The sequence below is a fragment of the Thermobia domestica genome, chromosome 2 (assembly GCF_964235325.1).
Source record: "Thermobia domestica chromosome 2, izTheDome1.hap1.1, whole genome shotgun sequence".
NCBI classification, from domain to species: Eukaryota; Metazoa; Arthropoda; class Insecta; order Zygentoma; family Lepismatidae; genus Thermobia; species Thermobia domestica.
In genome coordinates, this window is record NC_137455.1 from 146,086,488 (window position 1) to 146,230,666 (window position 144,179).

The following is a 144,179-nucleotide window of genomic DNA, read 5'->3' on the forward strand; positions in this document are numbered from 1 at the left end:
TTTCTCAAAACTTACGTGGACAATTTTATTGATAATTCATAAATAAATATTTCATTAATAACCCTATATTTTAGTATAAGTCATTTCTATGAAAAACAATTACGACGGATAGATTATTTTGGGGGTCAAGGTTTTTCCCAACAATTTTCTCGAACGACAGGCGATTTTGTTCAAATTTCGCAAATAAATATTTCATTAATAAGCAAAAGTATATCTTAACTCATTGTTCGAAACAATTCACAAGAGGTAGGTTACTTCTGACGTGTTCTTTTTGAACGACTTTCTCGAAAATGACTCATTTGATTTTTTCATATTTCATAAACAATTATTGCATTAATTGCTCTATTATATGTCTAATGAAAATGTGCTCAAAGTGTGAGTTAGTTTTGTAGTGTGGATTTTCTTCAATCGAAGTTTTTTATTCGATATTCTGACATTCGATGTATTTGAATAATACGATATATTTTTTTTCGTATTATCCAAATACACACTTCAGTAACAACTGCGGCCTAACACAGTTAAGAAATTGAATTGAAAAAGTTTAGTGCGGTGGCCCTGTAATTGAATATTTTTGGTAAACACCCTAGCTTTTTGTGGTAAACTCAGGCTTTTCTTTTTCGAGCGACAAAAGAGAGAAGAAAATATGGTGATTGTGAAAATAGTATATCAAATTCAGATTTCAACGGATTTACATACTTCATGGCGTCTACATACCGAAAATGTGATTTTTCGTTACCCGTCTTTCCGGTCCGTCCGTTCGGTACACTTTTCTGTGCACTCGCCTAGAGGCCATACCGTTCAACGTATCTACACCAAATTTTAAACTTAGGGTTTACATAGTATTCCTACAGGTGATTTTCCCATTTTTTCCTACCGCCTAAAATAAGTGTGGTTTACTAACAGCCGAAAATCGAAAAAAGCTATTTTCTTCAAAATGGTTTTAACAATTTTGTTTATTTTTCATTGATCAATATTTAATTAACAACCCTATATTGCAGTATTTCTCTTAGAAAAATTTACGAGGGGTAGTTTATTCTTGGAGGTGACTTTTTCTCGACGATGTTCTCAGAAAGGACACTGGCAAATTTTGTACACACTTCATAAGCAAATATTTAACCTTGCAGCATGGTATAAGTCAATTGACCTGTAGTAGCTTATTCTTGGAGTTGAATTTATTTCCAGTGAGTTTCTCAAACACGACCAGTTGGCAACCCTGTATCTCGACAACGAAGCTGAACTCGAAAACTGCAAGAGGGCTATTTGTCTCCTTTTGATGTCACGAATCATCTCCCGAAGTTTGTGGGCATCTTTCAGGTTCACCCTTAATAAAGCTTTTCGAAAAGTTAACTATTAACTTTAGACATTGTTTATTTTTTTAAAAAAAATCACAAATGCCGTTATTAATTTTAAGGCAGAGAGCTACTTTTGAGAGAATATATCTTTAAAAATAATTTTAAAACTTAGACTTTTGTTTTCGAGACATTCCAGACAAGACGAGACATTTTAAAAGCTATCTCGTGTCCAAAACATTTGTTACGTCTTCTTTTGGATGTCACAAAGCGCATCTCGTCTCTTTCTCGAGACATGTCTTATCTCGTGCGCATTCGTTAACACTTGGGAAGGATTATCTTTCTATTCAAAGCATTGTTTTTATAATGGTTGCATATTTATGATAATTGCCGTCAACATAAATTACAGTTCTTTCAGTTGAATTAATTGTTTATTATTATTATTGAAATTAAAATTAAATGGAATATCTAGTTTAACGTTGCACGATTATGTACCTACGCTAAGGGAGAATGATGATGAATGAAATGATGAAATGAAGAAAGTGAGAGGAAAATGGAAAATTCCAAGAAAACTCATACCAATGCACACGGTATTTGTCTATCTCAAATTTCACTTGGCGCGAAGTGGAGTCGAGCCACGGACCCCATGAATGCTCTATTATTATTATTATTATTATTATTATTATTAATAATAATAATAATAATAATAATTGAAGTGAGCTTAACGAGTTTCAACCGTCCGACTCAACCAATGTTTGGGTGCCTGTTCGTTCGTCTACTCCATGACAGCTTTTCATAAAAGACATAGCTTTGAGAAGTAACTATTGCTTGGAATTTGAAATCTGCAAAATATAAGAGGTAAAATTAACCAAATGGTGCAAGTTTACACTAATGTATACAAAACAATTTTGCAATATCAATTACGTGAATCTTGTCCCATAAAGAAGCCGAAACCCCTACACCGAAGAGCCCTCCGAGATTTGATAATTGTCCACAAGGACTGAAATTGTCATTTGAAGCCAAGACTTTAATATGAAGCCAATATTTCTTTAAAATAGACGAAAAATTCGAAAGTTATAAGCATTTTCATATTTTTGCCTTTTCCCATAATGGAGCCGTAGCACACTATACTGATAAGCCCCCCACCCCCCGACTCCAGGATTTGATCATTCTCCATCGAACTGAAATTGCCATTTGGAACCAACACTTTAATACGAAGCCCAACATTTCTTTAAAATAAACGAAAAATTCGAACGTTATAAACATTTTAATATTTTTGCCTTTTCTCATAAGGGGCCCGTATTAGCCTACACTGAAGAGCCCCACGAGATTTGATCCTTGACCACTGGGACTGAAATTCTCATTTGAAACCAAAACTTTAATATGAAGCCAAAAATTAAACTTTTACATCAATTTAAACTGACTGGGTTCCAGTTCACCCCACTATTATGTTTAGTTTAGTGGTAATTTGTGACAGCTTCACATCATCAAAAGAATCTTTCACTCCCCCCCCCCAGAAGTTTGTGCTGGATCCGCCACTGGATTCAATAGACATTTTTCCTATTCTTTTTATCACCTTGTTGGGGCTCCCTCGTACAAATAAAGAAGCGGTAATATTATAATCAAGGGGCGCTATATATTAGGTATTTCTTTAGTTACCTACCCCTAACTGCACAGGGCCATCTTTGGTAGAATAAAAAAAATGCTACGTGATATTCCAATCATGAAAGGGGAGAGGATGCTGTAAATATATTTCTTATTCATTTTGTCTACCCTGCTCATCAGAAATTACTTTCTGTTGGAAGGGTACTGAAATGAGAGGGGCAAAATAAAACGTCGTACCCCCTCCTACATGGTTGTTCAAATAATTACTAAAGAAAGCACTTTAGACTAAGATATCTAAGATTTAAACTAAGAAACTACAATATTCTTACATTATGTAAGGATGGCATATTCAGGATTATTATTATTATTATTATTATTATTATTATTACCCAGACAGCAATTTAAACTTGCTGCAAGTTGCCACAAACTTGCTGTTGCAAGGTAAATTAGCTTGCCGCAAGCTATACTATGCAAGCCAATTAGCTTGCTTTAAGCTTGTGGCAAGCTAGTTAGTTACATCTGGGCAAGGCTTGGGGCAATCTTGTCTTCACAAGTTAAACACAAGTCAAATTATCTCAAACGCAAGCCAATTTAAGCGTATTCTCATCAATGGCAAGCTTTATTAAGCTTATTGCAAGCGAAACACAATCCAAAGAAGTTATATGGAATCTTGCACTAAGCGAATTTAGATAAAACAGTATGAAATCAATATAATTTAACCGTCTGACTAAATCTATGCTACAATATATTGTCCCCTCACCTCCCCAATTATTGGAGCATATGCACAACAAAAACACCCAAGTCTCCCATCCACTTCTGCAAAACATCAAAATAAGCATAATTGTTACGGTTTAGTTGTGACACACAACGCATACATACATACATAAAGCATTTCATTCCCATCCGGAGATGGGCGGGCCACAGAAGTTTACGCCTTCTCTCTGGCCAGAGGTCTGATTGATTGGAGACGCAACGAAAGATAGTTGGAAATCAGGAAATGTACGAATTTATAGAAGTAAAGGATTCAGCCTTAATGTGATGTAGGATTTGTAATTAGTGTGGCATAAAAAGGCGACAAAGTGCAGTGGAGAAATGAGCTGCCAAGAAAAGAAAGTTTAGGGAGGGTATATGTGCGGATTTGTTTGGTATATGCGGCGCGCTGGATTATAATCCGCTGTGTGAGCCTCTCTTTCATAGATTGCCAGCAGATGGTCCACAGGCGGGTAGATGCGTCGAGGAGAGGTAGGCATCTGATCTAATAGGTCTGCAACGATCGGATGAGCGTTTGTAATGTGTTGCAGGATATAACGGGTTCGAAGACGATAAATGTGAGGAAGGAGAAACGGCATTGTAGTTTGTGAATAGACAAGGGCTCTTGGTGTGCGGGGTGGCAGGGAAAAGGCGATGCGAATAGCTCGGCGTTCCAATATTTCAAGGCGGTCATAGTAATATTTATTGGCCGAGAGCCAGGCGAGATGTCCATACGTGATTGCGGGGCGAACAAATACCTTATACGTATAAAGCAGTAAGTTGGAATTTAAGCCCCATGTGGTGCCCTTTAAACGGCTCAGTAAATACAATCGTTTGCGGATGTTTTGCTCCAAGATTCGTAAGTGACTGCGCCAGGTCATATGGCGATCGAAAGTCACGCCGAGGTATTTAATATTATTGCTAAGAGGTATGGTGGAGCCCATGACAGTGATGTGTAAGCGGTCCGGATTCCTTGATTGACAGTATTTATGTTTTTTAGGCCCGAAGAGCGTCATTTGCGTTTTGGTTGGATTTATCTTGAGCTTCCATTTTAGACACCAGGCAAGTAGAGCATCTATGGCAGTTTGTAGCTGTGTGGTTATACGATCCACGGACGATCCCAGGGCAAGATACGCCGTGTCATCAGCATATTGAAAAGCATGTATAGGTGAAGGTGGGAGAGGCATATCTGAAACATATAGGATATATAAGAGGGGGGATAAAACCGACCCCTGAGGTACGCCAGCTTTTAAGGGGAAGGCAGTAGATTGGGCGCTATTAATCTGTATGAAAGCATGCCTTTGAGACAAGAAGTTGGAAATAAGGCGGACATATGGAAGAGGTAGAAGCTTTTGTAGTTTATAAAGCAAACCCTCATGCCATACCGTATCAAAAGCACGTTCAATGTCAAAGGAGATCAGGACCGCAGGAAGATGTTTATTAAAATGATTGGCGATCAAAGACGAGAGTTTCAGGAGCTGGTCTGATGTGGCAAATAATGGTCTGAAGCCGGCCTGCGTGACTGGAAGGATGTTGTGCCGTTCTATATGGGCATGAAGCCGTTTCACTATGATCCGCTCGAAAGTCTTACTAAATACTGTAGTGAGGCTGATGGGTCTATACGAGGTGATCTCCGTAGGATTCTTGCCTGGTTTAAGAAAGACAATTATTTTAGCTAACTTCCAGGCAGAAGGAAAAAAGCCTGTGATGAGTATGGCGGTGTAGAGGAGACACACAACGCGCCGTTGCTTCTTACAAATATCTAACATGTTGTTATATTAGTGGCGAGTACTTGAAATTTCTACCTTTTTATATAAAAACGCAGAAAAATGTTTATACTTTAAACACAGCGTTCAGATAAAGTTTATAGTAAACTGTAAGTTACACTTGAAGTTTATATTAAAATATCTGCAACAGTTCTGTATTCTTTCGCGAAATAAGTAGGCTCAAATCTGCTGCCATCTATGTTCACATTTATGCTTTATACGTAAATACTACAATAGGTTATGCCTCATAGTTACCGAAATATGAGGAAATAAAGAGCGATATTATAGGTACGTGGGACTAGAGTACTAGAGTACTAGACGGAACAATTAAAAAAAATAATTAAGTTTGTCCTTTATTCAAGCTGAATGCTAACAAGACACTAACAACGCAAACACTACCTTATCGCCGAAAGTAAGGAGGTCAGCGTCACGTGGATTTTGAGAACAACTGAAAATCGAACGCGCGCTGGCTTTTTACTTCAATCTAAAGAAAAGCGTCTCGCAAGCGAAGCGTGGGTGGCCCGCACTACGGCTTTTTTTTCTTTTTTTGTATCGTCATGAATTTTACACATATGTTACAATTTGATTCTTTCCCACATAAAAAAATAAATAAAATAACCATAATAATACAAATGACGTTATTTTAATCTGGATTCGAACCCGCTACCTTCGACATACAGACTAGTTGCTTTAACTAATTGAGCTATTTGTTTCCTCACGTGAACTGACCCTGTTCTACGGTAAAGACGATTTTTCATTACAGTCGCGCTACCAATTCGTCCTTTTCCATAGACAATTTCCACTTGTTGCTCTATCTTTACGTCAATACTTGGCATATATTCATATATTTGGAGTTTGCAGATAATGCACGAAATAAGACATATTAGAAATATTTCGTTAAAAGTTTCGTTTGTAGATTTTATCCACATTTCTCTCAGTGACATAGATGTCGCTGCTTCGTGTTGAACTGCAGAATTCCCTCGCGTTCTTGAAAATTTCCCACTTTAGCAGAGTTGGTAATTCTCGAGATTTCTGTCGATTTAATGTTTTTTGCTTCTAATTTATTTATTTTAAGCTAATATCTAACACAAATATTAAAAACGGGTTTGTTATTAACCTGTCCTGCTGGGGAAACCTTCCGAAATTTCGAACATATAAAGAAAACAGAGATATTTTCAAAAAATTTCAAAATAAAGAGACGCGTCATTTATTTTGCTCATGGTAGTACAATGAATACATACTTTTACTGTTGGTAAAGAACCCGTGAAGGGACACTGCGCCCTTTACATAGGGCGCCCTTGCGAAACCACATCAAGCATAAACGGTTTTATTTATTCTTCTGTATGGCACAGTTCTGTACAATGAATACATACTTTTACTGTTGGTAAAGAACCTGTGGTAAGTACACTGCGCCCTTTATGTAAGGCGCCCTTGCGAAACCACATCAAGTATAAAAGGTTTTATTTATTCTTCTGTATGGCACAGTTCTGTACAATGAATACATACTGTTGATTAAAACTCATTTGAAGAATACAGTGCGCCCTGCGAAATATCACTACCGTCATTTCCCATAACTATGGTCCAGATTTTGCATATATTTGGCCATATCTATTCTAATATTTGCCGCAGAAGTACATAATTTTGGCTTTGGGTAATCTATACCTTCCGCTAATAAAATAATTTACTGTCGTTAAACTAAGCACTCTACGTTCACATTTATGAAAGAAAATATGGTGGTACATAGTTATGTTCTGAGTTGCCCAACAATGGTCCATGAATAGATTGTGGTGTGGAAGGCAATGTTGGGAGTCAGTTTACATAAAAATGAAAATCTACAGAATAGAAAATTTATTAAAAAGAAAATGAAAGTATTAAAGTACAAAGTTTTTAATAAAACGGCACTGTAAATTATCAAATAGTACCATTTATAATATCAGTGTTATTTTAACATTAACACTACGGTACTACACTAAAGAAAGCACCAGTACCATTACAGGTTAAAAGTAATTCAATTCAAAGTACTGTGCCATACCTCTGTCAAGTTCTTTCACTTTGAAAAGTCCTCGGGAAGAGGAAATTTGCTGAGGTGGAATAATGTTAATGATTATATCACTTAGTGGATAATATAACCTATCTTATTGTTGTGGCCATATCCAGTACGAGCCAGCTTTTTCCATACAAGAAACAACAGCCCCTGTCTCCCTTGTTTCCTTTACAATGCCTGGCCATAGCCTACTGTCATAAGACACAATAACATACACATCCTCTTGCAAGTCAACGCCATTGCAACTGGAGTTTTCACGGCTAAAGATGTTGGTAGAGAAATGTCTTCGTCTTCATATAACATAGAAACATTTGTATCTGTATATGAATCTGAAAGAGTTAAACGTGAGAGTTCCGGCTCGTCATCTTCACTGTCTGAAGATTCAAATTCTTTTGAAACTCGTCTGCGCTTCACTTTCATCTTACTTTTAGAAAGCTCCCGTTTTGGTGCTTGAGATCCATTTGTGGAAAGCTGTTCTGCTGCAATATTTCCCAAACCTTGAAACTCATCTATTGAAATGCTTCTACCAGGTTCAACATGTAGTTGTCTCTTCCGGGTAGTACCGGTATATTTTTTGAACGCTAACGCATTGGTATCATCATTATTAGCACTGGTACTGGTGTCGTTTCCATAACGCATTTTCTCTAAATGTTGTAAGAAAACGGTTGACACAAGAGAGGAAGTTTTGTTCCTTTCAGGATCAGATGATGGCAATCTATCTAACACTTCGTTTCTGTTCAGTGGATATATTCCAGTTTTGCGAAACCCAGGCTGTATGTTAACTGCTCCTCGATCATGAAGCGTTTCCATTAGCTTACGCAAGAGGTTCGGAAAAATAGCTTTCGGAAGGGTTCCTTGTTTCCGTCCTTCACCAGTTAAATAAGCAATCAATTGCTTCTTGGCATTTAATAATTTAGTAATTTTCAATAAAACTGATAGACCGGAACCCAGGGCCCAGCCTGGATCCGCCACTGCCTATAGTCAATGAAATAGACCTAGGGTTGAACTAAGAAATAAAGGTGCAAACCAAATGGAATACATCTATGGTCCACGAAAATTGTGGTACATTGTTGGGATTCAAGTTGAAGACTTTTGTTTACTAGCCTACTATACAGAAACAATATAATTTCCTTCAGTAGTTTATATCTAGTTTTACTGTAGACATAAGACTGTTCTTAAAATAACAACTTTCATGCGTATCACACTTATCAATTTTATCCACCGAAGCTTACTTTTCACACTTTTGTGCACGAGGCATTTATTCTTATTTTCATCACATCACGTCTCCCGCGCAAATAAAACCCGCGCGTTCAAACTAACTATGTTGCCCTATTGCACCATCTATTGGATGTTCTTTCCGATGCCTAGCTTAACTCCCGGCAGAAAACCGTATTAGCTATTGCTAATGACGTCATGAGAGTTGTCTTGGACCATAGTTGGATGCCTGGACTATATTTATGGGAAATGACGGTATATATTAGTGGCTTTAGTTGTTCTGTAGAATACCATTTCAGTATAGTAAATTCATATAGTGACTGTTGGTAATGAACCTCTTCGCCCTTATAAAAGACGGCCTACGAAATATCATATTACAAATATTTTTTAAATTCTTCTGTGTGCTAGTTTTGTATTATGCATTCATACAGTTGCTATTGAGGGAGAACAGGCAAAGAGTGCAATCGTTTTTCAAATTATATATAAAGCCAGTAAAGCAATTGACATGCAGGTCTATTTGATTTCGTGCTGCTGCTATTTATTAAAAAAAAAAAAAAAAAGTTCAGCGTAATCGATATAGCGCAGTTTTAAGAATTCAAGTTTATTTTAAGCTCTTTATTTACAAATTTGATTGTTCCTGTGTGTTTTAGAGCAGTGTTCGAACAATCAGTGCCTACTGTATTTCTAAAATATAACTATATTCATTTATTAGTATATATTTAGCTTAATTTTGTTGGACAAAAATTTATTAGAAGAAATAATAATGTTTCTCTAATAAAGACGTTTTCACGGTTTAGCTATTTATGTTACTAAATAAATTGGGTGAATTCAATACATAAAATGGAGCCCTATATACACAGGGTGTAACTTAATTATTATAACAAACCTCGGGCGGTGATTCCTGACACCGAGATAAAACGAAACATATGAACCAAGCTGGGTGTAAAAATGCCTCCTTTCGGCATCTTGATCATCCAAAAATTTGTCGAAAAATGTAAAAACAACCATAACTGAAGAACAAAACGTCGGATCAAAGTCAGATAAAAGAGAATGTTTATTAATTTTAGATTCAGTTAGTGTACAATGGGATATAGTGCAATGGAGGTGCAAGGGTGACTCCCAAAGAAAGTGGAGTATTCCTTTGAGTATTTTATCAAACGTTGAGTGAGGGAAATGAACAAAAAATCAAATTCAAGAGTTCATCAATCAGAAATAATAGGGAGCAACTGGATTGCGCACACTCTAGATCCCAAATAGCGCACAAATCTCTGTTGGCCTCTTTGAACAGATTTTTGTCCAACATTGCCACAATGATAGCTTTAAAATCTGTGCGCAAACAGGATTTTCCTTCAGACTAGGATAGAAACAAAAATCAGAAATAATCAGATCAAATTATATTGAGACTTAATTAAATAATTTGATCAGTAAATACAAGTCAAGGTATCTCCAAAACCAAGTTTTCATATTTATAATCCACATGCTAAAATTTTCCTGGTTGCAATTTTAAGCCTACAATTTTTAGAAATTTAATTCTCCTTATCTGATACACTGAATATGTATCACCTTTAAGTATCTGATACAGTTTCAATATTAAGTTTCTTCTTATCCTTTCTTTGTGTATTGGAATATCCTTTCGTAAATGATCTTAATTTCAATTTTGTTTCTGATTGTATCTTCACAGATTAAATCACTTAATAAATATTTGGATCCGGTGAATAGACTTGTTCATTGTAATGCTTATGAAATGCTTCGGCCCCATTCGTCAATCGAAGAGCTACTGAGGGTTCTGAAACCCATATTCTAGGTGGAAACCTAAATAAAACGAAGCAAACCATTACGATGACATTCTCAAAGTTAATAATAATAATAATAATATAGACGGCATACTTCCCACCACTAGCCAAGGACGATAATCTTAGCTTCTTCATTTTGCAAATAGAAACTTTTTCTCCATCATGACTTAACTCATCTTCTCTTTCAACCGTTTACTCAACAGCCTCTGTAATATTTATCGGACGAACTGTTTTTTTTTCTTTCTTTCGTATACAGTACATCACTTCTCTGCACTTCTTCATATGCTTATGTGTTAATTCCTCTGTATTTTCAAAATTACACTTGTCAATAAAGTCACACACATATACAAACATGATAAAAGAGAAAATATTGTCCATCTGACAACGTTGCTTAATATTTTTGTGCGCAATCCTGATAAAACCGGAAATGTGTGCGCAATTTCCGGAATCTCCCCATTTTTGGGAATCTTCCCGGGAATATTCCCGAAAAATATCTTCCCGGGAATTTACCTATCACTAGCTGTGCGGTATGGTGGATAATTTTGTGATAGGACCTTATTTATTACGGACTCGCCTGTGTGGGAGGACGTATTTTTTATTTTTACGTAATGTTCTCCCAAAATTGTTACAACATATACCCTTGAACATAAGACAGCAGATGTGATCCCAGCATAACAGAGCACCTGCACATTTTAACAAAAATATGCAGACCTACCTAAATAAAACATTCCAGATATTTGGACTGGAAAGAAGGACCTGTGTTATGACAACCTCGTTCACCTTACCTCACGCCCCTTTGATTCCTTTTTAAGGGGGTGATTGAAACGCGTTTTGTATGCAACACCAGCTACAGCAGCCGAAAAACTTGTTGCTCTAATTAATATAGCTGCGGCAGTCATCTCCAAAATTTCAGGTGTGTTTTACCGCATGCGGAAAAATTTTCTTCGCCGATATTATCTTTGCAATACAGTCAATGGTCCACAATATCAGACTGTGAACTCTTTATTATTCACATCTGCCTCGTGTACACATACTGCATTGCACAAATACTGTACAAGGTACCTATGAGTATTTCATACTTATCCTACTTTATACGAAAGAGAATAAATCGGTAGTTTGAAACTGTATTTCTTTGCATCATTGTGCAACACACGCAACAGCTTGTGTTTCGTCGAGCTTCATTGCTTCTGTGCTCGGAGTTATTATCTTTCACAGAATTACGTATTACAAGGAGGAAATCTTTTAATATAGCTTACTTTCGCCCAAATTGTGTTGACATAATTTGTGACAATCACTGTTGTGATGTGAAGAATCCCTTGCACTCTCGTACATACATGATCTTTGCTGTCTGAGTGTCTTATGCACAGTCGTTATAAATCTAATCTGGATCAAAGTTATTTTTTCCATTTTCACACACACTTACGTACAATGGACAGGAAGCAGTTAATTTGTTATCCGTTACCATTAGCCTAGAAGATGTAACTGCAATGCGTTAAAGACTTCTTTTCATTTAAACTCTTCTTCCGAAGTTTATTTTGTGCTGAGACAAAATAGATCAATCACACATCTGTATTTCTCTTTCGAATTCTAAGTGATCTAATTTGAACTCTGTATTATTACTTTTGATTGTTGAAATCTTGTACTTGATTGTTGTGCATTTCCTCATTCAACGTTTGCTAAAATACTCGAAGGCATACTCCAGTTTCTTTGGGAGCCACCCTTGCATCGCCATCCATCCATATTATATATATATATATATATATATATATATATATATATATATATATATATATATATATATATATATATATATATATATATATATATATATATATATATTCAGGATTGTATGGGCGCCCTTTAGGTAGACTTGTCCACCGCCCTCGTTAGTATCCCAGCCACTGTTGCCACACTTGGTACAATTGTACCTAATTCAGCCCTTTTTGTCATTTATCGGCCCGTTGGTACCACGCTGGCATTTTCAGCCCCTTTTGTGAAAAATTTGGTACAATTCTACCGAATTCAGCCCATTTAACAAATACTTGTCACATATTCAAAAGTGTCAGTAAGACTTTCTCTACATCTCTTTTTTTTTTTTATGTCTTTCAGGGAAGCTTCTAGGACGCTGGACCGGTTGTACATATTTTTACAAATGTCAGTTTACTTACCTTATATTCTTCTCCCAGTCTATTATCCTCCTTCGGTCGAGAAATAGGCGAGAATAAAGTGCAATAATTTATATTTTATTATTTATAACGTACTGTTTACACTCGAACTCGGAGATGATTGATTTGTTCCTAGTTTTATATTTTCTCATATATGGCCATAATACCGTTTTGGTTTATTGGTCACTTTGAAATAGAGGTGCGTTTGGTTTCGTTACAATACATACCGAAGATGATAACTGTTTTCCCTTTTAATTTGCGGCCTCTGTTATACTTCCTATGAACAACAAAAGTTTCTTCTACTTCCAAGGTTGTTCCGATTCCTCTTATTTGGATCTTTTTAAAAAGTATTTTTTTAAAGAGTACTTCCAGGGGCTGCTAAATATGCGATTCGGACTGGGATTGGTCGCTGGAAGTGTGACGTCACGTGGAAGAGAGGAAATCGCGTCTTCTGCTTTTAGCATATATTTTTTGTATACTACGAGCATATTCTAACTGCATTTGATTGTTGAAACTACATAGAGACAAAAAAAAAAAAAATTACTAATTCTAACACTACAAATACGCAGGGTAAATTTTATATTATAGTAAATTTATATTAATGTTATCATCCACTCATTGTTATTGTTTTATGAATATTGATAGAAAATGTTAGTGATAATTCTAATTGCAGCCCTCAGAAGTCACAGAACCCGGAACGCATTGGTTGTTTTTCCTTGCACTTTGTTTCTTCATTGTTTGGGCTTTATTTATTAATTACTGTGTTCTGGCAACATTGAATGTGTTTGTCGTTGTCGAAAATGGAGTGCTAGGTGTAGAAGTGTGTGATGAAATAGATTTTTTTTTATGTTAAAAAATACAAAGTAATATTTGAGTAATATTGAAATATTGTTGAAATATTAATAGCATACATTGTTATCATTTTACAATTAAATTATATTAATTAATTAATTAATTAATTTTTTAGGTTGAGATTGTTCAAATAAATGCTCTTGTTTACACGTGTTTCTATTATATTTTGGGTTTAGTTCGCGGAAAATGTGCCCGAACAAAATTCGTATAATAACTGCAAGCAGCGGCGCACATCTGTCTTCAACATTGGGGGGGACGGGTAAGACCATTCCCATATTTTTTTTAAGCAATGTTCAAAATATTTATGAACTTGAAAGTTAATGCTGTAGAAGATCAGGGGAGCAGAGTTGTCTTCAACATTGGGAGGCGGGTAGATTCGAAGCTTATTCTGGGGCAAAATCAATTTCATCTCACATTTCCTTGTGGCACTCGGACACAAATCATCACATTTCTCCCTCCCTCCCCCCAAAAAGAACATTTCAAATCGTGTTATTTGGGGGAGACAGCCCCCCTCAGTTCCAGCATTGGAAGGGACATGTCTCCCTCATCTCCCCGGGATTTGCGCCAGTGACTGCAAGTCTCATTAAAGTATCTGAACCAGAACCTGACTAAGCACATGCCTGAATGAAGGATGTGAGCCCAAGCAAAAATGTGTACAAACCCTAATGGCAGTGAGCTCGAGTCCCACTGAGTGTTGAAGTCTGAGTCCAAGTAAGCGCTTGTCCGAAAGAGATCAGAGAGCACGAGCTCCAAGGAACCTGTTAGTGCAAGCCTCATTGAAAGATATGAGCCCGGGGTCAAATAAGCACGAGCTTCAACGAGAATAATGAGCACGAACCCACTAAAGGTAATGAATCCGAGTCCAAGTTAGTGAAAACCGCGCTGGTATAAGTGAGCTCGAGTTATAGTGATTGTAGTGAGATCGAGCCCAGCTGACGGAAATGAGCACGAGTCCAATCCAGATTAGTGTGCCCGAATCCAAGCAAGTGGGTGGCCGAAGGAGACTAGAGAGCGCGAGTTCCAAGAAGCCTAGTGAGTTCGAACCTCATTAAAGAAAGTGAGTCCTAGACCAAGAAAGCGCAAGCCTCAACGAGAATAAATAGCGCGAACCCCACTGAAAATATGGAACCCGAGCCCACATTAATACACATTGATGAGTGAGCTCGAGCCCAGTTGACGGGAGATAGCACGCGCGAGTGAGCAAAAGTCTAATTAAGATTAGTGACCCAAACCTACGCGTGCTCGCTCGAAATAGATTAATGTGCGCGATCTCCAAGGAGCCTAGTGAGAGTGAACCTCACTGAAGGATGTGAGACCGAGACCGAGTAAACGCAAGCCTCATTATAGGATATAAAAACAAGCTTAAGTAAGAGCGAGCCTTAACGAGAATGATGAACGCTTTCCCCACTGAAAGCAATAAACCCATTGCAAGCCCCACTGACGTCATTGAGCACGAGCTCATTAATGGTAGTGAACCTTACTATAGTTCAGATTGGTAAGCCCGAGCTTTATTGAGTGTAGTGAGCCCAAACCCAATAAAAGTGTATCCCAATGAAATGAAAATGAAATGAAATGAGATGAAATGAAATCTTTAAGTTTTACGTCACACGGTTACGCCGGTTAGGCTAAAGGAGACGATGATTATGAGAAATGAATGAAATGGTGGAATGAAGAAAGTGGAAGGAACCGGGAGAACCCCGAGAAACCCACGAGCATGGTGTTTGTCCACCACAAAGTCCACACGGCACGAGCGGGGATCGAACCAGGGACCCCAAGCACCGGAGGTGAACGCTCTACCACTGAGCCACTGCGCCTCCACTCGCAATGAAATTAGTGAGCACGAGCTCCGAGCAGTCTAGTGAGTGTGATCAGCAGGGCCGGATTTAGGGGGGTGCACCGGTGCACGTTCACCCCTTCGTTGTAAATATACACTAAAATGAGAAGCTAGGAGTGAAAATAGCAACACTTTCCGAAACTTTCTGCCATTATTTTTCCGTTTGGGGCTTAAGAGAAAGCATTGGTTTGTAAAAGCGATACATTAAGTCGATTTTCTGAAGGCTGAAGGAAAAGGATTCACCAAGCAAAACAATACAGTATAACATTTGTCAAGTAGGACAGAAAACATGCTACCTTCTTTAAAATAACCGCCCCGCCCCCGTTCTATGTATCAGCGTTGTCAAGGGTAAAGCATACTGTCACATGTCACTTTGAAGAGTTTCAGTGTGATTGGTTAGTTTGGTAATTATTGGTGCACCCCCGCTCAGAAAATCCTGGATCCCACCCTGAGTGTGATCCTTATTGGAGGATGAGTGCTAGCCCAAGTGAGCATGAGCCTCAACGGAAATAAGAACGCAATCTCCATTGAAGTTAACGAACACGAATCCATAAGCTGCCTATGTAACCATTTTAAACGTTAAAGCGAATATTTACATAAGAATAAACGCAATGAATACTATATGTTGGCACACGGAAAACCTAGTTTAGAGCGAGCATTACTGGTTGAAAAGAGAGCAGCCAATCAGGTTTGTCTCGATTATTTTTTGGCTTCACCGAGTTATGGGGACAGAATGAGCAAATCCTATTTTCTAACATTTTTGCCCGTCTTATAGGATCTGCATCCATGACTAGTTATTTAAATTTCTTTCAAGTTCTTCAACTTCATATGTTTGAAAAATAAATTATTTTCTCTTAACCCTTTACTTCTGTTCGTTCTTAACAATTCCATGCCAATTCGATTTATGCAGAGAAGAAATTGCATGAGGGCGGAACTTTTTTTCTTACAGGTAGCTTATGAAGTTCGTGTTGCAAGTCTCTCATAATCTTTTGGTAAGAAATGAATAGAATAAATATTAGCATTGTTTACATCAATTCTGTCTGCGCGTTTACACGGAGAAACTCACTGCCGTTGTACCAACAACATTTTAGGAAAGGTGTGCTATGTTATACATGGAGTCTTCCTTTCTCAATTCGGACATTGAGCAACAACAAAGTTATTTTTATTCATTTTTGTCTCAATAATTACCCATTCTTTACAGTGGCGGCCGGTGGATTGTAGTTTCGGGTGTTCAGTACCAATGATAAGAGAAAGAAGATATAAAGTTGACTCATTGACTAATCATTATAACTTTAGATGCAAATGCTATGTGACATGTTAAATAAAATTCTATTTTTTAAAAATAAAAAATGCAGAACATTTTATCCGATTAATCACCTTAATTAATTAGTAAGTTCATTCTCCTCTCTTTGATTGGAGCAAATCTGTCTAATACATGCTGGCTGAACTCTGGTATTCTTATTGTCAGGTCTTTTTCAATGGAAAGCATAACAATGGTGATAACCTTCCTTGGGACATTCAATTCCTTGAAAGTATCAATTCTTTCTCGTGTGGAAAAAAACTTTTCGTCTTTTGCTGACGCCATAGATACAGTTAATATTAATTTCAGAAGCTTTGTAGATTCACTAAATATTTTTTCTAGATTATTGCGAACGATTCATTCTAGCAAACTCAATGCCTGACAGTGATCCGAATTCCTCTTCAGCGTTGACTGAAGAGAGTTCGTAGCAGAGATTAGTGTTATAAAAAAAAATGTACATTGAACACACTTTATTCACATTTTATCCAGGAAAATTTAAAATAAATTGAGGAAATGTATCTGGTGCAAACTACACTACTGCCATAAGATATCCTGTAAATTTAAACTGGATTTTTTTTTCGAACACTCTCCTGAATTGCCCTTTGCTTGTTTTGTCTAAGACTTAATTGCAAATTTTTCCTCAGTTGAAAGCTGGTCAATGTTTTCTGTAAGTTATTTACAGAAGTCATCGTATACAATTCACTCAGAATTTGTAGGTTATTTACAGAATTAAAGCACACACAATGAAATTAAACCTAATAATTAAAAACCAAAACAGCTGATACAAAATAGGTACTGGTATATGAATTCCGAATGTCACATATTCATACATCAACACACTAGAGACCTGCACGGGCCGAATTTTTCGGCCCGAGTCCAATCCGACCCGAACGTACCTAGGCCCGGCCCAGCTCGGGCCCGAAAAGTTTTGGAGATTTTCGGCCCGAGCCCGGCCCGGCCCGATAAGTTTTTTAAAATTCTTGGCCCAAGCCCGGCCCGGGCCCGATAAATTTTAAAAGTTTTTGGCCCGATAATTTTTTTTAAAATTAGCTCGAGCCCCAAACTTTCTCAAAATTTAGTACTAAATTTGACCTAACCCTTAGAAACAATATCTAAACTCTGGTTCACAACCTGACGCTTGCCTCCCGAATGGTACCATTGCCTCCTAGAACTTTGCCTGTTATCGAGAGAACAAAAACTCTATTCCCTGTAACAAAAATCTAACTTAATTGATTTTTAGCATAAAGTGAAGATGGCAATATTGTTTAGCGACAGGCAAAACTTCCCACCCCTTCTTGTTATATTTTAAGTTCAGTGAAGGTCAAGGTCAGAGCTCAATTTACCGCATAATGCCTGCAATCCTCTATAGTGAAAGTGGAGCCACTAAGCAACACAAACTGCAAAAAGCTATTGCATCCTTTGTAACATTTTTCACGGACACACTTCTTTAACGTTTGGCTTTATTCTAATTATCGTTTAACGAAAGTCAATAATTATTAAAGAATTGCAATTGATCGGCCCCAGCCCGGCCCGACCTGAAAAGAAATCAGTGTCGGCCCGCCCAAGCCCGGGCCGTGCAGGTCTCTACAACACACACACATGTGCGTAAAAGAAAGAACTACATTCCAAATCATCCGTCTTGGTTGTTACGCAATGCACGATGAACACAATATACTTCCACATGAGACGAAACAATGCTTACCAATGTGATATGTTCTGGAAAGGAAACCTCGAAACCCACCAGATAAAGGATCAGCATGTAACAGAAGCCAAAAATCAAAAAACATCAAAACAAACAGCACTGCCAGTTCTAAACCCAGAAGCAGGGTGCGAATTGGCGGGGGGGATGCCAGGGATTTCCCCCCCTGACAAAAATCTTTCCCACCCTGGAGAAGAAAAATTTTATCCCTGGCAGGGATAACTTTTTCCTCCTCTGGAGTATTTTTAAATGGACATAAAGATAGAAAAAGGGAACAATTCTTACTTTGCGTAGCTAACCTAAATATTACTTGAGTGAAAATTTATGAAAGATCTCACATCTCAACTGTTTTGTACTTGTTAGTATACATATATATATACTAACAATATATATATATATATATATATATATATATATATATATATATATATATATATATATATATATATATATATATATATACTAACATATATATATGGGGGGAGGCCTGGGTGCGCATATGGGTGAAATTCATCCCCCCCTGGGAAAATTTTTCAATTCGCACACTGCCCAGAAGTGTTAACTAGGAGGGGTCCAAAGTATTTGAGGGAGGTCCAATACGTCTACATAATATGGAACCTGTCTTATACTGCACCCGAAAAGACGATAAGTAATTCTTACTTACTGTCATCTATATTTTTAGAAAAAAAAATGATAGAACGATTCTTTTTATAAGAAAAGAAGAGTACATGATGAGGCGTAAAATAAAATATTTAGCCTACATCAATCGTTTCTCTGTTAAACAAGTATAGTTCGTTAAGAAAGTCTACAAATGTTAGTCAAGTTTCGAAATTTTTGGGATGTCCGGACCCGGTGGACCCCTTATGGCTACGCCCCTGAGCATTGCTAACTAGTCCCAAATTAAATGTGGCGTTCCCCATCATACAATTTTATGTGGAAATTATCAAGAGTATAAAATATACTTATTTTATAAAAGAAATATGTTTATACTAAAATACTATCCACAGAGGGGGAAGGGCGATTGTACAATCAGCGGCAAAAAACCTGCAACATAATCATGTAAGTTTATTGTGAAATGACGAAGTCTTTTGCTTTAAAATAAGTGTTCACGGGAGGACGCTGAGGTTTATCCTGGTGTGATTCGTGCCATTTAGACGTTATGTCGATTCCCTGTGCTGTTAGGCGTAGTATCACAATAAACTTACATTCTCATGTTGCAGGTTTTTTGCCGCTGATTGTACATACTGACTTATTAATATTTGATTCACAAATTACTGTAGAAGAAACCTTCATTATCAACATAAGCTAAGAATTAACTTGTAAATGCGGGTCTACTTTCATTTGTTTTCTCCTCTACTAGATATTTTCTTTCTTATTTTGTAATTCTGCAATCACTTTTTTAAATTGTCATTATATTGATTTGCTTCAGTATGGTCCCGTAATTTAAAAATATGAATGTATAAAAACAAATTCCATTTGTTAATTGCTAGTGAAAGAAAATTCAGGAATCTTATTTAGCATGAAAAACCTTCTCGTTCACTGGAAACCGTGCTGTGTTGCAGAAGCACTGCAAGGACCAGTCCCTTTAACTTCTGAAATAGGGGAAAGGAGACTTAACATTTGCTCCAATAGCCGCGCTGAAGGAATCTGGTCGTTGTATGCTCGCTGCAACACAATATAAATTAGAGACTGTGACGGATTATTTTGCGCTTTTTAAAACGGATTAACGGAACGGACAGTTACAGAAGTAAAAAGAATATGTTATTTAAAGTGTATATATGCAAGTATTAAAAAGTATTTTTCTGTTCTTTACTACTATTGATAATAATATTTTTTTCTTGAAATACTTTGGTCGTTGCGCAACGCTGCAACACTAACATTAGCCGCCACTGATTCTTTATAAATTTCACACATGGACACCGCTTACTCTATTCCCTACAATGTGTTTGTTTCGTGCTCTCTTCCACGTGACGTCACGTCGCGCAAGAATTCTGGGTAATTTTTTCTCTCGGTAGCAGAAAATGTGCCACCTGTAATACTCTATATACATTGGAGTACTTCCTCGACTTGCACTCTTGGGGGAGGGGGGGATGTTCTAGAATACCTCTCGTAGTTTTGTGTTATTATAGAGCCATGCATTACAATGGTATAAAATAATGAATTCAGCCCTTTTTGTTTCAATTTGGTACTATTTTTCAGCCCACTCCAGAGCTAGGACCGTGGCAACACTGATCCCAGCACGGCCCTGGCATGGAGGTGTGTTGGTATTCACCAACATATATAATTTGCAGAAATATGATGAATGAAATGCTGTTAACATTATTTATTTCAGAGGGAAGTACATTGATCAAATAATTCAATCTTTAATTAGATTCAAACATTTCATTACAGAGAAATGTTATTAGTCTTCTTTTTTCATTAGAAAGATTGAAAAATTGAAGTATTGAAAAATAATGTCAAAATAAAGTTCATCTGTAAATAAAAGATGTAGAAGGATAATAGGAAGGTAGAGAAATAGTTAATATTTTTGCGTGTATTCAAAATTATGTATAAATAACGTGAGATGTAGAAAGTGTTAAACGCCAGGGTAATCCTATAAATCAGAGTTAACTATTTCTTTTTATTCTGAGGTAGTGCCAGTATGTTTTAAATTCTAACAATAGTGAAGGTGCATTTTTTAGTGTTTTTACCATTTTCAATGCCTTGTTCAAATTCTATTGTTTGCACAAAAATCATAAAAACAAGAAAAATGAACGTGAAATGTGTAATTCAGAATGTATGGAGAGGTGGTATCCTTAAAGAAATAATACTTCCAGTTGCATTACTAATTTGTGTTTGTGCATTGTAGTCAAAATTGTTGGTAACCCGGAAAATCTGCAATGAATACTGGAAAAGTCTTGGAAGGTTGGCGTAGTGAAGGGTGGCCTTTTCTTACAATACAATTTTTTTTTTTCTGTTTAAGAGCGTTACATTTTATTTTAGAAACCAAACTGTCCTATTTTATAAACCAATATTTTCTCAATGTTCTGCTGGGAGGCCTGAATATAGCTAAGTCGCACGAGTTATGTTGACCAAGGCATATTTTTGCCATGGTTAATTCAAATATTTGATTGTGGAAGTCTCCAATATTCATAGGAAAGTGTGCAGGTGCGCCGTCGTTGTGAAGCTAAGTAGCTGCCTAATTGCTAATGACAAATTTTTAAAGCTCTGGCAAAATATACGGTAATTGTCATCACAGAGGTAGATAGAGAACAAATAAAGAGCAGTCTGGTTGTCCTAGACTTCATCACATCATACATTTAGTGAAAAATTGTGCTGATGGTGTTTCAGAAGAGTAGGATGAAATTCTTTAACATTTCAAACAACTGTTGTGCTTTTGTACATGTATGTCCTAATAAATATTGCCGCCTTGGTCCGCAAAATCAGGAGTAGAAGGTCCGGTATAGCAACAATTTGCTCGAAAAACTATTGCAAAAATGCCTGAAGCCAACGAAACTCTTCCTGTGGTGATGAATTCAGCACCATACACACTAGTAATGGGTGCATCTTCTTCATTCATGACGCGTCACATATTGAAATAGCGAGTGTTGAGCACCTGGCCTATAGTGCGTATTCTGGTATCAAGACATGCCTGTATCGATGGAAATACTTTCCCTCTGAGCTGATGAATACGCAAGGTACGAGGTCATATGTTCTCATTTTGGCAGCAAAACAGATCGTATTTCTCGAAGGCGAATATCAAGTAACTGTTAAAAAGTTGAGACGTTAACCTCCGATTTTGGAATCGTTCACTTTACATACACCTGGCTTCCCGGTTACTACTTAGTGCTTCTCCATAAATGAAGTGCATATCTGACAGAGGAACAGTCCACAATCCGAACTATCGTAAATATTAGTATTTTACAAGAGATCTAGAGATCAATTAATGGTGATCACTGGCCACTTGAACGGTCTTTCGACGATATTAAACCAGACTATTGTAAGAAACATTTTTTTTTGCACAGACACGACCTTTAAATGGAAAGTTCCAGGGATAACTACCGGTATTTTGGTCCTACTAGCAACCTGCATTGCAAGTGCCCCTAGTGGAGGTCTCATTTTACGCACTCGATCTTTGCGTATGTGGACAGTCAATGTAATTTCGCCTTTGTGGTCCGCATGTCATTGCGTTTCTATATTATGATCCTTTAGTCAGTTTTCGCCTCGACCGTTGATGTTGCCAAGCATTTCAAAGTATCTACCTCCTTAACTTCGACTTTTTGATACATAGTCGTTTTGTTTGCATCAAACGTCATCGTCTCCCATGTATTATCAACAATCTTTTGTCCGTTACGGGTAGAAGTGGGGAGAGGGACACCGACTCAGTGGTAGAACGTTCACCTCAACTATAACAGGACCCAATTTCTCTTCCATGATAAGTAAGGTTTTGGTGGATAACATTGTCTGTGGTTTTCTTGAGGAAGGATACTCTGATATTCTCATTCCAATGATTCTTCCATAATCAATAACTTTCATTAACAAACCATTTTCTTGAGCCCACATGACGTGATTGTGGAACGTTAAACTAAAGAATTTATTAAATTTTATTTTATCCGCTACAGTCATTACCTGCTGTAGTTATGTAACCATGCACAACAGTCTAAAAATACTGTCCATGATATCAATGCTCTGTGAACTATTTGTTACTTATTTGAACGTCATTCCATGATCATGAATCGGACCTACATTTCTTAATGGTATATTTCGGAATCCCTCATTTCCTGTGGAAGAATCCCTTGTGCCACCTATAAAGGATTCTGAGTAATGTATTTTTGGATAGAGTAGAATATAAATGTAAGACGATAACATGTCGCCTCAACTCTGTGGTTAGTAGTTTTGGATATTCACCTTCGAAGTACATTTTCTTACACTTTCGGCAACCTGTAACTCTGAAACTAAGTGATTCTGATCAAATGTTTAATGAATTTTGTTTTGTATCTATGAGTAGATTCACCCTACAAGCGATGTAACACGTATATATTCTTCGGGTTCGATTCCCGGCGGGAGCTCATGTGGTTCGGATTCCACGTTAATCAGTAGGTCCACGTCTCATATAGCCTCGCTGCTTAAGGGGACGCTAAACTAAAATCAACTCAACTCAACGTATATATATTTGAGCCAAATTTGAATTTATGACTTACCTAGGAAATGACGTGTTTCTACCACCAATTGTGTTCGATATGCAGGTCACCTCTACTGACTATTTCCCCTTATCGAAGTTTCCATTGCAGGAGACTGCATTGAAGCTGGTCTATGGGTAATGCATCCTACTCCTCTTTACAGGCTTTCCACGGGCCGTTGGCGGTGGAAACTCAACGATGGGACAGGTGCCGCTTGAGGAGTCCATTGAGCTGGCATCTGGATTCTTGACAGGGATGTCAGAGAAGAGAATTGCCAAAATTCCAGATTCCTCTTCCATACGGCGATAGAATTCCGGCAATGTTTTGGCCGTGTGGCTGGATGGCTTGTGTTGGTGTATAACACTGGGATTTCATGCTGATATATTTCAGTCAGGACATGAGTCTGATAGTACGTAGCGTTGATTTTGACGTTTCGTTCCACCTTTCGAAGATGCAGTTTGCCCCTGTACGAAAATATGACCACAATCATAAACTCTTTTGGGAAACGGTTCTAGCTGCTTGCGTCGGTGTGTTGGCCCAGGACTTTGTGCCGCATATTTTCGTATAATACAATTCGCAGTGGCACGACCTATATAAAAATTACGCACTGGCCCACATTTCTACGAAGCGTGACGTTGTGAGTCATAATGAACCCCTACCAGAAACTGCTCGGTTGCTACGGCATCTCACCACGCTCGACCACACGAGCAACTTCCTATATATCCTATTGAAATCAGTTTGGATTGTCTGGACAGCGAAAGATCCAATCAACGCTATCGGTGGGCGGGGTCAGTGTCGTCGTGTGTGGATAGCGCTGCCATCGGTCTTGGAACGTGACGTCATGGATTGTCATAGTAACCGGCGAATTGTTTTCGTCTGCTTCGCATCTCAGTTTTAGACGTAGTGCAGCAAGATCAGATAAGCTAATGTTAACTTTTTCTTGTACTGTCTCTGGACTGGACGTTCCTTTCCAGCTTTTTTTATATTAATAGAATTTTCTTCTTTTTAAAACAGTTCACTTTGAAAGCAGTGTTTACACCACAGAACACCACTGATAGATTTACATGCTAAATGGAGGAAATAACTGATTTCACCCTGTATCACGTATATTTAATGTGACATACAATCTATTATTCCCTCCAGTTATCAGATATAGCAGTGAAATTAAATCGTTTATCCTTAAAATAATCTAAATACTACTATTCAGTATTACGATTGCATAACAAAATGGAAGAAAAATAGGACGATGAAAAATAATCTATCCTGTGGTTAGTTTCGAAATTTTCGACGTAGGTGACGTCAGATCGACTGGTTAGTTTCGTCGTCGTGTGATAGAGGCGCTACTGTCGCCAAGTTTCCAGTTTTTCGCTGAGTTTTCGGTCTGTATATCCTAGTCTGTGCTGCTGCTTGTCCCATGGTAGTCTCAAGACGATGGGTTGCGCATGTGCAGTACAGGTACAGTTGCACATTGACTTCAGTTCAACATAAATGAATCAATCTCGGTATCTGTGTATAAAACAACTAGAGCTAAACTTCATTCTCGTACTCAGTGCCCTCCAAAACAAAAATATTATCCGATTACATCTAAGATACAGAAATAGTTAATTTTGATGCCTAGTAGGGGCTAATAAATTGTGGAATAATGTTGCTTTCGGACTTTTCCTCTTTCTCCCTCTGTAACTTCAGAACAAGAACCAATCTTTTTCTTTGTCATTTTCGTTTTCAGCACACTAAAACTGACCAAAAATGGTGCTTATGTGTTCGTTACAAAACTTGTCGAACAGTAGTATTCTTGTGCTGAGGTGGGCAGAGCAATAAATAATTTTGCCATCCAGAAACACTTCGTTTTTTCTCGTTTACATGCACAACTTTTGTCTACAGACTGCACTCTAGTATTACCTTAATATTTGCGCACTTGAGTTTTATGATTGGCATTCATCAGATGTTTGTATCTTCCCAGTAGGACGCCTATGGGACTTTTATGCTGCATGGGTATGTTAGTGCCAATAAGAATCACTTCAGATGTTGTACATACTTTAATTTTTAAAATGTATTTTTATATAACCGTACACGTTAAGACATTGACATCATTCAACATAATTCAATTTTACGTTCTTCTAATTCTATTTTGAATTCACAATATTTGTACACAAAGGCAGAGACAGAAGTTACAAGAAATTATTGGAAATACTAAATGTCATTGTCTTTGAAATATGAACATGTCTCCTTTGTTTTAGTAGATTGATATTTTCCTTGCTGACTTGATTAATGTATTTCATTTCATACGGTTATCTAGTAACACATTCACGAGAGACGTTTGATAAGTTTCTAGCTCCTAAGTTCTTACTGCTCGATAGATGCCAATAAGTCTGCCTGCCGACCTACTGACAGTGAGAGCGGGAACTGGTGAACGCAACGAACAGCATGATGAGACTCCACAATTGTTTGCTTGAGTTATGCAGCATAGAGAGAATGAGATCTACTGCTGCTACTTTGATCTTAGGAGCAAAAGAGTCATCAAAGCTATGAAAACCCTCCTCCCTCAGTCCAAACAGTCCGTTAATTGATAAGGTGATGACATCAATGTTCAGGGATTTCAAAGCTATCATACTATAATGATGGGGCACCTAGTTCCCATCCATTACCATAACTATTATTCCGAACTACTGATGCTATTGCGTAAGTAAATTCTATTGCAGAGAGACAGCGACTCAGCTAATACGGCACTGGCGTTCAAAACCGCGAAGATGCGTTTATGAGGCGTCCCAAACTTTCTCCCTTATCGGATTTAGTCCCTTTAGACTTCACAATTCACTAAGAGATAGGATGAAACAGAAACCGGTGGCAAGAGTAACAGTAATAAGACTATAGATACGTAGTTTCTCCGAGAAGAATCCTTCAGTATATAATTTTAGAGAAACTTCTGGACTGATGTAGAAAATGTATCGAATACAAGGTAAGGGGGTATAGCCCTATTAAAATAATAAATTTGTGACAACAGGAATACTTTTTTTCTGTGAGAGAGTCTAGAAACTTACCAAGACTGATGCCGTAGATAGTGACAGTGAATTTTGTTCACGGTATTAATATGAATAGTAAAAAGATGCACATAAATCTTATACAGATTTCGTAAACACTTATCGTTTTCATAACATTCATTAAGAACTTACGATTTACAGATTGACTATTGAACACGCTGTAATTGACATTTCAATGAGTCCTGGAATGCTTATTGCAAGTCTTTGATTATTATTGTTTAAGCGAGATACTCTTTGTGACTTGGTAAATGGTGTTTTCACTCCACATTATTTTAGTTAAAAGCAGCGTTTGAAGTTCTTGGCACAGAACGCATGCAATTCTGGGCGATCACATTTCTGACATGCTCCTGCAAGCTCTGAACAACAACGATAGTTGTTTTTGCAACACTGAGGCCAATCCCCAGCAGTTCTTACGTCGCAGGTTCGACAGCTTTCACAGTCACCTGTAAAAATAAAGAAAAAGCGACAGATCAATAATAATAAAGATTTAAAATAAGATTAAGAATTCTACATTATTATCGTATTGGTCCGAAAATAAGCCGTCTCCACATATAAATAGCATCCTAAAATTTGAAGGAGGGAAAACGAAAACATGTGATACTCCAAGGGAAGAAATTAAAGTACCGGTAGTCATTTACCTGCAGATTCAGGGAAGTATGATTAGATTGATACCGTACATTATTTTATTTTATCATAAATACAGTATATACAAAGTAGAGTATCATTATTGAAGATTTAGAGGACAGAATTCCTTTAAAGATAGCTTTCTGTTAACTACCAAAAGTTATATTCGACAATGCTATTATTGGATAACAATGCAGTGTGTTTCTACAATGCTATTCTTGCATTATCGTTATTCATATAAGAAATCAGCACATTTTAAATACCATGTGATATGAAGAAATGTAATTTTTGTAAGGTCGCGAATGTAAGACGCATCAAATATATACATTACAATTGAAATTTGGGGGGAAATGTGAGGCTTATGTTTAGGCCAATAAGGTATTAGCATTTGACGAGAAAAAAATACCAGTTATATATATATATATATATATATATATATATATATATATATATATATATATATAAAAGAGAACGTACAAATCCTTTGTTCCCTCATCACGCTAATACGGCTGAACCAATTTCTTTCATTTTTGGGGGGTTATTAGGATTTGGACCCTAGATGGTTTTTATCATATCACTTTAATTTTTAATTACCAGTGTCTTGAGATAATTGACCATTCAAGTGTCCATAACGTACAAATCCTTTGTTAGTTCATCATAGGTAAAAATAAACGTATTTATATGCAACCCGCATGACCGTGTCACTCGGCGGGTTAACATAAATGACAGGCGCTATAATGTTAACATTTACTGCAATCTACTATGGTTTTTATCATATCACTTGAAAGCGAAAAAGTAAAAATTATCTAAGTAACAAAGTTTATTGCGTTACGGGGTGACCGCAGCGAAGCGGGGTGAACGCTGCTAGTATATATATATATATATATATATATATATATATATATATATATATATATATATATATATATATATAACAGGGTGTTAATGAACTATACCGACAAACTTTAAGAGGTGATTTCTCACATCAAAATAAGAGAAAAAAGTTCATATGGACCTATGGCGAAAAGAGCATTCTTTCAGAGTTAGGGCTGTCCAAAATCGCGAAAAAGCCAAATTTCAAGGGGTTCTATTTCGAATTCCAGAAACTGGATGGTGGTCCTTATCAGCATAAAGGAAGTCTCGCATACGCAATACAAAAATGCAAATTTCATTAATGTTCAATGGGTGTACAGATTATTCCCTGCAGGGTGAAATTCCCAGACATGCCATCAACAGAATTTTGAGATACATGTATGTTCTGACTTTATGATTGGTCCAAAGTAGGCAAACAATAAGCCTTGATAGCAGTGAACACGGAATCCTTTGGCGCTATGTCGGAAGTCTTCAGGATCGTTAGCAGCACGATTTCTCATACTCGGGAAAACATGATGCAATGTTTTCTTTCACGCTTATAAGTGAGGAAATCGTGAAATATACCGTGACGAAATACATATCACCACACGTTATTCCGAACACAAAAAAACACAGAGCTGCTGCTTCCTAACACTTCCTCCATTGTTGTCAAGGTTTACCTCTAGCCTTATTTGGACCCTTCTTGAAATCAGGGTATATCTGAAAACTCTATTGAAAACATATCTGAGAATTACACCCTTTACAACTATTGGCAATTGATGAAATATGCACTTTTGGATTGTGTATGCGTGGCTTCCTTTACGCTGATAAGATCCACCATCCACAGTTTCTGGAATTCGAAATAGGGCCTATTGAAATTTAGCCTTTTCGCGATTTTGGACAGCCCTAGCTCTGAAACTATGCACTTTTTTTGTCATAGGTCTGTATGAACGTTTCTCTTATTTTGATGTGAGGAATCACCTCTTGCAGTTTGTCGTTATAGTTCATTAACACACTATATATATCCACATGAAAATGAAAGGAGAAACTGTTCGATGTTGTGATCCTGGAAAGAAGTATGAGTCTTTGAGGACTTGAGGACACATGTCCCTGAAATCGCACCGTTTACCAATTGCAGTAGCACCTTGGAAGGTCAACATTAGAACGGAAACTGGGTTCCGGCGACTGTAAAGTAAACAGTAATAGACGAAGTTTGGCAAAAGAAACAGTCCAATTCACATGTTCGCGTGCGGCAGGCCGCGCCTTATTTGTTAATGTCGCTTACTGTGCATGTCAGACTGTCATTCTGCATACACGATTCAAATATAGCACGTATCTCTCTTACCCATGAACAGCAGATTCATACGACGGGTTAATCCAAGTACATTCGAAAGTACGCAAAGCGAATCGAATGACTGTTCCCACGTTATTCACCGACCTCAAATTAGCATCTATACGAAATTTCGTCCAATTCGGACTTGGATTACATAGTTGTCTTATGTTGCATTGTGTTTTGTATCACCCTGCATATCTCGTAAAGTACGCAAAAGCGAATCGAATGACTATTTCCACGTTATTCACCGAGCTGAAATTAGTATCTATATGAAATTTCGTCCAAGTCGGACTTGTCAGGTTGGAACCATTTCCTTGTAAGAAACATACTGTATATGAAGGTTGGTGTAAAGTTGGTTTAATAAAAGATATTCCATCCATCAATTATGAGTAAGCAGGGCATGGCTACAAGTGTCGAAACGGTTTCAGCGTTCACCACAAAAATCTTCAATGCAAGGGTCACGTATGAGCGGTAAGTGTTAACACTATGCTAAGCACAATAAATGGAGGTAAATTGCGTGTTTACATTCCAAGGCTGGTGTAACAGCTAAGTGAAGACGACCCAGATCGCAGGATACCATTTTGTGGATGGGTTCGGGATTATGGATAGCATTATTTGCTCAGATGAAGCACAATTTAGAAATAATGCCACTGTCAAAAAATATAATTGTGTATACTGGATTGAAGATAATCCTCACTGTACTGTTGAAAAGGCTGGGAATTTACCATGTGTGTTAAATAGTATAGTTTGTCCAGGGCCGGATTAATCCATCTGGAGGCCCGGGGCTAGAAAAAAAATGGGCCCCTATTGACCACCTAATACATTTCTGTGAAAGAGTACAAAAGGAAAGTTAAAGAATTAATGTAGTTCTACATCAACCATGCCATGCATTAGATGATACTATACCTGATGGAACTTTCGAAATGCACAAAAAAAATAGTTATTATATTACATAAATGTAATAAATAAAAAATGAGTACGTCAAAAAAATTTTCTCTAGCGTTTTACTGAGTGTATCTAGGGGTGAGTGAATCTCACAGCGCACAAATATATTTGAAATAATCCGCCTATTATTGTGATTTAAAAATTCTACCCGACTCCACTCATACAGAGTTCATAAACAGACTGAAATTGTGCATCTACGCAGTGACAATTTTTCAGCCGGATTGGGACTGGGTATTCTATAATTACATGAGACTGCAGAACACTTCTGTTCAACAAAGAAATATAAATCACGATTCTCATGCACTATATTCGATCGTCTTTTTTGAAACTGATTTATTCTAATGGATCTGAGAATTCCGGAAATTTTACGTTCTTTCACGGGGAAGGAAACAAAAATCACCAGTTAGGAACAGGGTTTTTCGTTCATAAACGTATATTACCAGCAATTAAACGGGTTGAATTTGTTACTGATAGACTTTCTTTTATTACTCTTAAGGGACGGTGGTGTGATATTATTGTTTTAAATGTACATGCCCCAACTGAAGATAGGGATGACGATACAAAAGACAGTTTTTACGAAGAAGTGGAACGGATATTTGACCAACTCTCGCGATACCATATGAAAATTCTATTAGGGGATTTCAATGCGAAAGTAGGACGAGAGGATATTTTCAAACCGATTATATGGAACGAAAGTCTGCATAAGGAAAGTAATGACAACGGTGTTAGACTCGTGAACTTTGCAACATCCAAAAACCTAATCGTGAAGAGTACAAAATTCCCACATCGCGACGTTCATAAATACACTTGGACATCACCAGACGGAAAGACACACAATCAAATTGATCACGTTTTAGTAGATAGAAGAAGGCAATCTAGCATAATTGATGTCCGGTCGTTTAGAGGGGTTGATTGTGATACTGACCACTACCTGGTAGCAGCGATAATACGAGAGAGGTTATCGTTGAATAAAGGTAATATTCATTGTCCGAAAACGGGGATATTCAATTTAAAGAAATTAGAAGAGAGCCAGGCAAGAGAGAAATACCAGATTGAAGTTTCGAATAGATTCTCGGCTTTAGAAGATTCGGAGTGCATTAGTGTTGAGGATACCTGGATTGAAATTAGAGATAGCATTAAAATTTCAGCAAAAGAAAAATTGGGACACGCGGAAATACTTAGGAACAAACCATGGTTCGACCAGGAATGCATTAAACTAGCAGAGAAGAGAAAACAGGCAAAATTACGCTGGCTACAAAATCCGAATGAAATAACTACACAAAATTTCGCAGATATCTAGCGGGAAACTTCCAAAACTTTTAAAACAAAGAAACGCGACTTTCTGAAAGCTAAAATTAAGGAACTTGAAGATAATAGTAAAAATAAAAACATCCGGGACATGTATAAGGGAATCAACGAATTTAAGAAAGGCTATCAACCTCGTGCTTATATATTAAAGAAATCTGACGGTACAGTTCTCACTGATACGGATAGCATCCTAAATAGATGGAAAGATTTCTTTGACGATTTGCTTAACACGCAACCAAAAACTACTGTGCGTGGAGAAAAGGTGATACACACCGCAGAACCGTATATTCCAGAACCCAACCGAATAGAAGTGGAAACCGCTATAAAGAAATTAAAGAAACACAAATCTCCGGGTGTAGATGAAATTCCGGCTGAGTTAATTTTAGCTGGAGGCGAAAAATTGTGGAACAAGATACACAATCTCATTCTCCTTATCTGGAACAAGGAAGAATTGGCACAAGAGTGGAAAGAATCAATCATTGTTCCAATTCACAAGAAGGGCGACAAAACTGACTGTAATAATTATCGAGGCATTTCTCTTCTGTCAACATCCTATAAAATCCTTTCAAATATTCTGTTAACAAGACTGACCCCATACGCAGATGAAATTATTGGAGATTATCAGTGCAGATTTAGACGAAATCGATCAACTATCGACCAAATATTTACCATTTGCCAAATACTCGAAAAAAAGTGGGAATACAATACCCCGATACATCAACTATTTATTGATTTTAGAAAGGCGTACGACTCGGTTAGGAGAGAAACATTATACAACGTTCTTACAGAACTTGGAATACCGAGAAAGCTAATTAGATTAATTAAGATATGTTTAAATGAATCCCAAAGTAAAGTACGGGTAGGAAAATTTTTGTCCACGAGCTTTCACGTCGAAAATGGCCTGAAACAAGGAGATGCGTTGTCGCCATTATTATTTAACTTCGTTCTGGAATACGCTATAAGAAAAATCAAAGATAGCAACCAGGGCCTAGAGTTGAACGGTATTCACCAGGTTATGGCATATGCTGATGATGTAAATTTAATAGGGGATGATAGGAGAACAATAGAAAGAAATGCAGAGATCTTATTAAATGCCTGCAGGGACATGGGTTTAGAAGTAAATGCAGAGAAAACTAAATACATGGAAGTGCGTCGGGACCGGAATACAGCAAATTATGAATGCGTTAAAATATTAAATAATACTTTTGATAAAGTGGATACTTTCAAATATCTAGGATCAATATTAACAGAGAAAAATCATATTCACGAAGAAATTAAATGTCGACTAAAAGCAGGGAATTCGTGTTACTATTCGGTTCAAAATCTCTTGTCGTCGCGAATTCTGTCGAGGAATCTGAAGCTTAAAATATACAAAACAATAATCATGCCTGTTGTTCTGTATGATTGCGAAACATGGTCGCTTACTCTGAGGGATGAACATAGACTGAAAGTATTCGAGAAAAAGATTCTGAGACGAATATTCGGACCCAAGAGGAACGGGAATGGGGAATGGCGGAAACTTCATAACGAGGAACTATATAATTTATATGGTTTACCCAACATTGTTAGGGTCGTCAAGTCTAGGAGGCTTAGGTGGACGGGTCATGTAGCTAGAATGGAAGAAAGTAGAAACGCTTTCAAAGTCTTGACTGGAAGACCAATCGGAAAACGACCATTAGGAAGACCTAGGCGCAGATGGGAGGACAATGTTAAGATGGATCTCGCAGAGATTGGAATACAAAGTAAAAACTGGATGCAGTTAGCTAAGGATAGAAGTCAGTGGAGAGCTTTTGTGAACGCGGCATTGAACCTCCGGGTTCCATAGGCCATAGAGTTAGTTAGTTAGATTTATTCTAATTTATTAAGACGGTGGATATAATAAAGGAAGAAATTTGTTTCATATTTTTGGCCATATTTTATCTTGTAATGATGACTTTATCTTGTATGATTCTTTTTAGACAGTCAGTTGAGATTTTGATCAGAGTGCAGACCCCTGTCCACCTGGAGGCCCGGGTCTACAGACCCCCTTAAATCCGGCCCTGAGTTTTTGTCTTAGGGATCTCATCGGCGTTTTCCGTTTTGACAGTACCTAACAATGCTTGCTGATCTCATTTTCCCCGTAATTCACGCATGTACAATAATGACACGTTTTATTACCAACAAGATAGTACACCGGCGCACTATCATAATATATATGTTATAAGAGAGTACAAAGATTTGTTGAAAGGTTTATTGCGACTTTAAGATCAGCAACTCTGGGCAAAATGTTTCTTAAGTAAGCTTGAAAACAAATGTTAATATTGCTTGGGTGATTGTGATATCCGATTAAAAATTGGACATGAAATCCCTGAGACGAAAATGGGATAAAATGGAGTTTAGTTTTGTTATTATTAAGAACCCAAGTAAACCAAATAAATTATCTGCATAACTTTATTTTTAAGGAGTTTGGTTATCTCCTTTACATACGCTATTTACCCTGTCCACGTGTCCATCCGTCCTCCGAAGAAAAAAAATTAAGAACTACTTGATGAATCACCACCAAATTTGATCAGAATCTAGAGGATCAAAAGTTATAGAGGCGGTGATCAAACCGGAAGTATTAGAAATCAACCATTTCATGTTTTTACATTGATCACTATAGGGTAAAAACGGTAATACATAGCGAGAAGTGGTTTAGTGCAATCAATTGGGCGTCTCATGCATACATTTCATCTCCATTATTGACTCTACTAAAACCAGAAGTGACAAGAATCCACTACAACTTCCGGTTTTAATATTGATCTACATAAAGCAAAATGATAAGAGATAGTGAGCAACGGTTTTTTGGAATCAATTTAATGTTCTAAGAATAGGTAGCATATTCTCTTTTAACTTCCTATTAGAACTAAAAGTAACAGAAACCTACTACTACTTCTGGTTTCAATGAAAATATGTCGTCATGCAAACCAAACTCCTTCACGTAGTGTACGTGTTACATTGATACTTATTGTTACTAAAAGAAGTAATCTTTAAATATTTGGTTTATAGCTTTAACTGGCAAAATTTTTCATATCAGTTTTTATCATAGAAAAGTCCTATTATATTTATAAATATAATTTCTTAAGATTTATTTAATGCTCATACCAATAAAACCGGAGCAAGTTTCGCATGTGTCAAGCCTAGTCCAAAGTTACCAGACATAATTCAAATTTAAGATAACCTAAGTTTATTGTTTTTCAAAATTGTGGTAATGCTTAACTTATATTTATATTAAATGTTATTCTGTTATATACAAGTTCGAATTTTTTTATATTTCTTGTAATTGTTTTGTAGGAAATAGTGCAATTTCATTCTAAGCTATAGTGCATCACCTAAAGGCAAATACTTAATATTCATTCCAGTTTTTACGACATAATTGTTTTCGCTCTTACTAAGCATTACGTAATAAATCAGTATTTTGTATGAAATTTCTCACTTAAAGACGACGTCCTTTACCTATAAACCTACATTATTTTATGTACGTATTATCAATAATGTATTGTGAGAAGTGTGATTTTCATTTAAGTGAAGAAAGAAGACAATACGATTTTCATGTATTTCTGACATGCTAAATTAATCCAACAACGTGTTTATTTGCTTTTAGACATGAAGTTCTCATTCATTTTTAATATATATATATATATATATATATATATATATATATATATATATATATTCCAGATACAGCTTCAAAAGAAAATTACTGAAATCATTACCAATCAACGATAATTACAAAAATAATGAAATAGGAACTGACGACAAAATAGCCAGTGCCTATATTCCACACTACCAGCCGTTATTCCACTCGTTGAACTGAGGAAATATTTCACCAGGATGGCCGCCAACCCGATTCGAACCAGAACTTTCCGAATTGTAAAGTAACAACCCTGAACAATGTCCGCTAGGTTATAATCAGTTAACATTCGTTTGCACTATTATTTGTTTCCACATTTACGTAAGGGGATGGACGGAGATAATACGAGGGGATGTTCTATTAATTTTTAAACCAATTTAAAACAATAGAGTGTAATGGAGTAAGTTCTTGTTGCTTTCTAAAATAAATTAAATTTAGTTGGAATACCTGGGCGGAAAAATGTCATTATAAAATGAAAAATGAAAATAAATCTTAAATTAGAATAAAGGATAGAATAGTAGTGTCATCTTTTTTCGTCGGTTTAGTAAACCTCACTTTCATGTAAATAGATAATTTTCCATAATCTTGACATTAAAAAAAAAAAAAAAAAAAAAAAAGTAGTACCTACCAGCCTTATGCTATTTATTACAGATATTGTTACAATATACTTTCTTAATGGAGAGTGTTCTACTTCTTATCATAATCTTTTACCATTTTTCTTTCTCTAATTACCGCTGTGTTTTAATTTACGTGTAAAGTTCATCATTTTGTCTTACCTCCTGAGCATTCATCTGCTCCTCGAAGAGCTTCTTGTCTTCGGCACTCCAAACCATCGTCTCCTGGTGGACATGATGTTTGGTTTGTTAATAATGGTTCTTCGTTGAATACTGCCGATGAGCCCTTAAAAAATGATCGCACAATATAGCAATATTACATTATTATTATTATTATTATTATTATTATTATTATTATTATTATTATTATTATTATTATTATAGTTATGAATCCTTAGGTTTAACTATTCGAGGAATATTGACATTACGTTATTTAGTGTGTGTAATGGTAAGAACTTGGTGGCCTAAAAGTAGGTATACAGTACCGTACTGCATTTTATATAATTTCTTATTGTTATCCATCAGGTAGACTCAGTTTCTTTATTATTTGTTCTTAGTGTGTTTTTACTATATCTTAAGCTCGGAAGAGCCGAAACAAATGAACCCATAAACTAGAATGTTATACTGGATCAATGCAGGGGTGTATACCTACTTTTGGACCACCCTGTATGTTGATTATCTAGTGAATCAGGTTAGATAATTTCACTGATAAGTACTTAGCAACACTTTTCATGATTTAGATTGAACTAATAAAGTAATTAAACTGCACTGAACATGTTTCGGCTTCATATATGTGTACATTTTTTTTAGGTATAGCACTTATTAACCTACCCGAATTGAGAATGGCCGAAGGATTTTCTAAATGTTACAATGGTTGCATTATCTAAGAAGAGCAAGCAAAAAAAAAAAAGTGCAGTGATCACAGAACCATTAGCTTTATTTCCCACATTAGAAAGATTACTAGGCTTATACTGAATAAGTAATTCGAAAGTAAGAAGAGATATTGGAGGAAGGTCAATCTGGATTCCGGAACGGAAGTGGCACCAGAGGTGCTATTGGATTGATGGGAATCTTATCAGAAACAGTTCTCGACTTAAAGGAAGAATTGTGTTTGTGCTTCATAGACCAGCAAAAAAAAAAAAAAAAAAAAAAAAAAAAAAAAATCGACCGGGTCAATTGGACTACTTAACTTCTGGAAATACTTAAAGAAATCGAAGTCAACTGGAGGGATCGTCGACTCTTCGCAGCCTGTACACAAGGCGAAGAGGGAAGTTGCGCCTAAACCATGGAGAAACCAACAGTATGGAGATTGGGACAGGAGTCAGACAAGCACATGGTATATCATTCCAGCTATTCAACGTTTACAGTGAATATTTAATAAAGGAAAAATTAACGGAAGTTTGAGATTTCAAAATTGGAGGACATATCATCAACAAGGTGAGGTATACGGACATGGTTATTATAGCTAGGACCGAGAAAGGACTACACGAGAGGACGAATAGAATAGTTGACAATGGGAAACAAAATGGAATGCAAATCAAGATAAAAAAAAATCGAAAGTCATGATAATATTCCATGGAAATACACTCTTTAAGTATAAGAGTAGAACAAAGAAAGCTTGAAGAGGTCGATAATTCCAAATATCTGGGAAGTACTTGGACTAGGTATGCCAACTGGTCGGTTTTTCACGGCCTGGCCGGAAGTATTACTGTTATTTTGATTAAAGCCGGTGACCGGTACAAACTTCTTACCACCCTCTTTATGACATGTTTCTCAAATTTGTATCTAGTTCGAAGCAATTTCATCTAGTTCGAAGTATAGATTAAAAAAGTATATTTCTGTAAATCCAAGAGTAAATTTTGTTTTCCAGATCCAAACTTGTCACGTAAAGATTAATATATTTTTGTTCATCTGTTTCTATAATTTTAAAGAAGTTGCAGTTACTGGTAAATACAATAACATGATCAATGCCGATTTCATTTTCTCATTTATAGCACAATGTATCTATTAAGCTTATTAATGAATGTACTAAGGATATGCAGAATACAGGTGCTAATGCACATTTGTTCACGGTAGTACATTTCCTTCCCATATATGAGTCCGAACAGAGATACTTTACACTTAAAATTACATCATAGGAAATTTAAAGGAGGTGCCGGTTTTCTTATTTTCCAGAGTTGGCAACCCTAACTTGGGCGAGAGACGCTTATTCCACCAAAGAGATCAGGCCCAAGAATTGATGTAACAAAAGAGGCATTCAACAAGAAAAGAACATTCCTAACTATAAAATAACAAAGAAAGTTCTGTCACTTTTCCACCCACCAACTTCGAACATCGATATGGCGCCTAAGAAGAACATGGAAGATCAAAAATAGTCCCCATCAGCATTGACGATCTTCTGCTAACGTTCTGGAAAGACATGGATTCCATCGCGGTAGAACTTGGTGGGCCGTGAAGCGAAGGAAGTATCAAGCTTTTTGCACTTTTACTAGGGATTTGAACTGGCGTCCTCTAAGGCCCAAGGAATGGAACAGTTGATAATCGGACGGTGCAATGTCCAGGGAGTATGGCGGATGCAATAGTGTTTCCCAACTAAGGCGTAGAATGGTGTCCTGGGTCATCCTAGCCACATGGTTCTTAACGTTGTTCTGTAACTGGAGAACCCCATTGCCGTTCAGAAGTGCTGGCTCTAGAGGTTTGCGTTTCTCTTGAACACTGCTTAACTGCTGACAGTACACAGTCGCACTGATGCGCTGACCAGCTGGTAACAGTTCCCGATGCACGATGCCGCGAACAGTCCACCAAACACACAGGAGGATCTTCTTCTGGTGCAGTGCTGGTTTCGGCTGTTTTGCAACCGGTTCATGGGATGCTAACCAATGATGACGACGCCGTGGAGCTTCGCACAGGGCCCACTTCTCATCACATGCCAACACACTGTCCAGAAATGGCTCCTTCCTCAGACGAGACAGCAAAGAAACACAGGTGTCTGCTCACGTAGCCTTCTGGCGCGGAATCAAATCATGTGCGACCCATTGACCCAACTTGTAGTGCTTCCCAAGCTGATGGAGGTGCTGCCGTATAGTTTCTGAATTGTACTCCCAGTTCTCACATGTCTGGCCATCGTTCGCCTCAATTGTTGAATGAAGATCTTCATTTTGTACATGTGTTGGTCTTGCGGCACGTAGTGTGTCTTCAAGTGTTTCGTCACCGTGCTTAAACTTGTTAAACTACCATGTAGTTACGACATCCTCACCAAAGGCCTGGCATATCTTCCACCCCGCTGCAACGGCGTTTGACCCCAGTTTGAACTCGCACAGCATACACGCCCTTATGACGCTCTGTGGAGGTCCCATGTTCACTCTGTCCTTACGCAAGTTCACGGTGTAACTGAACTGCCACAACTAGGTAGTGTGTTGGATATACCCACACCAACAACTGACCTTCTCCTTATCTCCATTCGCATTCAACTCAAAGGTGTGAGGGCCAATTGAACACAGACCTCCACAAAAAGCGACAGAACTTCCTTGTTACTTTTATAGCAGGCTTACCATTGAACTACGGAAGAAGCTGATTAAATACTATATATGGAGCATGAGATTGCACGTTATGGAATTAATACACAATAACACTCTGAGCAAGGCTATGTGATAATATGTAAAAAAAAAAAAAAAAAAAAAACCACACACACACTATCACGTAACAGTTTCAACACACTAACTGTGTCTTCATCAGACTTCCACTCCTTCACAAGTCTGATGAAGACATAGTTATTGTGTTGAAACTGTTACGTGATAGTGTTTTTTTTTCTTTTTTTTTTTACCATATTATCACAGCCTTGCTCAGTGAGTTATTGTGTATTAGTACAACATGGAAACAAGGCCTGATAGAATAGTTACGGAATTTAGGGTAGAAATACTTAAAGAACTTCGAAATGTGGTGTTGGAGGAAGATGGAAAAGATAAAATGGACAGAGAGAACAACAAATCGTTTTAAAACGAGTAGGAGAAAAGAGGATGCTTTTATCCATCATCCTGCGTAGAAATGCCAACTGGATTGGTCGCAAAGAAATTTCCTTCTTCATACCACCATAAAGAGTAACATGAAAGGGAAACAAGAAATAGGAAAAAAAAACGCAACTGTTTGATTATTTGAAAACAAAAGAAAATTTTGGGAGTTAAAAGAAGAAAAACATAGAAGAAACATTTCTAGACTCTAATCTAAGGAAAGGGGTGGGGAATCTCCTCTTAGTGCCAAGACCTGCTAACAGGCAGAATACTTACCAGAGATGGCGTAGGCCAATGAAAAGTTGACCCATGACCCACTGACCGATCACCCACTGTGACCCAGAACTCACTCGACCACTACCCATTACGACCCACCATGATCCACTTTAACCCACCATAATCTACTTTGACCTAGCATAATGCACTCTGATCTATCATGATCCACTCTGACCAACCACCACGCACCAAAACCCATCGCCATGACCCATAATCCACAATATTGTGTCCGTGGGTTTTCTTGGAGTACTCCACTTTCCTCCCACACTATCATTTCACCAATTGTTCCATCATTATTATTTTGCTTTACTCATCTCCCTTAGCCTAACGGGCATAATCGTGCGGCGTTAAACTGAAAGATGCCATGGCCCATGATCCAGGCCCTCCTTTCCACTGACTAAAGAGTTTACACTTGTAATAAAACGTGGCCCCGCGTAGCGTAGTCGCTAACGCTCTCGCTTTCGCCTTTCCGGTGGGGGCACTCGGTCGAAAAATTGTAAAACCCACCCTGAATGAGGTTTTCCTGGGTTTTCCTCATTCACACCAGGCAAATGCGGGGTGGTACCTAACTTATAGGTCGCAGGCCGCTTCCTTCCTTCCCCAATCCTTTCTTTCTTCCATTTCCTTTGATACTGTGTTCGCCGAGGGACGTCATCCCTCAAAACGTAAAAGGCTAAATGGCCTTAGATGTCGAAAGCCCAGAAATCTTAATCCTAAACTTGTAATAAAACAAAGCTGTGAAATTATCACTAATCGGAGTTTGAATTTCTACGGTCAATCGCTCTGTTACAATATCAGTGGATCTGACTTTTACAATATAAAATAGTAAAGTCATGAGTCATATTACGAGGAATTTCAATTTAATTGTCACACATAATTATTTCCTTGTTGAATTACAGACACTTTTCAATGGAAAATAAGATGAAATTTGAAAGTCTTAAATCAAGGTAAAGCAAGCCAACATAAAGAGAAAAAACAGTAAGATTCGACTATCTCCCAAAAGCCAAGTAGTAAGTTCTATTGCTATTATTTCAATTACCAGTGGCGTATTTACGATATTGTTTCCGGGGGGCGGGAGGCTTTGCTAAGTTTATTAATAGAAATGTGAAAATTCTGCAAAATATTTCATTTACTTGAAATTAGTAAATTATCTTTCAGGAAGGCTTAAGCCCGCAAGCCCCTCCCCCTTAAATACGCCTATGACAATTATCAATATCAATATCGAAAAGTGCCTGAAGTTCTTTTTTCACTTACCAGGGATGACTCCAAAGTTGAACCTTGAATCTGGGCATAACCTATATATTTCCTGAAAGGGTTTGTCGAGTAAGTTGCAAAACAAGTTTCAGTTCTTTGCCCGGAAGTGATCCCACCCCTTCAGGGTTGGAAATATATAGAACAACTTGACCTATATGCCAAAGTGACGTGCATGACTGGTAGATTAAGAATATAACATGCACTACTCAGTTCCCTAGTAGTAAGAAAGCTTTCGGCGCGTGCTTGGCTTTTGGCTTTCTACGCTTGCACTTGAAACGCATGCTTTAATACAATCCGCCTTTTGTTGTATTTGTAAGCGATGCTTTAGACCCCTCGCAGAGCGTTATAGCATCACTGGCCGTGCATTGGCTATTGGCTTGACTTATAAAACGCTTGCGTGAAGCTTGAATGGAACACTAAATGCAAGATTGCCACCATGTAACTTCGATACTGGAGTCCAGCTTGCGGCATGCTTGCATGTTTTCCAATCTAGCTAGATGCAAGCTTGACCGACTTTCAATTCAAGCTTACAGCAAGCGGTTTGCAAGTTGTCTCTGCTATTAGGGTTATATCCTATACTAATGAATAAAACCAAAAAACATGATAATTTCACTATTAATATTCTATATTAGTGGACCTATAAAGTTGAGAAAAGCATATCCATAATATCTAGTCAACAGTAAGTCACTTGGCATCACAACTAATGTGACTCATTGTTATGACTAGATGTGATACATTCGGTGTACGTATTTCAATTTCTATATTTTCCACGATATCACCTATATACGTTATCAGATCAGTACGTTCATTATTTATTCGTCAACTCCTCATCTAGACGAGTTGTTTGATAGGTCACGCGGTACAAAAACGTTCAATAGATTTTGTGTTACTAATTAGGGAAAATTAGTTGTCGTTGTAATTTGAGCTTATTTACTCGATCCGAACAGCTCTTTCTTTGTAGCTATATAAACCCGATCGGTCAAACTTCAGTGTTTAAGCCCTCTAGCCACGACAAGGCCCGGGTAATGAGAGGAAAGAAGGCTCCAGTTGGATGTTATTTGCTCGAGCTTCGCTTTAGTTTTTGGCTATGTGTTAGAATCATGTAACTCACTCGTCATGGTCTTGGCAAGCCTTTGTTTTTGAGGTGTGAGAGCTCATTCTACGGCGTGATAGTGAGGTTCACTAATATAGGATATAGTGAAATAATTATTTTTTGGGGTTTATTACTTTGATATAGGATATAATTGGATAATGCGTATTATATTCTTAATCTACTAGTCATGCGGAGTACTTTGATTGATATATAGGATATACAAGTCAAGTTATTCTATATATTTCCAACCCAGAAGGGCCAGGGTCACTTCTGGGCAAATAATTGAAATCTATTTTGGAACTTGCTCGACAAACCCTTTGAGAAAATATATAGGTTATCCCCAGATTCAAGGTTCATTTTCGGAGTTATTGTCAGTTAGGTATACTCAGATTAGGTAAGCAATAGAAACAAATGAAAAGGGAAGAAAAATGGGGACCTTGAAAGTAAACATAGTCAAATTCACCAGCGTTCAGAAGATATCTACAATGCACCGAGCAAAGTGGGTCGGCGGATCCGAGTGGGTCACAGTGGGTCACGTCCTTTGACACACGATCCAGTGACCTACTTGACCCACTCTAACTCTGATACGTACTACTACTACTACTACCACTACTGCTACTACTACTACTACTACTACTACTACTACTACTACTACTACTAATAATAATAATAATAATAATAATAATAATAATAATAATAGCTATGATATACATTATTTTATGGACACCAAGCGATGGTCCTTTTATCAGTCGTTCAGAGTAAAATTCAATCTATAATTATACGTGTCAAAAGCAAAGGGAAATAAGCCTATTGTGAAATTTGACATTTGGTATATGTTGAAGTCTACGGTAATAAGTGTAGTGGATATAATTTTAAATTGAATGAAAAGATTTTGAGAATTCAATTATTAACTCTTATTGCTTTGGCCAAAACATTGTTTGGTTTATTTCCTTATGAATCGAAAACTTGCGATTGATTCACGTTCATCTCCTTACATCATTCGGACATTTTCAAACGTTAACCTTCTTCGTATTGAATATACGTTGTTAGAACTACGTTTCAGCATTGGGTAACTATCAGTTGAATATATGTTTCATTCGCTTATCTATATAAATACAAGTAGAAATGAATGTAACAGTGTTTGATGTCTAACTCCTCCTAGACCAATGCTCCAATTTTGATGCTTTTTATACACGAGTGGACTCTGGTCTAACTTAACTTTTTATTACATTTTCGGGAAGAAGGTAGGGAGGTTGAAGGGGTGATCAATAAAAATAATCGAAAACAATCAATATTAGTGCCCAATCGATAATTTTCGAAGTTGCTGAGATGAATAGTGATAATCGTGATGCCGTTTATGTCTTGATTCATCCTCCATCGACATAGGGGGTGAAAAGAGGCGAGGTGAGAAGGAAGTGGCATTACGGATCTTTACCATCACACTTTTAATGAAATGTGCTTCCTAAGAGGGAAGGAGTGTTCAATTAATTTCTTTACACCTATTTTCTCCGTGCGCGCTACAAAAGACGGCTTTCTTGTATATTATTTTAGAATATCTAAGATAATTGAATGTAGGTATGACTAATTGAATACTATTACTAAAAAGAGAGAGAAAAACAATAACAACTAAAAAGTAATTAGTTAGTTAAGGCCAACCAACTGGGACGTGATTTACATAATTTATTACCATTCAAAATAACATTACTTCCTAAATATACCGTAAAATGTCTTATAAGTCTTTCTTGGTTTCAAATTATTATTTTATTTATTTATTTACAGTATATTACTTTTTTGTATGAAGTTGAAAATTACTAAACTTTACTGGAATAGCAAAAATCACTTTTACTTAGTAATTAGCAAATCATATTAATAAAATTACATTTAAAATGATTTTGTCCAGCTCTAAGTTTTTGCTTACGAAGGTATTAATGTCACGTTATGTATTTCATACAGCAACGGGAGAAAATGAAAAAGAAATTGCATCTTAATATAAATCTACTATCTCTAAGTACACTTGACATAGAAATTACAATGAATTTTAAAAGAGAACAATACTTTTATATAATTACATACCTTGCCGAAAGCCCCAGGTTTGGAGAACGTGAGTACAAATTTAGCGAGTGGGGATGATTCTGATGGTAATTTGGCGTTTTCTTGTTGATGTCCAGCCTTTAAGTTTCTTTCACTGCTCTCAGCTTGAAGCACAATAGAAAATACAACAACTGCCACTAATTTGGGAAAATAAATCATTGCGTTACTGTCCTTTCAAAATCTGTGGACCTGGAAGAAAATTAGAGCTTTTAAAAGAAATGCGATAAAAGCATTAGGTATTTATTTCCAAGATTAAAACAAGAAAAGAATAAGTATAAAATAACATTACCAGTAGATATTAGATTTGATTTTCTCGTCGTGTGTAAGACAACTATTCCTTCTCAGTTTTTTTTTTTCAGAACATGAGGACAATTGTCAGGTTTTTAATGAAATAAATATTTATGAAATATGAACCAAATTGTCTGTCATTTTTGAGAAAATCGTCCAGAAGACACTCATGTCCGAGAGTAAACTACCACTGGGTTTTCCAAATGAAATGACTGGTACAACGATATAGGGAGGGGGAGCAATGATATATTAATGTATGAAATATGTATAAACAAAATCGTTAGATATGTTTTCGAGAAAAATAGCTTTTATTCTGGAAAATATCTCTAACAATTTTGTTTATATTTCACACATTAATATTTTATTAAACACCCTCCATCAGGTACCAGGACGTGACGGATACAAATGGCCTCGATGCTGACGTCCCCATTAAACTTAATTCAATCAATTAATCAATTATTTTAAGGATAGAAAAAAATCATAAAACCACCCTATAGAATCTTATAGAAACCTTAAGTTTAAAATTTGTTTTTGATATGTTGAGCGCGGTGTATAATGGGGCGTATACGGAAGTATACGTGTGCACCCCAGCGCATATTCATCTTACATTTGGAAAAGGATGAGTGTATATGGGATTGGATATATCCTATATTTTTTGCAAACCGCCGAGCGAATGCGAACTAAAAATACTAGTAGGCCTATTACATCACTGGTTAAGTGATACGGCCTCTGGGCGAGTGAGTGCATATGTTTACATCGGGACGAACGGACGGACAAACATTTAAAAAATCACTTTTCCGGTTTGTAGGGTCCATGAAACATGTAAATCCATTAAAATCCCGAATTCGTTTTTCTTTTCATGACCAGCACATTTTCTTTTCTTCTATCGTTGCCTGAAAGTAAAAAGAGTTAACGTAGCATCCAGTTCATAGATGTTTTAAATATTTTATACAAAAATCATGAAAAAATACGAAACTGAGTATTGAAAGATATAGTCTAATATGATTTTATTTACTGTACTAATATGTAATATACAGGATGTCCATAAAGTCCGTTGCCACCCCGTGTATCTTCGAAACGACTGCGAATATGAGCAAACGCTAAATATGTACGTCATTATTGTGAGTGGCTTGAATTTGGAGCTAAAAAAGAACCATCCCAGACACCTCATATAGGAATACGTGGGGTTAACTTGGAAAGGTCTCTGAAAATTTCTTTTGTCGAGATCTTTCCAACGATATATTACTCGACATTGTTTGCCATTTGAAATGTTCAAGTTGACTTCACGTACTCCTATATGGAATGTCTGGGATGCACCTTTTATAGCTCAAAATTCAACCCCTCACAATAATGACGTACGTGTTTTTGCGTTTTCTCATATTTGCAGTCCTTTCGAAGATACATGAGGTGGCAACGGATTTTTTGGACACCCTGTATATATAGTATAAGAACTAAATACCGTATATTATATAAGTGTATACTCTGTATGTTTTGCATACATACGTTAAGTCTAAACCATTAAAATATGTAATCACGTACAATAACAAGGCTCTAGGCTCGAACTTCGTTATTCCTTATCTATGTATTTACAAGGATAACTATTCATAATGTACTATACATGGTGTCCATAAAGTCCGTTGCCACCCCGTGTATCTTCGAATCGACTGCGAATATGAGAAAACGCAAAAACATATCCATCCTTATTTTAAGGGGTTTGAATTTTGAGGTATAAAAGGTCCACCCCAGACACCCCCATATAAGGGTACGTGGGGTCAACTTGAAAATTTTAAATGGCAAAGGGGGTCGAGTAATATATCGTTGGAAAGGACTCGACAAGATAAATATTTTGCCGAAAGTTTCAATTCTCTATGTTCACCCCATCCAAAATGGCTGAGGTTCATATTTCGTGTGTATAAAGTCCGTTGCTACCCCTGTATCTTCGAAACAATTGAGAAGATGATAAAATGCAAAAACACGACCCTTCGTACCCTTATCTGGGGTGGACCTTTTTTTCACTCAAATTCAAGCCCCTTAAAATAATGATGGACATGGAGGTCGCTGACTCCTCTCAGGCTCCACAAGCTCAAATGCGGAATTCGTTCGTTCGTTGTTCGTTCGTTCGTTGTTCTTGGCGGATTTTAGTTTTACAAGTAACGAGCGTGTGCTCTTGACTTGCATTTGAGTGTTCTTTTCTTGGCGTTTGTGTTACATCATCTTATCTTTTTCGGATCGCTACTGTCGCAGATCCTTCGGTTTGTTTTCCTTAGGGTGGTCGAGGCATCCTGTAGACTTGTCTTCTAGGTGCATTGGTTCCAATGGCTGCGATGCTGGGGTTGGGGTGGTTGGTGACCTGTGCCCAGAATCTGGCTGAAAGGTTCTCTCGAACTTCCTGGAGGAGGGGGAGGTCCAAATCTTCATGTAGTTGTGCAATGCTGGTTCCGAGTGCGTGCCGGGTTATGGCTCTTGCTGCCCTGTTCTGGATCACCTGTAGCTGACGTTGGTGATGACGTGCTGCGTGCTCCCAAGCAGGGTGAGCGTACAACAAGATGGGCCGTATGCTGATTTCGTAGATGTGTCTTCGGGTACTGTGGCTGAAGCTCCCGCTGAGAAGAATTGGCAGCAGTGCTCGTAGTGTTCTAGTTGCTTTGGTGGAGGTTTCCGTTAGGTGTCTTCGGAATGTTAGGCGGTCGTCCAGGATAACTCCGAGGTACTTGGCTTCTTTTGCGAGAGGTAGCAGGGTTCCAGACATCATGATGGTAAAGTTCCGGTTTGCGTATCTTCTAGTGAAGTCTACCAAGGTGGTCTTCGCTGGGTTGATTCTGATCTTCCACTTCTGTGTCCACTCTTCGAGTTTGATGATATGTCTCTGCAATGCCCTTTCTGCGTACCGTGGGTTGCGATTCTGGGCAAAGACTGCCGTGTCATCTGCGTAGGTGGCTAGTAGTGTGCCATGGTCCGTAGGAATATCTGCAGTGAAGAGTGCATACAGAAGTGGAGAGAGGCAGGACCCCTGTGGTACTCCTGCGTGGATTGGCCTGGTGTCTGTTAGGTGCCCTGAGTGGAACACCCGGAATCGGCGATCGGTCAGGTAGCTCCGGATGATCCGGATTTGATATGTGGGGAGGCCGGCTTGATGTAGTTTATGGACCAGTCCATTGTGCCACACCCTGTCGAATGCCTTTTCGATGTCTAGAAAGAGGCCTAGGGTGTGGCCTCCTTCGTTGTACTGATGAGTTATTTTGTCGACTACCCGGACTAGCTGAAGGGTGGTGCTGTGCCCAGGCCTGAATCCGTGTTGATGGTCCGGTAAGCTGTCTCTTTCCTGCACCTGGTCCATGATTCTCCTTTGGATCACTCTTTCCACGATCTTTCCTAGGTGGGAGAGCAGACTGATCGGCCGATAGTTTTTCGCCTCTGTCCTGTGTCCTGTAGTCTTGGGTAGCATTATGATTCGAGCTTCCTTCCACACTGATGGGAAGTGTCCCGTTCTCAAGATGCCATTCGTAATTCTCGTGAGGAGTGCCACAGCTTTCCTCGGTGCTTGTTTTATCGCCAGGGTTGGAATTGCGTCTGGTCCTGCTGCCTTGCGGTTGTGTAGTCGTTTGATTATTCTGGTGATTTCCCTCGGAGTAGCCAGGTCTGTCGCCGGGAGATGGTAGTCCTGCTGGATGTCCCGCAGGCTGGCCTGCACTGCTTCTTCCGTGGTGGCGTCTGGAGGGGTGTTGTTCTCCTGGAAGGTCCCCTGGAGATGGTCTGCAAACACTGATGCAATTTCTCTTGGTGAATACACTAATCCCTGCTGCCCTCGTACGGGTTGTGTACGAGGTGGGCCTGGGGGTCTTGCTATGGCGCGGAGGAGTTTCCAGAACTCCCTGGATGGGGCGTCTATGGCTTGCAGTCTTTCGTTCCATGCTGAGTACATTTGTCTCCGGAGCCGGTTTTTCACCCGTTTCACCAGTGAATTCCAGAGTACCTTGAGCTGAGGGTGCCTTGTCTTCTGCCATTGGCGCCTGGTCCACCTTTTGAGAGAGATCAGGGCCGCCGTTCGGAGGTCTTCAGGTTGTTGTTGTTGCTCCTGTTGTTGAACTGTGGTTGCCAGCCGATAGGCTGATCTGATGGCCGTGGTGAGGTGTTGGACTGCATCGTCGATCTCCTCTGAAGTGCTCACTGGAAGCCGGGTGTTGATCATCTCTGCTAGCAGGCGAGTGTACTCATTCCAGTCGGTGGTGGCTTGCTTGGGTAAGCTGTTCACCGGAACATGGTGTCTAAGTGCTATAGTGAACAGCACTGGTATGTGGTCCGACTGGAGGTCATGTAGTACACCTGGGCCATCCAGTATCGCTGTGTTGGCTGACAGGGTGATGTCTAGCACATCTGGTAGTCCCCCGTTCCTTGGGAAATGGGTGGGTTCCCTTGGTGCTGCCGGGATCAGATCTATCTGCCGTAGAGCGTGGTGGAGTGCTCTGCCGTTTGCATTCGATACTCTGGAATGCCACGCCGGGTGTTTGCAGTTGAAATCGCCTGCCAGCAGAACCCTGTGTCCCAGTCTTCTTAGAGCAATGAGATCCGGAGGGTGGAGTCTGTTCCCAGGTGCCCGGTAAACAGAGACTATATGTAGTGGCCCATCTGGAGAATGCAACGTGACGCCAGTTGTTTCCAGGGACTGTAGTGCAGGGAGTTGGAGACGGTCGTGTGCGATCTGCCGTTTGAGTAGAATTGCTGTGCCGCCTTTCCTTCCCTGACGGTCATCCCTGTATGTGGTGTAGTTCCTGACTCGGAGGGAGAGGTGGGGCTTCAGGTGTGTCTCCGAGAGCAGTACCACGTCGATGTTCTCTCGCTCCAGGAAGTCCTTGAACTCTTCTTTTTGCTTCTGAATGCCTTCAGCATTCCAGCAGGCCACCCGTAAGGCTCGGTGTATATGGGAGTTACTGTGCGCCATCATCAAGGAGTGTTGCAGCTACGTCCAGGAGTGTCGTCAATTTTGTTATGGGATCTTTGGCTGCGGCGATCTTCTTCAGTCCTTCCTTCAGGTTCTTCAGGAAGTTCTTGACGTTCAGCCCCGTCAGTAGGCTGAGGATCTCCTTGAGTGATGACGCCAGGCTGGGGTCCTCTGCTGTGGCGTCTTCGGATGACTGTGTTTCCGTTGGCTGCTGTTCTGTCTGTCTGCTGGGCCCTGGTTTCTCGGGCGGGTCAGGCTGTGACGTGGTGGCTTGTGATGTCGCTGTGGAAGATGTTGAGGGTGTCGCTGTGGGCGTTGGCGATGGTGGTGATTCTGGGTTTTTTGGAGGTGTCTTCTGGGTTGTCTTGTCTTGACTTGGTACTTCTTGTCGTGGGGCAGAGTTGTCTTGCTTGCGTGGTGGAGGGGTGATTTGCTGGTTCTTGCCTGTCCTCTTCTTCTTCTCCGCCTGGAGGTACGGGCATCCCTGATAGTTTGCAGGGTGGGCGCCACTGCAATTTACACACTTTGCTGGGGCGTCTCTGGTCTTCTTGGGACACTCCTGTGTAGAATGCTTTTCCCCACACTTCACGCATCGTGGTATTGCATGGCACGTTTGTTGTGAGTGGCCAACGCGTTGGCAGCGGTGGCATTGCAGCAGGTCGTTCCCTTTGTACGGCTCTACCACTACTCTGTACCAAAGTAGGCGGGTGAGCTCGTAGATGCTAGGTTTCACTTGCTTCTTTTCTAGCGAGACGAGAAACAGGGGGAATAGGGGTCTGGTGCCCTGCGCATCCGGTCTGCCTCTCATCTGGTGAACTGCGAGTACGGAGTGTCCCTGTGCTTCCAGTGCAGTTTTGACATCCTCCGGATCTGTGTCAATGGGTAGTTTCCTCACTACCACTTTCAGTGGGCGGGAAGTTTTGGGGAGCTCTGTTGAGTAGGGGTAGCTCTGCTGTTTGCAGAACGCCTCTACTTTTGCGTGGTCGCTCATTGAATTGCAGTGAAGTTTAATAAAGTCTTTGTTAAACCACACTTTGGGGGGGCTGCGAGTGCGGCCGCCAGTGTCTTCATTAAAGTGTTCTGTTTTTCCACTCCATATATGAATATGGGGGGAACTTGTCGGGCTCTGAGGGGTATGGTGGCACTGTGTTCTTCACTTCCTTCTTCCATGTCCACTTCATTTGAGGTTGATGGTTGATCCTGGGGGGGTTGTGCTTTGCTGGTCTGGTGTTAGGGGGGAAAATCTGTTCCTACATTCGGTCCTGAATTCCACTAGGGAGCTCACTGGTCCAGTCGGTGCTCTTTTCAGTGATTTTCGGGGGGGCTGCAGGAATCCATCGTCTGAGGTGGTGGTTTCTTCTGTGGGCCTTGGGGGGGGCGGCTGTACTTCTGTTGAGACTCCTGGTTCTGACTGGTATGGAGTTTCCTCCTCTCTTTGTTGTAAAGGGGGAAATTGTTGTGGTGATTGGGTATCGGGCGCTGTCTCCTGCGGTGGGGTCATCGGGGGGGGCTCCTGTAGGGTTTTCGTTGGTTTCTTGGCCTTGGTGATGGTTACTCTTCGCTTACGGACTGTGCCCAGGGCGGTGAATTTGAGTCCCTGGAGCTGCTTAGTGACGGTGTTAAGATTGCTGGGGGGGGCTTTCCTGGGGCGGGGCCCCTTGCTGGTCGTTGGTCTGCCCTTACGTGGCACGGGGGCTTGGGTGTTCCCTTCGTTCATGGCTGGAATCACTGAATGGAAATCCTACTCAAGCACTATAGTTCCGGTGGCCCTTGAAAGGACCGCAAGGGTCTTGATAGCACTGTCTCTTATTATGGGGGGGGAGTGCCCGTGGGTGCCGTGAGCTTTTTGGGCGTGCTCCGGCCGGCCTATTTTTCTTTTTGCCTTTCACTGTGTTTTTGCTTATTTCTCGTGAAATTGTTCCTGTTGGGATATCAGTTTATTCATATATGGGAGTGTATCGTTCTAATCACTTGCACTAGAGTTTATTGATATAATGTATTTGCTATGGGGAGTGGCCGCAACGTGTTGCTTCCTCCACACAGCGTGGCGGACTGAACGTGAAGCGCCTGAGTTCTCCTTTTTAAGGGCTGGCTGGGAGCCTGTTTAAAACAGCCAATCAGAAGCGAGATCTCGAAGTCAAACTGGCCAATCCCGATAGGGTGCTTTCTTTCGGGTCCGCGCTCCTGAACGACTACTTTTTGACAGTCACTTGTGCGGGAAGTGTGCGTGCAGTGCTTTGTTTGACCAAAACATGCACGTGCACACACTACTCTACAAATGCTAGCTACAGCACAGCACTTTACACTAAATTTATCAGTTCAGTTCAGTTTGTATTGGCGGATTTTAGTGTACGAAGTTCCGGGCGTATGCCCTTGCCTTCCATATGTTGTGAGTTATCTTGATTGGCTTTTGATTTCACTCGTATTTACAATGAAGAGCTGCCACTGTCGCAGGCTCTCTTTCCTTTTGTTTATGTTGTTTTATGGCGGGCGCGGCATTCTGTAGACTCTTCGTCGCGGGTCTCCAGTGCCTATGTTGGCCACCAGCTGGTTGTCGTGCTGGTCTACTGATTGCCAGAATCGTCTTGATAGTACTTCTCTTGTTTCTCTGAGGAGCGGTAGCTCTAGGTCTTCGTGTATTTGGGCTATTCGAGTGTCTCGTGAGTGACCCGTAATAGCCCTTGCTGCTCTGTTCTGGATTATCTGGAGAATTCGGTGGTGGGTTGCTGCCGCATGCTCCCATGCGGGGTGTGCGTACAGCAGCGTCGGTCTGATAAATGTGGAGTAGATGTTCCTTTTCGTGGTGAGTTCGAACTGCGGGCTCAGGAGGATTGGTAGTAGCCATCTGACTTTTTGAGCTGCTCGGTCGGCCGTGTTTGAGATGTGTCTGGAAAACGTAAGTTTGTAGTCGAGGGTTACTCCCAGGTACTTGGCTTCGTTCTGGGGAGTGAGTGGTGTGCCTGACCAGGTGAGCCTGTAGGTCTTCTTCTTTGTTTTCCTCGTGAAGTCCACAAGTGTTGTCTTTGTGGGGTTTATTTTTGTTTTCCAGCGGCGTGTCCACTCCTCCAGCTGATTGATGTGACGTTGCATGGCGACTTCTGCGTAGCGGTGGTTGTGATTGCTAGCAAAAATCGCCGTGTCATCCGCATAGGTGGCTACCATTGTGGAGTGCGTGGTTGGTATATCAGCTGTGTAGAGTGAGTACAACAGTGGCGATAAGCACGACCCCTGCGGCACTCCTGCTTCAATCGGTCGTGAGTCAGATGTGTGTCCCAGATGCGTGACTCTGAATCTTCTCCCGGTTAGGTAACTCTGTATGAGTTTGGTTTGGTAGGTTGGGAAGCCCGCCTGATGAAGTTTGTGTAGGAGTCCCTGATGCCACACCCTGTCAAATGCCTTCTCGATGTCGAGAAAGAGTCCTAGGGTGTGGCCTCCTTCGTTGAACTGTTGTGTGATGTGGTCCACGACTCGGACTAGCTGGAGTGTCGTGCTGTGTCCTGAACGGAAACCGAATTGGTGACATGGCAGTAGATCCTGGTTCTTCACGTGTGTCAGTAGTCTATGTTGAATTACCCTCTCTACCACTTTGCTGAGGTGAGAGAGGAGACTGATGGGACGATAGTTTTTCAACTCCGTTCTGGTTCCTTTTGCCTTTGGGATCATCGTTAGGCGGGCTTCCTTCCATTCTGCTGGGAAGTGGCTGTATTGCAGTATGGCATTGGTGATCCGGGTCAGTAGGACGATGGCTCTTCTTGGTGCTTTCTTAAGGGTTAGTGGTGGTATCCTGTCTGGGCCCGCAGCTCGATGGTTGTGCAGTTTCCGGATGATTTGCTGGATCTCTCTTGTAGTGGCCAAGTCTTCAGGTGGAAAAGGTGCATCTTCTTGGAGGGTGCGTATACTCTGCTGTACTGCTGCTTCCGTCATAGCGTCCGGTGGGGTGGGGTTCTCCTTGAACGTTTCTTGGAGGTGGTTAGCGAAGAGCGTGGCTTGAGCTTCTGGTTCGTATACCATACCGCGTGGGCTGCGGAGCGGTTGGATGCGTGGTGGTGCTGGCGGTCGGGCCACGTTACGTAGCAACTTCCAGTATTCTGGTGACGGTACATCCATTGCGAGGAGCTTGGCGTTCCATGCGTTGGCTGCTAAGCGATTTAGTCTATTTTTGACTCTTGTGTTCAGGAAGTTCCACAGAGTCTTATACTGGGGATGTCTTGTTGTTTGCCACTTCCGTCTAGCCCATCGCTTCATTTGGATTAATGCGCTAGTACGAAGGTCCTCTGGTTTCTTCGTTTCCCTGGTCTGCTGCTCCATTGTTGCACGGCGGTATGCCACCTTGATGGCTGTGGTTAGATGTTGGACAGCTGTGTCGATGTCTTCCGGGCTGTGGAGTGGTAGTCTTGGATCGACCAACTCGGCTACTTGGCGGGTGTACTCGTTCCAATCCGTTTCGATCCTTCCTGGCACTCGACGAACCGGAACGTGATGTCTGGTCGCCACAGTAAGCATGACCGGGATGTGGTCAGATAGTAAATCATGGATGACGCTGGGTCCCTCCAGGATTGCTGTGTGGGCCGAGAGGGTCATGTCCAAGACGTCTGGTAGGAATCCGTTTCTTGGGAAAAACGTTGGTTCCGGCGGTGCTGCTGGTAGGAAGTCTATCTGCCGTAGTGCTGTGTGGAGTATGCGCCCGTTCACGTTGGATGTTCTGGAATTCCAGGCCGGGTGCTTGCAGTTGAGGTCTCCACCTACAAGCACACGGTGTCCTAGTCTTCGGAGCAGTTGAAGATCTGGCGGGTGAAGTCTGAGGTTTGGTGGTTTGTATGCTGCTACTATGTGTAGTGGCCCGTCTGGAGAGTAGATCGTGATGGCCGTCCCCTCGATGGACTGCATTGCTGGTAGTGTCAGTCTGTCGTGGGCGATCTGGTTTTTCACTAGTATTGCCGTGCCTCCTTTTCTTCTGTCCAGACGATCCTCACGATGGATGGTGTAGTTCCTAATACGGAAGCTGTGCTGGGGCTTCAGGAAGGTTTCGCTCATCAGGGCCACGTCCACGTTTTCCCTCTGGAGAAAATCGGTGAGTTCTGCTCGTTGCCTGCTCACGCCTTCGCAGTTCCAACAGGCTATTCGTATGTCCCGGTTTACTCTTGATTTAGTTTGTGCCATCATCCAGTAGTGTAGCTGCAACTTCTAGGATGGTGGCGAATTTGGTTGTTTGGTCTTTGGCGTCTTGGATCTTCTTGAGGCCTACTTTAAGCTTCTCCAAGAAGCTCTTGATGTTTAGGCCCGTCAGTAAGTTCATGACTTCCTTGAAGGATGTTATCAGGTCTGCGTCGAAGGCGGTCTGGGTTGTGGTAGCTGGCTTGGGCGCTGCTGTTGCGTTGCCACTGTGAGGAGTTGTTGGCGTTGGAGTGGTGGGTTGTTCCGTTGTTTCCGTCTCCGGAGAGGTTTCTTCTTCTGGGGTTGATGTGCTTGGCGTGGGTTGAGTCTCTTCTTCTGCCGGCTGGAGCTTCTTGGAGTAGGTGTCGGTTGTACTTTGGCGTTGCTGTGTGTTGCTCTTCTGTGGTTGCTGCTTCTTTTTCTGGCTGTCAGGTGTGGGTTCATTGACTGGTGGAAACTGCTGCTTTCGAGATGCACGTTTTTTCTTTTCCGCTTGTATGTATGGGCACCCCTGGTAATTTGCAGGATGTGCGCCATCACAATTGACACATTTGGCCGCAGTATCGCGTGTCTTCTTCTGGCACATCTGGGTGTCATGCGATTCACCGCACTTAACGCACCTGGCGATCGCCCAACATGTAGTCTGCGAGTGTCCAACACGCTGGCAACGGTGGCACTGCAGGATGTCGTTTCCTTTATAGGGTTCTACTGCTACTCTGTAATAGAGCAGCCTCTTCAGTTCGTAGATGTCAGGTGCGCCCGCTTGCTTGTTGAGAGTGACCAGGAACAGGGGAAACTTGGGTCTATTGCCCTCAGCGTCGGCTCTGCCTCGAAGTTGGCTGACTGCTTTGACTGCGTATCCCAGTTCTGTGAGGGCAGTCGTGATGCTGTCCGGTGGGGTGTCCATTGGAAGTTTGCGGATCACTACTTTTAGTGGTCGGGACGCTTTTGGTAGTTCTGTCGCGTATGGCCGTTTTTCGTGCTTTAGGAAGGCTTCCACTTTAGCAAGGTCTTTCATTGAAGCACAATGCATTTTAACAAAATCTCTGTTCTTATACACTTCCGGGGGGGAATCCAGGGTGGCCGCGAGGGACTGCACTAGCGCAAACTGGTTTTTTACATCATAAATATATATCGGGGGAACCTTTCTGGCTGGAAGGTTGAGGAGTCCTACTGTTGTTCCCGTACACTGTCTTGAGTCCTGGGTGTTTTCATTCTGTATGTTTTCGGCACTAGGTGGGCTTGTGTCCATGTTGTTTTCTTCTTGGTCGTGTCTTGCAAGGAGGCCATATTTGTTTTGGAAATCACAAAGGGACGTGATGGGGCCAGAGGCGGTTCTCTTCATTGTCTTTCTTGGTCGCTGGAACTCTCCCTCCTCTTCTTGGAATGTAGAAGGTCCGGGTCTGGAGTCGTCCATTGAATCTGTGTTGTCTGGTGCTGCTGTTTGCGGGTTTGGTGTCTGCAGTGGGGGGTAGTTGGTGTTGTCCATTTCTGGGGGGGGGGCACTGCTGGCTGGATCTGTCTCTGAGGTGGTTTTGGTGGTTGATTGCTTTGGTTGTTTCTTTGTTTTGGGTGTCGCTCGGCGGTGGATGCTGGTTGTTCCCAAAGTTGTGAACTTCATGCCTCTCAATTGGTTGGTAACTGCCTTGACTGAGGCGCTTGGTGGCTTCCGGGTGCGGGCGCGGACGTCTTTCATCTTGCCTCCTTTATTGATTGTGGTACGGCTATCTTTCGTGGGGTCAGCCATGGCTCTGAAAAGGACTGTAATAGGTTCGGCCTTTTCGGGGGTAGCTGGGGTGGGAGCACTAACGTTTGTTTGCGTGGCTCTGAAAAGGGCCGGATCGCCGGCCTTTCCAGTGTATTTCAGGGTTTTAGCGGTTGTGTTTTCTGCCGTAGTGGGACTAGTAAGGGCCGCACTAGGCTTATGTCTGACGGTATGCTGAACGCTGTCTAGGAGCGTATTGGACGAGCTCCTAGCGGCCAGTTTTTCTTTTAGCCGGATTGCTGGGATTTTTTATTATTTGTGGGAAGAGGACCTAATTTTCTATTTTTTCCCAGCCTATCAGCCGGGCTCCCGCACCAGCGGGCAACTGAGCTGAGTGACGATGGTCCTGTTCTTTTATATGTGCTGCTAGCGGATTCTGGCTTCCGATTGGCTCCCGCACCTGCGTCACTCCGACCAATCAGAAGCAAGCTTTTGGTTTCTGTCGTCTCGGGGCCACGCAACTTGCTGAACAAAACTGTTCTTGCCCGTCGATATGGCGGTTAAAGTGCTGCCGTGCTTTGTTGCTAGCTACCAACTCTACTCCTAGCTACGCATGCAACATGCACACTGCACAGCACTTTCACAGACACTTGAGTTTGTCACTGCACTTAAATGTTCACAAACACTGTAATAATGTTAATATCAATGTTTATTGAAGGCGAGGGGAAACAACAGTTTATATTTTCACAAAAACACGAAAAGATGTCTGGAGCACAGGCGCTCGCGTGACGCTCACTACAGCTTCGTATCTCAGTATGGTAAATTTATCAGCTTCCGTCATCCAGTTTTAAAGGCTGGATGCCGGAAAGCTGATTCCTGATTGGCTGTGGGCGTGAAAGGAATCGAGCGCCAGCTCGCGACAACCCGTCTGCTTTATTATTTTCCGAGTACACATGCTTGATTTTATACAAGAAATTATTGAACAAAATATGAGCGATTGGGTACAAAAAAGGAACTCGACAGACTTGTCGAGAGAGACAGTACATAACAGCTATGTTATCTGTGTATATCAAAGGTATATGCTCTGCATGGAGAACAATGGCGATGGCTGCTGCGATGAACTCCATCACGAAGATCGGGTACGGATGTGGAACTTCTGCTGCAAAGACGGGTTGTCCTTGGTCATCTGTGATGGCAATGGAGGTCGGTGTAGCATCAGCAAACAATTGTATGCGAGGCGTCTTGTCTTCCCATATGCGGCGAGGACGAGAGGTAGCGGCGGAGACTGCTTGCTTCACAAACTGCGTTGGTCCATGCTGGAGAATGGCGTGGGCGACTGGAAACGAGAGGGATGTAACGGGGGTGACCCATGTTACATACCCGGCGAGAACCTGGCGTGCATGCCGAGACAATGCGATGAGAGACCACGGCACTGTTTTCACAATCTTGAGATATCTGGGGTCTACACTCAGAGAATTGTCGGCGAGATCCACTTGGATTCCCAGGAATTGGAGTTGCTTGACTGGTTGAAGAATATCATATTCTTTATCATATTCTTTCGAAGATACAGGGGGTGGCAACAGACTATGGACACGAAATGTGAACCCCCATCATTTTGGATGGGATCAACATATGGACTTGAAACTATCAGGAAAATATTTCTCTTGTCAAGACCTTTCCAACGATATATTACTCGACCCCTTTTTCCATTTAAAACTTTCAAGTTGACCTCACGTACCCCTAAATAGGGGTGTGTGGAGTGAACCTTTTATAGCTCAAAATTCAAGTCCCTTAAAAAAATGATGGACGTGTTTTTGCTTTTTCTCATATTCGCAGTCGTTTCCCAGATACACGAGGTGGCAACGGACTTTATGGACACGAAATGTGAACCTCCGCCATTTTGGATGGAATCAACATAGGGACTTGTAACTTCCGTGAAAATATTTCTCTTGTTGAGACCTTTCCAACGATATATTACTCGACCCTCTTTGCCATTTAAAATTTTCAAGTTGACCCCACGTACCCATAAATGGGGGGTCTGGAGCGGACCTTTTATAGCTCAAAACTCACGCCCCTTAAAATAATTATGGACGTGTTTTTGCGTTTTCTTATTCCGCAGTTGTTTTGACGATACAACAGACAGCAACGGACTTTATGAACACCCTGTATATCAAGATGATGTTTAATTATATAAGAAATAGAGCACGATTGTAATATATTGAAGTGCTAGATCTTTATTTAAGTCACATTTATAATTGAAGTTTATTTATTGCGTAACGACTTGCGTACCTTGAAACGTTGACAAATGCCGTTGCATTGTATTTATTGTATAATCAGTCCACCAGTTTATATATATATATATATATATATATATATATATATATATATATATATATATATATATATATATATATATATATATATATAAATCATGTAACACTGTAACAATTTGAAATCTAAGACTTGTGTATAAGTAGTGTTTCCCTTGAGACCAGAAATGATTCGTCTCATCTCGACTTAAGAGCTCCCTCGTGGCTAAGCGGTTAGCATACACGCCTTTAGCGCTGGAGACCTGGGTTCGATTCTCGGAGGAAGCTTGTGAGATTCGGATTCACGTCTCATATAGCCTCACTGCTAAAAGGGACACTAAACTCAAATCAAGGAAGCAAATAAATTGTCTCGACTTTAAAAGTGTAGCTCTTGTCTCGTGGGTAACAACCTTGTTCCTATTTATGTATTTTTTATGAGAGCAGTACAAAATTGGAGACTTATGTCTCCCACTTCACAACAAAACTAAGGGCCGCGGTGGCTCAGTGGTAGAGCGTTCACCTCTGGTGCTAGGGGTCCCGGGTTCGATCCCAGCCCCCGCCAAGTGAACTTTGTGGTGGACAAACACCGTGTGCGTGGGTTTTCTCGGGGTTCTCCCGTTTCCTCCCACTTTCTTCATTCCACCATTTCATTCATTACTCATCATCACCGTCTCCTTTAGCCTAACCCGCATAACCGTGGGACGTAAAACTCAAAGATTTCATTTACAACAAAACTAGTGACTGTTGTTATTTCCCACCGATAATGATTTATTCTGAAATAAACAATATAGTGATTTTCGATCTCTCATCAGACAAATAGTATTATTCAAAAACGTAATTTTGTGCATGGTTTCAATCTGGAAATGAAAACATCGTAACTGGTACCGAAAATGCTCTCGATAGACAAAAACGGTATTTCGGTAGCCTGTTAAATAAACGCGTGGAAATCTAAGAAAAAGATAAGCCAAGTGCACACACCAAAACAACGGGTTGAGAGAATGTTCCATCGAGAGACTGAATAGGCTATTAAAATTAAAGAACCTCAAAATCTCGGAATCAGATTTCTGCCAAACTATTCAAGATGGGAGAAACCATCTTAATCAAGGAGTTCCACCGACTAATCTGCTCAATATGTCAGAAAGACAAAAAAATTGGAAAGACTACTTCATACATTTAAATAAGGTCAAGGGCACGGTGGCTCAGTGGTAGAGCGTTCACCTCCGGTGCTTGCGGTCCCTGGTTCGATCCCAGCTTGCGCTGTGTGGATTTTGTGGTGGACAAACACCGTGCTCGTGAGTTTTCTCGAGGTTCTCCCGTTTCTTTCCACTTTCTTCATTCCACCATTTCATTCATTTCTCATTATTACCGCCTCCTTTAGCCTAATCGGTATAAAACTAAAGATTTCTTTTAATTTCATTTAAATAAGGTCACAAAACGGACTACAATAATTATCGAGGAATATTGCTACAAAATCTTGGTATCTTTATTACAGTTACGTATGTAGATGAAGTGGTCTGACATTATCAATGTGGCTTTAGATGTTATACCTCTACACTAGATCAAATATTCTATATCGCATATTAGAGAAGAAGTGGAGGTATGATTCTATATTTTGCTATTCGTAGACTTTATAAAAGCGTGTAAATGATTCCGTTAGAAGAGATATACTATATTTCAAAGAATTCAGAATTTCCAAGAAGTGTGTAAGGTTGGTAAGTGAGTGTTTTAGTAGAACAAGAAGTAAGGTACGAGTAGGAAGGAAACATTTTATCCTATTTCGGGATTTATAACGGTCTAAAAAAAAATAACGCCTTATTTATGTTACTTTTCGATTTCGATGTGGAATACGTTATAGGAAAATTAGAAATAATAATAGACGATTATTGCTGAATATACTGAACCAACTTCACATAATGCAAAATAGCCCTGATGGTAGACTATATAAGGTCAACTCAATAAAGCACAAATATTCTTCTGGCGGTGTATAAAGCAATCAGTTTCGAAGTAAATGTAGGCATTTTGTAACAAGCCGGAAGAGTATCTACAGATGCGTTATAATTGATAATAATAATAATATGGAGGTGGCTGAATTTAAGTACTTATAACGAAGAACTACGAGAATTGAACGAAGTAGACAGTAAACTAAGTGTATTCAATAGAGCTAACTAAACCACTATATCTCCCTTGAAATTCTAAACCTGCTTCATGCATTACATTAGAATTACCTTCTTTTCATTTAAATATTTCAGCTTGAATTCACAATACCAGCCAATTACCCCAACCACATAAATTGCAAAAGGGAAAACGGGACGTATGCAAAAGAGACGTATGCAAAAGGGAAAACTTATCTGAAAGCAGTTTCTGAAAGATATCTCCTTCAAAGTGATCAGAAACTTGTTTCCCTGAAGAATTCAAGCGGAATGTCGTTGCAATTCTAAACATGGAATATTATTAACCACAACGTTCATCTAAATATGTCTAACAAAATTGATCCGAATGTGTTTTCTTTCAACTCATTTAAGAATACAAAAGCTGTTTAGCTTTTGCTGACAGTTGAACAGAAATTGACGTCAGCAGAAAGTGTCCTGTCCTTTGAATTGATAGCGTGTTCTTAAACAGCTCAGGTGCGGAATGAACATGGATAATTGATTATACGTCTAAGAATGTACAATCCCATTGTTCATAATTTTCTATCCGATTCCATAACTTCTTGACCTCCCACTCCTCCCCCCATACACAAATATAATTCTATATAAGAGTGAATCAAAACTTCCATACCAATTAGTATAAAATTAAAACGGAGTTATACTGGCCACAAGAAGTTATGGTAGACACATGTAGAACAGTAGAGGAAAACAATTTGATATTGTTGGGGGAGTCCACTCTCATATTAGGTTAACGAAACCTTCACTACTGTATCTCTCTTAAAATTCTAAACCTGCTTCATGTATTACATTAAAATTACTTTCTTTTCATTTAAAATTTTCAGCTTGAATTCACAATGCCAGCCAATTACCCCAACCACATAAATTGTTTCTCCTTCAGCCTCACATAATTCTACATGATCATTCGTGGCTAATCCAACTTTCTTTCATTTTATATGGGGTAATGAAGGAACTTTTGACTCACACTGTATTGTATTGTATTGAGTTCGTCCGATTGAAATGTACGGGACACCGTACTAAATTTTCTCGATCCAACTTCTTAAACTAAAGCATCTTCCCCTGAAGTCATAATCAATTAAACATTTTCTTGTGGAATACGAACAAAATTATGAAACGTTTTTGGAAAGCTTCGCCCAAAAGTAAACTACCTCTTGTAGATTTTTCCGTAAGAAATGACTTATGCCACGTGTTTACCTATTTTTAAAACATGGCCAAAATATCGCATGAGTTGTATTTTACAAAACTGTTAGGAAAAAAGAGTAAATCACCCTCATGGATATTATCATGGAAGTTATTTATGCATCATTATAGGAATATTAGTATTTATTAATGAAATATGAACAAAATCATAATATTATTCAACTTTGTCTTGGAATACGCTATAAGGAAAATCAAAGATAACAACCAGGGCCTAGAGTTGAATGGGGTTCATCAGATTATCGAAAATGCTGATGATGTAAATTAATAGGGGATGACGGGAGAACAATAGAAAGAAATGCAGGGATCTTACTAAACGCTTGCAAGAACATTGGCTTAGAAGTAAATGCAGAGAAAAGTAAATACAGTAGGAAGTCGAAAATCCGAACTAATTAAGACCATGGGTAGTTCGGATTTTCAAATTGTTCGATTTTCGAAAATGACCAAGAAAATGCTATTTAGGCTTAAATATACTGTATGGTATGCTCTTTTATCGCTACAGTGGTTATACAGTATGTACAGTAATTACAATACCGTACGTAAGGCTTCTTACATTTAATATTTCTGAAGAACCTGCTCGTACATTAAATTAGACTGTTCTTGTAACTCACACTTAAAACTTAACTTTTATAGGCCTAAGGGAAAATAAAAATATCTATGACAAACAATTACATATGAATGAGCTTTTGTAAAAGCACTGACTTCACACAAAGAAAATTGAATTTGTGTACTGTCACTGGCTTCTAGGGACCGCATTCGGATTATTGACGTTTCGGATTTTTGACGTTCGGATTATCGACGTCCTACTGTACATTGAAATGCGTCGGGATCGTAATGCGACAAATTATGGATGCGTTAAAATATCTAATAATACTTTTGATAAAGTGAATAGTTTCAAATATCTAAGATCAATATTAAAATACGAAAACCATTTTCGCGAAGAAATTAAATGTCGACTGAAAGCAAGGAATTCGTGTTATTCAGTTAAAAATCTCTTGTCGCGAATTCTGACGAGGATTTTGAAGCTAAACGATCATGATACTTGTTGTTCTGGATGGTTGCGAAACATGGTCGCTTGCTCGGAAAGAACAACATAGATTGAAAGTATTTGAGAACAAGATCCTGAAACGAATATTCGGACCCAAGAGAAACGTGAATGGGGAATGGCGGAAACTTCATAGCGAGGAGCTACGTAATTTGTACGGTTTAATCAACATTGTTAGGGTCATCAAGTCTAGGAGGCTCAAGTGGGCAGGTCATGTAGCCAGAATGGAAGAAATTAGGAATGCATTGAAAATCTTAACTGGAAGACCGACCGGAAAATGATCATTAGGAAGACCTAGGCGCAGATGGGAGAACAATATTAAGATGGATCTCGCAGAGATAGGAATACAAACTGGATCCAATTGGCTAATGATAGAAGTCAGTGGAGAGCTTTTGTGAACGCGGCATTGAATCTCCGGGTTCCATAGTCCATAGGGTTAGTTAGTTAGTTAGTATAGAGTTACTAGTGAAATATTGATTTATGAACTATGAACAAAATTGCCTGAATAGTTTTCGAGAAAATCATTCGAAAAAACTCATGCCCAAGAACAACCTACTCCTCATAGATTTTTTCATAACAAATGAGTTATGCCGTATTGTCAGGTTATTGATTAAATATTTATTTATGAAATATTAGCAAAATCGCCTAAGTTGTTTTTGAGGAAACCCGTACGAAAAATATTCACTCCAAGAATAAACTACACTTTCTCGATTTTTTCCCGGAGAAATGACGTATATCACTATATGAGGTTGTTTTCGAGACATTCATTTATGAAACAAACAAATTGTTAGTTTTTTTTAATATATATATTTTTTATTTTCACCTTTCGGTAAACTACCCTTATTTGTGAAGGTGGGAAGAAAATTCGAAAACAAAAATCTGGAGAATAATAAAAGAACGTTAAGTCTAAAATTTGATGAGATACGTACGTTGAACGGTATGGCATCTAGACAAATGTGTATGAGAACGAACGGACGAATAGACAAACAGATCGAAAGAACTTTTTTGGTATCTATAGATCATGATAACGTGTAAATCCGTTGAAATTTCGAATTCGATTTTTTATCCCGCAGGATCTACACACTTTTTCTCCCCTTTTGTCGGTCGAAAGTAAAAATGAGCCCGGTGCCTACCGACCAACAGCGTATTCTCATGAGCTCCTCAGAAACAAGATTGCAGGCGAGGTAAGCATATACGTACACCATATTACTGTCGTTCCGCGGCACTGCGCAATCGGAAAAGTGAAAAAGTTGGACACATGTGTCCACATGAGTTGACACAGGCTACTAAAAGTTGCCGTCTGGAGACGTGTAGTTCTGAGTGTACATAATAACGGGAAAGATTTTCTGCACCGAATTAATGTTTCTGATGAAAAATGGGTGTGTCATGAAAATTGTAAACGGTCAGGACAGTGTTTGAATTGTGATCAACGTCCAGGACAGTTTCGAAAACCATCCTTTCATCGGTGTAAGGTGTTGTGCTGATATGGTTGTCAGTGGTAGGATGATCCATTATGTCTTACTCCGTTGCGGTATTTAAAAAAAAACACACACACACACACACACACTGCTGCTGCTGGTTGTTACAGTGCTGAGCTCTATGGAATGGACCACTAAAACTTATCTCCAAGCATCCAGCAATGGTCAACAGACATAATATACTCTATGTTGTGCGACAAACAATCCACACATATTTGTCGTTCAAAGGACGTAGCCAACTCTTCATGAGTTGAGATATGAAATCTTGACGTCTCACACATGGGAACGTCTGTTATGACCGATCGATACGATGTGTGGTTGAGGACTTCATTGCTGTCTCCCACTGACTCCAAACTTCTTTCGCCATGGAATGCAATCGTTGTCTGAGTGACAACAAAAGTCTGTGGGTCTAATCAGGTATTGTATGTTTGCTTTATTTTCCTTTATTATTTTATTTTTTCACGGGTGTTACTCCCATTTACTTTCTAGTTTCATAATTTTTCACCCACGCACAAACACAGAGGATACTTGATCTAGTGACACTTTTAGATTCCCTTTTACCTTCTTATTTCAGTTTTTCGACAGTGTTAGATATGAGAAGGTAAAACAGTTGGGTTGTCCACTTTCCGTTGCTTCATTGTCTATGGAAAACAAGTGCAGATGCACATTTGAATTAAGTTTAAAACCAGTTATAAGCATTCATATTTGAATTTTGTTTAGCTCATATTCTTTCCATGTCGTTCAAATGTTGAGGATTGGTTGCTGTGACTTTGATGATCATTATTCTATGTTCAGAATCGTTATTTAACTCCCAGTTCTGCAGAAAATACAACAAATTCCTACAACTTTAAAGATTTTCTACAAATATATATATATATATATATATATATATATATATATATATATATATATATATATATATATATATATATATATATATATATATATATATATATTCACGTAAGTCAAACAAAAAATACAAGGCAGATTTAATGGATGAAAATGTATGCGAAAATCTCTTATCATAGTAACAAATATAAAAGAAATTAAAAAGTAAACTTTATAAAAGCATAATATTACCCCACATTGTCCTTCCTTTGCTAAAACTGGATCGGCACCAACATTAAATGTTCAATTAGAAACAAAACGTTGGTATAACATATGTGCCTCATATAAATACTGTTTCAGTCAAGAGATATAATAAGGCATTACATTTAGTTATTGAAGTAAATCTCCCTCCCCTCAAAAAATTCCTTAATGATAATGCATATCTCCTGAATGAAAGCAAATATTGTCATGAAAATTACAGATATTATATACATATCAACTTATTTTGATTTTAAAAATTTGGCGATCTTTTTGTGGTGTGGATGGGCTGCAGAGTTTAAAGTCAATAGGCTGCGCATGAGTTCATATATGTAATATAGTATATACAACGTAGGACTACGCAATTTATTCTGAACTATCGAATTTGATGTCTGAACTTCTGTAGCGCACCAAGTTAAAATAAAGAAATTTTCATGGTTGAAATTCTAAAACTTCTTCCATTTTTTCCGACAAGAACGTACACAGACAAGTAGAGACCGGCATTTAAAACCTTGTTCCATTAAGAAACAAGAATAAAGTACGAACTGATATTCAGCATCAATTGCCATAGGAATTAGAGACGTTCAAGTAAAAGTCAGCAGAAACCTTCAAAAACTGAACGTAAAAGTGTTGAGCCATAGACGTGGTTACTTACTAGCGTATCTAATTAAACGCCCTATTTTGGGCTTTTTGACTCCCCACTTTCTTATTCAGATAAATTCCAGTTATCAATCAACACTGGAAACGTTAAAACCTTCTATCACGAATCCAACAACAGATCTATGTATGGGCTGCAGAGTTTAAAGTCAATAGACTGCACATGAGTTCATATATGTAATATAGTATATACAACGTAAGGCTACGCAATTTATTCTGAACTAGTAAATGCCCCCCACTTATTATTGCAGACAATATTTTGCGTTCCTCCTGCATCTTCCATATAGAATTCCTCTCGCATGAAATTCGAACACCTTCTATGGTTATCTTAGTGAATCACGCCACCCCATTTTCTTCCTTTCTAGATCATAACGCTGAAATATGCGTTGAATCATTTTAAATGATTTGTTTAAATAACGAATTTGATGTCTGAACTTAAGAGATTTCAAGATATGGGCATCCCGAAATCATGGCAGTAATAATTGCAACCCCATTTGCTCCTTTCCATATGGAATTACCAAAACTTCCTTGTTGGTGGTCCTCGTCACAAATCCTAGGTACTATACAGATTTCAAATGTCTAAGTTAAACAGTTTGACCTAAGCGTTGATGAATTAGTCATTATTTCTTTTATATAGAGAGATTAGTATCTATATCAGTATATATAGATTTGGATGTTAGGACGAAGATAGGATCAAAATTTCGTACTTATTTTTACTGATATAATATTGGAAGATGTCATTAACAGTAAAAATAAATACGAAACTTTGATCTGATTTTTGTTCTAACCTCGTACTTTAAGAATACTCTTTATCTAATTTAGATTCAACGTTAGACATATAGAGCCTAGCTAAATATTGCTTTGCTACTTTCCATATTTATGTAAACAGTGAGCGAAGACGAAACAATTTCTCTCCAGTGTTTTATTCTCCGTATTTCTGTGTCAATTGGATTCTTGAAACCAGAATCAATGGCAGTTCAAGTGTTTTGTTTGCATATTCCCTGCACTTACGCTTAACCAAGACATGAAAAAGGTTTTTACTGGTCCACTATTCTGATTACATTGCACCTGGAACGTGGCCAATTTCTTACATATCACTCAAACTCTCTAGCTCGTGAAAGATGCAGAAAAAAATAAAGACCAAAGAATCTAACTGAATTGATTGACTAAACAGAGAAGGAGTTTTGCGGTTTAGCAACCATTCGAAATGAATGTCACCTTCTTCCTTCTTTGTAAGCAGTTTCCTGTCCTTGATTCAAACTTTGATATGTTGAGTCAGTAGCATTGGAAATGTTTTCACCAACTCTTATACTTTCATTTTTTGTTTCACATTTCTCATATTATGATTCATTTGTCTTATTTATTTCCACACCGGCATTAGATAGAATATATTTTTTTCTTTAATTTAAACGTGATATTTCACTCATTTTTTTCTTTCCGTGAGCTACCGTGAGTCACTAATGGAGAACAAACATCTATCGTGATTCATTTATTCGATTCCACACTCCAGGTTGTCTTCATACATGAATAACCGCTTTTGTGTTTTCAGAGAATATATTTGTCTCTCTCAGTCGTTTCATCATTCACCTGTGTTTTTTTCATAATCTCTAAATAGCTTCCAATGCGGGGATTTAAATGAACATTAATTTCGTTTCATCATTTCCTAAGCAATGTATATTACTTTTCATTAGTACATTATTATACTCTTGATTAATATATACAGTGGCGGCGCTAGAAGGGGGCAAGCGGAGAGGCAAGGAAAATGTTGAGGAGGCGAGACAACCACATTTGTTTTGCTTTGATGATGATGATGATGATGATGATGATAATTATTATTATTATTATTATTATTATTATTATTATTATTATTATTATTATTATTATTATTATTATTATTATTATTATTATTATTATTATTATTATTAAATTCTGAACTTCTATCAATCCAATTTATTTCTCATTGCACAGCTTTATGCTTGTGGATAGTAAATGAACATCAACACGTCTCTAGAGACACTTTAATATAAGCCCAACACAGGAACGTAAACTTACAGCGAATATTGAAAGAAGCATATAACACAAATACAGTAAAATGAATTGTAAATGTTAGAAGAATGTATGTCTGCAGCCTACATGCTATAAAAATCATGTCCAAAATGATTGTCGAATTTATATAAATATGTTGTTGTAAGAATATAATTTGATAATGATTTCGTCCGGTATTTCTTACTGTGTATAATCGGCAAAGACATGTATGTGGTAAATTTCATGTCAAAAGAGCAGTAAATAAGAACAATATAACGAAAAAAAAACTTTTCTTGTCCATTTAGTAATATTTTGTTTGACTCGTTCTAATTTTCGTATTTATAATTATTTTTCGATGAAGTTTACCACAAATATACATTTCCCGATTATACACATAGTAACAGTATTAGAAGTACCCTGCAAAATATTATCAAATTATCATGCGACAGTTATTTTGGATATGACTACTTGAAACAAGAAGTAAAATATATGAATTTTATAAAGGCATGTAACAGTATTATGAAAGCAATTATATGTAAAGAAACATTAATGTCCACTACTGTGCGAGTTTTTAAGTGTTTATATAAGGTTCTGTTCATTGTAATGGCAAATATAAAAAGTAAAAACTCACAACATATCTAACAAAACTGGAATGAATCTTAGCCACAACAAAATTCCTCTGTTTTCATGTACAGTAGCTATTCTTTTACAACTTTTTACAAATCCGGAACTTTAAAAATTCATTCTTCAATTGAAAGAACAACAAGTGAATTTAGCTTAATACCACCAATCGTGTTCCTTAAAGAGGCCTATGATAAGATGAGAGATAAGAGAAAGTCCTTTCGCACCCTGCTGTAGATGAAGGAATGCACATTGCGATTATGCAGAGTTTGTGAATTTCACTGAAGGCGAGCTTATAGAATTCCAGCATAAGCAGCAGTTTCGACAAGGTGGAAACTTTGATTTGGTTTTCCTTTACATGCCTTTCAATTACTTCTGCAAGCAATTTGACCTCTGTTTCCAAAGTATCTATGTCGCATTTACAGTGCGCTGCTAACGGCAAAAAGATTACAGGTTTTAAAAAAATAGTCATTTCCGGGTCACTTACACCTTTCAGAATCGAACCATTATCAGTGAACCTGGCTTTTAGTTCAATAATAATTCTGTTTAATATGGGTTTCATCAAATATTCCACACTCATTTTTTCTGTGATTACTGAAATGGGAAACTAGAGCTTCAACAAGCGTTATTGTTGTTGCTAGATCACAGTCTGACTTTTGCAGGTAATGTGATAGGATCTTCAGAGTGATAAGAACGTTGGAGAACAAATAAAGGCAGAAGATGAAAATAAAATCAAGTCTTTCAATTAGTGACTGAGCTTCCAATTTCTTCTCTGAGTCCTTATCCCCAGCCATTTGATGCAACGTTATCAAAATGATAGGAAACGTTTCCTGTACAGCTATACATGATGAAATCTGTCAAATCCATCTTGTGTTGCAGATTCGTTTTAGCTCTATAACCTTGGGAACGTATCGTTCCTGTAGTTCAATGAAAACTGAAAGAACAGTAGAACGAATTATGAAGACGAATAACTGCTGGAGAGCATTGAAGAAAGCGTCAACTTTCTCTATTCACCGCCACACGTCCACTATCACAAAATTTAATCTGTGGTTGTAACAGTGAACATACAAAGCTTCAGATATTTCTTGACGAACCAGCATTAAAGAATGCATTAATGAACAAAAGGTAGTTTCTCTATCTGTAAACATACCAATGCACAACAAAGATTTCAATGTCACATAGATTTCAATGGCAAATACTACAGCAGCAGTTTGTGATCATGAGCTCACCGGTTGTACATTAAAAATATAGGGGGCGAAGATGGGAGAGAAAAAATATTGAAGTGGCTGTCGCCCCTCCTGGTTCCCCTGTAGTGCCACCACTGCTCTAAGGATAGTAAGCAATAACGACCATGGCGGGAAAAGCTAAGTAGATCGGCGTCCATCCAGCTCACCCAATGATGCTTTAAAAGTTTCCAATATTTCTATCTAGAATACAGCGCAACTATCTGAGCGGTTATGCCTTTGTTCTCTTCGAATAAAAGTTAAGCTTGAAATAAATCAAGCCAAAATCTCATCCATTAGATCTTTTAGTGTAAAAGTGCTTGTAGTAGTGTTTCGCCTATTTACGTGTATTATTGGTTTCAATAAATACATATTCAGGATTTTCATGCAGTTATCTTTTTCTCACTTAACTGAGTTCCTGTAATTTTATCGTAATCAATTTCGGGGTTTTAGTATATTTTTTTCTTTAATTTATTTCACAGAGGAGGCCATAACTCAAATGAATATAGGAGAACCAATGTCATTAAATGCAAAAGAGGAAGTATATATCAAACAAATTGGAAGCAAAAAATGAAATGGACAAGGTTATACAAGGACAACAGTATGTGACTCGAATGAACTATAAACTGTCCTGACAATTGCCCTATTTTAAATACCACATTTCAAGGTTACTCGTACATTCATACCTGCTTTTAGCACTTTAATCATCAGATATCAACACGTACACACCAATATTGAGTAAAATGTTGAACAGAACTCTTATTCGTAACTAATATATAGACAATTTAGTAGTATAGGTATATTTTAACAATTATTATCTGAGAAGTTAAAAGGTCTTTTCTTTTAAATCTTTTAAACTGTGCTATGTCTTTCTTTATCTTTTTTGTTACTATTCTCTATTCTTGTTCTCGATCTTATCGAAGGATGTCCTTGGAAGAATTCCATTCCAGTTATAGGAGAGCGGAAGTATGTGCACGGCTTTGATCGACCAATCGTTGACATTGAATCATCAAACATGGTATTCATTAAGTATTGTCACTGTCTTCATCAAGTGTCGTTCTGTCCTTGCTTAAAATTTGATCTGTTCACTTCCGAATAAAATTCAGTGTTTGCTCTTTTTGCTCAAATGTATAGTCTTATTATTATTAGTAATAGAATATACATTTCTTCAACAGAAGTAAACTTTAGCCTTTTTAATTCTTTCTTTTTTAAAATTTAGGTCTGATTAATGTCTTATGATGTACTAAATGATCTACAGCAAATCAAAATATTCTGTGGTTAACGTGGAGTCACATGCTGGGTCTATATTCACAATAGATTTTAGGCATTAGTCACACATTTGTCTTCGTAAAATAAACAATATTATAAAATATATGCCAAATTGCAGATATGTCTAGAGAGGTTAGTGCTACGTTTTTCTTATTTTACTGTACAACGTATTTTATATAGAGATATGATCAATTGCATTAATTGTGCATTTATTTTTACTTTCTTTTTAAATAAATAAATGCATTTCTGTGTGTAACTGTTTCTACCCACCTCGAAATGTCTCTGTAGTTAAAGGTGGAATGTCTCTTTTTCAAAGCGTAGTTTGTCAATTAATACACTTCATTGCATATTCGTAGTCTTTGATACCCTCCACGAAACGATTATAAAATGGAAACCCTTTTATAAAATACCTTGCGTACAGCAAGTCTTGATATAATCTGATTATGTATGAAAAAATGTTATTAGTAATGATGTTTTAAAGTAATTTGAAAGAATTGTTTGGATAAACATGTAGTTATGGTAGGTGCAGGCCACTACGATAAGTTGGTGTCTAGTATCTAGAAGAGCAGATCACATATACAATAATTAATAATAGGTTCTGGTGCCGATTCTGGGGTTGAAGAGGACTGTTTCATCCCCCTTTCCAAAGTTTGCTTGAGCTAGCCAGGATTTGGATATCCTTGCTTGGGTTTCTGCTTGAATTTCTAACAATGAAACACACCTGAACAAGATCTCTCTCAAAGTTATACAAAAATAAGAGCCGCTGAGTAAATAGAATACCCTTAAATTCTTCGTCTTCTATGCAATACTTGTATTGATAGCTGTGATTCGTTTGGTACATACAACTGTTTCTGACCTTTAAAGCTGGTTACCATACGCGCGATTTGTAAAAGTTAAGTTTTCTGTTTTATCTGTATACATAAAAAACTCTATTGAAATATCTGTTAAATAGCTGCTCCCCGTATATTACGCTACGTGTTAGCTGAAATATCAATATAAAAGTATTGGGTTAAAACTAAATTAACTAATATTTTTGTTGTTTAAAAATATTAAATAAGAAAGGAAGGAAACTTTGTAGACATAAAAAATCTAAAAAAAAAAAAAAAAACAAAAGCAAATATCTTCAAAATTCGAATTCTTATTTTAATACAGATTTCGAAATGTTAAATTAAATAAACATGAAATATATTAAAATGTACTGTATTTGAAAATTAATATTAAAAGATGTAATGATAATTTGATAAAAAGAACGTAAAATGCTAATGGTAAAAAAAAAATGTTGGGCAAACGTAGGTTAATCATCGGACAGGAAAGATAAACATTGACTTTCTGCTTATAATAGAACCTTCAACATTGTTGGCTGGAAAACTTGAGCAATTGTCCCTCCCTCCCTCTCTCACTCACACACATACACATACAAACGCATACACATAAACAATTCCAATATTAGAAAACCATATTTTGAGCCAACCTTTAGGAACTACGTTATTTGCGTAGAAAGTAGTTTGTTCAGCATATTATCATTGAAAAGTACTCAGTAAATTATCTTTGACGCAATGTTTTTAGTATGCCATTGTCTATATTCGGCCAACCATTATTACTGCTCTTATATATCATTCTTGCATCTATAGGTGTCTTCCTAGCGTTTATAACGTCTTGCACACAAAATAAATATGTAGAATATTAATTATCATCATTCTCGTCCCATCATAAAATTCAGTATATTTCAGAACATTTCTCGTAGATCTATAATTAATAATAATAATAATAATAATAATAATAATAATAATAATAATAATAATAATAATAATAATAATAATAATAATAATAATAATAATAGACTAGCTGCTAGTGTGTGCGATTTTAGTACGTAATCCCGGTTCGATTCTCGAGCACAGCGCAAAAATTAATTTCACAATTATTCATTTTCATTGATCATTAGTGACAAAAATACGATTTTCTCGTCTTGTTCACGTAAATTTTGTAGAAGTCTCGTCTAATCTTGATTCTAGAAAAATCTATTCTCATCTCGTTTTGAAAATTTTGTTTTATGCTTAATTTTATTTTAAAGTTATCAGAATCCCTCCGCGCCATGACAGATCCACGAAGAGTGTGGTATAACAACATTTAATATGTATATTTATTATCGGAGTATATTGAGTACTGACTTGTGTATCTTTAAATGTTGATAAATGCTCTTCATTGTGTTTGTATAATCACTAACATTTTATACTTTTCATACTATGAATTATGTAACACTGAAACAGTATGTGTGACCTAAGATTTCGGTGAACTACTGTTGCACATGAGACTCGAGAAATTCTCAGCTCGTCTCAAAAACGAGACAGGAAATCCCACGTTTCATGTGCAACACTGCAAATCATGCGTCTCCTTTAGCCTCTGTGGATGTTAAACAAAAAAAAACATCATTTTAAGTTTTCAATATTAATAATTTTCCTTTATTTTTATTTATATACGTTATTATTATTATTATTATTATTATTATTATTATTATTATTATTATTATTATTATTATTATTATTATTATTATTATTATTATTATTACACTGCAACCGACAGTGAAAATGCATCTTAAGGAAAACCAGTTATTCTTTTACTAAATCAACCACACTGATCATGAAAAGCACAAATTTCCTCTAGTTTTCAAGATATAGTACACCCTAATGCGGGTTACATAAAATACTGGCAACATACAGAAGTGTGAATTAGAAACTTTTCAAACGATTGAAACAAGTTATGGAGAGCTAAAAATTTGGACCTCCCGACAGAGGCGGATTCAAGGGGGGCTATAGGGCTATAGCCCCTCCTTGACGCTCAGGTATACGCTGGATAAAATGGTCTTCGATCCTGCTTTACACTGGATAAAACTGCAAACTATGGTTTAACCCCTCCCTTGATCATATTCTGGATCCGCCACTGCTTCCCGATGATACAGTTGACTTTACTGCATATAGCTCCGAGGTAATGTAGGGAAGTATTGACCTTCCCCGTCAAGTATAGTAAAAAAGAGGAAAATAAGAAATCTTTCAAGTAATTTTCCACATAGTATCTACAACGTGTAGAATGTTTACAAAAAGTACACTGTTTTAAACTTTTATCCATGTCCTTAAATTTGGTATTCCTTTCATTTCCATATCGTTATTTTTTGGGATACGAGAGGGTTTTGAATGGTATAAAAATGTCTGTAACCAAAACATTATCCTATTTTATCTTTCCGAAACTTCGAGGATGGTAAATAACATGTTGTCCATTGCAGAAAATATTCTTGTTGTATTGTTATATGTTTGTAGTCTATATTTAGCCTCGTTGCTATTGCCAGCCAGCAACAGGGAAATGGAAGGGCTAATCTTCGTTCATGGTTGACTCTTCATATGTGTTGCATAACTTGTGCCTCGAATCTTCATTCATGGTTGAACCATGAAAGTTTCTTAATGGACTTCGCTATCCCCATGATCTGTAGCGAACCATCAAATCACCTAACTGATTGTTACTCTTGTATGACAACTTCAGTAACACACGGCCTTTCAAAGAATAAAAAGTCAGCCTTGACCGATCATGACATACCACTGTCTCACGAAGCCGGACTTCCTGTTTTGATCCCACCTGAGTCTTACATAGTATATGATGAGCAGGATTGTAATTCTGGTGCTTTTTTTTATCATCTTCAAAACAATGTGCATCGAAAGATCCTGATTTCTGAAGTAATGGGGAAAGTAGACAACAACATAAAATAACACAGAGTGATTTGAATGATGTGGTTTGCGATCTAGAATTACCTAAAGGTAAAGTAGACTTCTTGGGATCTAGACTCAAGTAGTGAAATTGTTTTGACCAGAAGTAAAGGTGACTGTTTCGTGACTACATTCCTTCCATTTCTCAAAATTGAAAATAACTTGGTGTTTTGCAGTAATATAGTCTAAAAATAGATTACAAAACTAATGAATGGAAATTGTTGATAGACTCATTAAAGTTAAGTCTAAACGCTGTCCTTCTGCATAATGCCAGCTAGTTTCCATTAGTTACAATTAGTTATACAGCTTATATGAGAGAAACATATGATATGAAACAGTTGTTATGTGGAGTAAATACGTTTAAGTAACAGATTACCAGTGATAGAAGCATTATGCCTTTAAATTTATTTGGTTCTTAATTATTACTAATTAATAATACTATTTAGGTTAATTTCAGGAATTTTACTAAACAGGCGGTCAGCATATTCGATATACTGTATAGAAAATAATTATTTTATTAAAACCGGTAATGAACCCTACCTAGGCAAACTAGAATCTAAAATGCCCACTGAAATCATATTTTAGCTCAACCTTCAGAAGGAATACCTAGGTACTACTCAATTGCATTTATATTAATGGGTTTCTATTGATTTTCCAGAACTGTGGAGCTTTAAGAGTAATCTACCACATATATGAGGAGTTCGTTTTTAAAAAGTATAAAGCCCACTTTGTAAATGTCCAAGAGACATGAGATTTATAAAATAAAATAAAAACGTCTGAACCGTTGAGATTAGTCGTCATTATGAAAGCCTATATACATTATTGATAAATAATACTCCATAAGACTTTCAATACTCGGAAATGGGAGTTTCTGTTCCAGAAGGATAAGTATTTTGAAATGTTCCAGAAAAAAGTGTGAATAGATGGATACGCTTCCTTTTAAAAGCAAGCTTCTCAAGTAACATAATGTACTGTAATTACGAATGTTCATGCCTTAATTATTTAATTAGCAAGATGTGATTTTGTAAGGAAGTTAAAGCGAAATATTTTCATTAAAATTCGAAAGCTTTACTTTTCTTCATTCTTTCGTGATTTAAACATTATTCAATTCTCGGTGACAAATTAATATTAATTAACGGTACATAAAAAAGGAATATAAAACTTACGTCCAAAAGAAAGTGAAGAAGAGAATTCTTTTTTTCACTCGTCTAAAAATGCACTCTGTTGCAGATGATGATCATCTCGTTTCCATCTTATGCCAAACCAAGTGAACTAACTTTTCGTTCTTAGCCATTTGAGTAAAGAAAGTGTTTTGAGTTTCACCACTCAAAAGTTTTTCCTCCTTCTACACAGACCAGTGACTACATACATCTACTCTCTCTTTCTTTCTTTCTTTCTTTCTTGTTGTGAGTGTGTGTGTGTGTGTACCATGTATAAGTATACTTATGTGTGTACGTGTACGTGTCCTTAATGAACTAACTCCCTCTTAGAGTTATAACTACAAAATTATTGTACCCTGTAATTACATTGAAGAGCCTAGAATTGCCACGCTCTGTAAAAGCGTGACTCGTGACTCTCACAATTGGAAACATGTTTTAACACTTTTGAACACATAAGCTTGCCTTCTTTTCTCTTTAAAATATTACGTTTTTTCACACACGGTTTACCGGTTGTTTCTCCTATTATTTCACTTTCGTACCCACTCAAAAGTGTTGCTAAATGAATACAGTAGTACATTTGTAATACTAATTCTCATAGCTATATACTTGATTACGCATACATTACAAAAATAGTTTCAGCGAATAATCTGAAAAAGTATTGTTTGCTCTGAACCATGAAGGGTTTGTGTTATCTTTTATTGTATGTGATTTATGTCTTTCGTGTATCTAAACCTATATACAACTACGTTTAATAGTGTATTCAACGAACTATATAGACATATATACATCGCAACAGTAGTAATCCAGAATTTATCTTAGAAAAAGGAATACTAAGTCTTACGACGCTATACTGAAAAAAAAATTTAAAGTATTGATAAAATATTAGAAAAGAAACTTGTTGAATACATAGTTCGAATCCTACATAAAGGTGAAGATTCACGTCCCTTATAGCTCTCGAAACAACTAACAGTTACACGTATACTCATTTCGAAAAAAAAAAAAAGCTGAAGTTATCTAATTCACTCTCTGAAACATGTCTCTGCATTATAAGAATGTATTTATATCTTTATTTATTCAACACAACAGGTATAGGCTCAGTTATATCGTAGTTCATATATAAATACGTTTGTTTACAGTTCAATCTTTGGAAAGTATTATACATTTATAAATTTTCGTATCACATATATTTTTAAATCTACTCTTATATACTGCCTCCGACTTTCCAAAAGCATTTATTTCAGATATCCCTTCATTGTATTGTAAGAAGGACTCATCCTTCATATAGAACATTTAGGAAGGATATTCGTTCTTGTCTTTTCCTAGTAAAATGTATATATTAGTATTTCCTACCCGTGTTTTACCTGACTGGACATGCAATTCGACTTTTGAAGTAAGATCGGAACAATCAACCTTACCATGTATTAATTTGTGTAAGAACAAAAGATCCGTATACTCTTTCCGCTATTTCAAAATATACACAGTGAAGTTTTGTATTATTTCTGAATATCATTTACATTTTGGATACAGGTAAGTTTTTTTCTATAATTAACTAATTTCAAGAATCTTGAATGTATTCTTTTCAATCATGTCAATGTATTTCTATTTTTGCTGTCCAAGAAAGAGTCGTATATTCAAACTGCGATCTCACACAACAGAAGTAGGGTTCCAATTATAGGAATATCATTTTGAAATTCTTTGCCTAATATCATAATAAAACTAAGCTTTCTATTTGTATTGTCTATATGCTATACGCTGTATATAATATCTTAATTTATTTACAATTTGCTTATTAGAGTGATAATGAAAAAGATAATTCTCTTTCTTCATTAATATTTCTTGTTTTACATCATTGATAACATGTACCTAAATATACGTATATCAAATTTAAGAGTGTACACAAACGGGTCCTTTAATCTCAGAAACAGGTTAGTTATTAATAATAAGTAGATTTGTGGCTAAATTTCTAAGAATGGACAATTCAATAATAGACATATGTTTCACAACCAAAAAGCGGTTTATCTCCACGAACAGTACACGCGAAAGGCAGAAAGGAATATTAAGTTTGTATTCAAAATCTGCACAATAACGTTTGAGTGCCAGTTCCTGCTCACTATAAAGTTTCACTATAAAGTTTCTTTGTTTGCAATGGCCGGTTTTTGAACTACACGAATCTTAATGAAGTATCTACTAACTTTGTCTGGTTTCAAAATTTAAAACTTTCGTTACAAATACTGAAAACATAATTTAATGTTTTATGAAAGTGAAACTAGAGAAAAGGATTACAAAATCCAACAATACAGGAAAAGGGAAATTTAACATCAATATGAGTGATGCAACTAATTGAATATGAGCTAATAGCTCCAATCACATTACATTAAACTATAGGTTCATGTTCACGTGCTAAATAGCTTGATTCTGAAAGATCATAAACTGTTAACAAACAAAATAACTTCATACATTTTCTATCATTCGATGTCACGTTGGCCGGTTATAAAATAATGAATATGAATATTGTCTATAGTATATGTTTTAAAAATATATTCTACAGTTTGTTTCTTAAATTTTCTTTGAATGAAAGCTAACAAAATCCATAAAATAGAGATATTAAGTTATTGGTATAATACTTATCATCTGACAATTCTTCAAAACCCGTTAAAATGTGATTCTACCGTATACTTACGTTTATTAATTTTTGTTTTGTTGAATATCAACGTATTATCAAATAGAGAATAGTAAATGCAATAATAAATGCAGTAATAATAATAATATGCCTAATAAAGTAAATAAAATAAAGCTCAAATATACTATTCGTACTAAAATTGATAACGTACAACTACCCAAGTACTGTATATACACTGTACTATAGATACTGTATGAATTTAAAAACAAATTATTATGGTGAAGTGAAACTGGTAAATAAAATATTCCAAAAGATCTTGCAAATAACCATTTTCAATGATTTTTGTGTGCTGAGTGAAAATACATGAATATCCGACTTGCTTCATATTTAATTAAGCACATTAGTTATTTTTTAAGTAAAATTAGATTCAGAATATATATCACAAATTTTTTTAAAAAAATGATTCAAATATTGATTTTCTGTTGAAAACGATAATTGAGTGCTTGAGAGTGAGAAGGGGCTATGCCACATACAGATAGTTTTTAAAAAATGAATATTTATTAGACTAAGTATAAAATGCATAACGTATGGTTATTGTTATTGGGCAATGGCTTATTTGCCTTCAAATATCAACAGGGTAATTGGAAAAATTGTTAGCAGCACCAACAGGAACTGTATCTACATCAAAATTTCAGGTTGTGTGGCATAGCCCCTTCTCAGTCTCAGGCATCTAATTCATCTTTATCAATTTTAGAGTTATTAATGTTCTTTGATATTTGATCTACTTTTAACGGTAAGAGCTACTGAGGACCATAATTAAAAAAAGATAGTACGCTTCTGATCTATGGTTACCATTATAACTATGACATTTATCACAAGAAACGTGTATATTATTTTGACTGTAAACTGATAGTAAAGCAAAACTTACAAAAATTGTATTAACTACTTAACTGTTTAATTGATTTATGGTATACAAGAGAATGTACGTTTTTTTTTAATCGATAGTAGTTTAATTTATTCAAGCATGTATTTTTGCATGTCACGTAGGTTCGTACAATGAATTTAACTTAACAACTTGATGACCTTCTTTAAATATTTAAATCATTTCCTTTCTGCCCACGAATTCAGCAACTGGTATAATCTATAATCATAAAACATTTTAAATTTATTTCTATTGTTTAAATTTTTTGTAAACAAGAATCCAGGACACAAATTTAATCAAAACAATCCAGTTAGAAACTCTAAGACTTATCTGTCTTGTAAATTTGAACGTTTATTAACATGAAGAGTAGCTTTACCTTAAACGATATTGAAGCCATTGTTCAAAACAAAGCACCTATTTATGTTTAGCTTCTTATAAGTGTTAGGAAACTGTAGTGTATTATACTGAATTTTTCTAAACAAAAGGAACAATGACGTAGATATACCTGAGTAACATAGAAGCATAGACATTGGAATTAACTAGATATCTACTATTCAGGAACAGGAGATGAGATCTGCCCTTAACGGTAATGTACATCTGCACCATCATCCTTCTCTTCACCTATTGATTTACGGGAAATTATTTTTGTGTTTTCTTTTAAATGAAATTTTAATGTTTTTATTTTAGTAATTTCTTCTTCAAATCTAGCTGTGTCCATTATTTCGTGAAAATTAAATGTTATTATATAGATCTATATAATTTAAATATTTACTAGTGAAATTTATGTAAAATGCAAATTTATTTTGAAAAAGCATGGGACATTTAATTCAGTACAGAAATAAGTGCAGAAGAAATCAGTAAAAGCACACAATTAAGTTATAATGCATTTCAATGAAGACAGGAAAATATTGTAGTTTCCAATCTAAATGAATGGGCTGAAAAAAAATATGGCGTAAAGCACTAACACCGTCGAGTGACAATCACCTAAACTCTCACTCTGAAATTGAACCTTAATATATCCCTTCAAGTAACCTTCAACAATTTCACAAATCTTAGTGCTAGTTTTGGACTAGATTTAAGTTCAAACATGTTCTAAAATGAATAAATATTAACATCCTTTTTACAGGCATTTGTAAACTCTTTTGTACGTAGAAAAATGTACATCTTTACGGAAAGTTAAATGAATAAATAATAATAATAATAATAATAATAATAATAATAATAATAATAATAATAATAATAATAATAATAATAATAATAATAATAATAATAATAATAATATGGTTTTAAAAACATTTACTGTTATTTCAGTCAAAAACGTCATAAATGTTACTCAATGACAATAATACTGAAAACGAACGTTCGAATATAGTCTACTTTTAGTTATGCTATGCTATTGATATTAATCATTCAACGTAAACGTCAACCAATAAATTCTTTCAGTACCACGGTGCAATTCAAACGTGCCTTCAATGGCGCTTGTAGATTCTATTGTGCATCTGTGGAATGTTCAATCTCAGGAACTATATTCAACAATACCTTCAAGTTTTCATATTACTGACTCAATGACTACTACCAAAAGTTTGAAGTCCTTCCATTTACATTTTATTTTCTTCATGTATTTAAAACTCTTTGATCAAACTGTTTGTTTCTTCAAACTTTGTTTTATTTTTGTTTGTTTTTAGCTAGTTCTTTTAATTTGCTATTTGGCTCATATATGAATTTTCGAAATACCTTCTGTGTTTTATGCAGTTGTCCATCGAATATGTTCGGGCAATTAAATCTAGACGTCCAACACTGAAATAAGCCCATTTATTTCGGAAGTTTCCAAGAAAATGACCAGTATATCAAGATGATATGAGAATAGCATAAAGCAAAATCTTAGAGAAGGGATAATAACAATCGCCACTGAATTGGGTTGGGTCAAGATAGGTTTCAGTGAAGATAAATTTTGACTTCTTAATGTACAGTGCTAATTGATTGGTGAAGGTTATCCTCATTGAAGGCACAATAAATATGCAAGTTGATATTCTTAGGATCTGTAGAGAGCATGTTGCTAGTATTTGAAGGCCATCGGACATCACGACGAATGTAGTTGTGTGCCAATCTCAGACTGCATCTGCAATATCACGGCGACGCTAGCGAATCTCTATTGTGCATTTAAGTGACTGCGATCATGGTCTTATACTTCTACGATCATTCCGCAGAATTGGGTCGTGATACGTCAATAGTCAATTGATGGGGTACAACAGACATGTGTGTCCTGCGACGCACCAGGGAGCTCCTGGACAGAAGTATCGTTTGGGGAGATCTAACTTACAGGATGGCAACCACCAGGATAATCAAAGCTCCTGTGATCTTCCGTGCGAGAGCACGAAAACCAAATAATCGATTATTGGAGGCAAATCTATATTTCTGCTATATTCTCACACTATTACGTGTGACACATCTGTTCATTGTTGAGAACGTACATCATCTTCCAGCATGTTTACGGTCTATTTCATACTGCCAGGGTAACCAAACTACTCTAGTTGATGCAACTTCTATCCTGACCTGCTACCTTTCCAGATATCCTGCTACCTTTGTATGTCTTATCGGGCACGTGTGGCGGTGTGGGACAAAATGAAACGAGGCCTGACTACCACTTGGACCCTCATGCAACTACGCCAAGAGTAACTGCGATTGTGGAATACCGTATTCCAGAGAGACATTTACCACCTGTACGACCAAACCGATCTGGTTTCACGTGTTATTAAGCTGGATATTGTATGTTTTTGAACACACTGTACCACATGTTAGGATACCTATGAATGGTATGTTGACTTGTTGAAGTCACTATAACCTACCGTCACCTCCTTCTAGCGCATTAAACTCGGGCCAGTCAGCGCCATACATTCCTATTGGATGTTCTTTAACCCCTATTTTTTGTCCTAAATTTTTTCGTATTCTTTTGTCGTGGGGTCTCACAGACCCCAATATTGTAGACTGTATCTATATTGAAAATTACCACAAACAATTTAATATTACAATTTATAATGACCATCTTAGACTAAATCTATATTGAAAATGACTACTAACAATTTACTATTACAATTTACAATCACAACTAATTAAACCTAATCTAATATCGTAGATTGTATCTATATTGAAAGTTATGACTAACAATTTACGGTTACCATTTACAATGACCACTAACCTAACCTAACCTAACAATTTATTATTTCGCTTAATATTTATTTAAAAAGCAAATCCTCTTCTGTTTTACAATTTAATCTTTATTAATGCTCAAAATACAATTTCACATGTGGTACATTTCAACCTATTTCTCATTATTACAAGAGAACTAAGTTTTTTCACGTTTATTTACATGTTGCAACAAATAACTGCTTGGTGCTCTGCACAAAAATGTTTGTTGCATTTTTCACAAACTAGTCTACTTTTCTGTCCTTCTTCCTATCAAAAAGATGACAACGCTTTCCTATGTTTGCAGATGACGCTGAAATTGTTGAAGTCCTTTCAGTTTTGGAGATTCCAAAGTGTTTCATTGCTTCAGTCACTGATTTTGGTAACCGTGCTGACATCTCGCATCTTCGCTGCATGTGAGGCTTTACCATGTCCTTGACAAGGCTGGTTAAAAATTTACGCCTTGCATTGAGTTTATTGAATAAATCTGGATTTTGAATTTTGAAAATTATAGATGCATTCAGCGCAGAAGCATCTACCATATTGAAGAATACAGCTAATGGCCACCTTCTTGTTTGCCGTTTGGTTGTGAATTTTCTCACCATTTGGTCAAATTTATCCACCGCCCCATTGGTCTTGTTATATCTGGCTTGTTCTTACCTGTGTCAGATACAGCGGTATCATGATGCCGCGTGCTGAGTAAAATCACAGCTTTGCTTCTCTTAGGTGCATAACTTACGATCGTTAGGTCTCCGTTGAATCCGAAGACAGATGTCAATGGACTACGAGATTTACTAGGTTGCATAATGTCTGGGATTTCACGTTTGTTCTTCTTCATCGTTCCAACGAGAGATTCTGAGTTAGCATGTACTGAGCAAGTTCAACACTTGGAAAATAATTTTCCATAGTAATGTTCCTTTCACTTTTGAACAAATGTTTTGAAAGTTTCAACACAAGGTTCTGAGCTAGAAGAACAAATAATTTCACCCGATAAGCTAATTGTTTGGAAAACCAACCAATGATTGCTTACAGAGAGAGACGAAAACAGCGGTCACACTGGCAAATGAAGAAATTCTTAACTTTATCGTCTCAGATTGGAAGAAATTGCGATCAACTAAGGTCAGTTATACACGACCAAACTTTCTGTTTACTTTGCATGCATCAAATTCTGGATGCGCGTATTCCTAATTCGATCAAATAACTTCACCAGTGGATGCAAGGTATATTCATTTGTAGATAACACAGTCCCATCTTCTAGATAGTCAATGATAAATTTGCAAGTCACACAAAGTTACGTCACTCCGCAATTTTCCAGTGATAATGTAGAGAGTAGGACTGTGCTACCTACAAATGAATATACTTTGGATTTACCGGTGAAGATATCTAACTTGCCTAACTGAGGTAGGGTCACTTGGTCGATTTGGTGGTAAACTAACCCACATAAATACGCTGAAAGAAGACAAACGTTCTCCCATCAACCTTATTTGGAAACATTCTGTGATTATTAGAGTAAAAGAAAAGGTAGAATCACAAATTTATAAATTGTCTTTTCCTATTACTTTCCCCTTTGCAACAGACAATTCGCTCTAGTCCCTTAGCACCATCAAACCAGTGACGGATCTAGGGGGTAAAATTGGGGGAGTGACCAGATTCCAGTCTATGATAGGTATATCATGAGTTTACGCAAACCATTTTAATTTGAAATATATATATAAATAGTAGCTTCAATTGTTTTTGACGTTCAAAAATTTGAAGAGGCCTCGGCCATCCAGCCCCGGCTAGATCCGCCACTGCCATCAACAAACAAGTACGAACTATTTTGTAATCATTTTACATTAGGTTAATTGTCAGAAAGTTTCAGTAATATATTTTAAAATTTCTTCAAAACTATTAGCAAACTTACTTCTAGTTGGGGTCACACAGACCCCACGACAGAAAACTGGGGTTAATGCGTTTCCATCAATGTGTTATCAATAGTTAACTCATTGAACAGTAGCGGTTATACCTGTCGGACAAGAGATATACAACTGATGCCTTACTTTTTTTTCTTTTTTCTTAGTTTAATGGCCCACGATTATACTCCAAGGCTAAGGAAGACAGTGATGATGATAATGAACGACAAGGTGGAATGAGAAAACCCATGCATAGGTCTTTGTCCATCAAAGCTCATTTGGTGCGAGCTGCGATCAAACCAGAAACACAACGCACCAGATGTGAGCGCTCTTCCACTGAGTCATCGCCCCCAAACCTCACTCTGTAGCTACTTTCTTTTCCTTCTATATTTTAAATAGGTATATTTACGCTGTACTTTAAAAAACAGGCAATCTATCTATTTAAATCATATGATTCATTTTTTTATGCAATTATTTTCTTCGCATTTTTCTGTTCCAGTTACTGGCGTGGTGCAATATCTAAAACTATCAATAAAAGTGCATAACCTTCATTAATACAGTATTACTCTAGTTCCCATGGTACAGAATTAAATTTCTTGTTGATATTATTTACAGTTGTATGGATTTTTTCGTACTTTTGGTCCATTCTTTCTCTCTGCCAGTTAATTGCCTAAAATCCGTAGAACATACACTAAAATCACGGTGCATAAATCTTTAATGCATATGTCATAATAATATTTTAACAAAGACGATTTGGAAAATATTGAACGTGTCAAAGACCTGCTAGGTTGGCAAATTTCTTTCAGCTGCAGAAGAAAAGTTCGGGTTACTTAAGTGAAAAATAATTTAAAATCATTTGTTGATTTCGAAAAATTGATTAAAAATTTTTAATGCTTCTAATGTATCTGACATTCTGGTCTATGTGTGTGTGTTCTATATTTCTTTCTCTCTCTTATGCAAAATGATGTTAATGACGTTTGATTTCTTACAATCAAATACGTATGAAACCGCAGCCTGAGTTCAATTTTGTATTCCGAAGCAGGTTAAACCAGAAATTATGCAAAGTTGTGCATGCCTGAACTGTTACAGCAAAAGCCTTCATATTCACCACGTATTATTATCTCCATAAATTAGCTATCCATATTCTTCCTATTTGCAGGACTAAAAACTAAACGTTTTCTATAATGTGTCGTCCAGTTTCAAACCGGTTTTTGTCCATTTACAGCAAATCCTGGAAAACTGAGAAAAACTGTACGATTGATGTTTTGTAGAATTGGAAATATTTGAGGTTCTTGAAGCGATTCACATGAACACAATCAAGTATTCCCAGTTCTACAAAACATTCAGTTTTTCTCAGATTTCCAGAGTTAGCTGTAAATAGACAAAAGCCGGTTTGGAACTAAACGACTCATATAGATAGTTTCTTTTTTTTGACTGTATATTGGTGGTTTTCGATCTACAGTAATGAATTTCACAAGTCATTGTAGCATCAGTAAGTCCTGATTGACAGTTGCAACGATTGGCCAGTGCTTGGCAGGCCCGTAGTCAAGGGGGGGCTAGGGCGGGCTCAGCCCCCCTAAATTTTTTGCAGCCCCCTAACTAAAGTCATAGTTCGAATTAACGGGGGATGCCGGGGAAATTCCCCTTCGGTAAAAATGTATGTCCGGCTCGTATCACAGAAATAACATAACATCCATTTCTGGGATAAATTTTCGCCTTCTACAGTTACAGCAAAAATACATAAGCTCCCCCTCTCGTTCGAAAGTTTAATTCGAACACTGACTGAAATGCTGGAAGAAATTGTATTTCCAAGTGTACTTTAGAGTGCTAAATTAAAATTTACTTTTATTGTCCTCATTTAAAGTATTGGCCTATTTATGCGCTACGCTTCTTTGAATTGCTAATATTTCTTTGAGCGTGATACTTTTCTTTTCTTTTTTCTTTTTTTTTAATGCTTCATGTCAAACGACCCTCGCTGCAGGAGAAAAATAATTTGTGGTTATTCTATCGGCAAACATGCATTTGTGTTCAGAAACAACATAGTTTTACCTTAATCTGCGGACGAAGAGTTTACTTCTTCCTGTCCTTCTTGGAATTTGCAACTGAAAACATCCTTTTGCTGTGAGTCATTGGCTTTCGGTCAATATGCGAGAGATTGAAAAGACAGCATCCCTCAACAGGGGGTCGCAACTGCTTCGCTCTAATCATCACACAGGTGTATGGGTTTGTTTTGTGTATATTGGACATTGAGAGAGAGGGGGGGGTATTTTGACCACGTTTTATGGCACGTGACAACGGAGTAAGAACGGTTTCCTTTTCTGAATTGTGTTTACTCTTGTTGTGTTACGAGTTGAACATGGTTGTAATTGAAAGTTGATCGATGCTGGTTTCTGAAGATGCACCGAAGTTGACTTGAAGAATGAGAATTGTAGTGTATCAGCAACTTCACTATTTGTCAAATAACTTGGAATAGATAAGTAATACTTTTAATATATCTTTAAACTAAAAATAAGTTTGATTCACTTAATCTTTCTCGGGAATGAATTATTAGATACTTTATAAAAATAATTTAATAATTGTTGCTAATCTTTGGTGCCAGAATCATCCAAAGTTACTATTTTGTAAAAGAATACCTTGCAATCTTCTGGTATGTAAATAAAAAATGTAGCGGACTAAACGGAGGTAGCAGTTGCACTTATAGGAAAAACAGAATTTTCAATTAAAAATTTAACCTTATTGGATGATACTATGTATAATGCTTTATAAATTTGAAATTTGACCTTTGACTTAAAACAGGGCGCGTTGGGGAGTTTAGTGTTCCTCTTCAGCAGGGAGGCTATGTAGACACGGGACCTATAGCTTAAAGTAACATTCAAATCACTATCGGTTTGAATCCGAGGACTCCCAGTACGGTTTGAACCCGAAACCAGACGCGCAAAAGGCGAGCGCTGTACCCATGAGGCTACGGGATAGGCCACAAAAGTAACAATTTGTTAATGTAGTTTCATTTTGAAGAAGAGATATCTTCAATAGAAATAAGTAAATAGCTGTTTAAATCATGAGTTCTTAAACTTTTTTAGTACCTACGAAAGCAACTGATCTTGAATTCTTATTTGTACAATGTAAAGAAGAATTTCATGTATACTTTGATATGAATTGTACTATACAAAGAAAATTTAATGAATTGTTACTTCTCTTATCAATTTCGTTTCGAGAAAGAAGGTAACTGCGCTAGAACAAGGAACTTTTTTTGGAGTTATTTCTTATTTGAATGCTCGAGTACCAAAACATAACAGATTATTTTTACTTAAACATGACTTTAGTAGCAATCGTCCTAAATGATTGTTGATAGTATGTTCCAAAGAGTCTAGAGCAGTTGTTTTTAAACTTGAGTCCGCGGACCCCGGGGGTCCGCGACGTCTAAAAATTGAAATGTGTTATGATAAAATGGAACTCACAGCTGTTATGCAAAATGTATTTTTTTCAGTTACTAAAAAGAAAGCAATTAGATATTATACCTACGTTTGTAAATTTGAATATTTTCTTTACTAAATTTCTGCCCTGAAGCCGGTCAACCGTTATATAGGACTACTTCAGGTGAGAGGAATTCCTTCTTTGTTAGGGCATTTTTCAAAAGGAGCTGTACATTAACTGCACCGTGCCGATCTTGTTTTGTTGAGTTACAACAATGACATCACCAGAAATCTCGATCTGGACACAATTGTTCTAAGATTGGCAGCATCCAAAACAAGGAGACTTATACTGTGATTGTGTTGTTAGTGATTGTTCAAATGTTCAAATTGTTTCGACTATAGTGTGCCAACATGAGGAGTGTATATATGCGTGTTGTGTTTGTGTTTCTTATTTTATAAAATTTATAAATTTGTAGATAGCAAAAACCCATAAACATATCATTATTTCTTTCGAACATCGCTATAAAAAACTGATCAAAAAATGTTTAGAAGTACAAGTGTAAAATAAAGCGCGTAATATTTGAAGAAATATAAATTTTCGTATCTAAGGACATGTAAATAATAATACAGGTAAGATGTTAATTTCATTTTTCCAATATGCATATATTTGTTTAGGCCACATGTATTTCAAAATATTGATTTAAGATTTCGAGACCCTTCTCTGTAGAATCTCTTTGAAGATAGTATTAAATCTCATTACTCTCTAGATGTTTTCAAGTTTCACAAATATTTTTTCAGTCATCAAAAATTAAAAAACGTATTTCCTGTACTAATTCTTTGGAAATTTTAATGATTGGTTCGTTAGGCCAACTATTTTTTTAAATATTTTTTTTATTTCCTTGAAGAGAAAACGGAAGAAATATTTTGTTGCCATAACAAATAAATAAAAAGGAAACACATAGTATTCTAGCTTCCAGGTACAATTGTACTAACGCTATAGGGGAAAATTTTAATAATAGTAATTCCTTCACGCTGTAGTTTTAGTTTTAAGAGCATAAGAAATTATTCATCATACACAGAGACAGACATTATATATATATATATATATATATATATATATATATATATATATATATATATATATATATATATATATATATATATATATATATATATATATATATATATGTGTGTGTGTGTGTGTGTGTGTGTGTGCCCACCCTAATTTACATTTAGCCCCCCCTAAATTTTGAGGCTGGCTACGGGCCTGGTGCTTGGTATTATCATTTCAATAGAGACATGATGTGGCCCTACATAGCATAGTCGCTAACGCTCTCCCATTTGGATCAATCGGTCTCGGGTTCGATTCCCGGTGGGAACACTCGGTCAAAAAAGTGCAAAAGCTTTTCAGGCTAGTCATTCTGAGTGAGGTTTCCCTGTTCCTCATTTACCCCAGGCAAATACCGGGATTGTACCTAAGATAATAGTCCCAGGCCGTTTTCTCCCTTCTCCATTCCTTTCTTCCTCCCCAATTCCCCGGGTAGTGTGATCTCCAATGGACATCGCCCCCATATTTAACAAGAGGGGGCAAACCTTTAGTTACGCCACCGTTTTCTAAAATAATTTTCTAAAATTATACAAGATGATGTCAGCTTTTAATAACATAAACAGAAACAAGTACCATTGTTTCCAGTCCCTAAAATGTTATCTTTCTGTCTTCTTTCTTGCGTAGTATTGCCGGTATAATAGAAAAAAAAATGAATATATGTGATGTGAATTAATATGTATGACTGATACATACACAAAAGAAATTACTACATACCTAACCTGCTTCCTCGATAACGGTTGTAAACAAAGCAGCATAAACTTGTTTATTTATGTACAGTAATTAAGGCCATGGTCATACGAAGGTGACGAAATTTGAAATTATAATAGTGGTTTGTATCGGTTTGTAGTGATTTTATTGCATTAATTACAATTCAAGTCATGTGAGTGTTAGTTACATATACAGATATAGCCTCTTCCATGCGTGCAACATCTTACTAGAATACTCCTGGACAAAAAGGAAGAATTCTTACAGGAATTATACTTTATAGGAAATACAAACACTGAGTTAAAATTAATTATTTGTTTGATATCTGGCGGCGGAGATCTGAACCGAGCAGCAATGCCTGAAAAAGTAGTCAAGCTATCTAAGTGAACTAATAAATAAAGCCTTTTCATAAATTAAGAAAATCTTCAAACTGTATCAAAATTTTCATTGCTTTTCTTAACTTTTCAAATTTTGAAATATTTTTCCAAACTCTACTTATTAGGATCCTGCTAGTGGGCCTTATAAAATATGATGTTAGTCCGTCCGCCCATTCGTTACTCCACACGATAATTCTTGAATGAAAGAGAATTTTGAATGTTGTTTTTAACAGTAGATAGCTAGAGGGATTATCTGGGCCGAGTTCGTTAATGGAGTGAATCCGTTAACATCTTAACGGGTAACGACTATATCGGTGGATATCCATATCTTGGTCCTACTATTGGTATACAGTTGTAGAACTATAGAAGTTTCACATTGCGTCGTGAGATGGTACCAAACATACTCCTGCGGTTGACATTTATTGGACGAAATTAAAACTTGTAGAAATAGAAATAAGTTTACGTTTCGGGTGATTCTGTTTACTGTCTTTTAGCAGAGTTTATTTTTTTCTGTATCTCTTCGCTTGCATAAACTCTCTATTGTACACGTATATCTATTTATTGAACGACCCTAGCAGCACACTAAGTAAGTCCTATGAAAGATAATGGTTTATTGGTTGGTTGGAGTTTAGCGTTCCGTTTAAGCACTGTGGCTATATGAGACGTGAACCTGAAGTTCAAGGTTGAATCCAATCCAGCGTTATATGTTCAAATTTCAAGGCTCACTTACTGAGAACCGAACCCGGAACCTCGTTTACAAAACGTGCACGCAGTAGCTACTAGACCAGTGTGGAGGGCTATGCAGATCACTGGTGTGTGGTATTCAATATTTTTTTTTTCACATACTCCTAATGTTCGTTTTCTTTTCAAAGGTGTACGCCAGATCTAACTTTTTCGAGACAGACGTGACATATAAACACATGCATCCCTTAACAGTGTTTCTTCCAGGCATACTTTCAGGGGGCTAGCAAAAATTAAGTTATTATTGGCAATACAGAGAGGCAAATTAAATTACTATTGGAGATTTAGGACACAGGTTCATCTCTTGCGCAAAAGACTCAATACTATATAGACTACTTGTTAAGTATAAAGAAATTCAGTTCAAGTATTAATACTATTATGATTAGGCTTAAATTTTGTTATCGTTAGGTGTTCCAAAGAAAGAAAATCGAAACTGCTGACGTTTCCACAGTTCGTAAGTTAATTCAAATGTGATACCCACTTTTTATTTTCGAGAGAGTAGGGTGAAGGGAAGAAGAAGGGTATAGTGATCGGTGAAATGAATCGATCTCTAGATTTCAATGCATTTTACACGTTTTATGGTCCCTATATGGTGAGAGGGTAATTTTTGGTGGCTAGCATAGTCTATTCGTTTTTATGTATGTACAGTACACTCGCCTAGAGGCCATACCGTTGAACGATGCGATTTTAAATTTAAGATTTTAATATGATTCCCTGTTATTTTCTTAAATTGTTTTCTACCTTCCCAAAAAGAAGCAGATTACTGGAGGGTGAAATTACAAAATAAATAAATAAATAAATAAAAATAAAAATAAAAAATCGAATTTTTCGAAAAGGGCATTTACGATGTTGGTTATATATCATAAATCAATATTAGGTAACAAATTCTATAATATGGTATCGGTATATCAATTTCTGAAAAAAAATCCCAAAGCGAAGGAGGTGAATTTTGTTCGGGCAAAGGTATCTCAAAACGTCTGTTATATGTTGCTTATATTTCATAAATAAATGTTCCTGACGGAAGATCATGTTAAACTATAGGTCCACGTCTCATATAGTCTCGCAGATGACAGGGACGCTAAACTAAAAATAAAATTAATCATAAATAAATGTTGAAATAATAACTCAACACGAATTAGTTTAAGAAACGAAAGCAATAAAGTCTAGTGTAATGGCTTGTACGTTTTATTAATATTGTAGCCAGGGGAGTAAATTTATAAACACAAGGATATGAATGAGACACATATATAGAGAGTATAAAGGTATAGCTTAGTGCTTCAATGAATTTTTGAAGTAAGGCATAAAACTGGGCATCACGACTTTGTCATTCTGAGTCATGACACTCAACCTCTTAAAAAAAAAAAAAAAAAAAAAAAAGTTGGACTACTAGAAGGAACATTGACAAAATTACTGTTGACGACGATGCGTAATTTTTGATTATATAATCTATTTTAAAAAGATAATAAAAAAACTAAGCACAGACTCAAGATTAAAACTTTCTCGTTATTGAATCAGCAAGCAATTTAATCAACAAGTTTTTATAACAATCATTAAAAAAAAGTTTGGTAATATTTGTCTTGACAGCTCATGTCATGGATAACGTTGTTCTTCAAGGAAAGAAATCAAACAAGAAAGAATGAGATCAGCAATGCTTACCTTAAAAGCATTTGATTCAAACGCTCTACTCGCTTGAACAAATTCACTCATGCACTATACTGTTGCTGCACTTTCAGCGGAGGCTTTTTGCAATCACCAAATTCCTCCGGTTGTTACTCGTGTTGCATTTTTGCGAAGAAGTGACAGTGAAAGTGACTGATCTCAATGCAGAAGGAAACAAGGTTCACGTGACCCGAAACATCATGAGGGCACCGTTGCATGACAATCTCTTTGTCATAATCTTATGAATGCATATGAGCTCATGACAGAAAGAAAAAAGCCCAACAAAAGAAATTAATTACTGATTTAAGAAGTAAAAAGAGCCAAAATTTTCCATGTTTAGCGTATACTCTTCCTTTTCCAGAATGAGAGCACCCACGCAGCCAAATGGTTAGCATGCATGCCTTGCCTTTTGTGCTAGTGATCCCGGTTGCAAATCCTGTAGAGGGAATATAGTTCGGATCAAATAACAAAACCAAACTGAACATTTTCCCCATAAATTGGAAAATAAATACTAAAATAATAACAAAGTACAATGAATTTGAAATTGATTGTAAATGTTTTAAGACAGGGGTTTTCTTAAAGGAATAGTACAGAAGATTGAAGTGTATCAAGTGAGGATATGCATTGCTTCCTAACAACAGTTTTCTGTGTAAAACAGCTCCCCTCAACTTGGGGAAAGGGAGCGTGAAGAGCAAGCAAGGAGCATAAGCAGCTGACAGAAATAAAGTATATTCATAATTACAAATATTACGAATGTTGTAACAAAGAGGTGTCAAATTAAATACGCCCAAAAAACTATTGGATAAAAATTCTAGTTCCAGAAACAATAAAGCCTCTAAAAAAAGAATATTGCACTACAATCATTACAATGGTATGAAGAAGTTTTGCTGAAAATAAATATAAATTGGTGAATATTATTATTATCAGAGATTTGGAAATTCAAATTGGAAATTGGCAAAGGGGTTAGTCTAACAAGCGTCAAATACAAGGAGAGGGAGCATGAATTATCTGAGATTCACGAAGGGGCAGCTACGTGTAAAAATGATTTTGGAATCACTGGTGCAAAACTAGGACATTACTCGTTTGATTAATCTGTGCGTGTGGCAAAATTGCGAACATTTTTTGTTTTTGTTTACAAGTGATTTCAGTCCCATGGCAGGGTTGCCAGAGGTGTTGATTTTACTTGAAATTTCTGCCATATAGTTTTGCAAGAAAATCAAAAGGATTGATGAATCAAACTTAATGGAAGTAGTTGTGACTTCGTTATCTTCTGAAACGTTCGCCGTATTGCCAGACAAGACTTTCATATATTCTTACGATATCACGTTAAGTACTTTATTTCGGTACACAAAAGTGAGTTGAATTGCAGGCATTTTTTAATTTTTTTTTTTAGTTTTATTTATGGCAATAGGGGTTTGAAATATTGATGAAAATAGTTAACAGATAGAACTAGATAGGAGTTCGTTACTTCTTAGTTCACATAGTTCCCCAAATGCTTCACAATGATGAAAAATATTAAATTAAATCTTTTCAGATTTACGACCCACAATTATGCCTTGGAGGCTAAAGGAAATGATGATGATAATGAACAAAATGGTGGAGTGAAGAAAGTGGGAGGAGACGGAGGACGCGAGAAAACCCACGCAATTATGGTTGTCTATCACAAAGACCACTTGGCGCGAGCTGGGATCAAACCAGATACCTCAGGCATCAGAGAGAAGAGCGCTTTACCACTGAGTCACTACGTCCCTTCATAATGATGGTCAACTCCAGAAATGCTACTGGTCCAGTTGGGAGTGGAACTATGGGCCACGTACTATGAAATCTCATGCGCTAACAATTCGGCTAAACAGACCAATATATATATATATATATATATATATATATATATATATATATATATATATATATATATATATATATATATATATATATATATATATATATATATATACATATATATCAAATATATATATATTGGTCTGCTTAGCCGAATTGTTAGCGCATGAGATATATATAAAATTCTTATATATATTTGAAAATGCTTGAGCAACATGTTTCTTTTCTAATGCTCTTACTCACACTCTCAGACGGTTAATTTTGATGCTGATGCGAAAGACGGTTATGCTGATGAGAAAGAGACCTTCTCCCCCAAAAAGAGAAAATCAATACATAACCAATTTGTTGAAATCATATGTAGGGTTAACGGGACTTTCTGGAAACTAAATTTCTTTTGACATGACTATATAATAGTTGTGATAAATTATAAGAAAAGTTATTTTATCGGGTCATAAATGGGATATAGTGCATACTAGCAGAACCAATTTTTGACATCACCATACTAAGAGGGAGCCCCTTTCCCTACGCCACTGGTCTACAGTGTGTTTATACGTGGTTGAATAAAATATACCAATTTTAATAACAATTCTCACACTTCTGTCTACCGCAAAAACAGCATTTCTGTTGTTTTATTAAATGCAATATGAATTCACTTTTTTCTTTCTTTTCCACAAAGTCTCAACATTTTATATGAGTTCTTCTAGTATTGGAATACATTATTTTCTGTGGTGATTTTTTTTTTATTTTTCACTTCAAATCACAACAATCATTTTAACACAGTGCCGGAATTATGTATAAGCTGAACAAGCTATAGCTTAGGGCCTCACTCTCGTGGGGGCCTCAAAAACCAAAGGAAAACCTGAATGTACATTTCCAAAATATAACAAAAACAGTAAAAATAAAATAAAATCTATATACAACAACAGTACTTCGTGTTGTGTAGACTCCTATGATGTAAGTAATGGGGCCCCTTCTGCTAGCCTGCTTCATAAAATATCATTAGTTTCTTCATTTCTGTATATAGGATGTCTACGTTCATCTGGACACATAACGAGTCCCATTACCTTCAGTAGCTTAGGGCCCCACCAAACCTAAATCTTGCCCTGCTTTAACAATATTAAAACAACAAACCAAGAAATGGACTGTATTGACTTTAGTGTTCTATATTCTGGCTACACTGTAAAGCACTCGTACCGTTCCTCCCAACAACTCCTTCAGACAATAATAACATATCGTCGCCGGCAATTCAAAACCTGCTATGTGCATTTTTATAAATTTTTCAGGAGAAACGAAAAACAGTATCCTGGTTAGATTTTTCGCTTTATAAAAGTGATAAGTAATATTTGATGCTGCAAGTAACTAGATACCTTCTGAAGTAATAATAAATTAGAGAGTCTAAAAGCTGCACCAGATAATACTATTATCTCGAAACGGCCGAAATTGTCACATAGCAGGTTTTGAATTGCCAACGACGATATAAACACACAACAGCGACTCCATTAAACTAACGCAGAGGCTTCGGATACGTAATAACCATATTTTTATTTGGAGAATGTTATCGTTTTCCTTGAAAACAAAACTAAATTTGTGAAATGTATGTAAGCATGAAAGTGTATCTTTGCAATTTTTGACGATAATTAAGTGTCTCTTTTATCAAATAAAAACAAGCAAGCAATCCTTGTTTGGTTGGGTGTTGTAAGTTGTATCCTATGAAAAGTGGTTTGGCAACTTATTAAAAATTCAATAAATTGGAGTTCCTGTGTGAGAGAAAGCGATTTAATTAGATCTCAATTTCTGGAAACTCGTATAAAGCGAAGAAACGTCGGGATTAGTAACCAAAGTTTGTATGTCACTTCTAGATGAATGAACAGAGAAGTTGGTAGAGTAACTAAACAAACCAGTAAATTCAGACTAATGAAATTGTATTAGTTTTTTTTTCAATTCACCTATTTGGTGAATGCTACTGTAGAACTGCAATATTCTGAATAATAATAGTAATATTAATAGCAATAGCTAATATTACAATTGAAGCAAGCGTAATCACGGGTCCACGATTCTACCTCAATCACATTTGTGTGCGTGCATCCATCTCTTAGCTTGTTTGTTAATTCCACTGTAACTTTCTTAAAATGTACCCGATTTTAATAAAACTTGGCATTACCATCTTCGAAAATCAAGCCTATTATTTGCGATTAAATCCTCTCAAGAACAAGAGTATCTCATATTCAAGTTCGCACACTTCTATACCTATAAAGTGAAAACAAGACAATTTTCCAGTATAACTCGGATAAAAAGTAAAAATTATTCTATTTTGATACACTGTTGTATATATATATATATTTTTAGGGCTTCGTAATCATCTCCATTTCTTTGCGTTAAAATTGGTCAAGTATAAGGGGTAAAAGGGAATAAATTTACTTTCAACCGGAAAATTTAATCACACAGGGTGTACATACTATATATATATATATATATATATATATATATATATATATATATATATATATATATATATATATATATATTTAAAAAAAAAAAGAAGAAGATGGGCACGACAATTTTCGTAAAATTATTCGATTTGATGCAATATGGTGTATGTTTTCATTCAGGCTTGAATTATCCTCATCTTAAGAAAGTAAGAGAAGCCAATTATTCTAATAAAAATTATCAGCTTTCCGTGTGATGTATTCAGTTTTGAGGTATATATTATCTTTGGAGTTTCGCAACCATGCCATAGCTTGAGACTGAAATTAGTCAAAGGTAGGTCTAAGTGTAAAAGAAGTAGCTCCTAAACTATAAATAATTAAAACCCCGCTTGTAAAATTGAAATTAAACCTCTTGTTAAAAAAAAAAAGAAGAAGAAGAAGAAGAAAACTGCACCAGAGTTGAGTTTAATTGTCGAAAAAAGCTTCAAATTAGCTTCGATATATAGTTTCAGTGGCGGATCCAGAAATTGTTTTTTAAGGGGGGCTGGAACAAAATAATTTAGAAAACCAGTAGAACTCATTTTTGCTGTTCAAATTTGATAGTAATATATAACACGCTTGCAGGTAGTTGAAGATAGGTTAGTTCATGGAGTCAAAGAAATGGTCTACCTGATATTCTACTTCATCTATTTAAAAACTTATTTTATTAATATTTATTAATATGATGTTCAATGTATCTCATTGCAATATTTTTTCTGTATTTTTAATGAGCTAGGATTAAAAAAATATTCGGGAGATAGTGTATATGAAATATACCAAGGATACATATCACAAACTTCACGACAAAACAGAACTAAACCAGTTGAGAAAGCACCACACTGTAAACAATTACGGTCACATTTACTGACCGATTACCGTCAATTCTGGTTGCCAACCGATTACCCTAAAATTTACGGTATTAGTGTTATAATTATGGTAATAGGCCCTAAATATAGCCCTTTTATGGCCTATAGCCATAAACTTTACAGTAATACCGTAAATTTTAGAGTAATCAGTTGGCTGCCAGAATTGACGGTAAGCAGTAAATGTAACTGTAATTGTTTACAGTGCAAGAGCATTGCCAGGACGAACTTAAAAAGAAATAATCTTTTCAAAATTAATATGAAATTGTATATTATATTTATTTGATTAAATTCAATAAATAATATACTTACATAGTTGGAACCTGCGTATTAGGGCATCTATTGAATTAGCTACACTGAGCTGTCACTTTTTTATTTTATCACTGTATATATACTGAAAATACAGATATAACCTGTGGCCACCGGTTACTATTTGCTACCAAAATGTTCACCATCCTCGTAGGCAGTGCTTAAAGTGAGGCGGTATGAGCCGGTTATGCATCCGAAAGTTAGAAAATCGGCCGGTATGGCATACCGGTAAAAATAACTTATTTATATTGTAATTTGCAGGTAGAAAAAAGAAAGATTTTACACAGTAATAAGTACGATGTTAGCATTGAGTCAACAAATATGTTTGCACTATCAAAGATTTCGTTGCTACTGCTTTGAAAAGTTAATAGTTCCCTATCACCCTATTCAATGGCAGAATTTATGCTCTTGATTTTTTTTTTTCAGCATTTGTGAGAGCGTCCATTCCCCCTCAAACAATTCTAGCTACTGTACTGCCCGCCTAAAATGCTTAACCTGGATCCGTCTCTGATATTGACAGGACTCTTTTGTTACATTCAAAATTATTCTTTTCATTTTGTCTGGAATTCTGTGTTTACAACTATACAAGAAAATTAGTATTGAGCACGAGACGAGACCAGAGGAAGTTTTTGAAAATGGAAATGAAGTTGGAAAGAATCATTAAATATTAGATACTAGAGAGGAGATGAGATTGCCTACAAAGCCTTGCAAACGAGACGAAAAACATATGAACATATATGTATTTTCTTGTTTTAACCCACTTAAGGCCGCGTTGGATCGCTATGTTATTGTAAATACGATGTTTAGGTAAACGTACCATCCGTGTTCTTCCACATTTAGATCGCCGATATGGTCAAGCATAATTTCTATGAAAGCATACCGCCTCTGCTTCTTTCCTCACTTCGTAATCACTATTGCTCAATAATCAGTTTAGATGCAGAAGTCTAAAGGCTAGTTCATCAATAGAAAGCCTAAGCCTTACAAGCCGTTTACCTTTTACACTTTTATATTTTGATATTCAAAAGTTTTTAAGTTCATTCAGTTTAGAGAAGGGAAATTCAGTTCCTTGCCGGAACTAGAGCCTTTTTATTTCGAGTGTGCCCCTTCTGGAGCTGCTGTCCATAGTATGTGCTTTCCCATACCTCTCTCGAAAGAGGAAAGACAAGTTGATGTAGCTGAGACCCTTCATTTGTTGGATGCGGACAGAATTGCTACATTTACTAATTATTTCACGGGCTTCGTTGTGCACCGACTGGTTAACAATTTTAGGTAGTCCACGATCTTCACTCGCCAAAGACCACACGATTGAATGACAAATTGGCGACGCAGCCGAAGAAATTCACTTCTTTCCCCAAACCAAAGGGAAAGTTTCCTCCATAAGAGGGATGGAGGGAGTGAGGTCGAAGTATGTTTCACAAATTTTCCTCTCTGCAGCAAGAATCGTGTAGCTATGAGCGTATTCCCCTTCGCTCCATCTACATCCGCAGAGTACGAACGGCCTGCCAGGTAGGACCAGTTGCCTCTAGAGAAATCGGTTTCTTGGGCGTGAGCGAAGAGTAAAGGAAAGTTATACGAGTAATGACAGCACATTTGCGGGTCCCTGGAGCTTCGTTCCGTAATGGTTTGCGTCAACGCAACTCAAATTTTGTGTTTGACAGTATTTTGCGGGAATTGGCAGAGCTTTATAGTTATTTGTTTCATTATTTACGTTACGTTTCGAAGGTTCTTATAGACTGAGCCTCCTTCATTGGCTAATCGCCTCTTTCATCGTTCTTCATTGCTAGCACAACTTATCCAAAGCATAGGTGTAACTGGAAGGAAACTAGACTCCCTAGCAAGAACTCAATATTCCAAAGAGGAAGATTTATTATTATTATTATTATGAATGTACAGGTGTTATGAAAGGTTAGTGGTAGCTCAAGCCAGCAAACCAGTATATACGGCACTGATGATAGTGGAGCGTGAAATATTTACATATTAGTTCTCTTTCTTTCTCTCTCTCTCTCTCTCTCTCTCTCTCTCTCTCTCTCTCTCTATATATATATATATATATATATATATATATATATATATATATATATATATATATATATATATATATATATATATATATATATATATATATATGGTCATATTTGTTCCATACCGTCACCTCATCTGATGTCACTTTAAGCACTGCTCGTAGGCATTGTTCAACATCGATATCATCTCTCTATGACTTACCGTTCCCGAGATATTGGCCAAAAACTTCCGATTTCGGGAAATTTAAGAAGCCGTATCTCGGGAACCGTAAGTCATAAAGAGATAATATTGATGTTAATCAATACCTAAGAAGATGGTGAACATTTTTTGGTACCAAATAGTAACCGGTGGCCACTGGCCAAACCATTCTTCAAATATATTTTGCATGGAGTTTCGGATATTAGGATATGGCCATTCCTAGTACAGAACGAAAGTTCGCAGAATCAGCCGATGTACTTCGAGACAATACAGAACTTCTTCAGTTAGCATAACCAAAAAGTTCTCCATTGTTATTCTGCGAGTGCCTGTTTACAACTTAGTTCGCGATTTGGCTGTTAAGGCCATCGGCACCAGCAGTTAATATCCAAAGCAAAACACAAGAGGAAGCCTCGATCGTCCATTTCCATAATTCAGATGAAAACTTATTTATCGCCTCCCTCAAATTCGTCTTGCTCTGATATTTGGGAGGGGCTTCAGCCCCAAAGCCTCCCCTTTAAATCCGTTACTATATGTTTATGTGAATATGTCAGTTTTAATATGTATGTTCTTTAATATTTTAAAGACACAAACTTTTGTATAATTCACGAAATATTATCAATCTCGATTATTTTTATTAAGAACTTGTCCGAATTCAATGTCCAAAGTGGCCTGCTGCTTGGCAGAAACGGGATATCGTATTGACAACGATGGTGAGGATGAGGATTATGAAGTTCTCGAATATGCATGGGGAAAATTTTAGTCACGGAAACAAAGATAAAGCAAATAATTCTTATTGTGTATGATAAGGTGTAATATGTTATAGGTGAATACTAAGAGAGTCTTCCTCATTAATGAAGTGAAGCTTGTCGAAAATGCAGTAGGCCCTATAAACTAAAAGATTCGACAAACATTTAGCGTGAGTCGCATATAATCGTACTATATTTGTCGGATCACTTTTGGATTTAATAAAAATTTCATAACATATATTAGCCTAACACAAACAAAATAGATGCCTTTATGAGCAATGGACGAGTGATACAATCAAAACCGGTGCAACCAAATCATTGGACAAATAGCTAAATATTTCCAAAATACACATGAAAATATAATGGACATACTAGGTACAAAAGAAAGTATTTACAAAAAGATGTCAACTTTTTGGAAAATTTCCAAGCAGAAACGCCTTCAGGATTTCTCCAGGGGAGAGGGGGGGGGGAAGAACGACACAAACAAAGTCATGAATATATACTTCTTCACGTGTAACAATAGTTACTAACGCATATTGCATAGTTTTATTAGCTGCAGTAAATATATTAAATACTGTAGTGTATGAGTAAGTAAATCTAACATGTTTTTACATGTATTTCGAAGAACCGAACCCCTTTCGAAAATCTAAGGGGTCAATTGCTCCCCGCGGCCATGTTTCCAAGTGCTTGTTTGCAGCAAGCGGTGGTATCATCATCCTATACCTTCTTTGATTTAAAGCCTGTCATTCATATAAAGAACTTCCGTTTTCTCTCTGTTCCCTAGACAAGTTTTTTTTGGGGGGGGTATATACTATACTTAGGGAGAATACGATTAGCACAACGAGATTTCAGGGAGTGGCCGGGGCTGAAATTTTCCCGCAATGCTATTAAAGTCTCCTCGAGGTCAATCGTCTGAACTTATCACAGGAGTACAGGATTGATGACTACGTCCCCAATGGTGTGTTTCAAGACTTTTATATCACAATACTCGTCCTGTACCGTAATTGTCAATGCCGTATCCTTAGGGTTGCCATGATTTTTTGATCCAAAATACGGACAAGCCTTAAAATGACGACCAAAGATACGGTGCCCAAACACAGAACAAATATTTGGAAATTTCTTACTAAAAGTCACCTTTTTAGGTTATCACACAATTGCTTACTGTAATACTTAAAACGCTATTGGAAACTAATATGTTTTATAATGTTTTTCATGATCACGAATATAATGAATCACGCCATTAGATTACATATATCAAATCTAACCAAAAGAACCCTGGAATGGAAAAATGAGACACTTTTTAAAAATATAACCTACTTTATTAATTGTTACTAAAATATAAGTTAGCATATATGATAAAAACACAACATGGACACGGACCCCAAAATACAAACAGTCCGTACAAACTACGGACATATGGCAACCCTACGTACCCTGTATCGAACATCTTTCAACAGTAGAACCGAGTAAGCTCTTTCAACCTTACAATGAGAGAGAGAGAGAGAGAGAGAGAGAGAGAGAGAGAGAGAGAGAGAATACTGCGATTCTTGCTTACCTGAAAATTCTTCGTTAGCAAATTAACAATAAACTGAAGTTTTTACTTTTTATTGTTAAATCTCTTTCTGTATTAATTATCCTTCAAAAATATGAAAATCGTTTTCACTGTTATCTTAATTACATATCACTATTGTAATAAAACCAACTAATAGCAAACAATCTTTGGCAAAACAAATTTCTAGTCAAAAGAATGGAAAACAACTGGTGAGACTTTCTTCAGGGGAAAGATATTTATCTATGGCAGGTGATGGAAAACTTGAAATAGCTTGTCTATTTTCAAGGTTATAAAGTGGCAGGAATTCTTTAGAAACATAAACATCTTTGAGAATATTTCATATTTTTCCTTTAGCAAAATTTAACTACCTTACGGCCAGTTTTAGCACCTTTTAATGTATTTAGATTTTTAACTAATAGATAAAACTACCAAATGTTAATGTTTCATTACCCTACTACTATATCAGACGACCTTGATTACTGTACTGTAGTTTAGCGTTCCTTTTCAGCATCAAACTTGTATAAGACTTGGATCTACAGTTAGTGTGGAATCCGAATCTCGTGCACTTTAATCAGGAATCGAACCCGTGCCACTCAGAAGGAGAGAACAGCAACCATTTAGTCATGAGGAGCTCTATCTGACTTTGATAGAATATAGGTAGTCTATTGACAACTCCTTGTCATGTGTTGCACTTATCAGGAACTTAATTTGAATATTGTAAAAGTGCTTTTTTAGTCAAGCACTTATTGATTTTGGGAGAAAATGCAGATTGAGATTTGCAGCACCAATACAATCTCTGAAAAGATTCGGGTTCCCAGTTTCTCGATTTGCCTGGTGCATTAATGTAACCACTGCAACATGTACATATTAATAAGAATGTGGATGATCTTATTTTTGAAAATTACCTGTGCAATCTAATTGTCAGAAAATTAATGTCTAGAAATAATATAGAAAAAAAGAAAGATACTATGTAAGAACTATTTAATTCACTGAACAACATTGGCAATCACAATGTAGAAATAGCAAACAGCTAAACCAGGCCCGTATCCACGGGGGATCTAAGGAGGCCGGCCCCCCTAAAATTTCCACGGTAGGCTTGCAAATGTACTATAATATGGTGATGAACTATAGTATGGTTGGATCGGACTCCCCCTAACTTCTACTGGGCATCTCCTACATTTTTGGGCTGGCTACGGGCCTGAGTTAAACGAGGGGAAAGAAGAAAATACTAAACTTTTAAAAACGTCCTGAAGAGGTACAAATATATTATTAAAATTGTCAACATAATAATGAAATTTCTCTCTCCGTTATCACATTTTAGTGTACTTATTTCAGCATCCTACCTTTTCTACGAGGTTAAGGCAACCTACAGAAATACACCTTTTTCAATATTTAAATAATAATAATAATAATAATAATAATAATAATAATAATAATAATAATAATAATAATAATAATAATAATAATAATAATAATAATAATAATAATAATAATAATAATAATGAAGCTTCTGTTTTTAACAGGATTTGAACCCATTTTTTTGCTATTAATATGTACGTAAAGGAGTATGCGTATCTTCGTTAGAAAAGGACAAACATCAATAGATACAATCTGCCAATTAACAATGAATTTTGCTAGATATGCAAAAAATAAATAAAATAAAAATGCAATTTCTTCCAGCGAAATCAAAACTATCAATTAATATTGGCAACGAACGACACAGTTTTTAGCGTCACTTAATTTAATTTTGTCGATTTTCTCGAAAATTACACATCGGAATTTATCCTAAAGCATGTTATTTGGTTTAGTTCAAAGTTATCTACCAACTGATATATCCCAGTAAACATGCGCATCTACAGTAAGTCTAAGTTTGCCCTTAATTTTCTTTGACTGACTTAATCTTAGACAGGGCCGGCCTTAGGGGGTGCGGGGTCCGATTGGGAACATTTTGCGGGGGCCGAGGTTTACAACTAACTTGCACCAGGATCTGTAGAACCAATTACATGTATATATGTATAATATATACATTGTATACATGTATACAATATATATATATATATATATATATATATAGACATATATATATATATATATATATATATATATATATATATATATATATATATATATATATATATATATATATATATATATATATACATTGTGCTCGGAGAAGGCTGCAGAGCCTTAACTTCGCCACGTAAAAGAAGTCATAAATAAATAATATATACTATATATATAGCGCTTTCCCTGCTGGTCTAGTGGTTAACGCGTGCGCCTGTGGTAAACAGTCTCGAGCCCGATTCCCGGTGGGAGAACTCACAAAATTTAATTTCATAATCACTCACTTTCATTAATCATCCATCTCCTAAGAACAAATCCTGGGACGTCAAATAAAAAAATATTATTTTCATTTCATTTCAAAAGTTTAATAGTGATTTTGCTGTTAGAATGGATGGCAATCAAAATAATGTGTGCTTAAATAGTGCGTGAAAGTTAATAGACTAAACGTATATAAGGTACATTTCAATGTAAAATATATATATATATATATATATATATATATATATATATATATATATATATATATATATATATATATATATATAGCACTATCACATCTGCAAAAGACAGTCATAATATTACTTGTTTTAGTGAATGTGAAATTATTTATTTAAACAATTAATTTAGCTCAGAAAAGATAGAACAAAAAAAGAACTGTTGGTTCGTCCCCGTGAAGTGAAGCCAGAACGTCTAGCCCTCAGGTTACTTTGACCAGAGGGAAAATTATTGAATGGTCTATGGGCCCTTATCATGGCCGGATTCCATTTCCCTTTATAACGTTCTTCCATCTGCAAAATGTCCTGGCGAAAACACCCACCTTGTTCATTGCTTATTGCAGCTAATTTTTCAGAGAAATAACTCAAATGAAAATGCAGACAGTAAATGAATTTTAAAATACTTATTTCACCCTTGTGCCTCGCCATATTTCAAGAAGGTTCTGTACCAGTATTTCATAGATTTTTTCTCCTACAAGTAAATCTACCGATGTTGAAATCTAATTTCTTGACTAAACTTGGTAGAGAAGTATGGAATATCAAAAAACGAGCGTAAGCAAAATTTAAAGTGCTTCCGTCCATAAAGACGGCCGCAGTGGCCAAAAGCCTGATTGATCAGAATACGTAATAACAATGTGTTTCAACTTTGAAAATTTCATTTTATTTGTGTAACGGGTAAAGGGATGAAAAACAAAAACATATTAACCAACACTGGGAGGAAGTAGACATCTATTTCAGGGCATGTTTATCGTGGCAGCCATCTTGGAGTCGGCCATCTTGCAGGGGAGTCATTTCAGACTTTGCTTAAAAGGGGTAAGAGCACCACTGACATAAAACTCTCACGTTTCGCACTAGTATATTAGTAGACAATCAATTAAAGTATACAGTATTTATTCCTCAAATTCTTCGTGAGGGGGCTTGTCCCTCCTACCCCCTGAATGACGCCGCTGCCATCTTGTATCTCGCTCGACTTTTTTAAATAGGAAGGAGGTTATGTAACATATCAAATTGGGCTAGCATTTTACGACAAATACAATGGTGGAGTCTATGTTTCCGTAAGTTTATAATCGTAAGACAATGAAATGCATATTGATATGAATTCGTTAGTTCAAAGGTTTCTTAACAATTGTATCCTTTAAAAGAATTCAAAAACTAATGCACGCTAGTGAGAACATCGTAGATAAATATTTATGAAAGTATAACCAGCTTGATATCGTTATCGACTGCAGACAAAATGAAAAGGTGGGAAGATGGATGACATATTTTCCATTGAATTATTCGAGTTAGAAGACAAACCTTCATAAGCAGCCAACTATTCAGTTCAGTACGCGCTAGTATACATTCGGTTTTTTGACTTGATTAAAAAATATACATCCACGGGATTTTTCGCAGGAGAGGGCAAAGTTTGTCCTCTGGTTTTGTATTTTTAATACAGCTGTAATAAGAGAAAGGATATGTAAAGAAGTCGCACTGAAGATGATTTATTTGATACCATCTGTGTATTCACGGTAGTATCACATGACATAATCAGTAAGAACGCCAACAACTTTTACTTCGTGGAGTTTTCAAAATAAAAGAGGGTGTGCACTCAAAATAATGATATACATTTTTACACAGCTCAAAGAAAACAATATTTTTACGCTCAGGGGTATGTGTAAGGAAGTTTTAGCGAGTGTTAGGGTATTGGGTAGTGCAAAATACTCCCTGGACAAAATATCTAGTTTTACAACAGAAGTTGTAAACATAAAAAATAAAGAAACTACTGCAGCATTAAATTCAGAAAATATTTACTTATGTCCGGAAACTTAATACAAACTATTCATTTACTTGTTAGGGAGAGGTCATACCTGCCCTTGTGGAGTTCATGAATGTACCTGTGTTGCAATTAGGAATGGGTGAAGCCGGTTTTTATAAAAACCGGAAACCGGTTTCTAGAATAACCGAAATTCGAAAAACCGATATTTCGGTTTTCTCCAAAAACCAGTTCGGTTTTTCCACCGGAACCGGTTTCCATTTTCTTTGAAACTGGTTCGGTTTTTACCGAAACTGGTTTCGATGAAAACTTGAAAAAAATATTTCTGTGGAAACGGATTCGGTTTCCGGAGAACAACGAAACACTATTCTGGTAAGAAATAGATCCAATTTTGGAAAAACACTGGAACCGGTTTTGAGGAAAACCGAAACCAGATCAAGTGAAAACCGAACCGGTTTTGGAGGAAACCGATTTCGGTTAAATTTTTTGGAAAATTTTCAAAAACCGGTTTCGGTTTCCTAAAAACCAAAAACCGGTTTTTTGTGCCCACGATTAATTGGAATGTTATGTGTATTTGACAACCGAGAGTAGCAGATCCATCTTAACGGTACCATAGCCACTTGGCCGGGGGCCCGCGAGCAGAAAGGCATGTATTAGGAGCAAAATTTAGTCATAAGGACTACAATATACTTGTTTGCTCTGGGGCCTAATATGCTGTTAAAACGGTACTGGATAGTAGATTAGACTGCACTAAAGTAGACGGCACTAGCGCGGGGCCCCCAATTGGGAGCAATCGGTCCAATCGGCCTAAGGCCGGCCCTGACCTTAGAAATTATCCCAGCGTATGACTTTACCATGTGTAAATTTTAAGTCATGTTTGATAAGGTGTCAATTTAAAGGAATTTTAAGGCTAGCCTTATACCAGGGCGCAAAATTTCAAATTCAAACGTACTCACCAATCCAAAAACGATGGTCGCCAGTATCTCTCACGTACAAATTATGAGAGGCCCCCCCTCTCCACGGCCTTTGGTTTGACAAAGGAATGTCACTTTGCCTACCATTTACATCCGCCCTGGTCATGCCATACCTCTAAAAATTTTTCAGTATATCTCAGACACGTTCCGCACCTACATCATTATGGCAGACATAAATTTTCACAGTCGAACAGCCCGCCAAAAGGAAGAATTTCTAGATTTCATTGCAACCGAAACATCCGGCACATTCCATACCCTTCCTCATTCTACCCGACCGATCTCGGATACCACTCCAGACGTTGTCATTACTTCAGCCAGTATCTCTGCACGGTGTACTCTCACAGTACTCGATCCGCTTGGTAGTGATCATGTTCCCGTTAAATTATCACTCACTTCTTCACACCGTCCAGCACCCCACTTACCTCCTGTCACTCGTACCACGTTGCGCTTCGACAAAGCCGACTGGCCAGGATATCGAAATTACCTCAGTGGCATTTTTGCAAACTCAACTTTATCAGAAACGGAGGAAGATCTTCATAATTCTTTGGATAGAATAACTACAGCACTCCATGACGCTACCAGCCGTTTTATACCGACTAGTACATCCCATAGTTATCACCCAACGCTCCCACCCCATTATTTACCACTTATCAGACGTTCACGAGCGCTCTACAAAGATTACAAACGTACAGGAAATCTAGAGTCATTGCACTTACATCGTCAATTTCAACGCACAGTTCACAATTATGTTAAAGCATATAAACTCCGTCAATGGATAAAAGCTTGCAATAATTTGGCAGACGATGCACACCCATCCAGATACTGGAACCGTTTCAACATGCTCACTGGTCGCAAGACCCACACTACCTATCCTCTTCTAGAGAATGAAAATCCTCTTCACACAGATAAAGAAAAAGCAGACGCCTTCGCAACCTATCTACAATCTATTTTCACTCCGTCTGAAGCAGCCATTCCTCGCAGGCATCCCACACATACCTTTAACATAAATTCACCAGAACTTCAACCCAGCACGTCTCATGTTTTACCCGCACATCCTCTTACTACGCCTATCACTGTAACAGATATCAACTCCGTCACGGCTCGCAAGCGCAATACTGCCCCTGGTCTGGACTCAATCACTTATCGTCATGTCAAAGAAGCGCCTCTCGCCTTACTACACCTTTTAGCAACTATATTTACGTTTATTCTCCGCACAGGTTATCTTCCCCCTCAGTGGAAGACTTCCAAAACACTCATGTTTGCTAAGCCACACAAACCACTAAATTCCGTATCATCTTACAGGCCCATACAATTAACTCCGACTTTCAGTAAAATATTGGAACGCATCCTTGTCAAAAGACTTCACACTCACTTAACAGCGAAAAATTTGCTACCTTTACATCAAGCTGGTTTCCGACCAGGATATAGTATTAACGATCAGTTACTTCGCCTCACCAACATGATCACTAATCATTACAATTCTTCCAAGCCTGCCTGTTTAGTTTTATTCGATCTCGAAAAGGCATTTGATAAAGTATGGCACCTGGGACTTTTATTCAAGCTTCTGTCTTTCCGTCTTCCAATCACGTACATCCGCTTCATTTTTAATTTTCTCTCAAACCGCCTGGCTTACATTTACATCAATGACAGTGTCTCTTATCCTGTTTTTCTTCATAGCGGCGTTCCGCAAGGCTCTGCCTTGTCCCCACTGCTGTATCTGCTTTATGTCGCTGACATGCCGTCCTTACCGCAAAACATTCATACTTTTCAGTACGCCGATGACACGGCTTTCCTGGCGTTAACGAAGACTATCTCTCAAATAAACACTGCGATGAATGAAGCTATCCGTCGCTTTAGCGATTGGTGTCGGACGTGGCGCTTAACAATAAACGCTACCAAAACTCAGGCCATAGTCTTTATTCCACCAAACCGTCGCTCACGAGTTCATCGAAACCCAGCTCGTCTTGCCCTTACCGTCAATGATGCTGCCATACAGCATTCAAAGACAGTGAAATACTTGGGTATAACATTTGATCATCATCTTACATGGCGTCCACACCTCGCTACCGTTGTAAGCAAAGCCAAAAATAGATTAAATTTACTTAAATGTCTCATAGGTACAAAGTGGGGTCTCCATTCTTCTACGCTCATCAACACCTACAAGGTCTTCCTCCGTCCCGTACTTACATACGGTTTTACCTCCTGGATATCAGCAAGCGCAAAACATTACAAAAAGCTGTTAATAATGGAACGACATGCTCTCCGCCTAGCGTACCGCATTAAATTACCAAGTCCAACCCGTGAATTGTACGACCCCATAACATTTCCTCACCTTCTTTGTCATATTGAAGATCTTCGTATTAAATATATAACTCAACGGTATGACAGCGAACACGCTTTATTTTTTGAAACCGTTTACAGCGACGCTCCCTATACTCACAGCCATCAACACACGTCTACACCTCTCTCACTGCTTTTCGCATTATATAAATATACCGTACCTCCAAATCATCCGGACTATAACATCATCAGTATCCTCAGCACATCACACGTACCGGCCCATATCTCACCTTCATACCATGCACAGTAAACCCGCTTGTCACTAACAGGACCTCCTCACGTATAATAAAATAAATAAATAAATAAAACTTATGGCGGTTTAATACAGTTCATAAATGTCTCTTTGCCCAACAGAAAATATTTTTTTTTCGCCATAATAATGTTAAATCTCTTTCCCAAATAGAGGGTGTAGCCCTCGCAAATGGGTGCTAGCTACACCATAGCTAGCTAACTTACAAAAAAAAGACAAAGGAAGATTACATCTCTCTCGTTGACACTCCAGGAGGCAAAACATTTTGATTGAGGGTGGGAAAGGAGGGGCGAATTACAAGGTTGTGAAGACTTCACTTTTCATGTTCGTTGTGAAGACTTCACATTCGGTATTTTCTCTCACTCAGTGACAATTATTTTCGTGCGAAACAAACCGCAGCCCTGTGAGTTTAGGCAGAAACCATTCCTACTGAACACTGGTCGCCAGCTCTAAATTTCTAGTCGTCAATGGCGACCTGGCGACCGGAAATTTTGCGCCCTGCTTATATCATGCATTGCTGTCAAGTCTGAAACAAGTTTGCAATTGAGGAACTAGCAAGTTCTCCATAGCCTTGGTTAGGTCTGCAGCCATGTAAATGCAAACTTGTTCAAGCCTACAGACCTGCTCTTGAAGGTTTGAGTAAGGCTATTGAAAGGCTACGATGTTATTAGGAATGTCTTATCTTTGGAAAATATTTTATTTAAATAAATCAAAACTGAAGAGCTAATCATAATTTTAGGTTATATCTCATTACTATCGTACTGCTAACACTGCTGAAGGATTTAATAAAGATATATTTTGGTATGTTTCATCTCAATAAATGGTATAGCTTTTGTACACGATCAGTTTTTTAGATTGACAAAGAAATTTGTTCTTGAAAACTACGCATGAGACTTTACTTTCTATCATATCATTTTACTCTGCTCAATAACATATCTTGGTATATATATATATATATATATATATATATATATATATATATATATATATATAAATGGGGGGACAGGCTGATGATTTTTTAGTTCATTCATAATGTTTTCCCAAACTAACAAGAAAAAATATTTTTAAATCATCAATGAACTTATATTCAATAAAATAATAATAATAATAATTTTTTCGTTGAACTGGCTATAATGAAGATATTTTGGGTTATTTTGACATTCATTCACATTTATTACTTATTATTATTACCGGTAATAATAATAATAAACTTACAATATTAAATTCTGCAGAGAAAGGGTGAACATTTATGATAAAATTTATGAATAAAGATACATCTTGCAAATGGTGTTCATAACGAATAGTAGCCCAGAAACTTCTTTATTTCAGAAACATTGAAATTTGGATTGTTATTAATAGATAAAATTGTTATCATTAGATTTGTATAACTATAATTACTAGATAAAATATTATCAATAGGTTTGTGCAACTACAAACACGTAACATGTACAGATCAGTACATAATATCGTTTATATATCGTTTAGACAGAATCAGAACCAACTTTCCTCGCGAAGATTCTTTTCACTATCTGTCTGCCAGTGGCCATCAATTCCTTTATGACATTTCTAAGAACTTAGCTACCGGTAGCGGAACAGGAACCTTAGGTACAGACAATCTATGATTCTCCGTTTGAAAATATGTCTCGTAGCGGAATTATAAAGTAAACCAATTTGTCTTAGCAGTAGAAGTATCTTAAGGGTATTCAGCCACTCGCACAATGAGTCGAATCTCGCCTCCATTACAAATAATTAGTTTTTTGGCAATGTTATAAGAAAACAGAAAGGTGACTGGCTAGCTCTTCTTTTTAATAAGGTTACATTGTGAATTAGAAAGAGGCAGATGTAGAATTGTCAAATTTACGGGATTGTTATTATTTAAAACTATTATTAAATGTAACGAAGTAACTTTTATAAAAAATATCAGGGTCAACTTATGAAACAGAAAATAACATTTCATAATTCCTTGTATACATTGTATGTATTTAATATATTATTGTCTTTGTATCCTAAAAAGAAAATAATTTTGTGATGTTTACAAAAAGTTAGCAAAATATATTGATTTCCTGGTAAACTTGCACTCCGTATGATCTCCATTTTCAAGTTACGTAGAAGCTACTTGAATTATCTTAATAATAACAAATCGTGGAGCTGGTGTTCATGTTTGGCTTTCCAAATTGGAAACGTGCTGAGCTATACGCGGAAAGTTCATCGACTGCATGTCGTTATTTTTATTTTCCTTAATTCAAGATATACTTCTTCTTTTTTTCTTTTAAGTAACTCCTCAACCCAAAAGTTTTAAACACAAGCTGCTTATGTGATATCATTATATAGATTGTGGAATTCTATGCAAAGACGTGAACGATATGCCTGAAATATACGGTGGATTTAAAAGGCCAAATGTAGGGTTGCCAGATCTCCGGGTTTGAAATACATTTTACAGGTCTACAGATCAACAAACCAAATCTATGAGTTTAAATATTAAATTACCTGTACTTATCTTTGTCATTTATGTTTTATAATAATAGTATTTGTTGTCTTGTACTTGTAGTTTATGGTTAGTTATTTATAATGATTATATTTTTATTGTAATCGAATTCTATGTTGGGGCCGCGGTGGCTCAGTGGTAGAGTGTTCACTTCTGGTGCTTGGGGTCCCGGGTTCGATCCCAGCCCCCGCCAAGTGAACTTTGTGGTGGACAAACACCGTGTGCGTGGGTTTCCTCGGGGTTCTCCCGTTTCCTCCCACTTTCTTCATTCCACCATTTTCATTCATTACTCATCATCACCGTCTCCTTTAGCCTGACCGGCATAACCGTGGGCCGTAAAACTCAGAAATTTCATTTCATTTTCGAATTCTATGTTTAAATTCTTTTTATTGTTGCGCATGTATTACTGCACAGTCCCAAGAAGGTGTCCAATTGGAGGCCGAAATGAAATGAAATGAAAATTGTTTTTGTTCAGAGATTTAAAACTTAAAATTAATTTCGATGGAAATGAACTATACAATGCATTTTCTGTTTTAAAATGTACAAGACTTTATAGGAAGAATAGTAACTACTGTCATTGTGAATTATGAAACATTTGTTATGGAGTGCGCAGGGGTGTAGCCAAGGGGGGGCCCATCGGGGCCAGGCCCCCCAAATGGTTTACTGCCCCCTCAAATGACCAGCTTTTAAAATATCATAGTAAAATTATCTCGCTTCAGTATAGTGAAATATTGTTTTTCCACACCGATCGAAAAATAGTACAGTATCTCTTCCTTATACCGATCGAAAAATAGGATACTTTTTTGCGACAGCAGATTACACAATTTACTGCGATTTATATTTGACAGTTTGAAGACAAACGTTTTAACAAGGTACTACAAATACAACCATAAAACAAAGGTACTAAACTGATTTGTAAGTACAGTATATTTTTATATGCTTTAACAAGTGTTTTAAAAGACATAGAGGATGGAAAATTTGGTGAGAAACAATGTTTTTATTCAATTTGGATTTCATTCGCTTCTCTTTTATTTCTATTCAGTGTAATAAAATATATTTTTTTTTAGTCACGAATAATAAATAAGTATATTTGGCAGGAAACCGTAAAGAAAGTAAGTGAAATTTCAAAGAAAATCAATCTTAAGTAGATAGGTTCTGTATACAAGGTCTTAAATTTAAATATAAAGGTAAGCAAAAAAAGTTCTGTCGCTTTTTCACCCACCACCTTCGAACATCAATATGTCACCTAACCTGGAAGATCAAAAATAGTCCCCATCAGCATCGACGACCTTCTGAAAACGTTCTGGAAGGCCATGGAATCCATCGCGGTAGAACTTAGTAGGCCGGGAAACGAAGAAGGTATCAGCTGCATTTTGGATTTTTACTAGGGGATTTGAACTGGCGTCCTCTAAGGTGATTGTTCAAAGAGTGGAACAGGTGATAATCGGATGGTGCAATACCCGCGGAATATAGTGGTTGCAATATTGTTTCCTATCCAAGGCGGAGAATGGTGTCTTGACTCATCCTAGCCACGTGGGACTTGGCGTTGTCCCGTAAACGAGGACCCATTTGCAATTCAGAAGTGATGCTCCAGAGTTTTGAGTTTTTCTTGAGCACAGCTCAACTGCTAACACTACACCGTTGCATTGATACTCTGACTAGCTGGTAGCTGTTCGCGATGCACGATGCACCAAACACACAGAAGGACCTTCTTTTGGTACAGTGCTGGTTTCGGCTGTTTTGAAATCGGTTCATGGGATGCTAACCAATGAAAACGGTGCCGTAGAGCTTCGTTTGAAACCCACTTTTTATCACATGTCAATGTCCTGTCCAGAAATGGCTCCGAAACAGTAAATAAACACATGCGTCTGCCGCGTTGCCTTCTGGCCCGGAGTCAAAACATGTGAGACCCATCGACCCAACTTGTAGTGCTTCCCAAGTTGATGGATGTGCTGCCGAATGGTTTTTCCACACACTGAATTGTAGTCCCAGTTTCTCTTTGTACATGTGTTGGTCTTCTGGTACGTGGTGTTTTCGGGTGTTTCGTCATCGTCCTTAAACTTGTTAAACCATCGCTGCACTGTCCGCGTCGTCACGACACCCTCACCAAAGGCCTGGCGTATATTCTGTCCCGCTACAGCGGCGTTTGACCTCCATTTGAACTCGTTCAGCATACATGCTCTTATGACGCTCTGTGGATGTCCCATGTTCCCTCTGTCTTTATGTAAGTTAATTGTGTATCTGAATTGCCACAATCAGGTAGTATGTTGGATATACCCACACCAACAACTGACGTTCGCCGTATCTCCACTCGCATTCAACTCACGGTGTAAGGTCCTATTGAACACAGACCTCCACGAAAAGGGACAAAACTTTCTTGGTTACCTTTACAGTTATGCAGAAAAGTATAGCGTTTGGTCCCAGGCAGTAGTTCTTGATTAAGCATAATAAAAACTATCTTGAATATAATTTATGGAGAATAATAATAATAATAATAATAATAATAATAATAATAATAATAATAATAATAATAATAATAATAATAATAATAATAATAAGAAGAAGAAGAAGAAGAAGAAGAAACTAAAATAGTGTTTTTAGTTTTCCAGAAGGAAACCAAATCTTCCTTTCTTTCAGGCCTCAAAAACACTAGCAGCAACAATTTTTTTTTGGGTTTGTACATTGTAGCTGGCCCCCCCTCAAAAACGACGGGCCCCTCCTACGCAAACCTGCTGGCTACACCCCTGGGAGTGCGATTTTCGAGAAAACTAATGCACCAAACGTGTTCAAAACAATGAATTATATTCTCGCTGTACCATTCAGTAATGCACATGTCGAACTACAGTAGTTTTCAGTGTAACGAAAGCTTTATGACTAAGTGGTAGAAAAAGAGTGTTCACAGCACCTGTGGTAGAAGAAATTTGTGTTCAGACGAAATTGAAAAGAATCTGCCAAAACTTCCACAAAACGGCTTTGGATAATAGGAATCTTGACTAGAGAAGGGCTTAAGAAAAAAATAATTTGGCAGGTATCTACTTGTGTTTTTTGTGCTACTTTAATTTATTTTGGTACTCTACACTATTCTTTGTTTAGTAGTAATGGTAGTGTTCTAGTAATGGGGGTTATAAGGTCAGATGATCAGATGATAAAAAATTAAATAAAATCTTTGAGTTTTATGTCCCACGGTTATGCCGGTTAGGCTAAAGGAGACGGTGATTATGAGTAATGAATGAAATGGTGGATGAAGAAAGTGGGAGGAAACGGCAGAACTCCGAGGAAACCCACGCACGGTGTTTGTCCACCACAAAGTTCACTTGGTGGGGGCTGGGATCGAACGCAGGACCTCAAGCACCAGAGGTGAACGCTCTACTACTGAGCCACCGCGGCCCTCTAACGGGGATAATAATACATGCACGGTGCACCGTGCTTAATGAACGGTGTTATGCAGAAATACGTATTTAAGTTCAAACGTGTATCCCCAGTTAAGACAAATATTCCTGCTCTCCAGGCTTGCCTTCAGTTCAATCTGGCAAGTTTACAAAATGCTGTTGCGATTTCTTTCGTTTAAGAGAATAGGCATCACCTAATTATACCTGTGCACCATTCACCTAATTAATGTGAGTGATAATTAACAGAAAAAAATAGTTTAGTTCCCTGAAACTATGTACACGAAATAACCTACTCTTTTATCTATGTAAATAAAAATTAATGTTACGATGTTTGGTCACCAACGCCCTACCAGGCCACTGCAATGATTTTATTGATTTTTGGTACATCAGTGGGCCATGGTCCAATTTAGATTTTTGCCACAATAGTTAACCTGAGAAGGTTCTCTAGTAGAAGGAGAAAACATCTCTAGCAACTGCATTCCAATGCTAACATATCGTGAAAAAATAATGACAATCGTCTAATATTGTGTTTGAATTGCATAGCAACCTATTTTCCCTTCTTTCTTGGATCAAAAGATCAAATATTTCAGACAAAAATTTTCTTGTAGGCTTTATATCTCGAGAACTACATATGGTATAGCCAAACCAAAACTATCACTTAATTCAATATGATGTGCTTATTCCGTAAAAATTACGAAAATTCGATTTAGGGACCGTTCAAAAATTTTGTAGCTCCTAACCCAAAAACTAATTATTGGCCAAGATCGCAATCGTTTGATCCATTTTTTTGATCTTTCCTAAAATTCTTCTTAAACATATTTAAAATTTATTTCTTAGATTTTAATGCCATTGATTATATTATAATAGACTACAATTAAGATTATCCTTTAAATATGCAAATACATGTTTATTAACTAACAAAGAATAATGGTTAGGAATTTGTGCAGGCAAATTGAAGCGGCAAGTTAAAAAAAATGCAAGAGAACAACTGGATCACCAGAGAGAAGGGATCAAATATTTCCTACAAACCTATTCTCGCCGTGCGAAGAATGGACATTTCAGCGAGCACTTTCTAGGAATAAAATTACTTTTAACACATTCTACTATTATCTTTTCACTTGTCGTATAGATATTACCATTATATAATTATTGTAAAAAATGTTCAAGTACTTACCACAGAAACGCAATCACTATTTAATATGTATTTACTTGTCCAGCCTCGAAAGCGTGCGGAGTCGCACTTCTTGCCACTCACTGGTCGATGAGCAGAAATAACCACGCTAGCGATGCACTCGGAACTTGCAACCTGTTATCCGGTAGTCCTTCGACTCCAGCCAAGAATGAATGTGGAAAATATCTATGTGTCTAGCGGTGACCTTTCCAACTATCCTCGGGCAGAGAGTTCGGCTCGCTGCAAGTAGGGCAAGAGACCTCCATATATGCTACCGTGTCAGTCCTGGAGGTGTGGTGTTATGATGAGACGCCTAGACACAGTTACGAGAATTTGTTGAGGAAAAAACTGAAGTGTGAAAAAAAAAAGTGTTTATAGTTAATATGCAACGAGCGTAGGAGCAACTATATCACACCACACATTTGAAGTTTACTTTCACTTAAGTCATGTGCTCAATCATTTTGTCGTGAAACATCACTTGGCAACTATACCGTTGATTCATTCCAAGACGTACTGTATTTAAGGAATAAGACGACACTTGTAATTAACGGGGCATTTATTTAGCTTTAAGAAGCTAAGGAAGGAATCGTAAAAGTTGGAGTCTTAAGAAAATATGTAAGAGTTGGAATTGTTTCCATTATGAACCGGAAACAAACACTGGCATATTAAGGAAAAGTTAATTTAATCAATATATATATATATATATATAATTATGTGTGTATGTGTGTGTGTGTTTAAATTCTATTGTCCCCATCGTCCTTCCAAAAAGGCATTATCTTAATATTTGTTTGAAAGTTGAGTAAACATTTGAATTTTTATAAAGAAACGAAAAATGTAACCTCTAGATGTACGATTATAACAAATTACTCCAAATTATTCTGAAATTTATACTTTTGGTTCTGGAAATTCGAGCATTCTCGAAATCATCAATTATCATTTAAATGCTAACTCATGGAAGCCAATTTTCGTTAGGGATAGAGCATAATCATGTTAAATCTGTTTCTTAAGAAATCCAAGGATTAATCGCTACGGAAACCAATAACCACAGATGGATAATAATATTGCAAATCTAATACAATAGGATTGTTGTAGTCTACCCGTCTAGGTTTGAATTTTTTGCTATTTTCTTAACTTTCTCTGTGTTTGTCCAAATGTCTCTTGCTCGAAAACTTAAAACTGGAACTTCAATAAAATGGTTTTTAAAAAAAAGAAGAAACAGAGAAAGAGGAAAGGAAAGAAAATAAAATAAAAAACGAAACAAACTTAATTGTTCCCATAAGTGGACTAAGAAAATGTTTGAAATTGCGTCTTATAAATTTTCACCTGAAAATTAGGAACAAAATCAGGTGCCAATCATTTCATTTTTCTTTGTAGTTGTACAGGTAGTGTTGCTCACTAAACAAGACAAAATAGAATGCTTGTGACTAGCTTCCAAGGTTAGCGTAAGAGTCTTCCACGTGGGAGACCCGGGTTCGATTGCTTTAATAGTTCATGTGGTATAGACTCACGCCTCATATAACCACGGTACTGAAAAGTACGCTAAACTGCAATCCAACCAGCTAAAAAAAAAAATACTTTCGTGACAAGACACTATCAACAGAAACAAATATATTTTCGAGACGAGAAGCACTTTCACAACACTCTTTCGAGATGAGACAGCCTCAAGTCTTGGGCAACAGTAATTCTAACTATCTATACCCAATAAATTTTTGAATATTATATTGTGAAGAAGTACATAGAGGCTTCATAGAGCTGCATCTCTCCTGCATAATAAATTAAAACTACTCGAAAGTGACTGAGACAAAGAAATAAATAAGAAGAGTATGGTTGCTGATAATTACAGTTAATGACAGATTTTAAATAAACAAAACAACATAAGACACTAATAATAGCACCACTTACAAGAGTTACACAGAGTCATTTCTGATATTGTAAGACCAAACGTGGTCAATTCGAAGGTCATTACAGGAGATTACCGCGGCTAATCTTCATTTACGTGATTTTTTTCTCCTTACTCTTCAAATTTATATCTCGCCGATTATGTCATTACCTGTAGCTATTCATTCACACGGGGCTAAGCGGTTACCATACGTGCCTTTGGCGTGGGAGAACCGGTTTGATTGCCGGCGGAAGCTCATGTGGTTCGGATTCCACGTTAAGTTTAGGTCCACGTCTCATATAGCCTCTCTGCTGAAAGGAACGCTTAATTCAAAATCAAATCAAACTTGCACCATTGCATTTTAAATAAATAATCTTCCGCAGCGAGATATTCCGCTTTTCTGCCAAAAGTAGTTCACTCTCTCCAAACTGACAAGCTTAATGTGAATTTTTCAATTCAACACCAAAACGAAAGCAACTTCGGTCGATTCAGTTACTCGTTTTATGTCAGTCTTGAGGAGATTGTAATCTGCTTGGAGTCGATGGCATAGTAAAGCAGATCCTGCAACGAATAACTGATCAGCTGATACATCTTCATTATCACAGGAGCGGATCTACAATGTAGTCACAAAGTTACGTTCCTTCTCAATAAATGCAAAGAAAACTATATTTAAAAAAAAGATTATAAATATTACTAGCTGAACCTGGGCTCTCTACACAGCGCATCATTCACATATGAGCATGAATCACCTTGTCATTCCTTACATCTGTTTATGGTCCTTTACAGGCACAAGTGAAAGACGTCTCGATAAAAATCGGCAAGGGGTACCATAAAGGGAAGATTTTTTCAATATCTCGGACCGTTCCCGTTTGCAAGATTGAGCCTACATCTGGTTGGAGTTGCTAATTCATGTGTTTCCTTTTTCTTACACGCAGTATGTAATAAGCTAATAAATTACATACACAATTAATTATAATATCAGTGATATATGATGTTCACTGGCAAACACCCCAAACAATAATGATTCATCTGAGACTGGTAAAATTGTTATCCTTCGTTTTTCATCATCATTTGGCCATGAAAAACGTCTGGGAGATATACAACCCCTGTATACAATAGCGTTGTGTTGGAATGTATAACCCATAGGATATGATGCTTTTTTAAAAAAAAAAAAATCAACAGTTCCAGTGTATCCCTAAACATGTAATAAAGAAATAACGGGCACGTTTTTCAAATATTCAATTAGAACTGGACAATCTATAAAAAATTTGGAATCGACTCGCGAAAACGGCACGTTTCTAGCAGTTGTGGTTTTCGAGATCTCACTGTCGAAAGGATTGGAGACAAACATAAACTTTTCTTTGGAGACAAACATATAAACCTAACATTTTAATATATAGACAAGATGAACCTGCGCTCTCTACACAGCGCATCATTCGCATATGAGCACATGGGCGTCTCTGGCGGGGGGGACGGGGGGACGCGTCCCCCCCAATATTTTGAGTGACATAATCTAAAATTCCGCTGAGATACTAGCAGTTAGATCATTTCCTTTTATGTCCCCCCCAAATTTTACATGCCAGAGACGCCAATGTATGAGCATAAATCTCCTTCTCATTCCTCACAATATCTGTACATGTCCCTTAACAGACACAAGTGAAAGACGTCTTGAGAGAAAAGGAGTATTACAAAGGGAAGATTTTTCGATTATTTGTCCTCAATATCTTTCACCCTTTGCAAAATTTAAGTCTACTTCCTGTTGGAGTTTCTAAGTCATGTATGACCAGTGTTTTCTTTCTTCTTGCATACAGTATGTAATAAGCAAATACATTATATACATAATTAATTATAATGTCAGTTATATATGGTGTTTATTGGGCAAAACACTTCAAAAATAAAGATTCATCTTAGACTGGAGAAATGGTTATCTTCCTTTATCACTATTATTTTGCCAAGAAACAAACGCCTGAGACATATTCAACCCGTATATACAACAATGCGGTGTTGGAATGTATAACCCATAGGATATGATGTTTTAGTTTTTTTTAATTTCAACACTTCCAGTGTACCCGTAAAAATGTAATAAAGAAATAATGGCCATGTTTTTTTTTTTAAATATTCAATTAGAACTGAACAATCTATGCGAAATTTACAATCGATCAGTGAAAACTTCATCTTTCTAGAGCCTGTAGTTTCCGAGATCTCATTATCGAAAAGATTGGGCACAAACATACAAACGTCCTCAAACATAGTTTAAAAGAACTCCAAAGATGGCAGCACAATTCATTTGCATTGGTTTTAGAGAAGGCTTCTCTATCTATTAAAATGCTACAATAGCAATAAAAGCGTTTTTTGTATTTTTATGGAAGCTTTTTTTTTTTTTTTTTTTTTGCTTGATGGCTAGCTGCCCCAAAGGGTTATGCCCTTTATATGTTAAGAGAAGGAAGAGAATTGTGGATAGAAGGTATATACTGATGGTCTATGAGTGCATTGTTTATTTTTAGTTCCAATAACTAACAAACAATATATATATTACGAAGATAAATACAGAAACAGATGTGAATATATAACAGCAGACATTATAGCATTATGCTATAATCATAAGGATGGGGTACTATTTCAAGAGATGGCATTGCCTTTATTATGGTTGTGAGATCATATGAAGGACATTAGCGCTTTAATGCTATAATCATAAATGAGGGAAATGTATGAGATGGAAATGAAGTGCATCGGACGTCACAACACGTGGGATGTATTAGTGGACGAATGAGCTTATCTTCTGGTCTTGGGGTGGCTCAGGACCATGATGGAGACAGTGTGAACCCTGTTAGAACAGAAGGACTACTGTGCAACATAAGGATGGAAATATGAGAGGTGAATAATAGTCGGTTTTATAAGCAGCAACGGCATGAATATCGGGATGATCATTGGGTAAAGTGTAATGATGTAAAGAAAATAGAAGGGAAAGTGAAGTATGATAAAGGAGGTGAGAAGGGGTATAAGCTATATCAAAGTTCATTGTATCTAAGAGAAGGGCATGTCGTTCCTCGAACCGTTTAGTAATATACTTCAGTCGGAGTGTTTCAAGGTGGTATAAAATATGGGGAAAAGTTAGGCTCTCGTAAAGTTCATGTGTAGGGCTGGGTAATTTAATGCAGAATGCAATACGTAATGCATGGCGTTCAAGAATTTTTAGTTTTTCGTAATAAAAGGGAGAGGCGTTAACCCAAGCCACGAACCCATACGTTAGTATTGCCCGAAGAAAAACCTTGTATGTGTTTAGGACGACAGATGATTTGAGACCCCAAGTCGTTCCACTTAAGCGTCGTATAAGTTTTAGCGACAACCGTCTTTAAATGAGGACGCCAGGTAAGGTGTTTGTCGATGGTGAGACCAAGATATTTAAGGTAATTATCGGGTTTCAGGCGAGTGTCGTCAACGGTTAAATTGAAATATGATGGATTTTTCTGAATTCTACTACGTTTTCTGGGAGGAAGAAGAAATAATGTTTGCGTTTTATCTGGATTGATCTTGAGCCTCCATTGCTTGCACCAGCTGACGAAGGAGTTGATAGCAGACTGCATAGCAGTATTAATTTGCTGTACTGTGTTCCCTAAGGCAAGGAAAGCTATATCGTCTGCGTATTGAAAAAGTTGGATGTTGTCTGGAAGTGGCGATAAGTCTGCAATATATAGAAGATATAATAAAGGAGAAAGTGCTGAAGCCTGAGGCACGCCGGAATGTAGAAAGATGGGTTGTGAAAGAGCACTATTGATTGAGATATAGGCCAATCTGCAAGAGAGAGAATTATAAATAAAGCGGACGTAGGCAAGGGGAAGTTTGGAATTCAACAATTTAGCAATGAGACCTTGGTGCCAAACTTCATCAAATGCTTTTTCGAGATCAAATAATACTAAGCAGCATTGTTTGAAGGTGTTGTAATGATCAGTTTTTATAGTGAGCACTCGTAAAAGTTGGTCGTTGATACAGTAATTTGGACGAAAACCTCCTTGATGGTTCGGGAGAAGGTTTTTAACAGAGAGGTGTTGATGGAGCCTGTGAACGAGAAAACGTTCGACAATATTGCTGTAGATGGATGTTAATTGAATTGGCCTGTAAGAAGCAACGCTATTGGCAGGTTTGTCCGGCTTTTGAAACATTAGAACTTTTGAGGTTTTTCAGTAAGACGGTATGTAACCTGTTCTGAGTATAAATGTAAAAATGAGAGCTAAGAGGTGTAGGAGAATGTAAAGTCCTTCTTTGATATGGCGGTGTGTGATCACATCTATGCCAGGAGAAGTATTGCGTTTTAGTGCTATCGTGTCTTGAATTTCGACTGTGGTGATAGGAGCTGTAAGTGGATGGGTAGCTGAAAGAGAGTGGGATGGATTTGGTTGAAGGTGAGGAGACTGAAAATTAACTTTTTCGACTGGATAAGTTTTCGACTGATCAGTAGGTGGTAGAGAAGTAAAAATTGTTTGTAGATAATCGGCAAAAGCGTCCGCTTTATTTTCATCAGTATGAAGAGCTTTGTCATTGTGAATTAATGGACATGGTGTATGCAGTGGTGCCCACCCCCCCCTCATGTCCATGACGCATCCCCCCTCAATTGTCTATCCGTAGGTGTTCTTCCATGAAAAAAAATCTTTTCGATTAATTTTTACACCCCCTCAAACATATTTATATAGATTTTTAGCCCCCCCCAAATATTTCAATGACGCAGCTTGCGTCATAGCCCCCCCCCCCCTTGTGGGCACCTCTGGTGTATGTTTCTTTTTACCTGTTAGGATGTTGAATATTTTCTTCTGTAGTAGGGGCTTCTAAGTTTTCAAGGCTGTGTTCAAGAGAAATGCAGTATGCTTCCCAGTCTGCTTTATCAAAACGTGGGACTTCACGTGATGGAATAGAATTGGAAAGGTTTGAGATTCGGCGTGTGATAGAAAGTTTAATTGAAAGGTAATCACTGCCCATCGGATCGAGTACGTGCACAGTGCATCGGTCGATGAGATTATGCGAAACAATGACTACATCTGGTGTAGTGTTGGAAACATGTCGAGTTGGTTTCGGTAATTGCAGAATAGTGCCTGTAATATGCGTGGTGATGAAATCCTAGAAGTGGCGTTTTTGACGATCGGAACGGCTGAAAATTGATATCAGTCATGATTACAAACATTCGAAAGCTATTGGAAATATATTGAAAAAACCCATAAGGAAGCTCATGACCAGGGCGAATGTAAACTGTGGCAATGGTTACGTAAAGGTTTGGAAATAAAGCGTAATAATCAAGTTTTCAGACAGATTTTGTATTGGAGGATGGAATATGCGATATGGCCAGCTTCGAGGGAAACCAATAGCTACCCCACCGTTTGCTCTGCGGGCTGGTATGGTGTTGTCATGGCGAAGTACATGATAGTTTGAAACTTTGCTAGAGCGTGCAGCTGTAAGGTGAGTTTCGTTTAGTAAGAATGCATGAATGGTTTCCTCCAATAGAAGTTGTTCAAAGTCCTGTGTTCCTCTAAGGAGCTGATATTAAGAGACAATAAACTAATATTAGAGTCCATGTCTGAAAACTCAATGTGGATCAGATGTAAGGTCAGTGTTGAGAATAGAAGAGTGAAAATATGCATTTTGACCAGAGTAAAGAGCTTCGAAGTTAACATTGAGGATTCTTTTGGCTGCCAGTTGAATTTGTTGGAAGACGTGTTGCCGTTGAAAGGGAAGAATATTTTGAAGTGCTGTGGTGAGAAAGGAAAGAAACTGGTTGATTTAAATTGGTTGAAAAACAGAAGTTGGCGTATCCATAGGATTGTCGGTAGGTGCCCTTAAGGCAATTTAAATCAACCAGTTTCTTTGCACTTGGGCGGGGCCATGTTTTGCACTTGTAGCTAAAAGTGGGATGAGCATCTCCACAGGTACTACACGCTGCTAGATTTTAGAGGTTTGGGCAGGTTTTCGTGTTGTGAAGTTGCGAGCAGTATCCGCATTTCGCAGGATTACGGCATTTCGCTGTGCTATGCGAGTTATAAATTTGGCATTTCTCGCAGCGCAATGGAAGGGAAGCTGGAGTGTGTGATGGTTCCACTCTGTGGCGTTTTTTATAAATGAAAGCTCCATTGCAAAGTAAATCGTCAATGGTCTCTTGAGAGTTAGTCAAAACGTGGACCATGTAAGTTTCGCCATGTACGCTTTTAATGCGTAAACACTTCAGAATGGAGTGCTCATCAGCTTTTAATTCCTCGCTGACTTCGTCATCGCTTATACTTAGTTCGACTCCACGTAAGACTACTGATAAAGCAGGTTGTCGGTGTGGATGAGGTTGCTGTTTGAAATCCTTATCTGTTAGTTTCTGTAGGTTAGTGTGTTTGAAAAAATCCTGTTACGATCCTGTTTGATTGGTTTCTTTGTCACAGAACATCACGCTTATTATCTTAACAAACATTGGTACATTACTATTACAGTATATTTTGTTTTATATCTCCAAGATTAGTTGATACTTTATAGCACAGGTTTCCTTCAAATTTATGGTCTAGTAGCTGCAGAATTCTTCTTTTGTACATATGGTCTTGGGTTGGGTCCCAAGAGACTTAGATTCCTGAAGTGGAGCAAAACGAAACTACTATAATTTTAGGCATAATTACCGAGAAAATATAGATTATGCAAAATAGAAAGAGAAAATTAATTTTAAACATCTAAGTATTATTTACTGTACTATGCAGTGGCAAGGGTTGGCATTTTTGTCTAGTTATCAGAAGATTGTTATCACAAGTGGCAGAGTCTTCTTTCAGTGGGAGAACTGAATTTCATTTTCTTTAATACACAGGTAAGTACCGGTAAATAAGTAACTGCAATATTTTTATGTTTCTTTTCAGGTTAGCTCTATGGCATTGTGTGCTCACCAGTCGCTACCATTGGTTTCGCCTGTGGTAGATTGCAGCTTTATCACATCAGTCCGCATTGCGCTGTTGCGAAGTAAAGACGGCCGCGCCACTCTCTATGTGCATCAAAGAAGAACAACGTTTTCTCCAGTGGCGTGACTAACGGACCTACAGGGTCCGGAATACAGAGGCCAAGAGCAAACGGAGCCCATCTATGTTTCGAAGATTAACTTTATTTTAGGATGTTAAAATTATGTGATGTTGAAAATGTGGGGTTGCAGTTGTATATCCCATCTTTTGCCTATAATGACGGAAACATCTGAGCAACTACCCAGTTTAATACTTGTGCGTTGTATGAGGAATGTCAGAGTTTGATGGGGGTGGCGAGACAGCTGGGAATGAGATTTCTGAAACAGCGTGATTTTTTCAATGTTCGCGATCTGTCGTGTTTAATGTCTTCCAAGGTTGAGAAAAAGACAGTGAAATCATCACCAGACCAAACCATAAGAGGTGGACAGCCACACCTCATTAACCAGCGATCAGTCGCGCCTTATGGAGTAACGCCATCGGTCGCATGTATAGATTTTTTCTAACACACCAATTTATCTTTATTATACCAATATACTTAATAATTCAGTTCACGCACGTTTTTAGTATTTCTGAAGTGTTGCAGAGATGCCGTGTTGTTTTCCTCCAGGGCTCTATTATATATATATATATATATATATATATATATATATATATATATATATATATATATATAAATGATTTCAAGTGAAGAAAAAGAAAAGAAAAATGTTATATCTAAAAGTGTATTATTGTTAGATTTTTTCTAACGGCGGGACCGATCGCAGGTTAAAAATCTCGGAAGTCATAGACTTTTAAGGTTGGTACAATAGGATAAAACAAAATAAGTGACACAATAATAACAAACTTTAACAGACTGTAGCAGTGGACAAAGCGCGAATGTATCTGAGCATGCAGTTCACCGTATGCTATTAGATATGGGCTTCCGCATCTAACGTCCCACATGTGCACCATCTCAACCGTACGTCATAATCGATAACGACTGGAATTGGCACGTGCCAATCACCATTGGACCACAGAACAATGTCATAATCCGACGTCCTTCAGGGTAACAGCTGCTTGAGACGTGCAAAGCAGTGTGAGGCAGATCGGTGGTGGCTCACTTTTGATTCGGGGAACCTTCACATGGTCACTCATGAACCCAATACTTCATGTGGAGGGCACCACGACTTTAGCCATCGGTAGGTCATTGCTGATCACGTTCACCCACTCATGTCATACTTATTTCCAGCTGGAAATGAAATATTTCAGCAGAATAATGTCCCCTTGTCACATGGCCATCGTTGTGCAGTGGTTCGGGAAGCAATGTGATGCATTTTAATTGCTTAATGGCCTTTAAATTCATCCGATCTTAACCTAATTGAACACTTTTGGAATATTATTGAACTTATGATCCAAGCTCATTGACACCCTCTGCGGAATTTACATAAATTAAATGGATTGTGCGTGCTGATCTGGTGCACCACGCTTCCAGCACCTATCGAGGTCTCATTGTTTTCATGGCAAACCGGAATATTGCTGTCCTGCGAGCCAAAGGTGGACATACCAGATATTTAATAGCTACCAACATTGTTTTCATTGGTCAGTGTATATTCGTATCATAATCTCGTAGATGATCGAGCTTTATCTCAATCTTGAGCATTGAAAACGAAGAAAATCACTATGTTGATACTGCCAAAGTAGACAACGAAATCCTCTTTAACGATTCATTACTTTTGCAAAGTTGTAAGTAGCATCGAGAAATTTTGGTGAGTTTTAATATAACTAACTACCTCTATGGCCTACGGAACCCGGAGGTTCAATGCCGCGTTCACAAAACCTCTCCATTGACTTCTATTCTTAGCCAACTGGATGAAGTTTCTATTGTATTATCTGTCAGGAAAGTAAATGTACACCTATTTTTCGAGTCTGGCATTCCTGCGCTCCATCCGTGGAGAGTATGAGAATTAAATCAATCAAATGTTTACTGAGGGGCAAAAAGAAAAGTTTAATCTGAATAAGACATTGCACAGGAGCACAAGCTGTGAATACGAATAGTGCATAGTGTAAATAAAGGACGACACCGAAAGAGAAAGCCAGAAACAGCTGTTAAACTTAGAAAAAAGAGTAAAAATTGTCGAAGTGGGAACATAAAACACAATTACAACAAATACGCCGACAACTAAACGTTCAACACGCCATGATCTTGGTGTATTGGTTAAGGTGCTGGCTTACTAATGAAAAGGACGCGAGTTCGAATCCACGTCAAGGACGTTTTTAAAAATTTTGTTAATAATACATACAGCTCATGAGAGATGGTAAAAGAGGTCGTATTTAGTCTTTCGTAGCAATTATTATTGGAAATGTTTAGTACTGATAATACTTTTTGTCTTTGCGTATTGCTTTTATTCTCTTCTTAATTTTAAAAGAGAAGAATATCCGAACAAATGCCAAAATTCCTCATATTTTGAATGTAAACGCCATTTGCAATTAGTAAAGAATAAAAAATGAACGTTCCGATATAGCTGCAAAAAGTAAAAAAAAAAAAAAAAAACATGGAAGTGGAGTGTTCGAATCCATACTCATGGTTATTAAAAATACAATTTCTACATGCTTTACACCTCCCGACCACGTTTCTACGTTAGCAATTAAGAGGTTTGTGTTTAGGTTAGGCTGGTCAATACGTTTTGCAAAGGGGCCCGGTTTAGCTCTGACGCACCACAGGTGCGAGCAGGGAGCAAAACACCTTTTCTCTCTCCCTCTGTGTGTCTATTTATCTATCTATCTGTATATATATATATATATATATAACGCTATTTGTGAATGCCATAGCCACCCTAATTTTCAGCGGATTGAGACGCAACTTGGCACAAACATTAATTGTTGAAATATCTTGATGAGTTCGTTAACAAGAATAAGCAGATGAAAATGTTCAAAATGGCGGCCCTTCAAACTCTTAAAAACTTCCAAGGGAACCAAATTTCGCCAATAAATAGGTATTCAGAAAGTTTGAATAACTTTTCCTCTTTTACTGAGATATTTGTGTGCAGGGACTTATTGAAATATTGGACCCGATTAATCGCATAAAGAAGGTTCACGCCCTTTTGCTACGGTCAGGCTTTTTTTTTTTGTTTGTTTACAGGAAGGGGGTTATTTTTCTATCGGAACAAGATGATTGTTAGTGATGATATGAAAATACACATTGAAAGTGAAGTAACTTGTGAAACGTGTTATTTGAAAGAATAATATAATAAATGTGCTTTCCCCTAACACAGAGATCTGTAAATCATGTATTTCAAGTTCGGGAGCGTGAATGGCGAGGAGTATTATTTGATTTGCTTTTTAGTAACACATTGCATTGCAAATAAAGGTCGGCACCATTAGTGGTAAGTAAAATATTATTATTATTATTATTATTATTATTATTATTATTATTATTATTATTATTAATAATAATAATAATAATAATAATAATAATAATAATAGGTTTTGTTTGTGGCAAGGCAATATCTTCCTCAATTCTTCTTCAAACGTAATAATTGTAACGCCATATCTCCCTTACAAACAAAATATTAGCAATTTAATCGAGAGAACGAGAAATTGTAGAGTGATGGGAGCAACGTAGGACAGTATGCACCCATAGTAATCAGAAAAATAAACGATTTCAATGCAAAATGAACGAAGAGTCATTGTCATGGGTAGTCATGGAGCCACGGCAGAGCCCTCTTTAGGCAAAATATCGATAACTTTATCGAGAGAACAGTAGGTGATAGTGAGATGGGACCAACGTTGGACACTGTGGACCCATAAGGCTCATCGAAAAAAATTAGTGGGGGGGGGGCGCCAGCCAGCCTTACTTATTTCCACATAATAATATAAAATTATATTGTCGAAATACACACACGAGTTAGCTAGTAATATTTGATATTATTATTATTATTATTATTATTATTATTATTATTATTATTATTATTATTATCGACAGCGTCTTTTCATTACGTGTGCATGTTTGACATGAAGCCAAAGAGAAGATCCATCATTCGTAGAAAGAATAAGAATAGTCAGTTACTTAAACTGTGAACGACAGCGAAAAATACGAAAAGAGTGATTAGCTGTAGCGAAAAGAAACAATACTTTCTCTCAAATGGATAAAAAAACCAAGCCGAGATTGATTCGAACTCGCATGGACGGCGTGAAAAGTCAGTGCTTTGTCCACTTTTCTTTTAACTGACAAACCGAACGTGTTTCAGTAACTTACTTATTGCTAATTTTACTTGTTTCATTCGTTCAACTTGCTTTTTCTAATAACTTATAACGACAGAGACACGAACACAGAAACATAAGGAACAGTTAAAAATCATAGATGCTCTCCCGCCGGGAATCGAACCCGAGACAACAGGCAGCAAAGTCGCACGTGCTACCCACTAGACCAGAGGGGAGGGCACTGCTCACGCTCTGTGTCGTTAGTGATTTCGACCACTGTATTGCCAGCTATCACTTCTGTGAGTTGTATACTATGATCACATGTTTCTTCTTTGCTGGAAGAGTTAAACCTACATTCTATGTAATACATGAGGTATTTAGACCTACATGCTCTTCATATAATGTAATAAAAGGGTCATGCTGGGAATAAGAAAAAGAACATTCCTTGGACAAAACGGAAACTATTGGCATCAGAAATATTTATCTACGAGGCATGCGCAGTAGTATATTTCAGAATAGTTACTGTTTAGTTCAGTAAGCGAAGAAAGGGGTGTAAAAAAGCAAATATGTCGCGTCAACGAGATCGATCAGAGTTGACAGAAGCGGAAGCAGAGGTGTAGTAATACAACAACCTGGTTAAATTGATAATTGGTTCTTTATTCTGTAGTAGATCGTATCACAACTTTACGGGAGAGCAGAGAAAGACTTACTAACGCTGTCATATAGTAAGCTTTAGTAACACGATCATATAGACACAAATGGATGTAACTGTGAGTACTACAACTTGGATTTAACGTAATCCGTTTAGATATTCAGTGGTTTGCAGGGTTGTAAAGACACAAAAAGATAAGACACAATACAATTCTTCATACCTCAGCTTCCAGTAACTAGATACATGCAATTTCTGGTTAGATACTGAAACTGCTATCGGATTTTAATATATGACGTATTGCAGGATACAAAATGCTTTGCATTACTTGTTTCTTTGTAGACAGCTACTAGCTTAGTGTTCTGAAAGGTTGTGTATAAACTAGGGATAGCCACTTCCGGAATTATTACTTTCCGGACTCCCGAAGGTAAAACCGGACAAATTCCGGAATTCGGAAAATTCCCATTTTGGAATAATTCCGGAATTCGGAAAAATCCGGAATTTAGAAATTTCTGATTTCGGTAACATTCCGGAATTCGGAATAATCCGGATTAGGGAGTTTAACTGAATTCCATAATTTTCCGAAATCCGGAAAGTGAAAGTTCCGCTTCCAAATAATGAATTTATTTTGTTTAATATGAATCGTGGCGGAAATAAGTCTTTGACCAGGTAATGGCGACTGCTTTGAAAGAAATGGGGTGTATGAGAATTCAATCTGTCATATTTGTAGTTTCGTGTGGAGAAAAAACAAACTTGTGAACCAGCGGTTTAAGAACAACTCAAGTTATTAATGTAAACTTTGCCGACATCATAAAAGAAATACGAAAGACATTTTGAATCGAAGAAATATAACATACAAGTTTGCAAGCGGAGACAAAGAAACCTAACGTAACCAGACTAAAGACGAATCGGTTACCGCCTAGCGATCAAGGTCAAGCTGTTTTCGAGGGCAAGTTTCGAGTTGAGTCGAGTTTGATAATGGCTCGCTCGCTCGTTCAGTTCGTTTTAACTCGTTTTGAAATAATGGCCTGATTAGACTGGAAAGCGAAAGCCATGAGAAATGTAAGCAGTAATGTGGAATACTTTAGTGTTGCTAACGACACGGGTGCGTCTCGTCTCGTAATTTTAGTGCATCTCGTGGGGCAATTTTAGTGTATCTCGTCTCGTCTAGATAACGAGAAGACAAGAGTTTTTTTCATGAGACAGCCTCAAATGTCGTAATCACCAATATAAGTATATACTGTAGTTCTTAAAATCAAGGCTGAGACCTGCACTGTCGAATTCTTGAGCCCAAGCAGAAGACCAAGTCGGGTAGTGATATCAACCGGCTCGGTTCGTATCTACTGAGCGAACAGCTCGAGTCGGCTCGGTTGGGATGAGCCGATGACCCGAGCCGGCTCAGTTAGAACGAGCCATCGACTGAGCTCAATTGAGCCGATGGCTCGAGCTTTCTCGGTTGGGATGGGTCCCCTACTCGGCTCATGTGAACCGGTTCAAGCCAGCTAAGTTGAAACTAGTCCATCGGCACGTTTCGATTCAGCTGAACTAAGCCGATGGTTCAAATCGGCTCCGTTGGGTGAGCTGTTGGCTCGGGCCACTTCTCGGTTCAATAGTGAATGAGCTGTAAGTTGAACCGCTCGAGCCGTAGAGAAGCCTAAACCCGGACCCTTCGGAACTCAAACCCAGAACGTGATCGATGTCCTTCCCTCCTGAAGACTTCTCGACGACCGAGATCGACAGTCAATTGGCTTTTACTATTCAGATACAAACCGTATATCTTTTAAAAATTATACACGGTGTTGATATAATAATAATAATAATAATAATAATAATAATAATAATAATAATAATAATAATAATAATAATAATAATAATAAAAGTTTTAAACTTGCCGTTGAAATTTGGCAAAATTTACTTAAAGTAGAGATTTCGGGGAAAGGGTTCCGTACCTTCAAGACACACCTTTGCAACTACCAACATTTTAAACTACAACGTTCCGTTGAAGTTTCATGTAGAAAGTATTCTACTGTATGTTTTAAGGAAAATAACTGTAATAAATATAACTGAATATCACGCAACAGTAAGGCATATAATAAACTAATTTTTAGGATATGCAGAGGTAAATATAAAAGCTTTGCTACAAAATACCTACACAGAGCATAATTCAATGAGCTCTGAAATAAAATGTAACGAAATAGCCTATGAGTTCAGTCTACAGAGCAATTGTTACTTAAAGAATGGACATACACTATTTCGAGAATCGAGACAAGACAAGACAGGAAATGTTTACCATACTTTTCGTCTCGTCTCGATTCTCATCTCCAAAGAGAGACGAAAATTTTGAGTTAGCCTTGACCCGTCTCGAATGTAAAATGTTAATTCTCATGTTATTTTATTTGCTTTAGAAACGAGATGAGAAACTCCTCTTCTCGTGAGCAACATTAAACCAAACCGAAATATTATTTCCAAATGTCACGTTTCTGCTTGTAATGGTATGACCTGAGCGATAATTAGCTCCTAGCTTTTAATCTTCTACGAGATAATAATAATTACTATTAGTTTATTATTATTACTATTATTATTCCTGAAGATTTGATAGTTCAAGTATTGAAACATCCGAGTATTCAAATATCTGAATATAATAAAACGTATGTTATCGCCGATCAATCGCCATCAAAAATCCTAAACTAAAAAAAATACAATGTGCATTCGCACAAGCACCTTCACCACTAAACCGCGATTGCTACGCGGTAAAAGATTCGTTTTTAGTCTGGTTACGTTAGGTTCCTTTGTCTCCGCTTGCAAACTTGTATGCTATATTTCTTCGATTCAAAATGTCTTTCGTATTTCTTTTATGAAGTCGGAAAAGTTTACATTAATAACTTGAGTTGTTCTTAAACCGCTGGTTCACAAGTTTGTTTTTTCTCCACACGAAACTACAAATATGACAGATTAAATTCTCATACACCCCATTTCTTTCAAAGCAGTCGCCATTACCTGGTCAAAGACTTATTTCCGCCACGATTCATATTAAACAAAATAAATTCATTTTTTGGAAGCGGAACTTTCACTTTTCGGATTTCGGAAAATTATGGATTTCAGTTAAACTTCCTAATTCAGAAAAATTCTGGAACTCGGGAAGAATCCGGAATTCAGAAAATTCCGGAATTGAGAAAAACTCTGGATTCCGAAAAAATCTGGATTGCTCCGAATTCCGGAATTATTCCAAAATGGGAATTTTCCGAATTCCGGAATTTGTCCGGTTTTACCTTCGGGAGTCCGGAAAGTAATAATTCCGGAAGTGGCTATCCCTAGTTTATACACAACCTTTCAGAACACTAAGCTAGTAGCTGTCTACAAACAAACAAGTAATGCAAAGCATTTTGTATCCTGCAATACGTCATGTATTAAAATCCGACAGCAGTTTCAGTATCTAACCAGAAATTGCATGTATCTAGTTACTGGAAGCTGAGGTATGAAGAATTGTATTGTGTCTTATCTTTTTGTGTCTTATACAACCCTGCAAACCACTGAATATCTAAACGGCTTTCGTTAAATCCAAGTTGTAGTACTCACAGTTACATCCATTTGTGTCTATATGATCGTGTTACTAAAGCTTACTATATGACAGCGTTAGTAAGTCTTTCTCTGCTCTCCCGTAAAGTTGTGATACGATCTACTACAGAATAAAGAACCAATTATCAATTTAACCAAGTTGTTGTATTACTATACATCTGCTTCCGCTTCTGTCAACTCTGATCGATCTCGTTGACGCGACATATTTGCTTTTTTACACCCCTTTCTTCGCTTACTGAACTAAACAGTAACTATTCTGAAATATACTACTGCGCATGCCTCGTAGATAAATATTTCTGATGCCAATAGTTTCCGTTTTGTCCAAGGAATGTTCTTTTTCTTATTCCCAGTATGACCCTTTTATTACATTATATGAAGAGCATGTAGGTCTAAATACCTCATGTATTACATAGAATGTAGGTTTAACTCTTCCAGCAAAGAAGAAACATGTGATCATAGTATACAACTCACAGAAGTGATAGCTGGCAATACAGTGGTCGAAATCACTAACGACACAGAGCGTGAGCAGTGCCCTCCCCTCTGGTCTAGTGGGTAGCACGTGCGACTTTGCTGCCTGTTGTCTCGGGTTCGATTCCCGGCGGGAGAGCATCTATGATTTTTAACTGTTCCTTATGTTTCTGTGTTCGTGTCTCTGTCGTTATACATTATTAGAAGAAGCAAGTTGAACGAATGAAACAAGTAAAATTACCAATAAGTAAGTTACTGAAACACGTTCGGTGAGTCAGTTAAAAGAAAAGTGGACAAAGCACTGACTTTTCACGCCGTCCATGCGAGTTCGAATCTTTCTCGGCTTGGTTTTTTATCCATTTGAGAGAAAGTATTGTTTCTTTTCGCTACAGCTAATCACTCTTTTCGTATTTTTCGCTGTCGTTCACAGTTTAAGTAACTGACTATTCTTATTCTTTCTACGAATGATGGATCTTCTCTTTGGCTTCATGTCAAACATGCACACGTAACGAAAAGACGCTGTCGATAATAATAATAATAATAATAATAATAATAATAATAATAATAATAATAATAATAATAACAATAATAATATCAAATATTACTAGCTAACTCGTGTGTGTATTTCGACAATATAATTTTATATTATTATGTGGAAATAAGTAAGGCTGGCTGGCGCCCCCCCCCACTAATTTTTTTCGATGAGCCTTATGGGTCCACAGTGTCCAACGTTGGTCCCATCTCACTATCACCTACTGTTCTCTCGATAAAGTTATCGATATTTTGCCTAAAGAGGGCTCTGCCGTGGCTCCATGACTACCCATGACAATGACTCTTCGTTCATTTTGCATTGAAATCGTTTATTTTTCTGATTACTATGGGTGCATACTGTCCTACGTTGCTCCCATCACTCTACAATTTCTCGTTCTCTCGATTAAATTGCTAATATTTTGTTTGTAAGGGAGATATGGCGTTACAATTATTACGTTTGAAGAAGAATTGAGGAAGATATTGCCTTGCCACAAACAAAACCTATTAATAATAATAATAATAATAATAATAATAATAATAATAATAATAATATTTAACTTACCATTTATGCTGCCTACCTTTATTTGCAATGCAATGTGTTACTAAAAAGCAAATCAAATAACACTCCTCGCCTTTCACGCTCCCGAACTTGAAATACATGATTTACAGATCTCTGTGTTAGGGGAAAGCACATTTATTATATTATTCTTTCAAATAACACGTTTCACAAGTTACTTCACTTTTAATGTGCAATTCCATATCGTCACTAATAATCATCTTGTTCCGATAGAAAAATAACCCCTTCCTGCAAACGAACAAAAAAAAAAAAGCCTGACCGTAGCGAAAGGGCGTGAACCTTCTTTATGCGATTAATCGGGTCCAATATTTCAATAAGTCCCTGCACACAAATATTTCAGTAAAAGAGGAAAAGTTATTCAAACTTTCTGAATACCTATTTATGGGCGAAATTTGGTTCCCTTGGAAGTTTTTAAGAGTTTGAAGGGCCGCCATTTTGAACATTTTCATCTGTTTATTCTTGTTAACGAACTCATCAAGATATTTCAACAATTAATGTTTGTGCCAAGTTGCGTCTCAATCCGCTGAAAATTAGGGTGGCTATGGCATTCACAAATAGCGTTATATATATATATATATATATATATATATATATATATATATATATATATATATATATATATATATATATATATATATATATATATATATATACAGATAGATAGATAAATAGACACACAGAGGGAGAGAGAAAAGGTGTTTTGCTCCCTGCTCGCCCCTGTGGTGCGTCAGAGCTAAACCGGGCCCCTTTGCAAAACGTATTGACCAGCCTAACCTAAACACAAACCTCTTAATTGCTAACGTAGAAACGTGGTCGGGAGGTGTAAAGCATGTAGAAATTGTATTTTTAATAACCATGAGTATGGATTCGAACACTCCACTTCCATGTTTTTTTTTTTTTTTTTACTTTTTGCAGCTATATCGGAACGTTCATTTTTTATTCTTTACTAATTGCAAATGGCGTTTACATTCAAAATATGAGGAATTTTGGTGGCATTTGTTCGGATATTCTTCTCTTTTAAAATTAAGAAGAGAATAAAAGCAATACGCAAAGACAAAAAGTATTATCAGTACTAAACATTACCAATAATAATTGCTACGAAAGACTAAATACGACCTCTTTTACCATCTCTCATGAGCTGTATGTATTATTAACAAAATTTTTAAAAACGTCCTTGACGTGGATTCGAACTCGCGTCCTTTTCATTTGTAAACCACCACCTTAACCAATACACCAAGATCATGGCGTGTTGAACGTTTAGTTGTCGGCGTATTTGTTGTAATTGTGTTTTATGTTCCCACTTCGACAATTTTTACTCTTTTTTCTAAGTTTAACAGCTGTTTCTGGCTTTCTCTTTCGGTGTCGTCCTTTATTTACACTATGCACTATTCGTATTCACAGCTTGTGCTCCTGTGCAATGTCTTATTCAGATTAAACTTTTCTTATTGCCCCTCAGTAAACATTTGATTGATTTAATTCTCATACTCTTCACGGATGGAGCGCAGGAATGCCAGACTCGAAAAATAGGTGTACATTTACTTTCCTGACATAATACATTGTATTCCTATTTCTGAGAGAACCATCTTAATACTGTCTTCACATCTGCACCTAGGTCTTCTAATGGTTGTTTTCACATTGGCCTTTCAGTTTAGACTTGGAAAGCGTTCCTACTTTCTTCCATCCTGGCTACATGACCTGGCCACTTGAGCCCCCTAGACTTGATGACCTTAATAATGTTTGGTAAATCGTATAAACTATATAGTTTGTCGTTATGAAGTTTCCTCCATTCCCCATTCCCGTTCCTCTTAGGTTCGAATATTCGTGTTAGGATCTTGTACTCAAATACTTTCAGTCTATGTTCTTTCCTCAGAGTAAGCGACCATGTATCACAACCATACAGATCAACAGGTATGATTACCGTTTCATATATTTTAAGCTTCAAATTCCTCGACAGAATTTGCGACGACAAGAGATTTTGACCATAAGAACACGAATTTCCTCCTTTTTGTCGAAATTTAATTTCTTCGTTAATATGGTTTTCGTCTGTTAATATTGATCCTAGATATTTGAAAATATCCATTTCATCAAAAGCATTATTTGATATTTTAAGACATCGATAATTGGCCGTATTACGGTCCGAACGAACTTCCATGTATTTAGTTTTCTCTGCATTTACTTCTAAACCCACTCAGCATGTGCCAGAACCTGATGAATGCCATTCAACTCTAGGCCCTGGTTGCTATCTTTGATTTTCCGTATAACGTATTCCAGGACAAAGTTGAATAATAACGGTGACATCGCATCTCCATGTTTCAGGCTATTCTCGACGTGAAAGCTCGTGGACAAAAATTTTCCTATCCGAACTTTGGGATTTATTTAAACATATCTTAATTAATCTAATTAGCTTTTTCGGTATTTCAAATTCTGTAAGAATGTTGTAGAATGTTTGTCTCCTAACCGAGTCGTAAGCCTTTCTAAAATCAATAAATAGATGTATCGGGGTATTGTATTCCAAATTCTTTTCGAGTATTTGTCGAATGGTAAATATTTGGTCGATAGTTGATCGATTTCGTCTAAATCCGCATTGATAATCTCGAATAATTTTATCCGCATATGGGTTCAATCTTGCTAATAGAATGTTTGAAAGGATTTTATAGGATGTTGACTGATGAGAAATGCCTCGATAATTATTACAGTCAGTTTTGTCACCTTTCTTGCGAATTGGATGGTTGGACAAGGTTGGTAGTATCGCACACGAGGAAACATCTAATGCTTTTGAGTTCATTAACAACTTCAGAAACATAAATTACAAACTTCATTCTTTCAATTTATAGCATGAGGGATCGAAGGGAGACCAGGTCCCCTGGTTCAGGAAAATATATTAATTTTTTTAAGATTTACCTAATACAATTTAAAAATACCAGACGTAATATAGCAATCAGTTAGATGAACCCACATAGAAAATTTTCTTCGGGCGTCCATGATGTATATAGGACTCTGTATTTAACTTTTCTTCCTTCAGTATTGGCGAGCATACATCTGTACAAACTCAAATAACATGCCCTGTACATTAAATGAGAAGCTTTTGACATATGTCTATAAGAAGACCCGTAAATGGAAGAGTCTAAGCAATTTGTTGTAATACAGGAATAATAACTGTCCTATAGATTTTTCCATAATTGCACTAGAAATTTAGTGCCCACCCAGAAACATATTTTATCTTTTTCTATTAAAATAGAAACAATGAACTACGTATATTAATTGAACTAGTGTAATTAAAAATTGCTACTGCTAAGCTAGAAAAAAATATTAAAATACATGAGCAACTATTGTCTTGACCTTGATAGTTTTAATTTATTACGCCATTACTGTGTCCGTACTTTGTATGCATTCAATCTTAATTGCATTGTGCATTTCTTTTGTGTACAACAGAACAGGATCTAGAGCAAGTGTTTAAAATGGAGTATGCAAAGATCCTTCAAGGTCCTTCAAGTAACCGATGTGACTGACTATAATCTTTTTATCGTTAACATTGGAACTGGAAGTAAAACGTATGCAGCCGAAAGAATTATGGCTCATGTTCTTACTGGTCTCACCTTATGGACAGTGCCAACGTATGCAGTTTCAAAATTATTTTTCTATAGATTAGGATTTCCATAATGGGTAATATCCAAAAACCGCAAAGAAAAAATAAAGTAAGAATGCAACAAAACCGACTTCTTGCGGTTTTACGAATACAGTAGTTGATGGCCTTCCAATGTTTTCTTCTCTTTTTCTTGACATTGAAGATAACTTGTATCGAAGAAAAAAATACTTTAGACCGCTAAAAGATATTTAGAAACTTGATATGATAGAAACAGAGGTTATTTAACCTTATAATGCGTTGTGGACCCAGTATAAAGTTGATTTGATTCGTGGAGTGTTCGTGTACTTTTGAAAGTAATACTTCAGAGTTTTCTTGATTGCTAAATCGTAGCTCGTAACCAAATGAATTTATATCGTTACATATCACTAGGAAAATTTTCTTTGTGGAATGGAAAGACGGTATCTCTTACTGCTAACATTTTCCTGAAACTAATCCTGAAACTAATCCTACTGCTAACATTTTTCAGAACCAGAATGCTTTCAGACCAATTTAGATGGATTTAGTTTAGTTGAATTTTGACATAGAAAGCGCGAACTGGACCATGCTTTAAGTAAGGAGTAAATAGGTAAAGAAAAATCGGAATCTTCGGAAAAGAAAATTTAAATTCAGAGATAACTCATATCTCCGAGCTATCTCCTGACGAATTCTTAATTTTTCCCGCCTCGGAAAATAACTTTTCCTCTTTCCCATTTATGACTCGAAAGTGGCTAGTATTCCATATCCCTAATCTAAGAATCTCTGTTTATAATTTGCAATGGATCAATAAAAGAGTATAAGACTCCAGATTTTTGTTTCGTTATATTGTCTAAATGAAATATTCCCTAACATTTAGCCCATGCAGAGCTGCTTCCGACTATATGGTATTTAATTGAGTAATATATGGTTAGCATATCGACTTTGAACCATATCTAGGATAGCCAGATCTCTAGGTGCAGCCCGAATTGCCAGGATTCGAAATACATTCAATGGATCTATTGGTCAACGAACTAAATCTACTGGCTTAAAAATATTCTGTTACTTATGATTAATTATATAGATAATTATCTATGACACGTATCTATATATAATAAAGATGAAAGTGACTATGTTTGTAACTTAATAATTCTTGAACCATCCTACTGATCTCTATCAAATTTTCAACATACATGAGGTTCAGGCCTCGGATTGCTTTTATCATTTCACTTTGACGGCGCGGGGAGATATACATAAAAATGATCGAAAATGGTCAATATTAGTGTCGAATTCATAGTTTTCGGCAGTGTTGGGCAAAATCAATTGAAATATATTGCAATTGATCAATCAATTGAAAGTAATTGCTCTGAAAATCAATTGCAATTGATTTCAATTGCAATTGATTTCAATTTGTAATTGACAATTAATTCAATTGCAATTGAATTCAATCATAAAATTTGCAATTAAATTTTCGTCAATTGTTAATTGTTAATTGGTCACCAGGCAATTGAAACTTTTAATTGTTAATTGTCAATTGCAAAGGGTGCAATTGAAACATTTAATTGTTAATTGCAATTGACAATTGAAACTTGTAATTGTTAATTGTAATTGTTAATTGCAATTGAAAGCAGCAATTAAAACTGAAGATAAGAAGATGTGTGTGTATTGTGTTGTCCACTTGTTACTGTTTTACACATTTCAAATAAGGTACTTATAAGAAATGCTGGATACCTACCATCCTTCCCCCCCCCATGGGAAGAAAGCCGGGAAACTAAGTATTTTTTAAAATATATTATGTTTATGGTTCTATCCCCCTCGAAAGAACTCTATATGCCCGTCATGCATACAATAGGAATGGGCACCAACGAGTTCGAGCGAGTTTTCTTTAAAACTCGACTCGACTCGAAGCAGACATCTTTGAGCTCGACTTGAGATATCGGCTCGAAAAATTTCCCCCAACTCGACTCGAATTCAGATCGAGTTTCCAGTCGAGTCGAGCCAATTCGAGTTAAATTCTTTGTGTCACTATCTTCAAGTATCATACATAGACAATATAATTATCAATGATACTACTACTACTACTATAATTAATTATCATTATAACACCGTGTACCTGTATAAACATGGAATATAGGCGGTTTGTATCGGAATACTAAAAATTAGTTGACTGTCGATCTCGGTCGTCAAGAAATCTTCAGGAGGCAAGGACATCGGTCACGAGGTTCTTGGTTTGAGTTCAGGAGGAGCAAGTATTCGGGCTCGAGCCAAAAATTATTAAAAGTTATGGGACTCCAGCCAAATATGTTCAAAACTGCTCGACCCGGGTTTAGGGTTGTCAACAGCTCAAGCGGCTCGCTCACAGCTTATTCACTTATCGAGCCGAACCGAGAAGTGAGCCGAGCCAACAGCTCATCCAACCGAGCCAGCTCGAGCCGATGCTCACACGAGCCGAGCCGAACCGAGCTGATTGCTTACTCCAACCGAGCCGGTTCGAGCCATCGGCTCAGTTAAGCTGACTCGAACCCAGCCTATGGACTCGTTTCAACGGAGCCGGTTCAAGCCATTGGCTCAATTGAGCCCAGTCGATGGGTAATCCCAACCAAGCCAGTTCAAGCTGTACACTCAATTGAACCGGTCCGAGTCGGTTGACATCACTATTCCGGTTGGGCTTCTACTTTGGCTAAAAAATTGGACCGTGCAGTTCTCAGCCTTGATGGTAAGAATTACAAAAAATGATATGAAATCTTTAGTTTTACGTCCCACGATTATGCCGGTTAGGCTAAAGGAGACGGTGATGATAGGAAATGAATGAAATGAAGAAAGTGGGAGGAAACGGGAGAACTCCGAGAAAATCCACGAGCACGGTGTTTGTCCACCACAAAGTACAAACTGCGCGAGCTGGGATCGAACCAGGGACCTCAAGCACCGGAGGTGAACGCTCTACCACTGACCCACCGCGCCAACTGGTAAGAACTACAGTATATACTTATATTGGTGCTCATGGCTTCATTAACTTGTTCCGCCACCAACGAATTTCAAGGTACAGTACTTTGTTTTGCATCTTTTGTGCGTGTTTTGTGTCGCTTTATGCGCCTATTCCCACATTTTGTGCATCACCGGAAGTGGGTCAAAATGGGCCTACAAATATGGCGGAACAAGTTATTGCTCTTCCGCTACCAATGAATTTCGAGATCGTTTCCTTCACATCGTTTTGTGCCGTTTTGTGCGTCTACTTCCGTTTTGTGCGTCGTGGGATGTGGGTTAAAATGAGTCCCCAAGGTGGGATGAAAACGATCAAGAGATCCGCCACCATTAAATCTCGAGGTCGTTAATTTCACATCGCGTACCCTTTTGTACGTCTATTTCGACGTTTTGTGCGTCACTGGAAGATGGTCAAAATGGGCTTCGAAGGTGGGATGAAAATGACCCACTGCTCCGCCACTACCGAATTTCGAGGTCCTTCCTTTCGTATCGACTACTGAATTTTCGTGTTGTTTCGTGCCCCCATTTCCACGTTTCGTGCGTCACCAGAAGTGGGTCAAAATGGGCTTCCAAGATAGGACGAAAACGACCCACTGTTCCGCCACTATCG

The 144,179-nt window shown here is 37.2% G+C and overlaps 1 protein-coding gene across 3 annotated transcripts; it reads right to left on the bottom strand.

The window, feature by feature from the left end:
• Window positions 1-25,492: 25,492 nt before the first annotated feature.
• On the bottom strand, window positions 25,493-118,447 carry LOC145676037 (uncharacterized). 3 transcript variants are annotated; one of them, XM_081746894.1, is made up of 4 exons: window positions 118,169-118,447; window positions 44,541-44,747; window positions 36,000-36,123; window positions 25,493-26,952 (listed from the first exon to the last, which is right to left on the bottom strand). In XM_081746894.1, the coding sequence occupies exons 2-4, from the start codon at window positions 44,715-44,717 to the stop codon at window positions 26,786-26,788; spliced, it is 468 nt and encodes a 155-aa protein (XP_081603020.1). In that variant the 5' UTR covers window positions 44,718-44,747; window positions 118,169-118,447; the 3' UTR covers window positions 25,493-26,785. The 3 variants fall into 3 exon arrangements, with proteins under 3 accessions (XP_081603020.1, XP_081603024.1, XP_081603032.1); XM_081746898.1 differs by lacking the exon at window positions 118,169-118,447 and adding an exon at window positions 103,249-103,399; XM_081746906.1 differs by lacking the exon at window positions 118,169-118,447 and adding an exon at window positions 93,249-93,375.
• Window positions 118,448-144,179: the final 25,732 nt, after the last annotated feature.

What these genes read in the sequence shown, in the direction of transcription:
- LOC145676037 (XM_081746894.1), bottom strand. Translation starts at nt 44,717, where the DNA reads ATGATTTATTTTCCCAAATTAGTGGCAGTTGTTGTATTTTCTATTGTG. An exon ending in AACCTGGGGCTTTCGGCAAG is followed by an intron (nt 36,124 to 44,540) that starts GTATGTAATTAT and finishes TCATTTTTTAAG; the next exon opens with GGCTCATCGGCAGTATTCAA. An exon ending in AGCAGATGAATGCTCAGGAG is followed by an intron (nt 26,953 to 35,999) that starts GTAAGACAAAAT and finishes TTATTTTTACAG; the next exon opens with GTGACTGTGAAAGCTGTCGA.